The 119,383-nt window shown below is 41.5% G+C and overlaps 4 protein-coding genes across 8 annotated transcripts; 2 read left to right on the forward strand and 2 right to left on the reverse strand.

The window, feature by feature from the left end:
* Nucleotides 1-21,607: 21,607 nt before the first annotated feature.
* Nucleotides 21,608-28,641, reverse strand: MED21 (mediator complex subunit 21). The gene is made up of 4 exons (XM_013184710.3): nt 28,484-28,641; nt 28,151-28,265; nt 24,836-24,936; nt 21,608-22,415 (listed from the first exon to the last, which is right to left on the reverse strand). The coding sequence occupies exons 1-4, from the start codon at nt 28,523-28,525 to the stop codon at nt 22,239-22,241; spliced, it is 435 nt and encodes a 144-aa protein (XP_013040164.1). The 5' UTR covers nt 28,526-28,641; the 3' UTR covers nt 21,608-22,238.
* A 1,632-nt stretch (nt 28,642-30,273) lies between these two features.
* On the forward strand, nt 30,274-62,385 carry TM7SF3 (transmembrane 7 superfamily member 3). 3 transcript variants are annotated; one of them, XR_010832770.1, is made up of 13 exons: nt 30,274-30,433; nt 35,821-35,975; nt 37,628-37,778; nt 38,212-38,332; nt 38,624-38,795; nt 39,787-39,964; nt 41,185-41,271; nt 41,692-41,772; nt 42,519-42,671; nt 43,989-44,086; nt 44,440-44,602; nt 45,746-51,190; nt 51,765-62,385. XR_010832770.1 is itself a non-coding variant. In XM_013184602.3 (12 exons), the coding sequence occupies exons 1-12, from the start codon at nt 30,364-30,366 to the stop codon at nt 46,006-46,008; spliced, it is 1,692 nt and encodes a 563-aa protein (XP_013040056.1). In that variant the 5' UTR covers nt 30,274-30,363; the 3' UTR covers nt 46,009-62,385. The 3 variants fall into 3 exon arrangements, 2 of the variants coding, with proteins under 2 accessions (XP_013040056.1, XP_013040057.1); XM_013184602.3 differs by having other exon boundaries at nt 45,746-62,385; XM_013184603.3 differs by lacking the exon at nt 30,274-30,433 and adding an exon at nt 30,619-30,709 and having other exon boundaries at nt 45,746-62,385.
* Nucleotides 52,401-65,947, reverse strand: FGFR1OP2 (FGFR1 oncogene partner 2). The gene is made up of 6 exons (XM_048050113.2): nt 65,811-65,947; nt 62,672-62,808; nt 61,407-61,524; nt 60,215-60,357; nt 56,588-56,701; nt 52,401-54,966 (listed from the first exon to the last, which is right to left on the reverse strand). Exons 1-6 carry the CDS (start codon nt 65,812-65,814, stop codon nt 54,829-54,831), a joined length of 654 nt encoding a protein of 217 aa, XP_047906070.1. The 5' UTR covers nt 65,815-65,947; the 3' UTR covers nt 52,401-54,828.
* A 430-nt stretch (nt 65,948-66,377) lies between these two features.
* Nucleotides 66,378-95,560, forward strand: INTS13 (integrator complex subunit 13). 3 transcript variants are annotated; one of them, XM_067000402.1, is made up of 18 exons: nt 66,398-66,541; nt 69,793-69,851; nt 74,573-74,804; nt 76,210-76,284; nt 77,062-77,264; nt 78,389-78,469; nt 79,282-79,372; nt 80,942-81,070; nt 82,738-82,822; nt 85,613-85,702; nt 86,855-86,944; nt 89,055-89,233; nt 90,012-90,182; nt 90,589-90,743; nt 91,708-91,938; nt 93,066-93,205; nt 93,862-93,997; nt 94,854-95,560. In XM_067000402.1, exons 3-18 carry the CDS (start codon nt 74,580-74,582, stop codon nt 94,891-94,893), a joined length of 2,121 nt encoding a protein of 706 aa, XP_066856503.1. In that variant the 5' UTR covers nt 66,398-66,541; nt 69,793-69,851; nt 74,573-74,579; the 3' UTR covers nt 94,894-95,560. The 3 variants fall into 3 exon arrangements, with proteins under 3 accessions (XP_047906067.1, XP_066856503.1, XP_047906068.1); XM_048050110.2 differs by lacking the exon at nt 69,793-69,851 and having other exon boundaries at nt 66,378-66,541; XM_048050111.2 differs by lacking the exons at nt 66,398-66,541; nt 69,793-69,851 and having other exon boundaries at nt 93,862-94,020.
* Nucleotides 95,561-119,383: the final 23,823 nt, after the last annotated feature.

Consider the following 119,383-nt stretch of genomic DNA (forward strand, 5'->3'; position numbering starts at 1 on the left):
CAGTGCTCCGTTACCCTCACCGTGAAGAAGTTCTTTTGCATGTTGGTGCGGAACTTCCTGTGCTCCATTTTGTGGCCATTGCCCCTTGTCCTATCCCCACAAACCACCGAAAAGAAGTTGGCCAAATCCCTCTGTCTCCCACACTTAAGATATTTGTAAACACTGATGAGATCCCCTCTCAGTCTTCTTTTCTCAAGGCTGAGCAGACCCAAGTCTCTCAGCCTTTCCTCATAGGGGAGATGCTCCAGGCCCCATATCATCTTTGTTGCCCTCTGCTGGACTCTTTCCAGGAGATCCCTGTCTTTTTTGTACCGGGGAGCCCAGAACACACACAGTACTCCAGGTGAGGCCTGACCAGGGCAGAGTAGAGGGGGAGGATCACCTCCCTTGACCTGCTAGCCATGCTTCTTTTTATGCACGCCAGGACCCCATTGACCTTCTTGGCCACCAGGGCATACTGCTGGCTCATGGTCAACCTGTCGTCCACCAGGACCCCCAGGTCTTTCTCCTCAGAGCTCCTCTCCAGCAGGTCATCCCCTAGCCTGTACTGATACATGTGGCTGTTCCTTCCCAGGTGCAGGACTCTACACTTGCTCTTGTTAAACCTCATTTGGTTACTTCCTGCCCAGCTCTCCAGCCTGTCCAGGTCTCGCTGAATGGCAGCACAGCCTTACGGTGTGTCGGCCACTCCTCCCAACTTTGTATCATCGGCTTGCTTGTTGAGGGTGGACACTATTCCCTCATCAAGGTCATCGATGAAGATGTTGAACAAGACCGGACCCAGCACTGACCCCTGGGGAACACCGCTAGTCACAGATCTCCAGCCGGACTCTGTGCTGCTGATCACCACCCTCTGAGCTTGGCCAGTCAGCCAGTTCTCAACCCACCTTACTGCCCACTCATTCATCCCACACTTTCTCAGCTTTGCTAGCAGGACGTCAAGGGAGACAGTAACGAAAGCCTTGCTAAAGTCAAGGTAGATGACATCCACTGCTCTTCCCCCGTCTACCCAGCTGGTGATGCCATCATAGAAGACTACAAGGTTGGTCGAACATGATTTCCCCTTGGTGAATCCATGCTGACTACTCATAACCTTCTTCTCTTCCAGTTGCTTGGAGATGGCATCCAGAAAAAGCTGTTCCAACACCTTTCCAGGGACAGAGGTGAGACTGACTGGCCTGTAGTTTCCCAGATCCTCCTTCTTGCCCTTCTTGAAGACCGGAGTGACATTGGCTATCCTCCAGTCTTCAGGCACCTCTCCTGTTCTCCAGGACCTTTCAAAGATGATAGAGAGCGGTTTGGCGATCACCTCTGCTAACTCCCTCAGCACACATGGATGCATCCCATCGGGGCCCAGGGATTTGTGTGCGTTGAGACCACTCAGACGCTCCCGAACCACTCCCTCATCAATCAGGAGGGAGATCTCCACTTCCCAGACTCTTTCTCCTCCCTCCAGGGTCCAGGAGTCTGGGGGGGGGGGAGGAGGGGGGCAAGTCTTGGAAGCAAACACTGAAGCAAAGAAGGCATTCAGTATCTGTCTTCTCCGTGTCCCCCATTACCAGGACACCCCCCTCATTCAGCAGGGGACCCACATTACCTCTAGTCTTTCTTTTACTGTTTACATACTTTAAAAAAAACTTTGTATTATCCTTTATCTCTTTTGCAAGCTTTGCCTCGAGGTGGGCTTTAGCCTTCCTCGTCGCGTCCCTGCAGGCCCTGACAACATTCCTATACTCCTCCCAAGAGGACAGGCCCTTTTCCACATTTCATAGACCTTCCTCTTCCTTTTGATCTTGTTGATGAAATCCTTGTTCATCCACGCAGGTCTCCTGCCCCCCTTCCCTGATTTCCTGCTCTTAGGGATGCACCGATCCTGAGCTTGGAAGAAGTGCTGTTTAAAGGCTGCCCAGCTCTCACAAGCACCCTTGCCTTCTAGCAGTCTAGCCCATGAGATACCCCCAAGTAGGTCCTGGAAGAGGTTAAAATTGGCTCTCCAGAAGTCCAGGGTAGCAATCCTACTTTTTGCCTTACTTCTTCCACCAAGTTCCATCTTAAACTCCACCATCTCATGGTGCCCCCAACCTTCACATCCCTAACAAGCCCACCCCTGTTGGTAAGAACAAGGTCCAGAAGAACCCCCTGCCTTGTTGGCTCCTCCACCACCTGTGTCAGAAAATTATCTTCAACACATTGAAGGAACCGTTTGGACTGTGTGTGCTTGACAAATAAATAAATATATATGGCATATATATATATATAAATATATATATATTATTTTGGATATATGTTTTTAAAATTTCTTCTTCAAAGTCCTTCTCTTTGGCCATTCTTATTGCATTTTTGTGTTTAATCTGACAGAGTTTATGATTATTTCTATTTTCTCCCTTTGGACAAGCCTTCAGCTTTTTGAACTTCTTCCTAATGCCTTTTCCTGCTCTGCTGCTTAACAAAGCTGGCTGCCCTTAGCCCTTTTTTCGAGCCTTTCTGAAAAGGTGGCGTGTACCAGCACTGTGCTACCAACATGGCATCCCTCAGCAACCTTTGTGCTGCTTGTAGGACTTCTCCTAGCTGCCCCTTTTAATTTCTTTTAAAATGCTTCCTCATTTTAATGCAGTTCCCCTTTCTGAAGCTGAGCGTATCTGCATATATTTTGGCCTCTGTAAATGCTATGCACTGCTTAGGTGCAAGTCAAGGGCTGCATCAGCTCCTAGGAGTTCCCTAACCCGCTCGTCCATGAAGTGTCTAAACAGGTTGGCCCCAGAATGACATTCCAATATGATCTTAGCCCAAGGTAGGCAGGATAACCAAAGGCTCTACCAAATTGTTGGTGCCATCAGAGCCAAGAAGAGAGGCTATACTCACACAAGGATGTGGAGGCCAGCAAAGGCTCATCGTCCCTCAGGAATACGTGGCAGCTCGAACATCTTCCAGGGTCACCACTTACATGCGCTGAAACTCCAGCCCGGACAAAAAGAGAATTGGAATTGCCCTCCTATGTAAGCAACATTTTCTACATTACTTGTTAAAAAAAGGGGAATTCAGGTTAAAGACCAGAGCTGAGGCTTTTATTCTGATACAGGGACCTAGCCAGCCTACATTTAGTAGATGGTATTGAGCCGATGTCTCAGAAAACGTCAGCAAGATGACTAAGAGCACCGTTTTTCCTGGTGAACCTGAGGTCACCTCTTGTGCAGTGCAAACAGGGAAACAGGAGAGAAACAGGAGCACATCTTGTCATTGTCATTGCACTGAATTTTTTTGGATTAGAAAAGCCTCCTTGAGACGACAAATTCGTTAAGTGGCTGATATTTTCCAGAAAATCAGGGATGGGCCCTTCTTACAGGTACGGGCTCAGCTCTGAGGGCAGCAGGGATAATGCAGGTGTGAGAGAGCCAGCTCAGGGTGTTATCTCCCAGCAAAAGCAGAGTGAAATGCATGACCTTTGTCATATTTTTACAGTTTCCCAGAAGCACAGGAGCAGATTGCAGAGTGAAGGGAAGGGTGCCATTCCTATCAGAAAGGGTGACTGCATTTATCTGAATTACAAACATCTGGCCAACTAATGGCACAGCCAAACCCACTTTATTTCTGCTTCCTTTACCTAATGATACAAGGCAGCCTTAAGATGTAGTCTTACCTGCAGTCCCATATTCAGATCACAGAAAGCTACCATGTCACTTCTCAGTCTTCTTCCTAAAATTTCAGATCCTGAAGTATCAAGATTGAAAGCCCCAAACCCAGCTCTGAGAGTGCCAATCATGTGTGTGAAAAGGTTGTTCAGAAATGTAACAGGAGACGTGTGGCAGGCAAGTCAGCTGTGGTGCAGTGAAGGGACCTTACCCCAGATTCTTGACTAATCCAGAAGAGCTTTTGGGTAGCAATGACTTTGGATGTATTTATACAAATACAAGAAAGAGAGCAAAACATAACAGCAAAGACCGATGCAGTGTTTACTAGGACAGGTTGGTTTTGAGGGCAGCTTGACATGTGGTAAGATGGCACACGAAAATGTAAACTGAAAGTCCAGATGCTACTTGCTCGAGTATCTGCTTTAGCAGGAATATAGCCACGTTTTCTGGTGGTTTCCAATCCATGTGAGGGATTGGCAGCATCAGTATTCTTACCCTATGGAGCTGCAATTGCAGGAGGAGCTGTCAGGCAGCCTCTCCGAAGGGGGGATGCGCATGGACTCCTTTGCTCAGTAAATCTGAAATCTGAATCTCAGTGCCATATCTGCAAACTGAATGAAATACCACTCAGGTCAAGCCGAGCACTTCCCTTGACCCCTGGGGCTTCATATGGCTTTTAGGCATTCCTCAAAGCCTTGCAGGTTTCCACATGCAGCTGGGAAGGATTCCCTGTGACACTGCTGTGATGTGATGACCAGGGCTGCTTGGGTCCATCTTCAGATAAGCAGAATTAACGAACAAGAGTACATCAAAAGAGAAACAACCTGAACTGCAGCAAGCCAGCATTTGTTGTAGACAGGCCAACACCTGGCTGTTGTAGTTGCTGCCATTTCACTAGCAGTTATGCACTATCTTCTTCCTCACTTCAGGGAAGAAGCTGTGTGGATATGATGACCCAGACAGCTTCAGAGCTGCAGAAGCAAGCAAGCACGGCTGTGCAGGGTACAGCCTTCTGGCAAGCACTCACCTGTCATCCTCCACCACCAGTAAAACAGTATTCATTTGCCTTTCTGGCAGTGCACTCTTGACTTCAATGAATTTTCTCATTGGGCATGCTTCTTCAGTAGTAGCCATGTCATTAACTGATTCTGTCCAAGTCTGGAACGTGTAGAGCACTGGCTGAACCAGCATGGGAAGGGGTTGGGTGGAGACAATTGAGTTATGCATGCTTCAGCAAATATCGATAACTCTTGTGGCGGCTTGATAATGACTTTGGAAAAGGAGAATGAAAACAAATTGATAAGCAGAAAGACAGTTTAAAAGCTGGATAGTGTTTTGCCCATGTTGCTGGTCTGAGACAAGAATTGTAAGAAGAAAAAGCTTGAGGTCAAGTAGCAGCTTGACCCCACTTCATCTTCCAGTGACAAATGGTGGGCTAGAAGGAAAACCACTTCAGACATGTGCAGACATTTCCACTGCTAATCTGGAATTTTGCATATAACTGGTTTTGAAGCATGGGGAATGAAGATGGTGTGTAGAGTAATAATGTATGCTTCAGTGACTTTCCCATAGGACAGCAATAACAAATTGGTAATAAAAGTGTCACAGACACTGAAAAAATACAGACTATCCTGTTCCTTTGTTGTGTTTTGGTACCTAAATATAACTTAATATTGTGGCCATGATCTTTGCTTAATGGTGACCTTCGAGCTTAAAAAGAAATTAGGCTTGTGGCTATATATATATACACACACACACGCATATACAAAGGCACTCTTCTTTCTCACAGAGAAAACCTAGCAGAGGTTTGTCCCACAGGTCTTCTTCTTCAGAAATAATAAGAATATAAAATCAAACATTTTGGCTGTACTGATACGTTTCTGTGAAGTGTCAGAAATACCATTTTCCTGATTTCTCCCCAAAGGAGCTAGAGAATCACGTCTTCAACACAGACATCTTCACTCCCCAGTGCTTCCCCAACTCTTTGTCTTCTATTTGTTCTCAGTTATTGCTTTTCTCAATGTAAACAACTGCATATAGCCTGAGTTCAGTGGTCCTTTCTCTTCTCCCGTAACCTAGCTAGCTAACTTGTGGCAGAGACAGGATTATTGAAATTCAGGAGTTCTTGGATCCTCAAAATGCACCATCTCCCTTGGATCCTTTTAAATCTCTTTCCTGCCACTTCCCTTGTCCCTTCCAGCCTCCTTCTCTGCTGTGCTTTAAACTCGTTAGAGATACGACCAACAAACAGCACTGTGGAGCAGAGAAAAATCTTTAGTGTTTGATGATAAATAATACTGAAGAGGTCTTTATTTCAAGGGTTTGAAACATAGCAAAAATTAAGGCAAAGAAATAATGTTTTTAGGAGGGAAAAAACAATCAGTGTTTGCCAACTGGGTGGCTCTCCTTCCTCCCCCAGGAAAAAAAATCCTGCGATGACTTTTCCAAGACTTTCGTTTTTAATATGGTTTTGTTCCAGGAAAAGGACTAGTCTGATTAACCTCTAAAAAGGCAGATTGCAAGATTTCTTGAGGAGCCTTTTTTTTGAGACCAACAGTGGCCAACAGTGTAGGCACGGGCACGATAAGGTGGTGGAGGGCTGGTAGTACTTCAGCCTCTGGCTTCCTTGAGGCTGGGGTTTAACCCTGGAGGGAAGGAAGAGGGGTGAAAACCTCTGTGCTGCGCTGCAAGCGCTGCTCAGCTCTGACCTGGCAGCACTGGGCAGGATGAGGAAAGGCTGGAGCCAGCTCCCTCCCCTTTCAATCTTTTGCTTCCACTGGCAGTACTTACAGCAGAGGTTTTGGTGGCCTGACAGTGTTCCCTAGAAGCTGAAACAAAGCTTTTCACCATCAACCACACCAGGTGCTGATCTGAAAGACGAAGCACCCCAGGCTGCACAAGCGAGTGAGCAAAGAGATGACAGCAAAAGGGGACTCTGTGGAGGCAACTCCATAAGGAGCCTTCCCTCCTTTGGAAAGAATCCCCAGACACAAGCCCAGCAGCAGCATTTTCACATTTGTTGAACTCTCCCAGGCGACTGCTTGGCATCTCTGCCGGATCTCGTGGGCGATGGGGGCCACAGCCTTCTTGTTCCGTCTTTGTCTCCTCTCCCTGCCAGAGCTACAATGAACCCCAGCTGGATCTGCAGGAATCCCAAGGTGTTTCTCTAGGGGAGCAACCTCTTAGAGCACAAAAACTCTTATAAACACCTGAGGTTTCTGACACAGCTGTTTCATTATCTCACTTTTTTTTTTTTTAGTGAAACCAGGAATAAAAGAGAAATATTTTGAGGGTATATGTTTCTTCCAGACACCATGCTTTTAAGTCTCTCTTATACTGAAACTGCTGTTTCATTTCTGTGCATACTGGGGTTTGCCTTTGGCTTCAGCAGGTGAGATATTAGCCTCATCTGAATGGCAAATGACATGAGCCCACACATGACCGTATTGCTTTTCTTACGGCACTGCGGAGGGACAGGGAGAGGGGCAGCATCCTTCTTTGTGTCTGAGCCCCAAATATCTTGATCTTGCTCGCAGTGGTGGCAAAATTCGGGCTTCTGTTCAGAGACCTCTCAACAGTCACTTGCATTCAGGGCAGCAAACACTGCAGAAGCACAGAAACAAAAGAAAATCTTAAAAAGATGGAAAAGGAGACAGGTATCTTGGAGTGAAGCTTGCTGGTCTGGGGGCAGAAAGCTGAGCTGCAGCAGTGCAGAACTGAAGCCTGCAGCCTGACAGAGAAATCCTTGGGTTTCTGTAGGACTGAAAATCACCTGCTTTGTCCTTGCAGTTCAGCATGTGACCCAGTGACACTAAGAGAGGATGTTTTTTTAATAATTGTGGTGCCTGTGTTTTTTCATGGGGCCTATTTCAGCTTTAAAAACATAATCACAAGTGCTTCTACAAGCTGAAGAGTTTTATCACCTGCTGGGTCAGGCCAAATGGGAATTTCCCATGTAAGGAACCATCTCGAGAGGTTGTCTTTCTCAACTCTAGTTTTCACACAAGGCCTGGAGTTAAAGATTTATTTGAAGTCCTGCCACAAGCACATGCAGTAGCAGGCAGCATTATCTTCAGGCAGCCCCTACTGTGATCATCAGCCAGATTTTCAGGCTGCTGCGTGGAGACACAGCACAATATGAAGCAAGCAGTAGCTGTGGCTTCATATCAGCTCCTCTGTGTTCTCAGAGGGGGCTGTAAGTCCACGTTTCAGAGAGGTTCATAAGTCAACAGGAAGCTGTGAGTAAATATATAAAGATGCAGTCAGCTGGGCTGAAGTACAAAGTTCACTCTACAGGGCTTTACGGTCTGTCCTGTGCAGACACCACAGAGATTTGAGTTCAGATGAGTACTTGAGGATGTTCCTATGAAGCTCTGAAGACCACAGATGTGTGGGACTATTCAGATCCAACAGTGAGATTTTATCATGTTTATAACTCTGGTAATACATTTTTTTGTAAATACAAAACTTTGTGCCCACTGAACTTTGGTGTAATTTTTTAACTTTAGAAAGCAGCCAAACAATTTCTTGGACAAAGAAGTGTAGGTAGAACAAGTACTGATAAGAAGCCTCAAAGTAAATACATACAAGATCACACTCCTTTTTCCATGAAACCACATAACGTATTCAATATTGTCAATTTTTAAAGACTTCTGTATAAAAGTTCATTCTCCAGAAACAAAAATACTTAAAGAAGCAGGATTTTGGTGTTTTTTCCCACCTGATTCAACTCATGAAACGCAAGAAACCTCACAAGGCTGTTCTCTCAGAGCTCATTCCCACTCCAGGGCAGGCATGCAAATATTTATGTGATTCTGCAGACTGTGTGCTTTAGGGATCTGAGCTCCCTTATGGAGGAAGTGAGTAACTCCATTTGACTTCAGTGGCAGTTACTCATATCCTGTGAGGAGACAAGTGGGAAGGGGAAAAAAAAAAAAAAAAAAAGAAAAAAACAAGAAGAGAAGGATCCAAGAAAAGAAAGGCAAGGGGGTGGGAGGCAGATGAGCAGGCAGTGAATGAACCATCCGTGATCAGTGATCCTCACCTGCTCTGTCCTTTGCTGGCACAACCTAGAGAAATTTGTAATAAATGTGAGAGCCCAAGTGATGGAGCTTCAACTCCCTCACTGTACCATTTCCTTGTGCATCCTTTAACATGTTTCAGTAACACTTACAATAGTATGAAGATGTTAAATACTACTTCAAATGTCTGTTCCCAGACAAACGTTGTACATAGGTATGTGTGTCTCTGCATACATATTTATATGCACAGAGCTATAGCAAGGATTTGGATATTTAGGGATAATGCTGGAAAACATACTTAGGTGTTAACTCATTACTTGAAGTTTAAACCCTGACGTGCCTGTTGCTTTCTGGATCAAAGTCAGTAAAACCTGTGTGTAACACTTGTCTCACCGCTTCTGGCCCTAAGCATTTTGCTGCATGGAGTATCAGGGCCAACAAACCCAGCTGGCTACAACAGCTCCAGCTGACACTAGCATTCCCTGAGGAAATCTACAGCTTGGGTTCAGTTGATTTAGTCCCTTTCTCGGCTCATTAGTTTCTCCGGGAAGTCTGGAGGCAGACAGGGAGCACGAAGAAGAGGCTGATCCATTGCTCCCCAGCAGAGGCACGCGTAACTTGGAGAAAATGGCCTTGCACTAACACATCAAGTCGTGCCCATATTAAGTGCTGCATCAGGGCCATGGGGAAGGTGAAGCCTAATGCACTGCACTTAAAACACTTCCTGAAAGGCTTTGGAAACCACCAGCATCAACTGAGATAGTGTTCTTAAGAAATGAGTTCAAAATAGGTCAAGGCTGGCAGATTTTTGTATCAGGAAAACACTGTGTCTGAAGCCACGGGAGGGGCAGAGCTTCACGAGCGCATTTTGGAGCAGTTTTACATCACTGCCATCCCGTACCCCACTGCACACACAGCACCCGTCTCAGTGGGGAGGGAGCTATACGCTCACAGAGGCTTGGGCCTTCACAAGCAAAAATAAGTCTTTCTGAAGAAGGGGAAACAAGAGGAATGGTGTAGGGGAAGACACGAAGGTCAATATTCAAAATGATTTTGTTACTGATTTCTTTCCTTCTCAAAGTCCCTCTGGTAAAGAATCCCCTTCCCCAAGCTCTGACAAGAGGTGTGATAAAGCCCATGGCTGACATGTTCTTGATCTCCTCTGGAAGGTTCTCATCACAAATGGTCCCCCCTCGGGCAGAGGCTCAGTGTTTCTGGAGAAACCACTGCTTACATAGCACCATGACGGGGTTTCGAGCAGTGGAGTCAGGCCAATGGCTTTTGGAAAAATGACCATGCCAGGTCCATGAGGTCAACTGAAGCCAGGCAAAAATAAGAAGCAAAAAAGCTTTGCAGAGTGGATGTGGGAAAGACAGGATAGAGGAGTACCGTTCCTGCACTTTCTGGTCTTTCTGCCTGGGGATCAGGGTTGTGAATCCAGCTGCTCGGTTTAAAGGTAGAAGAGATGATGTTTCGAGGAGACAACATGCAGAAAGAGTAAGCTAGCAAGCAATTGAGTACTATCTGCAGTATTTTATTTCATTTATCATCTATCAGCAAGTTCCTCTTCTCCCTCTTTTTGCCTCCACCATCTTCTGACACTCAGAATAATTTTAGTCTAATTGCACACCACAGTTTAGAATAATCATTTTCTTTTATTTTTTTTTTCCCAGTGGTTGGAGACCATTAGAAACATTTGAGCCTGCATTTCCAATGAACCAGCAAATGGCCTTAACCCACCATGGGGTGACCCTGGTAGGTGGGGAGGAAGTGCAGAGTCCACCAGCTGGAAGCAGAGGTGGCCTAAGCCTCCTCTGATGGCCCCTTTGATTCCTTGGCTGCACCCAGCAGCAGCAGCCTTAGGTCGGGGGAAGTTTTTTAGGGGATGATATGGTGACTGCACAGAGCCAGGAAGGGCTTGCCTTTTGTCTTCCACTAACTCTCCTTTATTTATTTATTTTAATTAGCTACCTAATCTAGCTCACTATTTCTAAGGGCTTTGTGGTTAAACTCTGTTACACAAGCATTTAGGTCAAGCCATCCAAACCTTAGAAAAGAAAAGAAGAATTGTATCTATCTAAATGTCTGTGGAGTGAATTTGAGAACTCCCTGAAGTCTTTCAGCTGTGATTATCCATCTCCCTGTGTAGCACCTGAAGCTATTTTTAGCACTGATATGTCAAAGTGGATATCTACAAATCTATGTGGTAGGTAAACATAGTAGACTTGGGAATGACATAAGTCCCCCAAACCCCTGTCCCATTGCTTCTCCAAGACATTAAAGAAAACATTGTGATTAGTGAGAAATGTCTGGTCAGCTTAACCATTAAAACAGACTGAACTGTTCAACCTACTTAATAAAGGCAAACTTCTGGGCAGCTCTGGTGAGATGACATTTTCCCTGGGTGACATCATTCTACAATAAAGTCTTGAAAATACTGTGATGAAACATGCAATGAGACAAGTATTCTGGCCTTTCCAGACACCTGTGAGTCAGCCTAGACTGCTTTTTTTTTTTTCCCTCTAAATAAAGAACAGTTTTAGAGCTAGTTTTCTGAAAGCTCTAGCAGTGACAGAGGAACTAATACACAGAGTAATTAAAGCATGTTGTTGACATATTCTGGCTCTCTCAACCCTTCAGTCACTCAGGCTCTTTTTTTAAACTTATTCCCATTTCACAAGGTGCATTTATTATGAGCCTCAATCATTTGAAATATCAAGGCTTGCAGATTTTAAAAACCTGATTGTTTCACTGCTTGAGGAGTATGATTGTGCTGTCTGTGAGCTGGCAGCACCTCACTGAGTGGGGGAAAACCAGCATCAGGCAGGAATTGTGCAAACTACAGATTTCACCCCCCTGCTCTGCTGTCCAGAGCGCACTGCAGCTTTGTTGCATTTGTGCATTCATCAGCGGTGGCGAAAGGACACACCTGCTTCATTAGACCCCCAACTAATTACAGTACGCTCCAGTGCCTCCCTGGTCCTTTTTTTCCGGGACAGCTGGTGTGTGGTGGAGACACAGACCCCATCTATCTACACTGGGGAGCTCAACTGATTCGTCTCTTGATGGGCTTGTGCCGTCCTTGGCCATGCCGCACACATTTACTAACACCCCTAGTAACAAAGGCCGGTTTTGCCCAAAGCTGGCATTGTTTCATGTGTGTATGATGGCCAGCATGAAATGAAACGGTATCATGGTTCGTTGGGTAGATCCGCTTAAAGCCCCTGTAATGAAGGACACAAGGGAAAATTCTTCTTACTGCTCTGAGGAAAAACTCTGTGTTTGAATGGACAAAGAAGAGCACCTGTCCCTCCAGATGGGGTGTCAGTGCCAGAATAATGCTGATACTCTCCCCTCTTTGCAGATAATGAGAGCAGATTGTTTTCAGATCAGTCTTTCCACCATCCACTTCAAAAACAAAATCAACTAACAAATTACCAAAATAAGGTTATTCCAAGGTATACCTTTATCATCAAGTAAACAGTGTGCATCTGTTAAACACAAACAAATCTCACCCTAAGATCTGTACAGGGTCTGTGGTATTTACTCCATCACTGCTTGCCCAATTCCTTAATATTTAATTACATTTATTTGGATTTGCCAGACAATCATCTATTCAATGAAAAGAACATAGAAAAAAGATGAAGTTGACAGGGCAATCTCTTCTTCAGAGAAGAAGCAGGTGAAAATATGGCAAGGGAAATAGCAGAGGCAGTCACAGCCATACTTAGCTGTTTCATCCTAGTCACAGAAAATAATTCTCTGTTGCTTTATTCTGGTTCAGAATGAATGCCTCTCCTGTCACAAGAAGCTATGCAGACATTTCACTTTGTCACTGAGGCACACAGTTCAATCGAATGGGTTATTCATGGATTTGGTTATCAACGAGGGACTACTACATCCCCATTTACATGCTGGAATACTCTTTTGCTGGCTTTTCCTTCATCTTTTCCCTGCACATCAAAGTTCCTGTCTGGCCGCAAGCGTAGTATATGTTATATTTCACATAAGGAGATCCATTTTGACTGATTAGAGGGATTTGAATGTAGGTTACTCACCTCCCAGTACAGAGCCCTGACTTTAGGGTTTGAGGTTGCTCTGGAGTGGTGAATTGTTATATATATATATATATTTATTTATATATATATATGAACTCATACTGGAGCACGAACCACATTTGCATGGTCTCAGTCTGTCTTTATGGATTAATGACAATTTGAGTGCTTCTATGGAAGGTGGAACATTTTTGAGAAAAAAAGCCTGGCAAGCCCCTCAAGGATGTCTTACAGAGCAGTGCTTAGGGTATCCCCTGAAAATTGTCAGCAGAGGTGACCACAAGCAGTTTAAACACGCTCTCAACTACACAGTCTGTAGTGTTTCAAATTGCTGCTCTTCTAGACTAAGAGGCTGACCTGAAGATGTATTCTCAAAGCACTGACCTGAAGATTTTGAAAGAAAGGAATCCGCCTCTAGGGGACAGGCCAGGGTGGCCACAACCAGGAGGGGTGCCTCCTTGCAACCAATCTCAACAGGCTCCTCTCCTCAGTGCATGTTTCTGGAGAGTTAAAATACCAGAACAATGCATTTCTGCAAGTGCGACAGCTGGCTCTATTGTGTCTGGTACAGGAGTCCCTGAGTACGTCAGCACTATGAATCACAAGCAAAGAGACAATTAAAAGTTCTGCAGTGCGGTGTCTCCTTGCAAGCACTCCACGCAGCCTGCAAGCCCATTTCCAGAAAAGACCATTCCCTTGACCTCAGTGGGGTTCTGTGATAGGTCTCTGCAACTGATCTACCACCAAAGAGGTCAGGTTTTAGGCACAGGCTAGAACACAAGTACTGTAACGAGGTCTAAACATGGAATGAAAATGGAAGGGGATGCCAGGGTGAGCAAGACCAATTGTGCACCACCACATGGTATTTGGTTCAAAAGCATCCCGTCACACAACCCCAACACTGAAACCACAGAATAGCATCTCACACCACAAAGCTGCAGTAGCAAGAGCCACAAATTCTGGAGTATCTACAGGAAGCAAGCACAGGGGATCCAGGGCACTGTTTAGGTACTCATTCCCTTACGTCCCTTATGGTAGTAAGAAACTTGTTAGACTAAATGCCTGGATAATCCCAAGTAACAATCCACTTCCATGCCACAAAGAGGGCAGAAATAATTTTAGCAATCCCTCTCACTAAGGCTGGGGCTGATGTCTTCCTGAACTCAGATTTTCTGATCAGTCTAACTCGGGTCCTCTGGTTCTGACATAGGGCTGCAGCACCAGGGAGAGTTTTCAAAGCAAGCCGCAGCTGTTAGGTACCCCACCCAGCCTTAGCTGTGTTCACAGCTAGGTTGAATAAACCATCACTCTTCTAAAAGCCATAAATCATAACACGATTTACTGCTGAAGAAAGATAAGTCTGGAAAACGTACAGTTAACAGCTGAAGTTTGCTTGCCACACCTCAGTGTGAGATGTTATCAACAGAAACCAACCACAAGTTCCCTTTACAAAGCAAGGACTGCAACCTGTTTACAGATTAACTTCATTATTTGCTCTTAGAAATAGAGAAGTTATGTTATTGTAGCTTTATTCTGGTAGCAATCAAGCATAAAGAGCTAGGTGGAGTATAAGTACAATCTTTCTTATTGTGGTAAATATTTCACTTAACTACCCTGAGCAATCAGACTCATTTCTGACGCTGCTCCATAGGATTCTTCCTGTTACAATGTCCCTGGAAAAAATGCATTTCTTGCATTTTGGCCTACTGATTTATGGTCTGTTCTGAAGCCCATCAAAGTCAGGACTCCAGAAGAGGTTGGTATCCGCTTTTGTACAACAGACAATTAAATATGACCTAGCCCAAAATAACAAGTAACACAAGGAATGCTGGCATCTACAGATGCTTAGCCATTTTCTTAACACATAAAACAAAACTTTTGTGAAAACGGATCCCTTTCTCCCCAGCTGTACCTACCTGCTAAGGTCAAAACAGTGCCTTTTAGCATGCTTAACCACCTGAACATCTCCTGTGAGAGTGGCTACCAGGGATTAACCTGCTGTTAGTTGTAACAAGTCAGTAAAGGGCCAGGTGAAAGGAACCTGATGTGTGTACTTGTGTGGCCATATACTCATTCACCTGCTGCTGCTGCTGCAAAATACCTGCCGAGGAAGCAAGAGAGGGAAGCAGTTAAACACAATCGTTCTCAGATGAGAAACACTAATGCGCTAAGTGGAATTACACTTTGTACACTTAAGTATACAACAGAACAAGTCAGAGCTTCTTATTCTGCCTCATTAGAGATTTCATTCTGTCTGAGCACACCAGGGGCCTCTTCCACAGCTTGCTGGAGTCACAGGAAGGATTCCCATTGTTGTTGCACTCCCATGGCACGGGGAAGTTGTGGTTGTACACCCATTCAACCCACTGAGAATCTCAGTACTTCAGTGGTGCCTGGGAGCTTCGGCTCTCCTTTGCCAGCAGTGATTTCTAAAGCAGGGTGGTTTGGGCCCTTGGATGCCTAAAGCAGGTTGGAATACCTCACCCAGATCAACCGTGGGCACCTTTTCATAGCTGGCTTTCAAAGTACAAATTAAAACCATGCTAATTTTAACCAGTTGTGTAATTTTACTTCAAACTCAGTGACTTTTGGGGAAGGGGGATGATGTTGTACAGTCTCTTGGAGATCATTTTAGGGATCCAGTTTAGGTGTGACTCAACTTCTTCCTTCCCAACACTGAAGGCATGTCCAGGCTGCAGCCCCAACCCTGACTGTGATGCCATAGAGAGAGCCACGTGGTGGGAGCTGCACAAGAGAGGGAGGTACCTCACCAGGAGGTGCAGCACTGTCTGGGCATTTCTATGCCCCTCACTGCCCTCCAAGTGGTCTAAAATGGTTCTGCAACATTTGATGGAAGCAACATATGATGCTTTGATCGTTCAAGGAAGCATGTTTGATGGAAGCTTCACTTTAGGCTGTGCCTTTCTCTCTGTAAATGTACAGAGAGGAATGCCCCCCTCTGAGGGGCCTGGACAGCAAGGTAACTTCCTTAGCATCACACACAAATACACAGTGCCACGGAAATAAAGGGTCTGCTTCCTCTCCATCAAACGCCCTTTGACAATAGCTGGGTGATTCTGCTGACTTTTTTACAGTGGAGGTTGGACAAATTATTGTGCCCTCATTGCATCACTGTACCAGAGAATCCCTTCTGATAGGGGATTATTGCAATTTTTGGAATGCCAAGTGAAATGGGTACACCGAAAAACCTCCTTGGTCATGGCTTCGCTTTCATCCTCAGGCTCATCAAACATTTATAGTGCTCCCTGTCACACAGGGAGAGGTTTATCTAACTGGTGAATCTGCAAACTGTCCAGTTACCAAAAACAATTATTATTTTGAGTGTTTGTTGATAGGAGCATTCAAAATCAAATGGCAGGTTGGCTGTAAGCAGAACCCACACTATTTCTGATACCTTCTGAAAAGGAAGCAGACGGGGAACTGTATTTTGTTTATTTATTTTCTTTCAGAAAGATGCACTTTATCATAGAATCATAGAATCATTCAGGTTGGAAAAGACCTCTAAGATCATCTAGTCTAACCTTTAACCTAGTACTAAAGTCCACCACGAAACCATGTTTCTAAGTTCTAGGTCCACATATTTCTTGAAGATCTGCAGGGATGGTGACTCAACCACTTCCCTGGGCAGCCTGTTCAACAACTTTGATATGTTGTGTACAATTGTGTATCAGAGCTGTCCTGATATTTTTCTATGAATACCCCTCCTGTTCAGCACTGAAATAAAATTTAACCTTCCTGTTTTTCCTGACTGGAGGCAGTTCCCTAGGTACCACACAAGCAGATTGTTACTTCTTCCTGTTCCTGTTCCACAGACACCTGGAGAAGACACTGGAGAGATGCCTGCAGAAGCCCCTTTTCCACAGGCTTGGTAGGGTCTTGGTGCAAGAGCCCTCCTCTTTTGAGCTCTTAGCTTTGAGGGTGTTCTTTTTATGAATACGGCTTCTCTCCCCTGGATTACAGCTTGGGAAAACAATTATGATTTTTCCTTAGCACTTGTGGAAAGTTAATGTGTAGTCAATTGCTCTCCCACACAGCCATAGAGTGAAGTACATTGTTTCCTGAAAGAGGGCTTCTATTTCAATCTTCTCTTTTTAAGTGGGCAGGGTGGAGAAAGGATGTTTTGCAGCCAGATTGCACAGTCCCTACTCAGCCACAAAGTTCCACTTCACAGGATTAATTCATTTAGGCCTTCAGTGAAGTGTGTAAGGCTAAAGAGGCTAAATCCAGGAGACTTCTGCAGGAGTCTGGTAATATTTATGGTAAGTAAATATCAAATTAAAAGAGTCGGTGGAAGGTCTTTTTGTACTACTCCGCTATGCTTTGTGAATGTTAGCTACAAACAGAAGTTCAGAAGAAATGTGGTGACAGTCTAAGCAGTTATAAAATAGATAGCTCTTTTGTGGTCAGAGCAGGAGTTGAATTTCCCTAGCTGTTGGGCTATGCTGGGTGGCTACAGCAGCAGCAAGAATATAAAAAGCCTGTTCTGCTTGCTTAGCCTACCATGGACAAGCAAGATTTCCTACAAAGCTTTCCTAGAAACATAAATCAACATGAAACCTGCCTGTAAGTGTATACAAACAGTATATAACAATTGTGAAGCTATACTCCTACAAAGCATGTTACACTAACCACACTAAAACAGACAAACACTTCCTGAGAGTCATTGCCAGTGTGGAGTGCACTCATTGCAAGCACATACAACACAGTGGCTGACATATTTGGAGCATGAAAACACACCTTATTTGCAAACTTTTTCCATGCCCTTTGTTGCTAGAACATAGTCCTAGCAGTTAGAGGTAAAAAGAACGAATTTTCTCCTCAGAAAATAAAATCCATTCAAACTTTCTTCCATATATTTGAAAGAAAAATCTAGAAAAAATTTCGTTCTTGTCTGGTGCCTGAAAATAGGGCTTTCATTATTTCTTATGTAAGGCAACATAACAAGCTATATAAAACACAAATACAATTTCTTTCTTTAGAGAAGACTGCCTTTGTCTAATAATGAGTCAGCACCATCTGACAGATCAATTTTCTTTAAGTGTAGGATGGGCATTTTACATATGACACTCTCCAAGGGCACCTATTGGAAACTTAGGCAGCTTCAGCACGGAATTTCACACCACACCTGAGAGCAACTCCACGGTCTTCCAGTGCAGAGACCTACATCACAAAGTCTCATCAATAGGAATGAGGCTGATACAAGATACTTCACGTTTTCTGTCCTCCAGATCTGCCTTTTTAGAAAGAGGACAAGAAAACAACCTTCCCTTACAGTTTCTTGGTTCTTTCTGAAACAATTAACATGCCTAGCATCCATAGGATCATTGGGTCAGACAAGACCTCAGGAAGTCTCTAGCCCAACCTCCTGATCGAGGGTTAGTCATTGTGAGGCCAGGCCAAGTTGCTCAGAGCTTCATCCAGTCAGGTCCTGAAAATCTCCAAGGACTTCCAGCTTCTCTGGGGACCATCTTCCAAAACATATCTGTCCTAATGGTGGGAAAGCTTTTGTTTGTAACTGCTCTAAACCTCACCTCTGCTGTTGCAATTTACACCCTCTGTCCATCACCCTCCTGCCACGCAGTGCTTTGACAAGCCCAGCCCCATCATCTCCATAACCTGCCCACACTGGACATGTGGTTACGCACTGGCCGTGTGGTTAGGCAGGCTGTGGTTACGTTCCCCCAGCACTATCCCTTCCCCAGGCCAAACAGGACCAGCTCCCTCAGCCTCTCCTCACCAGGGAGGCACTGCAGCCCATGCCACCAGTGGTCTTCTGCTGAACTTGCTGTAGTCCATCAACACTTTTCTCATGTCAGGGGCCCAGCAGTGTACTGCGTTCCAGATGCAGTCCCACAAGTGCTGAGCAGAGGCAAGTGATCACTTTCCTTGACATACTGGCTGTGCTTCCAGCTAACAGCCCAAGATGCCACTGGCCCTTGCCACTGGTCAAGGCCAGCCGCTGGCTCATGCTCAGCTTGCTGTCTGCCAGGACCCCTAGGTCCTTTCAAGTAAAACTGCCTCTGGCCTCTTTTGTTGAGGACTCCCAAAATCTCTTGGTATCAACTTTGCCGGGGTGGTCAGGGCAGCCTCCCCTTCCCCATGCCACACACGCAGAAGCTCCCAGAGCTCCAAACATCAACTGTAATAATGTCAGGATTAACTTCATGAAGACATGAAATTAAAATACTGTTAATGCACTTTTTACAGTCCCTTTAAAAAGAAGTGTGTGAACTCCTCCTTATTCTTGTATATAAAAATGAGAACAGCTGCCACGAGGTGCTCCTCTCCTCCAGGCATGGTTGTTTACGGTAAAGAACACTAGGCTTTGATCATCTGCTTATATTTATCACATTGATTCCAACGTCTTTGCCAATGGGCTATATAGATTCTCAGCATGAAACACTCCTGCTCATTTGAAGTGGTCGAGATTGTTTTCCAATGGAATTTTCCATTATGCTCTGCGCTATCTTTCTTCAAAGCACAATTTGTTCACTGGGCAGCACTCCTTGTCCATCATAATACGCAGAACTCTTTTATACCTGCTCGATATTTTTGCTTTCTTCCTGTGGTGCTTCACCTCCTCCATTTATTCTCATCTCCACCCAAGTTCTCTTTTACAGCTCTCTGGTGGGTAACCTGATATGTTTGTTAGCAGCTGTTCTGCAGCCTTTTCCCCATCCTCCCCCCAACACTAAAACAGGGGGCAGACATTACTTCTCAGGGAGGACACAATGCCTTTTGCTATGGGTCATTGGCTTCCCCCCTTTTCGTTTTCCCCCCTGAAAGTTAGGGTGCTAGAAGGTACAGACATAGTAATCCTGCATACCCCACAATTCTTGCATGAGTGTAGCACATCAAGCCATTTCAAAACAGCCCCCTGATTAGATCATGCACTTTTTAAAAAAAAATAAAAAATAAAAAATAAAAAATATTTAAGCCCCAAGAGCAGGGACCAAACAAATCAACCCATCTAGGACAGAGGGGAAAGGAATCCACATCTCCAAGCCCCAGACCTAATGCATTCTCCACTAGACAGCTGTAGCAAATAGATGTTATTCCCCTTCTGCCACAACACATCAAAAGCCATGCAGCCTTACAGAACGAGCTGCAGCCTGGGAAACAGCAGGTAAAGACTTACAATAGCTAGTCCAGCAACACAGCGTATGAGGACTAGCAGGGTCACATCTTACATTGCTACTCACTCACCCAATCATTACATTATTTCTCAAAGGAAAGAGGAATGATGTTGGCTCTCCTGCTTTTTAACCTGGATCAGACTGCATCCCCATTAATTAAATCGGCAGCATTTGCTAAACTACACACAGGCAGAGTCTGAGAAACCACACATACATACTGGGAGCTTATATCTCTTAAAATTTTCTTTCAAGTCTGATTAACCTAGATACCAACACACACTTTAACATAAAGTGGTCTACTATATTCAAATAAAGGAAAATTTCTACAGCTAAGCAATATTAAGTTACATTAATACAGCAGTTTTCAAGTACAAAAATAAAATATATGGAAAAAAAACTGTACTGTTAGTGAAGACGTACACCATCTCTGAAAAAGGAAGTTTCAAAGTGAACAAATTTGAGGTGATGCCCATATTAAACTATACTAGGGAATCTACTATAAAGAACTAATCCCTTTTCCAGGGATGTACAAATATGAAATTACGATGTCTCAATACCTATAAAAATACGTAAGCAAACCCCAAGCATTTCACTTAAAGTTTTCCAAGTCTATTAGCTTTTTAAAAAAATCATCATCTTCAGATGCACTGGATGCAGTTTTTCCAGAAAGAAGTAGGCCCGATGAGCTTACTTCAAATGAAAATTTTGCCCCTCAGCCTCCATGGGCCACAGTCATATTTACAAGGCTTAGTAAGTTGCCACACCTCAGTTATTTTACATAAATATACCATTATAGAACTGGAGTTGTGCTGTAGCCTTTTTACCTCCCCAGTTGTTTCTTCTGAGGAATCTGTATGGTATAAGCCTGACAACAGCAGACTAAATTTATGACTACAGAAATGCAAGTTTGACTAAATATTAAATTAAATACAAGCCTGATTAAATACGTCAATTTTAATATTTTACAGGTTGGAACAGCTTTGTAGTTTTTAATCCGCAAAACATGCTGCTACAACACCTACCATTCTGTGCCATATTACACTCTTCATTCCATTGGTGCAGCCTACTAAGCAGAAGGATCTAATTCCCTACAGATCAGATTGCTAAAGAACTACTTGAATTGCTCTTATCTGTCCATCCACATTAGCAATACTCATTACCTAAGTTGATGCATGTCCAATACATAGAAGTAGGTAGTCTTGAACAGGAAATGAGTAGACATGTAGAAATAAACACAATAATACAAGACGGGTAACTCAAAGACAGAAAGTGACCAACAGTTTGACTCCAAGTTCATGTGCTGAAGCCCAAATCATCTGGTGGATTTGTTTTTGTTGGTTTTATTTTGCATTTTATTTTTTCCAAATGGAAGAAAAGATGTTGGCATTTCTAGAGTCCTAGGATGAGGGGCACAAGTTTTTTCAGTGTGGGAAGATAAAAAGAAAAACCTCTCTACAGCATGGTGGGGATTACAGGCCTTTTGCTACTTATGATTTTAGCATTCACATGGCAGCAACTGCTTATGCTGAAAAGCAATATTTCATAAGTTACTTTCAGTTCTCATTGCTAGTTTCTCAGAGCCATCCAATGCTTCCTCATTGCTGTCTGCTTTAGAGGAATTCACCAGTTGCCATGAGAATGCAGAGCAGCGGCAGAAGCAGAGCAATGAGCAAGTAACAGCACGTCAGTGGCTGCAATGGAGTCAAAGACCCATTTGTAAATTACAAATGATAAAAAATACCATACCAGGTATCTGCAGATTTATTTATTTTTAAATGAGATGCCAATGGCATGAACACTTACTCTGCAAACTTTAGAGTTTGCCTACCCCTTTATTTGCTCTGTAAAAGATAAGCTAAATAGTAATACAAGTGTTTAATTACCATTTTTGTTAATTAAAACAAATGGCCACCACTGTATTTGTGCCATTGTCTAGCATTATCTGTATGAACTCTGGCAAATTAAACAGCGTATTTGAGCTTTACAGAAAATACAACAAGAACATATAAGTTTGCAGACAGATGAGTAAATTACACAAATACTATTACAGTAACTTTGTTTCTTTTAGACATTAAGGCCCATATAAAAAGTAACAGATTGAAGTCAGACATATCTATGAACAGAAAAAAAATAAGATATTAATATTTTAAGTCAAAGAAATATACACTAAGATGTGAAATTTGAGAACAAAACCACCATGTGTTTCTCATGTCACATGCCACTTAACCTCTGAGGAAAGACATCGGTACCGATGATCAGAGTACTTGGAAGTCCCACAGGAGCAGGGCTGGGTGCAGCAGTTCCCTGTAGATACAGAGCTGTGTTTTCATCTGGCTTTCACAGTTGCATTTTGCAGTGGTGCACTGCCCCCTGGTGCTACGAGTCCGGAAGGGGCTGGCTATGCGTGCCACTTCTTGTCTTCAGCTGTGACTGGGCAATATCTGCCAGGGCACTCTGTATCTTTTCCAGCAGCATATCTCCACGATAAACCACCTCTTCCAGACGGGCAGCTGCTTCGTGATTTTCTTCTTCTAATCGATACAGACTAGCAGCCTTTAAAATGGAAGGGAGGCTAGTAAGGATCTTCAAATACACAAAACTTTCTTACTAAGGGGAGGTGGTATGTAACAGTTAACGCCCCCTAGAAAACAAAGATTCTCCCTTTATCCTCAAATTCTATACTAGTAAATTCAGAGTAACCCATTAGAGATTGCAGCCTGAAACACACTGCATATCCACATGGAGTAAATGAAAAACACCAAATAGAGATGTTAGCTGCTTTCATATTGCAACTCTTAGCTCTCCTGATAAGAAGTGAATATTTATCCCCTTCCCCACACAGGTACTGAAAACTATCCTTACATCTTATGGGGACCTTATTTAGACCTTCCTATTAAATAGTATATTTCACATGAAACTAACAAAATCACATACTTTATTTCTGAACAAAAATGTTTCAGTTAGACAAAGTTAGTGAAATAGAACACGTGAACTTCAGCATTCAGGTAAAATATTTACCAAATTTAAAGCTACTCAAACTTGTTCCAACTCAATTACAGAACAGATGAAACAAAATTGGCTTCAGACACTTTTTTTTTTACTACTACCCAAACCCTTAAAACCTGGTTAATGGGTCTTCTTAAAATCATGCTTAAACTGGCAAGTTCTATGAACATATTCATCTTTTCTGCAAGGCTCATGTACAGTGAAGGTTAATATATCACCTAAGACTTGACAGACCTTGGAAGAAGGGTCAGAGAAAGAATAGAAAAACGTACAAGCTCAAAATATAGAATCCAGTTCAATTAGTTCAGTCTCAGTTGTTAGAAGATTGACTGCAGGTAAACTGACATTTTTGAGCAAAATATGCATCAGCCTTGACACAAAAGACCTCAAGAGGGACCAGTAAATTGTATTGGGTATTAATGTGGCAGCCCCTTTTATCACTTAAGTTAAGCCTACCTGGTCAGGTGTCTATCTACTTTTCTCAACTAAACCTCCACTGCATACTTTAGAGTATTCCAATCACCATCAAAATAGTCTTTCAAAATGTCAGAATATTTATCTTTAATAGCGCCCTAATACAAACAACAGAAAATAAAAGTCAAAACTAGAATCAGTAAAAGATGGAATCCAGGCTATCTTCTCAAAACCAAGCAAAAAAAGATCAGAAGTTCTTTTGAAACCAACTTCTGCATTAACTAAGCAAGAAACTGTTAGAATATCAATTCTGAGGAAAGCATGCCCCTACTGGATAACTAATTCCTTTCTGGAGCACCCTGGTTTGCTTGCATTAGCTGTCACTACAATCAGACTCGACTCAGTCATGAAAAGAAGTCTAATGTAGCTGCAGCAGAAAGAAGTCTTCAACTATTAGATACAGTTACACGAAATGAGGCTGGTGTTTACATTCCCAATTAGTATGTTCAATTGTTATTAGCAAGGTTTCCAAACTGCTTTTGGATAGTCACAGATTATCAACCCTGGTGTAAAACCTTCAGGAGATCTTAAAGCAACTAGATTTCTCAAAGAAACAGAATTTTCTGTATCCTTGCTGCATTCTAAAAAGAAAATACTTGATGTAAATTTAGAAACTAGAGTCCAAAAAATCACATTTAATATGCAAGATCTGTACACAGAATATCAAAAAAAAAAAACAGCAACATTCTTTGAATTGTGGGTCTGAGACATTTTTTGGAAGTGAGAAACAGCTGAATGTTGCAAAAGGGCTCAGAAGCTGTTTGCAGCAGTTCCATTCCTGTAAGGCAGGGAATGGAGATTATGATACTGGCTACACCTGCAAATAGCTGCCTTGGTTAGTAGCTGCTTCCTGTTCCCAAGCTCTTCCTAGAGCTTCTGTGGTCTAAAGAAAGGAAGAACAAGAAATAACAGCATCAAGATTGCCTGGCTGGTCCAAAAGAGTACATCCTATTACTGAAAAGTTAAGGAATTGCTTTGTGACAGAGATAGAGAACTTAAAACATACCCTGCCAATTCTTTAACAACCAGTAACATTGTGGGAGAATGAAAGGCTACAAAAATGCAGCTACAAAATGAAACAGCCCTAATGAGCAAATAGACTATGAAAGATCCAAGGAAAAAAAGCAGCCAACAATGCCAATGCACATCAGTACCGTCACATCTGTTGCATTAATATTAGAATATCTAAAGAACACAGGTAGCTGTACTACGCTTTAGGACTGTGATGTTATGATAAGTTTATTTTGGAAAAATTTCTAGCCAAAAAGTTTAAAATATTCTGTGTATAGCCGTATTAAGAACCAAATGTAAAGAGCAGTTTTTCAAGTGAGCCCATAAAATACTGACAGGCTACCTTCATGAAAAATTCAGGCCTACAATAGAGTCACTTTTTATGATTGCCTGTCGAAAGTAAAAAAAGTGTTTAAAAAAGAAGGAAAGAAGGAAGGTTGCCATCAGTAACAGTTGATATTTTTAATTACAAGTACTCTTACCTGCAAAGCTGCTGTTGATTCTTCACTAGGCAGGGAATCTATTAGAACATCAATATCTTTTGCAGTTCGTGCAATCAATGCTGCAAACAGCTGGGCATATTCTTTAAAAGAATGAAAAAAAGTCAGCCTGCTCAACACATTACTGAAATAAGCATAACTCTACTTTTACAACAGAAAATTCTGAAGAGTTGAAGTATACAGATGTTAAAATTTCCCCTAGAGGAAGGATATGACAGTATCATAAGTGATAAGAACACAAACATATTAGTGACTGCATCAGTTGACAAGGGAAAACTGACTGATGTCATCTACCTGGACTTCTGTTAGGCCTTTGACGCAGTCCCACATGACATCCTGATCTCCAGATTGCAGAGAGATGGATGTGAAGGGAGGACCATTCAGTGGGCAAGGAATTGGCTCGAAAGGTGCACCCAGAGAGAGGTGGTCAATGGCTCTATGTCCACGTGGAGGCTGGTGATGAGTAGTGTCCCTCAGGGGTCTGTCTCGGGACTAGTACTGTTGAATATCTTTATCAATGACACAGACAGTGGGATCAGGTGCACCCTCAGCAAGTTTGCAGGCAACACCAAGCTGAGTGGTGCAGTCGATACAAAAGAAGGAAGGGAAGCCATCCAAAGGGACCTGGACAGGCTGGAGAAGTGGGCCCACGTGAACCTCAGGAGGTTCAGCAAGGCCAAGTGCAAGGTGCTGCACCTGGGTTGGGGCAATCCCACACATGAGGACAGACTGGGAGAACAACTCATTGAGAGCAGCCCTGCGGAGAGGACTTGGGGGTTCTGGTGGACCAAAAGCTCGGCATGAGCCAGCAGTGCGTGCCAGCATAGCTCAGAAGGCCAGCTGCACCCTGGGCTGCAGCAACACAGGCATGGTCAGAAGCAGGTCCAGGGAGGGGATTGTCCCCCTCTGCTCTGCCTTGTGAGGCCCCACTTGGAGTGCTGCAGCCAGCTCTGGGGCCCCCAGCACCAGAAGCATGTAAACCTCTTAGAGCGGGTCCAGAGGAGGGCCACAAGGATGTGCAGAGGGCTGGAGCACCTCATCACAGGACAGGCTGAGAGAGATGGAGCTGTTCAGCCTGAAGAGAAGGCTCCAAGGTGACCTCATTGCAGCTTTTCAGTACTTAAAGGGGGCTTATAAGAAAGGTGGAGAACAACTTTTAGTTTCAAACCATTCCCCCTTGTCTTGTCATTATCTGACTGAGCAAAAGGAGGGGAAGACTTAGATCAGAGGTTAGGAGGAAATTCTTCATTCAGCGGGTGGTGAGGCACTGGCACAGGTTGCCCAGAGAAACTGTGGAGGCCCCATCCTTGGAGGTGATCAGGGCCAGGCGGGATGAGGCACTGAACAATGTGCTCTGGTGGGTGGCATCCCTGCCCATGGCAGGGGGGGTGGAACTGGATGATCTTTAAGGTCCCTTCCAACCCAAGCCATTCTACAAAGATGATGGTAGTTTGACTACAATCCCAGATAGAACAAGGTAGCTGGTTATACAAAGGGCTGGACTTTATATAAATGAGAAAATAGCTAGAACTCCATCGTGGTTAGCCAGTTAAGAAATTACTAAGAACAGTACTAAGTACTCTAGTCACTACATTAAGCACTGAAAGTAGCTAAGAATTCATTTAACCTTTCAACCCTTGCCTTGAAGTCTGACTTAAAGAGAACGCTAGAAACTGTAAAGGTAATGATTCAAATACACAGACTATTTAAATTATGTTAAGAATCATGAAAGAATGCAAGGTTTGTTAGTTTTAAAAAAAAGTTAACTATTCAGCCACAGGAAAAGTTAAATTGCCACTGAGAAACAGAAGAACGTAAGTTTATAATGGATCTTAATTTAGCTACCAGACCTTTGAAGGACCTACATGGATTTTTAATAAGAGGTTCTATAAGTCAGAAACAAAGCTTTCCCATATGGAGTTGTATCCATTCAATTTGAATCAATTTGTTACTGCAGCTAGAATACTGAAACAGCCTTCAATTTATAACTTAAGATCTTACACATTTTTTCCTGTTGTTGGCTTCCACAAATCTTTCATGAACTGAGAAAATACTCTCCAATAGAGAAAAAACTAGAAAAGATTGACATTCTCAAAGGTACGCTTGACTTGAATAAAACCAACAACCCAGGCAACCAAAAGCACCCTAACAAACCCACTTAAAGCTTGTCCTCTGTGTTATCACATATATACTCTTACCTGTACACCAGTGCTCTCCACACTGAGCTTTAAGGCCTGTTTGTTAAGAATTTAAATATCCAAAGACGTGTAACTGGTAGTTTTGTTTCATCAGCATCATTAACTCAGTTATATGATTTTACCAAACTCACTACATTCAGAGAAATGAATAAGAAAGATAAAGCAGAGGACTGACCCTTTTAGGACCTTAACAAAGCCTCTAACTCTTAAGCCATCACATAGATGTCAGTACCTGGGAGAGCCTCAAGTACCATAAGGAAGCAAACAAATCTTTTACTTGCTTTTTTTCCAACTAATTTCTGTCAGAGAGCAAGCCACCATAGACCATTGAAGGACAAGTCAACAACTGTCATAGAAAGAGCATCACTGTTCCCCTGGTATCCTACTAATCAAACTTTATCTAATGCATGAAACCTGTAAAATTTTCTCAGGGAAAAACAATAGGGGGGTGTTGATTTAGGATGAGGATAACATAATTATTTAAATACTAACTTGAAATTCTAAGATTACATAGAACTTTTAGTTTTCTTTTCAACTTTAGTATCTTACATTAGTTTTATTTCTCTCAGGGAAAAAAAAAAAAAACACAAACAACCCACCAACAGCAACCAAAAAAACCCACAATTGTCAGCTGGGAAAGTCAACATGACATTAATCCTTAATTTCATAAGCAAACGACACATACAGAAACATAAATAACTACAAGTCTATGAAATGGAGAATTTTAAACTCATGCTCAACTTCATGAAACTAACCCCTATTCTTGTAAAAAAAAAAAAAAATTGGAAGGGCTGTTCACTAACAACCTCCCCCAGCAGTCCTACTACAGTAACTTATATAGAAAAGGCTACTGTATGTGTGTAAATAAACCACCACAAGAAACACGTTTTAATGCTTAGTTAAAACTTAAAATGATCTTTCTTCTACCACGATCTTATACAGCAAGTGCAATTGATGATGTTTTGTGACTTAAATTCAGTCACCCCTCGAGTTACTAGTGGAACTGTTTGCTGAGCACGAAATGGTGCAAAGCGAGAGCCACAGACCACACCGCATCGGGACACGCTCGCGGTGCGCTAGCAGAGGCAGGAGGACTTGCCTTCCGTTGGATTAGCCGGCTGGTCCTTATTGATTGCCGTCTGGATGTTGCTGAAGGAGGCCGGCGGGCCGCACTGCTGCAGCACTCCGATGGCATTGCAGAACTGGTCTGCGAGCTGCGGGCAGTAACGAGACCGTTAGTTTACCTCAGCACCGCAGCCATTTCCATCCCATTTCGCCCCCCGGCCCCCGCGGCTCGGACGGGAGCAGTGCCCGCGGCCAGCAGCGGCGATGCCCCCAAGGCTGCCAGCGCAGCGAGCCCAACGCCGGGCTCCTCTCCCCTGCAGAAAGAAAAAATCAGAAGGGACAGGAGGGGAAAGCAGCACCACCTCACCGAGTTCACGGCGTCCTGCAGCTGCGTTAGCCTGTCCGCCATGCCGCTGCTGTCCTTCCCCACCCGGATACCAGGCCAAGTCGGGCCGGGACCGCCCCCTGCAGGCCGGGAGGAGCCGCGGCCCCGGGTAACTCGGGACTTGGTTAAAAAGCTGAGCCACGACACTGAGTACCAAAGCCGAGCCACAAAGCTGTTGGCACAGTGTAAACGCAAAGCTACCGCTCGTTTTTAAGGTATTAGTGAAGCTGGTAGGTTTGCTATGGGGCTTCTGCAAGCTGGCTGGGTGCGGCGCTGAGCCTGGAGTAAGTGGGGTTTATGGAGCCTCTCACAGGCACTGGGAGCCACAGTGTGTCCTCTGAATGCTGAGCTGAGAACAGTGACAGAAGTCTCATTTCCAGAGGTCAGCTAGGACAGCTGCTCCAAGCAAAAAGCTAATTTTGATGGTCTTCTAGTATCACACAGACTTTGAACTGTGGGAACCCTGTTTGGCTGAACAGGGTCAGCAAACTAGATATGTAACCAGCAGGACCAGGGAGGTGATCATTCCCTTATACTCTGCTCTGGTAAGGCTGCATCTCCAGTGCTGTATTCAGCTTTGGGCCCTTCAGTACAAGAAGAACATTGAAGCCCTGAAGCATGTCCAGAGAAGGGCTATGAAGCTGGTGAAGGACCTGGAACACAAGTCCTGTGAGGAGTGGCTGAGGGAACTGGGGTTGTTGGGGTTGTCTGGAGAAGAGGAGGCTCAGGGGAGACCTTACTGCTCTCTACAGCTACCTGAAAGGAAGGTGTGGGGAGCTGGGGGTCGGCCTCTTCTCGCACATAACTAGTGATAGGACTAGAGGGAACGGCCTCAAGTTGCACCAGGGAAGGTTCAGGTTGGAAATTAGGAGACATTTCTTCTCAGAAAGAGTAGTCAGGCATTGGAACGGGTTGCCCAGGGAGGTGGTGGAGTCACCGTCCCTGGGAGTGTTTAAGGAAAGGTTGGTCCTGGCGCTTAGGGACATGGTTTAGTGGGTGACATTGGTAGCAGGGTGATGGTTGGAGCAGATGATACTGGAGGTCTTTTCCAACCTTAATGATTCTATGATTCAATGATATCCTGACAGAGAAAGGCTTCTTTTCCAATCACAGCAGGCAAAGATGTAGAGAAGAAAGAACAGCCACTTGTCTGAAATGATTGCAGTCTTAAACGCAGACCAGTGCTCATTGCTGCATTCTCATGCCAGGCTTGCAGCTTCCTTTTGTATCTGAACTGGAAACTGGATCAAAGCAAGCTGGGCAAAACACACTCAACAAAACAGGGAGGAGTGTGCAAAGCTTTTTAGAGCCTAGATTAGAACATAAGTTCATAAACAAGGCAGAAATGGCAACAGGATCATCTTAAAACTCATGGGAAGTGGAAAAAGAAGAGACTTTTAATTTGCCTTCTGTCATCTCATCACAAGCCCATGAATCACCTGCATGGCCAGAGGTGCCTTGAGCACACCAGCAACCTCAGGGGCTACACTGTGTTTTATCAGACCATGTGAAAACAAAACAGCAGTGCATTAAATAAATAACAACAACAACAATAATAATAATAATTTGACACCCCCTGCACATAACACCTCAGCGTGGATATCTTCCTAAGCTCACTACCAATCCTAGCCGTGGAAATCACCACACAGGCGGGAGAGGTGGCTGGAGCGGATAAAAGCCGTTTTGGGGGCATTTATGCCCCGTTATCTCAGGCAGGCGGGTGAGGGGAGGCGAGAACCGCCTGGGCCGGGCGGAGCCTGCGAGGGAGTGCTGCGCCGCCTCACAGGCTCCGCCCGGCCCAGCTCTCTCCTTAGCGCCCTGGCTTCTCTCTCAGCCTCCTCTCCCCTTCCCTCCTCAGCGCCATGCGGCTCCCTTCCTGCGTTCTGCTGCTCCTTGGGCTCGCCGAGGCGCTACGAGGTGCCGGCGCCTCAGGTGAGCCTGGAGACGGGGCTGGGGAGGGAGGCTGAGGGCCGCGGCCGCCATTACGTGGCGGGAGGGAGGGGGCTGGTCAAGCGCGGTTCGTTGCGGGAAGAGGGTGCTTTACGGCCCCCCCCCCCCTTTTATTTTAGTTTAAATTATTGTTTAACAGTCTTGCACCTTATTAGCTACGCACCTTATTGCAATAACAGCCCTGCACCTTATTAGCTATGGACGTTGTCGTTTGGACAATCCGATGGATCTGCTGGCTACAGTCCTGCTGCTACAGGGGTATGGTGTAGGCTGAGGGGTGTAGAGTTGTATGGTGTAGAGCTCTACTCTTTTTGAGGAAACAGGGTGGCATTCACTAGGCTAGGAGTTTATATCAGAAAGGGAAGAGGGTTAACTGCTTCTTTTTGTCACAGCTCTCAAGAGGTTGTGGGTTCCTAGCATCTTGCCAATTGCAGGCTGAAAACCGCTAGCTTTTTAAAATCAAGGAAATGAGCAAAACCACCAAATATTTGGAACTCTGTTCCTGAAATGACTTGTTGGCCTGCTGATGTAATCTCCATTTATTAAGCATTGGCTTTTTTTGTAATTCCCTTGTGTGCATGCATGGGATTATAATAGGTTTCCAGAGGTAAGCGTACTGTAATGATTATATCTTGTGAAGATTTAACAGACATTTACTTCCTTATCATTAATCTCTTATCTGTGTTTTTTTTTCTGTTTGAATAAAGGAAAAAATAAGCAGTTTCCTCAGAGATAAGCAAGCAGTCCCTTGTGTTAGGGCTGGTATAAGCCTCCTCTTAGTTTTTCTTTTCTTCTAAGGTAGCATGGAACAAAGTTTAATTCTCCAGAAGGAGAAATCTACTCTTGGGATACTCTGCAAGACAGCATTTGGAATCAGTCCGAAGTGTGCAAGTATTCTTCCTGCTCTAGTCTTGGTGTTCTTGCAGGTTCTGAGAACTTCAGCTTAGTACTTGGTGGTGGTGGGTAGGTTTGAGAATAAAGGTTCAGTATTCTTAGATCTCAATCTATTTATTAAAAGATGCTGGTAAGCAACTTATCACACAGACTTGATTGAAGATGGATCATAAGTTTTTAGTTTATTTTCTTAACGGTATTTACAAAGGCAGAATGAAAGTGAGACAGCAGCTGCTTTGCCTTGAAGTAACTTGTTGATACACCTTGCAGAATTGAGGGTAAAGGGGAAGAAGAATATGTCCTTCATGAAAAGTTAATAAGCTGTGTAATTTGTGTACCAAACCCAAACTGATTATTAGGCCCTTTAAACAAGGACACTTAATGGTTCACTGATTTGAAATTGTCTTGTGGCTGTTCAGTCTGGGATATCCAGGTTTGTGGAGATGGCTTTTGCTACTTCCTAATATTAGAAGATCCCACTTCACTTTTAAAGTGCTGATAAGTAAAATATGCCTTTGATGGCCTGTATTACTTTTCTGGGGTTCTGATGGGCTGCAGCTCTTTAAACTGAGTATTTATGCGTAAGTATATTAAACAGAATGCTTGGTGCCTCCTGGGGAGCCCCACCTTTATGAAATAGGAGTGCAACTGGCCTTGTTTGCTACATCCAAACCAGGATGTTTAGTGATGCAAAAACTCAAGTGTAGTTAGGATTGAGCAGTGCCTGTATGGTAGTTTTAGCTGGACCAAGACCATCCTTCATTTAAGATACAGTTCTACTAATAGTCATGCAAAAATAAGAAGCAGTGGAATGATTGCTTTCCTTCTGCTCCTTCACCCCCTGGCTTATCTGGATCTACTTGGTTTGTGCTAGCTGTTTAGTCTATGCAGAGACACTCTTTTAAAACAAGAGTTTCCCATAAAGCTATTCTGCAGTTTGAATGTGACAGCTGGTCACTCGTACCTTGTGGCATTTGTGGTATTTTCTCTGACCAAGGAGCTTTTGTCTGAGACAGGTGTACTGACTGAGCATGGCTCTGCAGGTAAAGGGCTGTTTCTGCATGGACAACAAAGGTGTTTCTTAATGGAAATTGAATTGAACCATAGGGTGTCACCAAGAACCTCATGTGGTTAGCTCTTTATTGGCAATGGGGAATGACACTTGACTATTGGAGCTGGAAAGGCAGGTGGTTCAATTAAAGTACCAAATGAGCTGAGAGCTTGGCACTGAATCAGCAGCATGGAAATGGTTCAACAGGATGGAATTGATTCGAGCTGGCTGTTGATCTGCAGTTTCTCCAATAAACATAGAGAAAGAATAATAAATGCCAAGCCTCTGTAGAACTGCCTGCCTTCGTTCTTAGAGTAACGACTTGTGATCTCTAGAGCTCTGAGAGGTTAAATTCCTTTGCTGTCTTTACTAGCTTTGCTCATATAGTTAGTGGGAGAAATGATGCAACGTGGGGTGACAGAGCAGATTGTTGTCCACCTTTGCTTCTCAGTTCTGTCTGTGCTCCTGTCTTAGTATTGGTGGTACTGGTACACTGAATAACACATGCTAAGTACTCCAACTTTGTTCTTGCTCAGTTTCAATAATACTGACTTGAAGTATCTGTTTTCAGTTGATAGTTTTTGTAATACTGAGGATTCCTCTCTTGTATCTTATCTAAAACCACTTTGACATACAACGACCTTCAGACTTCCTACTCTTGTAGAGAGGAGGAGTTTAGCCTGGCATTGTACCAGCAGTTTCCAGATCTCCACTGTTTTGAGAGAAGTGGAGCAAAACCAAAAAAACCTAACAAGCAAAAAGAAATAAAGCTGGGATGCCTGAATCTTGTTTCTGGCTCTGTTGCTCTGTTCTGGCTCACTTCTGTGATGGTGTCATCTTAGTAGCCCTGTCTGGCATGCTATGTTCAGGGAGCCGAAGCTTGCATGCTGTGGCCAGCACTGTGTATTCTTGGAGGCTTCTGGTTTCTGCCCTTCAAAGCCATTTTGCCACCACTGAGCCCCACATGGCTCAGGCAGCCCAGTGATGGCCCTGGGAAATCGTGAGTAGGCTGTTTTGTCTAACTCCCATGGAGTCTGCCTAGGAGCACCACCGATGACTTCTTCAAAAGACAGAAATGGAGGAGGCAGGAAGGTTTTTAGGTGGTATTGTCTGTGGCCAAGTAGCAACTGTTCTTCCAGCAAATGACTTAAAAGGTTCTGCTGCTTGACAGTGTTTGTGAACTCTCTGTAGTAATCTTTCAAGCCTAGATGGAAGTGTGGTTCAAGGAGCCTGTAGAAAGCAAGCTGAAAAATACTAGCTTGACTGGCTGTAGTCATTCTTGTTCTGTATCCGGAATCTTTACTCTTCTGTCCAGACTTTAGTTTAAAATGAAATGTGCTGTTTTAGGAGCAGTTATGCAAACACTAAAGCAATGTAGAACACCATGTGTTAATTTGCCATGCTAATTAAACTTCAGAGAGTGCCTCAGACATTCAGAGTCCCATGATCATGTTGAAGTAGTGTCAGCATGTCTTGCTGACAAATCCACTCTTATATATGAGGAGGCCTCTGGGTGTAAGTACAGAGGGGAGGTGAGAAAGCAGACGAGCTATTTTTCCCCCTTGCTGTAGAGCATAGAGAGGATGTATATGGTTTCAGTTTTTCCTTAAAAGACCGTTTTGGTGAACTTCCTGCAGTTCAGGAAACTGCCCTTAAAGTTCAGAATTGTTTTTCTGTATTCTAAATTTCATACCAAATTTGAGTGCATAGAAAGTTGGTGCTTTTTAAATGCCCTTCTCTAGCTTTTGCAGTTAGTTGCATTTCTGGTAAAATTTAAGAGCTTAAGGGGAAAGAGGTCTTGTGGAGAGGGGGATATCTGAATATTGCTCAAAGTACTTCATGAGAAACTGAAAAATACTCAAAGCTTTCCTTTTGGTAGTTCTAATTTTACATTAATATTTAATGCTTGAGAACTTGCAGTAGAAACTTCTCTACCCTAGCATAAACTGCAAGTGATAGGATAGGGAAAAAAAATCCTTAGTCTGATTCATATTTCAGCAAGGGTTTTATTGGTGATGCAGTATTGATAATCATCAAAGTTTTGGGGTGGGCATAGGAGCGAAGTAAGCACTGAAATTAGCAAGATGAAATGAGTATCTTCTTTCTCTCTGCTGTGAGAAGAGTGGAAGATGTATAAATGTAGGAGCTCACCTCTGTTTACATGTGATCAAAAGGCAAAGAAGCTGGCCAGAGATGCAGTTCTTGGCAGGGGAGAAAGAGTAGTAACAGGAAAGGGATACGGAGTATTGGGTGTAGAGTTCTGAATGAGAAGACTTTTTCCTTTCTTTGAAAGGGAGACTGCCTGAGACATCCATGACAGCGAGCATGGGATAGTGTTGTTTGTACTTAAATAGAAGAAGCAGAGTAACTTGACAGTATCAACCCATGTGCTGTAAGAGGCAACTCTGCTGTGGAAATATTATGCATGTTTGATAAGCTTTAGGTCAGTTGGGTTCCTGTGTGTCTGCATGCCTGAAGGGGAATTCTTATGAAGCATCAGAATGCAAAGCTGAAGGGCATCATGCATGCCACATGCATCTACTCTGTCCACTCTTCAACAGAAGAAAATCTTGCGGCTTCTGTACAGCTGCTTCGCTTCCCTTCTCTGAAATCCCCAGTCCCCCAGGAGCACAGCACAGGGAGAAACCAGGCTTTCTTGTGGGACTTGAACAACAAGCCAAAGCTGTTTCTCAAAGAATCTTATATCCTGGGTCATGTGGCTCCTTTAAAATTAAAAAGACAGCAGGTGACAGAGCTATGTGCATCCTAAGAAGAAATGGTCTTGGTTGCATCTTAGAAAGTCACTAGACTTTAGATACTGAAATAAGGGTACAACAGCCCTAATAATTAAGAATAGCGTGGGAGTAAATGACATGTGAAATAACTGAAAGCAGGTGAGTATACTTATCTAAACTGCAGACTTGATTCTATTGTAGGATTTGACCCAATTCCCATCATTGGGAAATTTGCCCACGAAGTCCAACTGGGCAAGTTCAACTGGGCAAGTTGGCTGGCTAATACAAGCCTGTTGTATTATTGTCCTGGGTTTGCAAAAGAGCAAGTAGAGCTCAGTATCTTATTTACTTTAGTGATTATTGTTTGCCCCTGATTAGCTGCAGGTGATCAGCCAGTGCAGTGTCTTTTTGGAGCTGGACAGAGCTCCTGGCAGGAAGTCAAGTCCTGTGTGCTTAGGTAAATGCCAGGCTGCCTGGAGGCTTCTGCCTGCACCTTTCCCTGTAGGCATACCTCTGTGTGCGGGAGCTTCTGCAGCCATGACTTACTGAGTGGAAGCGGCGTAAAACGTCTTGCTTTGTTCCCAGCTGATATGTTATTGGGTTACTGGAAGCTTCCAGGCTGTTCTTGAGAACTGCTTCTCATGTGGGCAAAAAAAGTAGATCTTCCTCTTTCTTTTTTTGGAATGCAGGTCTTCTTGAGCTCTCCCTGGGAAGATTCAGAAATGTGCTACTTAACCAGACCAATCCAGTAGAAGCTGTAATCAGAAACATTGCAAGCAATGTGACAGTTGTTATTTTTCAAGTACATGCACAGCAAAACAGCGTGGTGATATCCTTTGACAAGGTATGGTAAGAGTGTCATTTCTGTTCTCAAATACTATGTTCTTTCCCTAAATGAGAACTAAGAGCTCTCCTACACATAGGAATACAGAATTCAAGCTATATAAGTGCTACATAGGAGCCATGCAAGTAACATGCTCTTAGGATTTTTGAAACTTAAATACTACTTGCTCATGTGTCATGACTGCTATTTTGAAAGCCTGGATGGCAAAGATTTCAGAGCTTCAAGGCTTCATTCTTGGTGGGAGTGGTGCTTCTGACATATGACAGCTGACCATGTCCATTGGTGTTTGATTAAAAATGGATTGATGATAAGCATTTCCCAGAAACTGTTTTATGCTAAGCTCTATCACTTTGGGATGTTCATATGTCTGTTCATGTGGCTTGTAGATAGCTACTGCAGTTAGTGTGTTATCCCAGCTGCTGCTCCTGAATTTAATTATTGTTTGGTGGCATATGGAGAAATTCTTCTATGGTATTCCAGTGAAGGCTGCCACTTCTAGCCAGCAACACAAGCATTCCTACTGCTATACACTAGCCACTATTTGTCCTATCATTACTGGGGTGCAATCTAAAATACTGACTTCTATGATGCTGTAAGCCAGTAACATTCTGCTCAATGTTGAAGGTACTAGGTATCAACTTCACAGTTGCTATCCTGTTTCCCGTCACTGTATTACAAATGAGAATATGCTGGGTGCCAAGAACTATGCTGGGAAACTTAGAAGATGAATAACCTGGTACACAAGTTGCCCAGCTCAGTCTCCTTTACACTGTTGAAATACCCAGAATTCCAGGGCAAAGACACTAACACCTACTCAGTCTTTGATTACCAGTCATAGAGTTTTCTGTTGCCATTTCAATCCCTGCTTGCATGCATGGGGCTTACCAGGCCAAGGGCAGTACTACGTAAATATGGCTGTACTGCTTTTAGGGCTGGCTTGCTTCTGGAGATACGAAACTGAGCCAGACCTTAATGCCTGCCAGGTCCAAAGTGCTTCCTTGCAGCATTGCCTCTGATAACTGTGGTGGTCTTGGACAAAAGCACACTTTTCCATGCTGAAAAAGATTTGACTGCAGGCTAGCTGGTTGTTCCAGCCATGAGAGTGGTGCTGCCATTGCTGACAGACATTTCCTTGAGGCTCTTGGTTCTGAAAGGGATGGTGTTAGGGGGGGCTGTCTGGCATGGCTAGTGTTAAAAGCCAGCTGTTACACAGTCATCGCCCTCCTGGTGGAGATAGCAAGGTGTTTCTGCACTTCAGCTTCCAGGATGCTCTTTTGTGCCCTCACAGCTTTTTGTGAGGGATATTCTAATCCCTCTATATCTTTACAAACATGCATTGACTAGTATAGCATTAGGCTTAACTAGCTAGAAATCTCTGCAATTCGCTTGTGATACTAACTCTTTGATAGTCTTCAACTTTATTAGTTGCACTTTTGAGCTTGAATTGGGCAACATGTGGTGTCAGAGGCTGTTCTTTTTTCAGCTCTAACCTTCTAGCTAGCTGTGGGCTGAATGCCTCATCTGTGGCAGCTGGCACTGAGATGTGTGCCCTACAGGTTTGTGGCAGGGATGTGACTACTGTGCAATATGTTTAGTTACAGTGATATGTAATCCTGAAGAACTGCTTGCTTATATAATCCATTTCTGTCCAGAATCCATCTGCAAACAGCTCAGGAACTGGAGTAGACAAAGGACTGATTTCTATCCTTCGGCCTCAACAGAGTGTGTGTACGTGGTACCTTCGGTCACTGGATGCTAACCAGGTGCTAAGCACAGCTATCTCCATTCCATATATGGAAAAAGGTATGGTCTTATTTCTTGTGAAGGAATACCAGCTCTACCTACTACAAGCTAATTAAGTGTTAGTGTTGGCTTTTCAGAGGTAGTATTCTTACATGGTGCAAGTGTATGACAGAGATAGTGCAAACTCTTTTGAAATGGACTGCCAAAGCTTGAGATCATTAGAGACTTGTGTATAGGATGTACTGTTTGTTCTTGTCGTGACTTCAGCCTTAGAGTAGAAAAACACTGTACTTGTGTATCAGGGCTTATGTTAGTGATTGCAGTGAAACCACTTCTATCATCTGCAAGAGTAGAATCTGACAGTTTTGTGTCCTCAGCAAGCAGACTATGCCTGCCTGCAAATGCATGTGTTGCTGAGGTCTTAACACTTTTTTTTTCAAGCTGTGTAAGGAGGAAGTAAATACTACTACAGCTAACTATTCTTATTTTCTAGATCCTATACCTGGAGGCTGCAATCTAGAATTTGACTTGGAAGTGGATCCCAACATTTACCTAGACTATACCTTGGTTGATACACACATCAAGTTTGCTCCTGCAAACTTGGGATATGCTAGGTATGTGTGTTTTTCAATAATTAAAACAAAAGGTATGAACTACAGTGTACTCAGCAGACCTCCCTTATCCTATATTTGACTAGGGTCGTAGTACAAGATTCTGCTGGAAAGGTTGAGCATCCAACTACTGGTAGAAATCTTGTTTGCTGCAACCAGCAATCTAAACAGTAAATGAAGATAAGGAGGATGGGGGGAGGAGGTAACACAAGAACTGAAAGCTGCATCTTGTGGGAGAGATTATACATCTGGAGGCTTGTGCCAGGCTTGTAGTTGACTTCTTTTTAATTGTAGAGGAGCAAATCCACCAGCTTGTGATTCAGGGACTGGTCAGAACTCCAGATGGCGGCTGCACTATGATGTCTACCAGTACTTCTTACCAGAGAACAACCTTTCTGAGATGGTACTCATGAGCCACATACGGAAGATGTCTGAGGTACAAAGTATCAAAGCTAATGGTGTTAAAGTAAGTATGAAGCACCAGCGTACCAGGTACTTGGCAGTAGCATTGTCTTAAACTTTCTCCTCCCCTGTGCCTCTCATCTTTGAGTGGTGATGTAGGCAAGCTGCTGATGCTTGAGGCTTCCTGCTTGTATCTGGGATTTCTGGCTAGGAAGTATACACTGTCTACACAAAATGGCAGCCACTGGCTCTTCTGGGAGAGGAGGCTGGTGAGCACAGCTTGAAATGTCATGGGGCTGAGACCTCTGGTAATGGTCTTTGATATTAGGTAGAGATTAATGATGGGTGTGTGAAGTGTTTGTCATGTATCCTGTTCTCAATCAAGTAAGCTGTTATTGCAGTGTCTTCTTGCTGGATAGTTTACCTATAACAATATTGCCACTGAGTCTCTCTTAATCCAGAAGTAGAGCTGCTTCTGACAGATCACTGTAGTCTCCTGCATTGCCTGGCAGATGCTGAGGACTGAGCAGGGAATGCAAGAAACAAAGAGTATAGTGGAACTGGACTAGGTGCTGACCCCAGTTTGGAGTGACATAAAGAGCTGACATGACAGCAAATACTTGCATCATGTTTACCTACTCCAAGCAAAGAGATTAGGATGGATGGGGGGGGAGAATGTTAGGGACCATGACCTGTCTGGTCTTGCTAGGGAGTGGGATGGCAGCCTTACCTGCTTCTGAGGACAGACCTGGGTTAAGAAGACTGATAGAGAAAATTGGACTCTCCTCAAATGAGGAGAAACAACGTTGGTGAGAGAATCTTACGTGCTGTCAGAAATCGTTCCTGTATTTTGGAGGAAGTGGGGTCCATCCTGTGAGCCTTTAATGCCTCAATAATACTAAGATGGTTGTTCAGTGTTCAGAATAGGAGAGCTTTTGGCTTCTTGCTGGTCATCTTTCTTGAGCTGCTAAGTATTGTCCAGCTGTATGGACACAATGTGCCATCAGACACAGTGACAGGCAGGTATTTGTGACTAAAAATAATCTTTGTTCCAGATGCTTACATTGACAACTGATGATAAGACCAATGTATACTTTTCCTCACTCCCTGGGCAAGGTGTGATCTACAATGTCATAGTATGGGATCCTCTTTGGAATACTTCTGCTGCGTACATACCTGTGCACACGTATGCCTGCAGCTTTGTTGACCTAGTGGATAACTGCTCTTCTCTCAGTAAGTTGGGACTTGTAGGTCCATGCCAACTCATCTCAAGCTTGTTGTGCTCCTGCACAGAGTGGTGCTTCTTAGAGCTTTTTATGTGGTATATATCCTGGATATGTTTTTCTTGCTTTATGACTGAGTCTGCTTCTTGATTGAGGAGAAATTCTAGAATGATAAAATAAATCTAAGGAGAGCTATTAGCAAGTGAAAGCTTAACTTAATGGACATTTAATATTTGGCTTATAACTTGATGCCTTTTTGTTTTTTCTGTTTGAACTAGATACATAATTTTAAATCACTTTATAGCACGTTAGGTGGAAACTAAGATGGATTAGGGCCCAGCTTTATCTTTTGAACTGCACTGGTGCTAACAGGAATCGGTAACATAAAAATATTTCAAAAGGAGACAGTCACCTAAAAATAAGCATGAAAATAATTCCAGCAGTAGAAATCTGATTACAAAGTCATGCTACTTTCTACAAAGTCATATAACAATAGAATTTGAGCAAAGCTTCTGCTCATGTTATGATCATGGGAAGGACAAGAAAAATGGATAGAATATGCTTATAAAGCAAGACTTGTCCTCCTAATTTTCTTAACACAAGTAGCTCATCAAGTTTCTCATATGACACCATAAGAGATTATCAGGGCTAAAAACCTTCTCCCTGGTTGTCTGAATTAGAGAAATGTAGTCTACTTGTTTTAAGTAGCGTAAATGACAGGAAGAATTCTTTCTAGGAGACAGAGGTGAGCCATACTGGGGTACTAACAGTCCTTTCTGTTGCACTGAAAACTATATTAAAGGGAGGTAAGCATGAAGGCTGAAAAGATAAAGACCATAGCTGCAGCCTGGATCACCAGCCCTGTAGTGCTGACTTTCATAGATGATTGGATGTCCTTATTTTAAAGCTGAGTAGAGCTTTTTCAAATCTTTAGTGGTGGTACTACAAATAGCAAATTACAGCTGCTTAACTAATAGTTACAGAAAATTCAGTCCCTTGAATAAGGAGGAAGCTTTTGACTTAGTACTCAGACTGGAGCTAGATAAATGTTCTTTTGGAGACTTTATCAAGGTATCTTTTAGGTCAGATGCTGTAGATCTGTTCACATTGTGAGTCTGAAGGAGTAGCAGTTACTATTGTTGGTAGACTCAGTGATGGTAACTTGACTTTGTTAGTCTCACTGTTGGGACTACTAGATAGGAATGCTCTGATAACCCTTTCTTCTTGTAGGCAAACTCTCTACCAAAATATTCTTCACTGTTCTTGCTGTTCTTGGCCTCTTCACTTGCTTTTTTGGACACAGATTCTGGAAAACAGGTACTGAGTTTTTTCTGTTGTCATAAATCTGGTTGGAATTTCATAGATGTACCTTAGAACTTTAGCGCTATTGCTGAAGAATCACCTGGAAGCGATTACACGTCAATTAGGTCCACTGCTGTGCTTTAACAGGATCAGAGATCGTAAGTGCAGAACAAGAAGCTTCTGGTATTTGAAGAACAGGAACCTAAAATTAGGGTGTGTGATAGAGAACATGCAAAAATTACGTTTATATCTATTTGTGCTTGAAGAGAGCCCTTTCCAGAACCAAGTGTTGCCTGTCCTTCCTCCTGTGCTTAACAGCTAGTGAGCTGAGATTTCCCTTCCCTGTTATAAAACAAAGGTGTCTGAAGATGTACTGAAATAGGCTTGCTATGGGGCGATATGACAGCATACTGAATCTTTTTCCCTGTTCTCTAGACTTATTCTTCATGGGCTTCATAATCACAGGATTTTTCTTCTTTGTATTCATCACTAGGGTAACTGGCCTTGGTTATGATGGTGAGTAGATATAAGGATACCCCCCATCCTCTTGCTGAAACATTATTGCTGTGGATCCCTGAAGTAAAATTTTGGTTGTGCTTGCAGCTGGCTAGCTGTGGGAAGGATAGAAAAGCCTGTTATGTGGGTACTTGAACTGAGCTTAAATACCTTAACACTGAGTAGGCAACAGAGTAACTGTTGCCTTTGACCTCAGACAATGAAATGGAGTTCATAGCTGCAACTCTGACAGACAAATTTGCCTGTCCATCCAATGGAGATACAGGTTTTCGGGAAGGAAGTACGTTGCAAATTCCCAGAACGTTTTTCTTTCAGAATGGGTGGACCTCAGTTTCAGATCAAATGCAGATTGCACATATAAAATAGATCAAGTGGTCTGCATCCTGTCTGTTACACTAGCAAGAATCGGTTCTTCTGTCTCTATTACATCCTACCTCATAACTGCTTTTCTGGTGCACTACCTCTTGCAACCATAACTGCACTGGGAACTCAAGGTACTATTGTACGTAGCAGCAACACCTTCCATACAGTCCTATGGCATTCTCCCAGTAGCATACCCTCCCCTGCTGACTGGAGCCTAAGTGAGATGCATGAAGCACAGATGTGAGCTAGTTTCAGAAAGCTTTCATTAGGTAACAAAAATCAAGTATGCAAGTAAATCTGTTTGAATAGGCTATTGCAGTAACTGAAATTTTCAGGGTGTTGCTACAGTTCTTAATTTAGGATTTTCCCTCTTGTTTTTCCAGTGCGTCTTATTTTGACAGCAGTAGCTGGGATTATTGGAGGGCTTTTGCTGGTTGCAAGCTGGTGGAGATTTGGCTCTGTCCTGCTCTGTATGTTGCTTATTGGACTGGTGCTGGGATTTCTCTTCTCATCAGTGGTCTTCTTTACTCCACTAGGTATGTACTGAAATATTCTGCTGCAAAGTGACTGGGTGATACTTCACCGCTGTATTACAGGGACACTGCAAAGCTTCAAAACAAATGCTGTTCTCTGATTTATCTTAGTGTGCTTTTTAAATTTTTTTTTGCCTTCCCAATGTTGGGAGGAATAGAGATGTCTCTGAAGCTTTCTTTCAGGTGTGCTGCAATTGAAACTACTTAGGGTAATCTGTACTTGTGGGAAAAGGAAACTGCTTATTCTTCCCACCCAAGCAGCTTGCATTTCAGCAGTCTGACACCAGCTCTGCTCCAGGCAAGCATTTTCTGTCTTGTTCTCTGATTCAGAGCACGTCACAGAAAATCTACAGTCTAACTCTGAGGCTTCAGGCATGAAGGCATCATAGATCAAGAGGAGCTCTTGCCTGTTACTTTTCACCACACCACAGTGCAAGGCTCTGGCAGCACTAGACTGTAGGAGTCATACTTGTGTTTACAGCTGAATTGACATCATCAGGCTTTTTAGCATCTCTTTATTAAGAGGAACTGCGGACAAATCACATGAAAGCAAGCAAGGCTGCTGAGATGAACTCCCTCAGGGATGTGAGGGCACCAGCTGTACTGCTTTCTTTGCTGTGACTTTGAATCTCAGAACTGCATTCCTTTCCAGCTTTCCTACTTGAGATCCGCTGGTGGGGCAGTTTTTCCTTTCTACAGTTGTCTGTTTGAGTTGGTTTATGGTTCTGTGGTAATCCGCACAGTCCCTCGTTACTCTTCATTAAGTGAAACAGTGAATTGACTGGGGATCAGCTGGTCCCCTGTTTAACTGACAGGCCTTTTGAAAGCAGGGGGAAACAAAGCAGTGTTCAATCAAATGACTTAATTACTCTAAAGCTGGAAGAGTTTGAGTGGTGTGGTGCACTTGTCCCCGACCCTAGATAAACCTACACATTTCTAGACTATTTATGCACACTTATAAATTATAAACCTACGTGGCCAATAAAATGGCTTCTTACTAGACAGAAGTACTCTGGTACTTCTCACATCAGATGAGTAGCATATACTTCGTAAGTCTTGTTTGGACAAGATCTGCTGTTCCAGTTTATAGTACAGGACCTGTACTGGAACTCTGTTTCTGCTCATGTTTTGAATGAGTGCTACAATGCATCTTAATTGACACTTGAGCTCAAAAGGTACTCTTCCACACTGTTCTCCAGATATTTCTAAATACATGGAAACTTTGGGGGAAAAGCATACCACCCCCCCAACCTCTTACAAAGAAGTGTTTATGCTTTACTAACACTAGTAAACTACTTGTGGAATATGGTGTCTTTGCAGGAGACTACAGGGTCTTCCGGGATGATGTTGTGTTCTGGGTGACCTTTTCTTCTGTAGCCTTGATGATTCCAGTGCTTTTTGTTGGCTGTCCAAGAATTGTAAGTCATCTGTCCAATTACCTTGGAAAGAGGAGGGAAGGGGTGTCAGACTACTATGCAAAATGCAGTCCTGTGGGATGTGTGTAAAAGATCTAACACAGCAAGGGACAAGTTCTAGGGAGCTTCTGTTCAGTGTTACTTGTGCTAACTGGTCTATAAGCGAAGGATTTCTTTTTTCTTTAGTGTTGCACCTAATATCTGCTGACAGTTCTGTTGCTCTACCTTTCCTGTCTTAACAGGATGTCTGGATAATGAGGTGTGGGCAGCCAGCTGCTTGTGGAAGAACTGATATAAAGTATTGCACTAAGGTGGTGTTTATCAGTCTCCTAAAGCTGTTTTTTTTCCCCCTCTAGCTGAACTTACTGGCCTGTGGAATAGTAGGTTCTTATTCAGTGGTCCTAGCTATTGCCTGTTATGTCTACACAAGTCTTGCTTACATCACCGTAGACCTACTCAGAAGGATCCTCAATGATTACTTCAGCAGAGCCTACACAAATGTGCCTTTTCAAACAAATGGTGAGTGCTCTTCTTAGACTTCTAGAACTAGTATAAAAAATGCTTGTTTGAGAACTGCACTTTTGGTTCCTTTCTAAACTGTGTGTTGAGGGTAGGAGGGATGAGAAGAACTTAAGAAGTACGGTGTGAGATTTGATACACAATTTGAATTTCAGTCCTTTGAAAGAAATACTGAGTTGACTGTGTACTCGGCCCTGGTGAGGCCACACCTTGAGTACTGAGTTCAGCTCTGGGGCTCCCAATAATAAGGAGGACATGGACCTGTTAGAACAAGTCCTGAGGAGGACCATGAGGATGACTAAGGAGTGGGAGCACTTCTATGAAGACAGGCTGAGGAAGTTGGGGTTCTTCCTTCTGGGGAAGAGAAGGCTCTAGGGAGACCTTACGGTCACTTTCCAATACCTAAAGAGGGCATAACAGGAAAGCTGGGGAGGGACTCTTCTTCAAAGAATGTAGTGATAGGACTAGGGGTAATGGTTTTAAATTGAAGGAGGGGAGATTTAGATTAGACTTTATAAAAAGTTCTTTACTCAGTGTGGTGAGGCACTGGAACAGGTTGCCCAGAGAAGCTGTGGATGCTCCATCCCTGGAAGTGTTGAAGGCCAGGTTTTATGTTGCTTTAAGCAACATGGTCTAATGGAAGGTGTCCCTGCCCATGGCGGGGGGGTGGAACTAGATGATCTTTAAGGTCCTTTCCAACACAAATTAGTCTCTGATTCTGTGATCTATGACTAGGATGTGAAGCTTCCAGCAGGTGTTATGTGACAAGGCACTTAGGAAAGATGCTTTTCAGGCTCAGACTGACGTGTGTGTCAGTCAAAGAGACTGACACAACGACTGAACAGCCTTGCTTCAACTTTTGTTCTTGCCTTTTCATGGATGCTCCCTGCATGTGAGGATGCAGGGACAATACTTTCCCTTCTGTATTTAAACTTAACAGTGTTTGTGCCCAAGCACGAATCATAGAATGGGTTGGGGTGGGAGTGACCTTAAAGTCCATCTAGTTGCTAACATAAGCAGGGACGCCTTCCACTAGATCAAATTGCCCAAATCTTCATCCAGTCTTGCCTTGAACACTTACTTGACAGGAAGTAATGTTCCTGCTTTACCAGAACCAGTGTCTTTCATTTTTCTTTTGTTTAGACTTTATAATCCTGGCAGTGTGGATAATGCTGGCCCTCAGTGGAGTGACTGTGCAGCTTCGTCGAGAGAGAAGTGAAGTGCCCTTCCCACCACACCCTTATCTCATCTGGAAACGGGAAAGGGAGCGCAGAAGCACAAATATCTTAGACCCTAGCCATCACATCCGTCCCTTAAGAGAGAGGATACATAGCAAGCTGCTGCAGATTAAAGAGCTTTTTCAGAAAGAGCAGCCAGCTGGGGAAAGAACTCCGTTGCTTCTGTAACCTGCCAAATAACTGGTAGGAACAGAGGAAGAATTTAGGCAAGATGACTGATCACCAGCAAACCAGCCAGTGCTGCAGGCTTTTAGCACTGCCAGCTTGTCCTGCTTAATCAGAGGATGATGCTTCTTCAGCTTGGAAGGAAAGTTATCTGTCCTGTACACTACATGCTGTTTTGTGACTTTCCTCAACGGCCCACCTGGACTGCTGTAACAAGCGTATATGTCTAGCTGCAGAGATCTTGTACTAAAGGTCATGTACAGGTATTTATCTTGTGGTGAGCTAGTACAATGTTTAAGCACATGAAATATCAAACAGCCCTTCAAAAGTAGCCTGTATGGCATTGGTTCTTCCCTTGCACCATGAAGATGGCTGCCAAAATATTGCCTGACTTGCTCCCAAAGGTGAGCAGTCTGCCATCTTGCAAGGGAAGAAAGACAAGGGCCATACACAGAAGGGGTTCTTGTAGCAGGAACTGAAGTATCATTTTCTAATAGGTACAGAATGTGTGGCTGCAGACAGTTCTTTCCAAGAAGTATTACTGAACCTTGCAAGCTATATTAAGTGACTTGAATTTAAACTGCACTGAATTAACTTTAAGTGAGCATACTGGGGCTCAGGAAGTGGAGCTGATCTGAGATAAAACCTTCTCTTTCAGTGGGTTCTGTAGTAAACTGGTCATCTGGTCTCTGTACAGAGATGACTGCTAAGAGAACACAAGTGGCTTGCCTCCTTGTTTGCTTTCTGAAGAGCCTGTGACTTGCTTCAGCTATGGTATCATCTTTTATTGATAGGGTGCTGTCATAAGAGAACAACTGGAATAAGCACTTTGTAGCCAGTGTCAGTCTTTCCTGGGATTGGTTGGAACACTATTGTTCTGTTTTAATCAATATATCTTCTAATTTTTGCCTTTAAGGGGGTGAAAACAGCATACTGCAGGCAAAATACTGACCAGGATCCTTGCTGACTGAATGTGTTCCTTACCAGTTTTACCTCTGCCCAAACCAGAATGCAGTGTAAAAACAGATAAGGGACCACTCTTGTGTTCAGTGGAGAATTGCATCTTGGTGGCTTTATTCACTTCCTTAAATAAAACAAAGCCATTTTCAAAATGCAAACTGGAGCATTGTGGATTTGGCTCACATAAACGCACAAACAGTTCTGAGGCTGTTGTTGGGTTTTCCCTGCCCACACCTGGTCTTCACCTTTAATGTTTACATGGTGATCTGTCATATTTTAAACAGTAAAGGAAGTATTGTATCCCATATCTTGATACAAGTTATGGTGACTCTTTCTGTTTTTTTCCCTCACTATCCTTATGCTTTTAGTGTGGGTAGCAAAGTGGGTGGTCCTTCTTGTCTGGAGTTGAATGGCTGTTCTGCTACTTGCATGGAACCACTGCTAGTGAATAACTGTGGTAAAACTTCAGTTCTCAGTCACCACTTTAAATTCTTGGCAGCAAGTATATTGGAAACAACTGTGTCAGAAAGGTAGCGAAAAACTTTATCTGAGGACTTATTTGAAAGCTAAAACATTCTAGCATTAGAAAGGAACTGACTTTAAAGTGACTCAACTCAGTAGGCCTTTCTTTAAGGAGTGGAACTTTGTAGTATGGCATAGCATCTGAGGTGACTAAACTGATCTGATGTTTAGAGAAACAAATCCCACCACTGCTTAGAGCTGGAATACTTACCTCAAACAGCTGAGCAAGGCTGAAATACTGCAGTTAGGGTCTTGCTTCACTCTGCTGTTGTGTGGCAGACAGGAGTAAATGACGAGCTCCTTTGGCCTCTGGTGGACTGACGCTTACTGACTGCCCTTACTGCACTGATACTGAGCATGTCTGTTGTATTTGACTAAGTAACAAACACTTATTTGATACACAAATGCTCTTAAACGTGTTTACCTTGTTTTTAATAACTGCTGTGATTAACATTCTGGAAGAAACAAGTTTAATTTTCTATATCTTTTTATAATAAAGATGTCTTATGAAATAATATTGTAACTAAAGGGGTCTCTCCATGCTGAATTCAGTGTCATATCTGCAATCCCAAATGCTGAAGCTAACTTAAAGCAGTAGTTCTGAAGTGTTAGACCCTCAAAGAATGAGGTAGGGGAAGCCTAGCTGACCTGTTATATGGACTTAGTACACTCAGTGACACCCAGATGTCCAGGCTGGGACTAGTTATGTTCTATATGAATGCATGACCTGAGGAGGTATGTTTCATTACTTCACTAGACAAAGGTTTAAGAAAAAATAGCAGTCACTTTTTTGACTGTAAACTAGTCTGCAAAATGCCATAGGAAGGTTAGGGCAGAATTAGACTTTGAACTCTTCTGAGATCCTGACTTGGAGATGGTCTTTTGATAGAGATGGATTAGGGATTATTTCCCTGTTCTGTAAGCCACAGTGATTAATAGAGACGGTTACCAGAACATACTGATCCACTGCAGTGCTGGGGGAGCTCTTTAAGGCTCTTGTGTCCCACTTGTGGTGGTTTTAGGAGGAAAACTGGATTCTAGCCTGCTATGCATTACAGAAAACTGCTCACTACGGATCTCTCACTGGAAGCATTTACTGCTGTGCTATATTGTGTTACATGCATTACCTTGCAGTTGTGCTAGCTTAAACTGATGCTATCTGATGCTTCCTGGGAATCTAAATTTAGGTAGTGAGTTGCCTGTAAATTCAGGTGCTTTGTATGCTGAAGCATTCTGGATCATGGTGACCTGCCTCCTGCTGTTCCTACTCACCTGTCATCACTGCTTTGGTGCATTTTTGGAGTTTTCTCCCTGTAGTTTTCAAGCAAGCACTGGCACAACTAGACTGAAGGGCACTGATCTCTTCCAAGAAACATCTTCATTTGTATTATAGTCTCTTTCCTGTTTTAAAAACAGAAACCTAGCCTGGCTCCACTGTTCTATGGAGCACAATACAGGTAAGGCAGCTTGCCTATCTGCTTCCCTAAATTTTCAGAAAGCATGGCTCAAAATAGGAGCAAACTGTGCTTTCCATAGGTGTACTTTGGATGGGGGGAAGACAAACTTTCCTGTTCCCTAAGCTCTGTGCTTTGATCTGGGAACAGGTTATAGGAGACTATTAGAAGGGGCCCGGAAAATAATCATTCCTTCATCATCCCTGCAGTTATAGTCTAGATAAGTGGCTTTCCTCTTCAGGAAGAACTGTGCTGAAATCTTTCAATGTAATTAGTGCATGCTGCTAGTGCTTAGTAAGAAGAAAATGTGCTGGTTACTGTTCTTAGAACCTTTCAACAAGATGATACAATATATTTCTATGTATCAGGTTATAAAGCACTTGAGGCTGTTTTGGGGGCACAGCTGATGGGTAATGCGTAAACCCTGAGATAGAGACATGTGAGGAAACTTTTGCCTTGCTTAATGTTTTGCCTTCTGGGGTGAGAAACATGACTAGAACGTAAACTTCGTGTACTGCTGTTCTAAAACAAAATCTTGGTCTTGTGAATTGCATCACCTGGCTGGCATTGTCCTGGTACTGCTGGGAGAGTTCAATATGTCCTTGCTTGTCTGGTGACTCATTCTCAGGATGTTTGTTTTCCTGATCTCTGAAGCACTTGGGCGTTGCCAAAACTGGCTGAAACAGTCCCAAACAACTGGAGACAAAAACAAAGGACAAAGCAATTCTTAGCTTAAAACTTTAAAACCATCCGAGAACAAAACCATTGGCATTGGGTTTGGGTAGGAGAGGAGCAGCGCTTTGTGGTTTGCCTGTTTAGGAGTATATAGGTTTAGGAGTATGTAGGAGTGCTGTGCGTTGCTGAGGGAAGAACGCGGGACCCACAGTCGCCGCTGTGGTCTCTCCCGTGTCTAATGCGAGATCTGTGCTGCTGCTCTCAGGCTGAGCCTTTTTGTCCCCTTCCACACCTTTGATAAGTAGGCTTTGATGTTTCAGTTTGTGTTGGAAACAACAGCTCAAAGTAATGTTTTTGTTCAAGCAGATGCTTGTTGCTGATGATAAAATTTAACTGATCTCAGACCTTGTCTACAAGCATGTAGCTATGGGCAGATTAGAGGTGCCTCCTGCTCGAGTATGCAAGGCATTGTACTTCCATGCATACTGGGAGAAGACAACCTCAAAATAGAGCATTAAATTAGCTCACTTGGGGTGGGGGGAGTTGTGTGTGACTTACCTGCCTGCTTCACAGAGCTCAGTCTTCCCAAGTCTGTGTTGTCAAAAAAAAAGAAAAGGCACCGCACCCTCTCCAGTGTTTCCAGCTTACCCTTAGAGTCTTCTGTGGTAATGACTGTTTTTCTAATGTGCTCAGAAAGAGCTGGATTAATCTATCCTGAATGCTCTGAAATAACAACAAAAAGTCACATACGAGAAGCAACAAAGCACAGATAGTGCATATCATAGAAGGCAGCTGCAGTTTGCCTAGCTGGTAATTTGGTTAATTTGAGCAGTTGCATATAATTAGTTTTAAAATTGTCTACTGTGTTCCACAGCATGTTACTGGAAAACCAGAGTCACTGATCACCCTGCGTTCATTGGTTTTAGAAGTTCAAACCTCCAGCTGAATTTTGAAAAACATAGTGTGGGTTTTTTTGTTGGTAAAATAGCCATCCTCAAACACTTCCTAGGGCATTTTTGGTGGTGGGAGCATTGTAGAGAACTTACTTACTCATTCTGCCATTCTTTTAAAAAAGGTAAAACTAATCCTTAAGGCAATAGGAACATACCACAGTTGTAGTCCTGTTCATTTCCCTTGTGGCAATGTTCCCTAGCTGAAGTCTGAGGAGTGTTGTTAGTGGGTACTTCTCAAGACTGGAATTATGAAACATTTCTCTTTGTCATGCTGAGCAGTTTAAAGTTTTCTTCTAAATGTCAGTTGAGTTTACTCTGAATTCATGACGTTCCCTCCTACAAAGGTGTGACCATGCAGACTCCGGACAGGCACGCTGCTGCATCTGTGTCTGCCAAAGGGAGGTCATTGCAGGCAGTGTGAACAGCAGTACCATTTCTCATACCATCAGTGAAACAGGGTGTTTTATTTTGTATTTTGCAGCACCTTTTCATATGTGGAAACTAACCAATGCTATTTAAATTAGTCTGTGCTCCTGTTGTGTGAAATTCAGTTGCATTGGAGAAGAGAAAAGTGAGATGGGCAAAAGGTGAGGTTGAATGTGACCTGCACACCTCTACCAGGTATGTATGTATGTTATAATACAGTAACATGCTGCATTTGGGCCTCCCAGCACAATTTAATGTTCTGGAAGAGTAAGTTTAGCAAGAGGTGCAATGTCACCATTGCGCAGAATCCACTTTTTTGTTTGTTAAGAAATGGTAACAGGCATTTGTCTGTTGGTGCTAGTTTGGGGATTATGCACAGGAGAGAGTGCATACATCATTCTAGGAGAATGAGATGATTGTTTACACATGAAGTTAAAAGGAAGCCCTCTGAGAAGACACCTTCCCTGACATACAGGCAATGACATCTTTTGGACAGCTGCAGAGGAACCCATTTCCAGTCTAGATTTCTTTTTTAATTTAGGGAAATCGCTTTTAAAGCGTAATATGCTTACTGATCAAAATTGAAAACTTCCAAAGCCAATTTAAATTTTGTTTTGGATATCTGCAGTGGGATTCTAGTAAACATAATGATCCTAGTAAACATAATTCTGCATGAGAACAGTGATGTTAGCTCTGTAGTTTAATATAATCTTTTAATTCCATGAATTTGTTAAAAAGCTAGTTATTCAAAGCTTTATTCATTTTACAGAACAGCCCAACTTAGTGTGAAGCTGAAGTTACCTCAGCTGAATAGCTGCTATGCTTATTTATGACTTAGCTTGACATTTACTACCTGTCTTCAAACAAGCAATTTATGATACTGAAAGGAAGTCTCCTGAGAAATCATGAGGAAGTGGAGAAAACATTACACTTCCAGCTCGTGAATGTAATCCACTGACTTTCTCACTTACACATCAGAGAGAGAAACCCAGAGCTTGAGTAAAATCAAAGTGACTTTTTCAATCTTGAAGGAAAAAAAAACTGCCCCATTCCACCTGTCCCAAAATGTTTCGATACAAAAATCAAAACCCTGTGGACTGCTTTTTGTTTATTTGTACTGCTTCTCTGTATTAGTAAACAGTTCCAGTAGTTCACTTAAAAAATGAGTAACTATCTGCATGGAAGTGATTGATTGTTAACCCTCTATCTTCTCTTGGAAAATGGAACTCTTTTTTTTCCTGCTATTTGGGAACATGAATAAAAGTACTAGAAAGGGGCTTACCTGCCTTAAAGCATAAATAGATAAGAGAAAAGCAAAATGGTGTCTTTTTCTTAGATGTTACTAACAGGGCTCATTTTGGATCCAGTATCTTGCTGTAATTGTGAAAATAATCATGAAAACATCCATATTTATTGTATTTATTGATAAAATAAGTTTACTGTACAGTACACAATTCTAGCCATGAAGTCTTTTCAAGCTATCAGCATTACAAAAATAACAGGTTTGCAATGAAAAATAGTCACTCCACACCATGTGAAGGCTCTTTAAAATCCTAAAGTGATCAGGTCAGGGGAATGGAAGAGGAGACGTATCAAACGTGAAAACTAGGAGTAGATAAATTAAGTCATATTTCTTAAATTACAAAAATAAACACTAATCAAGCATTATTTCATAATAGAGCAACCTTAAAGAACTGCCACAGAATAACAACCCTTTTCTGCTATATGCTCTGGAGATTGTATTTGAAAGACAAGCCAGAATGTCAGCCATGAAACTGCATTCAGTGTAAAATGGATGTAAGTGCCCTTGATACAAGTCAATGGCTGAAAAGACATGTATAGAAAAAAATAACTGAAACCAAACCTTCTTCCACGTTTGCAACAACAAAACACACTCCATTGAAACACGTTGCTTCTACTAAGTCACCAGCTTGCAAGCTACAGCAGAAATGCAAAATCTAAATCATATAAACATTGGCAAAATTTTATAGATAACAGCTGACAAATGTATTTTGAGCTTGAGATAAAATGTTCTGAAAAATGCCCACCTCCCCCAGGATGTTTAGCAAGTTTGGAAAGAGCTAAAACTTTTCTTCATGCACATGAATGTCCCCCATATATTCTTAAACTTAGAAACAAGCTAAGATGCTCAGGAAGGAGAAGGCGTTTCTCCAGTTACAAGAAATGCTGTACAATGTTAGAGAGCTTGATTTATTTGTCTGTTCTGAGCTCTCCTTATAACTGCACTTCCTGGCATATGTATTAGCTAATTGAAAACTGGCATTTATTCTCTGCTTGATGCTTTTTCCCACCACTCCACTTGTTTCTCTTAAGCACTATGGGAAGGTATTTGACAATACCAGAAGAAAAATATTAGGCTCCCTATAAATTACTTCACTGGGAACTGAAAGTTCAGTCTTAGACCTTTCGGTGCATTTATCTTGAGACAAGTTGTATTTAAAACTGACACATTTGAAAGTGCTTAATTTCTTCTGCATTGTTGCAACTAAAAATGGAATTTGATTAAATAAAGAGTTCAACTCGTTTTGCTAGGTGAGTTATTAAACAGACAAAATACTCAACTGTGGTTGCTGTTTGTAGCTCTTCAATTTCTGTGGTTGAAAGCTTTCACTATGCTTCGAGTCTGTGTTCCAAGTAAAGAATACATTAGCATGTTGGACAAAAAATCATGATACACATCAATATTAGAAGTGTTCTTGGTGCTTCAAACAAGAATCCAACATAAGCTGTGCCTTGACCTAGAAGTGCCAGTTCATTTTTACTTCTAACGATATTTTAGGATTAAAAGTGAGAAGTTTATTTGTCAATGTGTAATATATTGAAAGTTCCTAGTGAAAACAGATCTTGAATATTTAGTCCTTACGAAAAAAAGAGGGGTGGGAACAGTAATTATTGATTGCAGACTGCCAAGTCTGCCATAGAGCTCCTTCCTGCTTCCCCAACTATCTTTGTTTGGCTATGGTTTGGGTGCTTTCAGATTGCCATTTCCCAGTTTGGACAGGCAATCCAAGAAGTAAATGGGACTACTGTGGGACTTGTCTAGTAGATGGGACTTCTCTCTCTACATATAGAGAACTGAGCTTGGTTTTCTCTCTCATAAAGTAAATAGTTAAGCCAGAATTATACTGCTTGTGTTCCAGAAAGCAAAAAAGTAAGAACAGTTCTTTTCATATTTTGAAAATAGAATTAAGTATACATATCTTAAAAAATCTTTTTTTTAATTTAAGAAAAAAATACTGAACAAAGGCAAAAGCATTGCTTATGTTTAAACAACTGGCCTTATACTTGAATGGGATACCCTGTGGCTAAATAACAGAAATGTTTAAGTTTTATGATGCCTATTCACCCTTTCCATTTAATAGGCTTGTTGCAAAATTCCAAATTTCAGAAAATTTAAAAGGAAAAATGTGATATGGTTTGTGCACAAAGCATACTCAGTTATGCTGTGATGAGACTTTAAATTTTGTCTTTATTGTATAGTAGGTGCATTGAAGTTTTGTATGAGCAGTAATTTATATAAATTATGTGAAATCATGTCTTTTATTTGCAAAATAACTTCATATAAAAATAATTCCTAATTTGGTAAGTGCATTAATCCATTTCCTACTGAAGTTAGATCTATGGCAATTAATCTGTCATTAAGGTTTTTATAGAATACCCATTTGAATGTATTTCACATGGTAAAAAAGCCACTAAACTGAAGTTCAAGATGCATTAGCTTGCTGGTGCCCTATTCAGTAACAAGTGCTTGACAAGTGACCCCTGATATTCCATTTGTAAAGTGTGCAATTAAAGCTTGACTTCCATAGTCTTTAGCTTTTCCTCAGGCTCAAATCACTGCTTGTTACTAATCCTGAAAGAGATGTACTCTCTGACGCATCTTCTTTCTTGAGGTTCAGGAATGATTCTCTAGTTATCTGAAGAATTTCTCTCAAGCCTTTGTTTTCTTGCTATAACCAGAGGAAAAAAAGACATTTTAGAACTCCAAAAAGAAGGAAGTCAGGATAGCTACATTAATAATCTCCCTTTCCCTCTGGTCCAAATGTGTATAAGGATTAAAACATCAACTTGTAGGTAGTGTCATGTTACCTTCTAAAACTAAGAACAGTAGGTCTCTGACTCTTATGTATGCTCTCTTGAACAGGCATTAAACGTCAAATTAAAGCTCAAACCACACAATGTAAGAAAAGGGTAATCAAATGCAAATGTTGCATTTCCAAAAAAAGCCTACTTTCCATGAACTGTTCCATAATAAACTCTTATTAGCAATTAGTCAAAATGCAATAGCACTGACCCTGCAATGATAAGAAACCCTGAACTCTTTCAAAAGCATGAGATTTTAGCATGAGGTTTTATATATTATGTAAGACAAATTAAAAATAAGATCTTAAAAATCATGGGTGTGTGCATATCTACTTGCAGCCTAGTTTCTTATTAGGATGAAGTTGTATTTACACTCAGTCTTAAAAAGAAAGATTAAGTCGGTATGTAAAAGTCAGTATATAAATCACTCTTTCCAGTGATGGAATGGTACATAGTGCACCCAACAAGGAAGGGTAATGCAACAAAATAGCAGTGTGACTGAGTGATACAGTAACTCAAAATAATGGTGATAATGTTTACTCCCTTGCTCTAAGGGATGAGTTTCAGTTATACTCAGAACAATAGGGCCAAAAATATTTTACAAAAAACAGACTATACTGAAAATTCAGCGTACAAAGCAACATCTGTTTCACATGCAAGATTACTATAGAGCTACAAAAAGAAAGGAGCCCTTTACTGAACAATCTAGACTTTAAAAGTGATTTTTATAATTGGTAGCAACACTGCAAATAATTAAATACTGCACCCAGTTCCCTGCTTATTAATAATGTGTAACTTGGTTCTATATTGTCTTATAAGAAAGCAGCCAAGAAAAGCCAAGGAAGAAATGATACGATTTTCTAATCTTCCTGAGTATTAATCCGATGACCAGAGCAAGAGAAACAAATCCCAGAAGTTACTGATTTAGGCAGATAATTCTAATGGAGCTACCAGAAGAATACAGAAAGTTATTTGCTTAGAAGTTTTGGAAAGATGGCACCATAGTGAAGGCTAGCCTAATGTTAGGTATGGCTCCCCCAAAGCTTTGATACATGTATTGAACAAATTCTTATGCCTAACCTAATTATCTGAATCAGTCAAGTATTTGCATAAAACTGTCTTTTTTCTGGCCTCTAATAGTGGCAGCAAGTATATGAGAGACTATACTCAAGCCCCAAAATACTGAAAGACTGTCCAAGACTTGTGTACAGATAGAACTGTTCTACCTGTGTACAGATAGAACTGTAGGGTCAGAACGAAATGTGTGATTTAGAGATCTGGAATACATATTAAAGCTTGTGTGAACATATGAGGTAGCAGTAGCCTGCTCCCCCAACTCTCAAAATAAGCAACAGTTTCCCCGTATCGAGGGCTGTACCCTGAATTCTTTGAGGTGTGATAGTCATCTCTTAAGTATTTAATATGGGGGGGAGGTGGGGGGAAGGAGAAATCATTATTGTGCCAGTGCTGTTTTGATTTCATACTTACTTCAAGCTGAATGATACGTTCCTGCTCTTTACAGCCATGCTTTTCATCAATATCAATGGCTTTTCTCATTACTGCTGCCATTTCTGTAATTTGGTCCACATGCACTTGTAGTTCCTAAGCCATATAAAATGACAGTTTTAGTAATCTATTTACTGCATTATTAAAAATAAGCAAAGCATTAAATGTGCTTTTAACTGCTCTGACACGTAATAAAAATGTGAACACAGACCTAGATTTGTGAAAGAAGTTCTAACTCCGCAGCATGAAGTGCCACTGCTGTCCTGTTCATTTAAATAAATCTGGTCTGACACCCAGTTCCCTCTTAAGAAGAATTTTATAAAAGAAAATATGCTTAAATGACTATGCCCTTGGCAGCTTCTATGCCTTTGAGATGGCTGCGAGTTAGCCATGCGCTTGCTCTGGCAAGAACCTCTGGTTTTGCAGGAGATATGTATCATTGTGGATATGCAGAAAAGACCAACTTCACCTAACAACAGCAGCATATGTGACATTCCTTCCCCCTATGTGAAAGCCGATCCCAAGCCTGGTTCAGCCAGTACCAGCCTGTGGGTAGGCATTTTTCTCTTAAAAAGAGCAGGCAAAGTAGTCATCCTTATTACTACATCGTATATTAGGAAATTCAGATCTGTCCTTAGCTCTTATCTAAGGTACTTCTGCTCAAATCCAATTTCAGCTGATCTGGGATCTGGACTCCAGAGGTCCATGTCCTTGCTGAACTGTAAGAAATGGGCTTGTATCCTGACTGACATCTTTGTGTCTGTGAATTAACACTGGCAGGGCACTTTCCCATTGTAAAAAAAAAAAAAAAAAAAAAAATGCTGCATCTTACTCAGAGTCATGAAGTAGAGGAAAAAAGTACAATAGTTCTGTTTGCTCATCTTGTTCCACTCCAGATGGATGTTGATGATGATAGGAGCCATTAACACAGGCATAACAGCCGTTGCAAGTAACTTAAATTTTAGATAATCTTCCCTGTTTGCAGATAATTGATATCTTACCTACTGACTTTGACTTGGGTGATGTTTTATTTTCTCACTGGCCAACATACCAACAGGAAATGCTTAAAGGGTCCCTACTTATTTCTCCTGTGGATCTAGATAAAGAGCCTATGCCATTCACTGCTGTTCAGTTAAGCTAAATATTGTAATGCTGTTTCCAGAAACCTGATTTTCATTCCTTTCCTCTTCTTGTTTCTTATTCTAAATCTACTAACAGACTAGCCTTTTCATGTCTGGTCTGACCTTTGGACAAAATTCACAACAGTTACTAACTAGTATCAGGAAAGTAGGACTGAAACTGCTGTGTATACTTAAAAACAGGATGGATTAAAAAGTTAAATCCCACCTTTAAATTATAAATTTGACTGGCGGTCCATACAGCAAGCAGATGATCAGCTTGCCCTAGAACTATCAGAAACAACTAAACTATAAAAAAAAAAACAAAAAACCTTTATTGGAATCTTAAACTGTCTGACCAAAGCAAGCATACTTCATTAAAAATGAACATCAGCCCCTTCCATCCTTCTCTGCTGTTCCAGCTGCCAAAGCTGTGGTTTAGCTGTTTATTCAGTGTTCACTTGCAGCACGGGTGTGAGGAGAAGTGAAGGAACTTGCTGTAGATCTTTATTTTCTTCTCAATTTCCAGTGAGGGTGAATGTATAGAACATTTTTTCAACAAAAGTTGCTTTTCAATATATTTTTTTTAAGAATAAGTTTGGGTTGAAAGGAAGCTGCAGTCAGTAGTAAAAGAATGAGCTGGCAAGGACACATCCTGGAGAAGGATTAGGAAGGAGTTAGTGGCTTTTACATACGCTGCTGTCCTCCCTGCTTCCCCTTTGGCTAGCTGATGTGGCCTCTCAATCAGTATGAGCTAGAGCCTGTTTCAAGGTCACTAACGGGAGACCAAATGCTAACACAAAACTGTAAAGCTCTCCTCTGGAAGCCAAATGTGTACAAGTTAGATGCTGTAAGAGCAAACAATGCAATGAAGGAGTTTCTTTATGAACATAGCTTCAAACATCTATGAACATTTGTATCTCCTTTTTTATTTGGCATACGTTAGTCTTTCTCTTCAGAGAAAACACACACACAATTCCAGTCCTCATTTCAGTTGAGCAAATTCAAACAGCACAGTTAGTGCAGGGTCTTTACTAGTGACACAAACTTCTCATGCACATAAGACTGCTAAAAATTATTTTTCTGTTTAAAGGAGGTGCTTGTTGATCTGCAGAAATTAGTGAGTTAAATAATATTTTGCAAGTAGGTACTGAAGTTAATAGTTGCCACTTGAGAGAATAGTGTTTACTGGTAACACTGAAATTCATTCCTTAGGTATTATGGATATTTTAGTTAACAGGAGAAGCAGCATTTAAAGACTGCTTCGAGATTGTTCAATCTTACTGAATGAGAAGACTGATTAGAAGCATAAGTAATGAAATTCCAGAAATCCCAAGTGTCAGGAAAGAGTAATAAATCCTCTGTATCAGGCATTGTTGTGGGGTCAGATTTAACCAAAATGTTGAAGCATAAATCTCCTACTTAAATGTATATATATTTATTTATATATACACACATATACACATGTGTTTTTTACTCCCAAGCTTATAATCCATAAAAAAATGTTTCTAAATGAATTTCTAAGTCCATTTCAGGACTGATATTTTACCTTCTTGTCTAAGTACCGAAGTCGCTCCTGATGCTATAAATTATATCTCTCTGTATATACCAAGGTAACTTCTTCTGAAAAGGATACCTACCTTTTTTTTTTAGGGGCTTATGTTAAAGATACAGTTCTCATCCGGTAAATTCTTTCACAATAATTTAAGTAGTCCTATTGATTTCGGTGGAGCTAACTACATGGACATGCTTCTATAAACAGATGAGGAAAAGATCAAAATCCTAAACTGTTCTCACAGCCTTTCAGACTTAGTTTGTTGAGGTTAAAGATAATCAAACATTTAGAACTACCATTTGTCTATGCAGGTATAGTGCTGATGATTATATTTAAAATGTAAACCTTTGCTAAAAAGCTTCAGTTTAGATCTGTTAGTGATCTAGAATCACAAATTTTCCTGACAAAATATATAGAAAGCCTAAACTATATATTAATTTAAAAATAATGTAATTAATAAGTAAAAAATTAATAAAAGCTCTTTTGAGTCTTGGAGTTTTAATTTGTTAGATATTTAGCAGGAAAAAATGTGAAAATTGAGTTTTAAAAACACACCCACCCCCATTCTCTCCAGTAAGCATAGGTTTACTAATTATTTGTTGGAGTCACAAGCCTAAGTTAAATACAGTCTAAAAATCTCAATATTACTGAGATCTATGGGTATCTGGAACTGTAACAGAGCGGTTGACTTAAAGACCTAAGCAAAACATAAGTACGTTAAGTAGATACACTAATGAAGTGCTACCTGATAAAAGCTTAAATAAATCAGCAGCTGGTAAGGCTGACCTACTAGACTGATCAAGTTTCCTTTTTGTATTTCCTGGCCTGGCCTGTAAAAGTTAGAACGTGTTAGTACAATGATATAAAAACTGAGGCAACATAACCTTTGAATTGATCCATTACAAAAAAAAAAAAAAAGCCCAGTAAAGTTATTACCTTGGAATGTTGCTCTTTTAACTTCATTATTATACTTGGATCATCCTTTTTGCTTGCCATAAGCAACCTAAACATCTGTTCTCTGTATTTGCTCATTATGAGTTCCAAAGCAGACTGATGTTCTTCAAGAGACGTGCGTAGTTCTACCAATGGAATTTTAAAATTCAATTAGTTTAACAGAGGAGTGAAACAAAATGCGAAAGTACTTCAGCCTGAGAAAACAAACTGACTGTCCTGTCCTGTCCCATCACCTCTCCTTCCACCATAAAACCTCCATAGTCTCTGCAAACTTCTTCAGTGGTGACTGCCCAGGAAAATTCTTGTTCAGGCAGAAACAGAGTCTCATTGGTTGATTTGACTTCAGTCCCTTTAGCTGACATAAACCATCCTGAGGGTAGCTGAGGAGTTTTACCATAGAGGCTAGAATCAGCACTGTACATTAGTTGGAAAGAAGTTTACAGATCTGTTTTAATCTGCAGCTTGATAAAATACAAGTTTAAAAAATGCCCATGTTCAAAATATACTAAGTCTGGCTTAGATTAAAAGTACTAAACAGTTCAGGGCTACCTCAGTTAAAATTTTCCAAAGCAGAACTTCCCATGAAGCAAACTCAAAGACAACAAGAAAAACAGAAAAAAGTGCTTTGAGGCCAATTTTTTTTTTTTTTTGTGCTTCACAAAAGGACAAATAATTCCTGAGATAAGACAAGGTTCATACAAATTGAGATCATTGACTTGAGATCATTGCACAATATTTTATAGTGCCCATGGAATTCCAGGAAGAATGGTATGTTCCTAGTGTATGGAATTCCAGAAGGAATTATACTACTGTACTTATACCTTAAGTTTTCCTGACAGCTCCTATTTTTTTTTTTATTTTTTTTAAGCAATGGAAACACGTTTCCATATAGATACTAACATTGTAGAAACTGTATTTATATCTCCTTACTTATACTGAACATTAGATAAGGACTGAAACGATTGCTTTCCACAATTGTTTTTTTTAATCCTGGTCCCAGTGGTGGGGCATCTGGACTCCATATTTGATTATATTATGATCAGTTAAACTGACAAGTTGAACTTAAAATATTTCTTCTATTAAAAAAAATTTTGGGGACTTGATCAATGATGAAAGTCTCACTGATTAGACAGGTGCAGGCTCAAACTTGAATAGGATAGCATATTAGTCTTACCTTTATTCTCCTGTTGCAATTCCCTAATCTGTCTGTTTTCTTGTTGGATGCCCATCACTAATGTAGACCGAGGACGATGTCTTGCTACTTCATTGAGCTCCTGAATTTCCTCTTGGTACTAGTTATTAAAAAAAAGTCAGCAAGTCACCAAGAACCAGTTCTAAAATGTCAAAGTCTGTAACCAACAAAATAAATGCTTGTTTTTAATTAATTATATAAAACAGACAAAACCACATCTGGCAGTACTGCCAATGTACTTACTGCCCTTTAGAAACACGTGCGTTAAAACAAATTAGATACCTCGGAGCTGTGTAATGGGCATGATTTAAACTTCAGTTAGTGCAGGTCAAGTTCACCATCAGGTCATTAGAACTGATACACAGGTGGTAAAGAAAAACCATGAGGTCCTGACCTCTGCAGCTTCCCAGTTCCCTAAAGCATGTGTATGAGTACAAGTCACATGGACCTAAATGAACGAATCCTGACTCTCAGCAAGTGGGTAGATTTAATACTCACTCCTAAGTTACGAAGCCTCTGCATGACTAGTTTTACATGGATAAAGCATATAGAATCAGATTCTTGCAATGATTTTGGACAGAAGGGACCTTACAGATCATCTAGTTCCAACCCCAATATGCAGGGTTTTATTATTTTACAGGCTTATTAACATGGATTGAAATTGAAATGACAGGCTGAACTTCCAAGTGGAAAGACAGCAGACACCTTTATGTTTTTCGCAAAGCTCTCTAGTGAAAGTCACACTCAACCTAATGATACCTTGGACGGCTTAACATCAGAATAGAAATAATAACAAATAAGCCCAAAAGGCTGACTTAAAAGAAAAGGAGGCAGTGCAAAGATAAAGTATTCTGAACAGAAGGACCTATGACAGGCCTCTGTATGATTAAATCTACATGTTTGAATCAATAAAAACAGCAGTATTTCACAGAAGAGCACAACACGAGGCACCACACAATGGTTTGTAGGATACTAACTCCATTGCTACCAGTGCTCTTCACATAAACACTAGTTTTCAATATTTAAGCTAGAGTAGCAGGCAAAACTTCTTTGCAGGATCAAACTAAATTTATAAACAATCTATTTTTCGATCACAGTCACACCCACAACGGGAATACTTAGTATGGTATTAAAGGAATAACAAATTACAATACTGATTCTGTATTGCACAGTAGCACACAAAAATGTCTTAAGTGATGTGTTTCCGAGTTGTTTTTTAATGGAGTAAACAAAGGTGAAAAACAAACCTGTTTCATTGCTTCAACCCTCTTGTTAAGAGCTGTAGTCTGTTCGATAAGAGCTTCTGCGGCGTTGTCATGTTCCCTTAGCCGTTCTACCAGTGCTTTCGCATCTGCTAAGGCTTTCTCAATTGTGCAACTCATTTCTAAAGGTTAGAAATGGATTATTTTCACACTATTGCCTGTTTTAGAGAGAACTGCTGTGTGAGATTTTTTTTTTTTTCTAAGTTTGAAGCAGCTGAATACAACCTTCCCCTCTTCCTCAAACAGCCACAACTGACATTTTAGACCTATGTTGTCTTCAAGGACTAGGAAAAAATCATATACCTTAAAAATACTGTCTGCTTTTCCTGCTTTTTAATTGCTGTTCAGACCATGGATTACAGCTAGGAAATGAAAGTAAATTGTGTGTCATGAGGGGAGTACTTGATATTCTCGAAGTATTTGATATTTGGGAAGCATAGATCCAACACAAAAGAGAATGCCAAAGGACTACAGTAGGCTTGAATACTTTGATGAATTAAGTCAGCAGAGAAAGGGAAGAGCTAAAACTGACAGAGTAGAGAAAATTACTTTGGGAAAATTCCAACACCCAAAGGCTTGTGTTTTCTTCATGTATAAAAATGAACACAAGCATCATTGCATGGAATGAAATTGTAAAATATGTTGTTTTCAACAGGATAGAGCAAGAGAGCAACTTGGCCAAGAGAATGAACCGACGGCATAGTTAAAATACCAGCCTTCTAACTGCAGTAACTGTTAGCAGAAACTACCTAAACTTGCAAAATGCTTACACATGCTAGCATTTTCAAAGCACTGGCCTTTACACTCATTTTCTTGGACTTATTCTTGATAGATTAAGTGTCAAGACTGGGACGCTTCATTCTTCAAGTTTTTGTTTTAATAAATCTTGTGTGTTTTCTACTGAAAACAAAATCTATTTCAACTCCTTGAACCGTTCTTCAGCAATAAGACACCAATGATAGAGACTTATTAAGACACATGCCTTATTAATGTAAGGCTTGATATTTGTTTCAGGAAATTTTCTGTGAGAATCTATTTCTTAGCTGGGACATTTGCTGAAGGAGAGATTTTTGCAAGCATAAAATGTCAGTGAACCACTGAGATACAGGAAAAAAAAAAAAACTCGCTTCAGATTGATTTTCTGACTTTCTTAGGCACCTTCACAAATCATAGCCTAGGATCTTTAGCCAAATTGAAAGAAATCTTCTCGTTTTCCCCAAATGACCTTTTCCCACTGTCCAGGTAAGTGGCAGAAAAAAGGATATTTCAAACACAGGAAATTTCACCATTACCCTCAAAGATTTACAAGCACATCAAGAACATCCCATCTGCACGCATTGAGATGTGGGGGGAAACCAATGTCCTCTCTGAAGAGCCTGTGTGCACCCCTGACCTTTCTTCAATGCCTAACCTCCCCAAATATTTTAATTTGGTAATTTCGTTAATTGTTCCCTCTGCTCTGAGGAGCATATGTAGCAGAAAAGCATTTTGTTTACTTTTGCTGTGCAGAAGGTTCTTTTCAGGACCCTCCCATCACAGAAAGGTTGAATCTTGCTTCCTGACAGAGAAGCTTGAGTAAGCAAGCTTCATGTATGCATGGTGCACAACCATTTTAAACTTTTTTCTGCGAATTGTGTGTTATCAAAAGCATCAGCATTTGGCACATACAGATTTCCTATAAACATTCATAATGTGAATTCCTTCCTATTTATCAACTCTCGTTTTCATTTTAACTTCCATATTTATGTATTTGAGGTATCAAGTCCTTCAGTAGACTAGTATGTTATCACAGGTAGTTAATTTATTCACTGGGGTTTGGCAGTTGGAGCTCTTTTTCATATCATGTAGAAAAGAATAATATTGCATTGTTTTTAAGGATCTGCTTTGCTTGCGCCTCATTTCTCCTTCAATTTTGGTCTCATGTTCTTGCTGGTCTACAAAGTCCTACACACAAAACATGACCTTCCATGATAGCTGACTAAACTGTTACAGACATTGATTTAATCAGATCCATATTACAAGAGAATTTGAAGGGCAGTCTTTAACACTATTCACAGGCCACAAATTCTCCAGCCATCACAAATAAAGCCTCTCAGGCCTCTCCGTGAGCTGGGAACACATTTTGCATTCAGACTACAATGCAGTTGACACCTCCGATAATTTGCATCGCTACCATTTTTTAAACACAGTATGTGTTCATCCTTCTTTGCACTTTGTCATGAGACAAAAAGAAACTCCCTTCTTGCAAAGCCACTGCCGTTCCTTCTCTCAGCAGATGAGTCGGGGCACATGCGTGTGGAACGGGGCCGCACAAATTGGGCAGCAGCTACCTGCCCTCACAGCGCTGACACTGCAGCGGGCCTCAAGCTACATCCTGTTTTCGTGCAGGATGCATGCCTCAGGAAGGAGGCTCATTATTTGCATCATTGTAATCACAGCCCCAAACGTTGGCTAGGGTTCCTCTAGGTGAGAAACCGGCCCTGACCCGTGGCATTTAAAATTCTCTCCTCTTACTCACTGGCTGCTTATTACCAGGCAGAAAAGTTGCCTTGTCCTAAAAGATATCTCGATACATGAGTTAACCTGAACGTTTAGAAATTAAATACCAATGAATCAAAGACATTTGACGCAGGGCAGTTCCCGTGCATCCCTCTGCTCGCCGGCAGGCTGCCTGTGGTGGTGACACTCGGTGCCCCCTGGGCTGCCCCCGGCAGGGCTGTGGGGCTGCAGACAGGTCTGCAGGTGACCGATATGGCCCGGCCCAGCCAGCAGGCAGCGAGAAGCACGGCCCAGCCGCCACGACGGGCCCACTCCCCGTCACTTCCTGCCCTTCGCTAATTGCTTTCCTTACCTAATTGGGCAGCGCGCTAACGAACCTAAAACAAAGACTCCTGCCCAGCCCAGCCTCCCCTTGGCTTTGCGTCCAAACCCACCTCAGGACGGCCTCCCCGCCCCGATGGGTTTACAGCAGTCGGGACTATCGCGACGTCAGCCGCCTGTCACGACACGACAGGCACACGAATGCTGACAGAAGTTCCCCCCCTACCCCCACGAACCCCTCCCCATCTGCCTGCCTCCCCCGGCACCCTGCACGCTGCCTCCCGCCCCACCCCGCCCCGCTCACTCATGGCCAGCGGCTCCAGCAGCGCCCGGGGGCAGGTGGCAAGTCCCCGCTGCCCGTCCCGCTCTCAAATGGCGGCGGGCGGCTGCGGGGCGGCGCCGCGCCGTGACGGGGACGCGGACGGGGCCTCGCCCCCCACCTCTCGCGAGAACTCCGCCTGCCGTCTCCTCTCCTCGGCTCTCTACTGGCTGCGGGGCGGGAGCCCGACCCCTTTCCCGTGCCCCCTCCCGGCCCCCCGCGCGGCGGGCAGTTGCGAGGCGGCGCGGGAAGCGGCCGCCGGCCGGGCCATGGGGGCAGCGTGACCCCGGCGGGGTGCCGGGGTCCGCGGGGCGGGAGGAGGCTAGGGGGAGGGAGGGGAGAGGCGCTCCCCCTGCCAGCGCTGGGGGAGCCGCTGCGCCAGCGGCGTAAGTGGCCGCGCGGGGGTCCCGCGTCCTCAGGGGTGGGCGGAGCGGGGGGGGCTGCGGCCGCTTCTCCCACCCCCGCGGGCGCCGGGCGCGGAGGCCGGAGCCGGGCCCCGAGCTTCCCGCCGAGCCGGCGGCGGAGGAAGCGAGCGGAGCCGGGGCATGGAGGCCGCCTGGCCGGAGGCGCCCGGCCCCCGGTAGGGCGCCCCGCGGGGCCCATCCCGCCTCCCCGGAGCGGGCCCGCGGTAGGGCCCGGGCGCGGCGAGGAGGAAGAGGAGGAGGAGGAGGAAGAGGCGGCCCGGGACCCGCGCAGCAGAGGAGGAGCCGGCCCAAGTAAGGCGGGTCACGGAGGCGCTCGAAGCACGGCGGGGTGGTCCGAGGGGGGGCTCCCGGGCGCTGGGCAGGCACGGAGCACCCGGGAGTCTTCCCCGGGAGGCTGCGCTGAGGCCTTCCCAGGGGTTCCCCCAGTGGTGGCAGGGGGTAGGGAAGCCCGGTGTGTGGGTGTGAAAAGGGCAGCCTTGGGGAGGTGTCAGGCTTCCTAGGTGGGAAGGATACGGGGGGTTCTCCTGCGAGATGAGAAGCGCTTCTGGTACAGTTCTGTCAGTGAGAGATCGAAGTATGGGTGTCCGTTTAAAAATGGCAGGATGGATCTAGAAAAGTGAAGGGTGAAGATTAACTCAAAGTCTTGACGCTTATGCTGCTTTGAGGCCTGTGGGGATTTTACCCTGCTGGGCAGCTGAACTCAGCCATAACCATTCCCTTGTTAGCGTAGCAACCACATAACCACCAAGTGATTATATGAAGGTGCTTTATTCAGCGCTGGAAGCCGGGGCAGGTGCCCAAATCTGGCTTCAAGTCCCGTTACTTCCCAGCCATTATTTATACATCCAACATTACGTAAGGTATACATATTCATTACAGGTTGCAACATCAGCCTCGCATTCCATTCTAATTAGCTCCCCTCCCCTTTGCACATGCGTGGTGCTCTCTGGTGGTCGTCCAGGTGGTCGTCCAGATGAAGTAAGGAGTCTTCCTCTCCGCTAAACTTTTCACCTTTCTCACTCGACGCATGCTCCCTCCGCTCCTTGGTTCTGCTTCAACTCATTTCAGCATTTCCAGGCCCTTATCCAAGGTCAGGTTGTACCTGTTCCCTCCCAGGGTTCCCCTTCAACGATTCCTTTAAATGTTCAGTGTACTCCCTAAGTTTCCAGTGTACATAGATTAATTGATAATGTAAGTACATTTGGCAATGCTTAATTATACTGTATGTCCCATCACCTAAGAGACATTAGTAAAACATCCATTCGATTCTCCCCGACACTAACATTTCCCCCCTTTGAAAATACTTCACTCATACCAAGAGCAAGTATTTTCATTACTATTAGGTTGAATCAGGTTAGTAGAGGTTAGTGAGTATAACTTGATATAGAGATTAGTAAGTATAATCTTAACGCATCTTCGTTAGTCTACTATCTTATTGATTCCTCTATGCCTGCTTGTTAACGCTAGTACTATAGGATGGGGGTGGAGTAAGTGGGATAGGGTGTTCTGGGTGATTCCCAGTAACCTACTAACCTCCTTAACCACATTGGCAATGAAATGTGGTCCCCTGTCTGAAGAAATACCCAATGGTACACCAAATCTAGGGATTATTTCCTGTAGTAACCATTTTACCGTTTCCTTTGCTTGGTTGGTGTGACAGGGAAGGGCCTCCGGCCATCCTGAAAAAGTATCAACCCCTACCAATAGGTATTTATAACCTCTTGCTTTAGGCAGTTCTACGAAGTCTATTTGCCAGTAATCTCCAGGCTCTATCCCAGCTCTAGTTCTTCCCATCTCAGCATGTTTCCTTGCTACCGGATTATTCTTTAAGCAAAGCTCACATTTTGACATTACTGACTTTGCCATTGTTAACATGTGTACCGAGATGACACCTCGTTTCAAATAGGTCACCATTGCTCCTGCACCCCAGTGACATTCATTATGTTTTATTTGTAAGATTTCTCACATTACTATAGGAGGCACTATAAGTTGTCCTGTCGCAGTCACATACCAGCCGTCAGGATTCTTCTGGGCCTTCATCAAATTTGCAAGTCTCTCATCTTCTGCTGAATACTTTGGGTCTTTAGGTAATTTAAAACAAGAGAGGCCTACCTTTGATGGAATTAGAGCTATTACTTTCCATACTTCACGAGCAACCTTCCAGGCCGTCAAATCTGCCAGTCTGTTACCTTCTGCAATCTCTGACACCCCTCCTTGATGGGCTTTACAATGCATTATGGCCACCTGTTGGGGTTTCTGTACAGCTGTTATTAATTTCAATATTTCTTCCTGGTATTTTATATTAGTCCCTTGTGAGGATAGCATTCCCCTTTCTTTCCATAATGCCCCATGTACATGAACTACCCCGAATGCATATTTTGAATCTGTCCAAATATTCACGTTCTTACCCTCGCTTAGTTCCAGGGCTCGTGTCAGGGCGACTATTTCTGCTCGTTGGGCTGAAGTCCCCGGAGGTAGGGAATTTGCCTCAATCACTACCTTTGATGTAGTTACCGCGTATCCTGCATAACGAGTCCCATTTTCCACAAAGCTGCTTCCATCCGTGAAAAGTTCCCAATCCGGTCTCCCCAGAGGCTGATCCTTTAAGTCTGTTCTGCTGGCATAGGTATGTTCGATGATCTCCACGCAATCATGACTGAGGTCTCCTTCCTCCGTAGTTGTTCCTAGAAACACTGCTGGGTTCAATAAGTTAGTAGTTCTTAAGATTACATCATCTTGCTCAGTTAGTATAGCTTGATATTTCATCATTCGGCTGGGCGATAGCCAATGGCCCCCCTTTTGCTCCAATACCGTAGTCACCATATGTGGCACGAACACCTCAATTCGTTTCCCTAATGTGAGCTTCCTGGCTTCCTGTATTAAAAGGACTGTGGCTGCCACAGCCCTTAAACACGAGGGCCATCCAGCGCTTACCGCATCCAATTGTTTAGAAAAATACCCCACAGGTCTTTTCCAGCTCCCAAGTCGCTGGGTCAGTACTCCTAATGCCAATCGTTGTCTCTCATGCACAAACAGCTGGAAATCCTTTGATAAGTCCGGCAAGCCCAAGGCAAGCGCCTTTATCAGGGCTTCTTTTAATTTCTTAAAGGCCTCTTGTTGTGGCTTTCCCCAGGTAAATGTACAGGCCTTTTGGGTTTCATAGAGGGGCTTTGCTATGAGTCCATAGTCCATTACCCACAGTCTACACCACCCGGCCATACCTAGGAAAGCCCGTAGTTCGTGCAAATTTCGCGGCTCGGGGATTTCACAAATAGCTTGTATTCAGTTAACTCCCAATTTTCTTTGTCCTTGAGAAATTTCACATCCCAAATAAATTACTGTTGTGCACGCGATTTGTGCCTTTTGTTTAGAAACCTTGTACCCATTTAGTCCCAATTGATTCAAAATATCAATAGTTACCTGAATACATTCTGACTCCCCTTCGGTAGCTATTAATATATCGTCCACATATTGTAACAGCAGGTATCGATCCTTTGGTACCTGAATCTGTCCTTGGTTAATCCAATCTTCTATTTCTTTAGCTAGTTGACTGCCGAAGAGGGTCGGGCTATTCTTGAATCCTTGAGGCAACCTTGTCCAGGTTAGTTGCATCTTTCGTCCGTTCCGTGGATTTTCCCATTCAAAAGCAAAAAGTTTTCTACTATCCTTGTCAATGGGTATGCAGAAGAAGGCATCTTTTAAATCAATTACCGTAAACCACTTATATTTCTCTTTTACAGATGTTAACAATGTATAAGGATTAGCCACCACTGGGTGAATATCTTTTGTTATTTCGTTTATTGCCCTAAGGTCCTGCACTAGCCTGTATTCCCCATTAGGTTTCTTTACTGGGAAAATTGGGGTATTATATTCAGATTTGCATTCCTCCAGAATGTGGTAGCTAAGAAATTTGTCTATAATCTTTACTATTCCTAGCCTAGCTTCTGGCTTCAATGGGTACTGTTTAATCCGTACCGGTCGTGCCCCTTCCTTAAGTTCAATTTTTACTGGCTGGGCTACTTTTGATTTTCCAGGCACATCCGTTTCCCAAACTGCAGGCATTACTGCATTTTCTACCTCTTTTGGGATATGAGGAACAGCCTTCTCTTTAATCATTAATATTTGTCCCACTTTTGATTCCGGGATTCTCATAATCAATTCTCCATCTTCAAACATTATGGTAGCGTTTAGTTTAGTTAGCAAATCCTGTCCCAAAAGCGGAATAGGGCATTCTGGTACGTATAAAAATTCATGTGTAATTTCTTTGCCTCCAAACCGTAAATCAAGGGGTTGTAAGAACGGCCGTATTTCCTCCTTCCCGGTGGCACCTACAATAGTAGTTTTCCTTTCCCCTATCTTACCACTTAATCTATTGAGCACTGAATATGTGGCCCCTGTATCAATTAAAAATTTTACTTCCTTATTTCCTATTTGAATTTTTACCAAGGGCTCTTTAGTTTCTGCTACCGGATCTCCTAGTCAGCTACTATATTCCCCCAGAACCATCGCCCTAGCTGCTTCTTGGTTTCGGAACGAATTTCCCCCACCAACGATCAGCTGTCCACGGAGAGGGCACTCGTTTTTCCAATGACCCTCCTCCTTACAATGGGCACATTGGTTAAGACCCAGCCGGTTTCCCCCTGAGCTCGGGTAGCCTCTCCCTGTTCCTCTACCTCGACCGTTAATATTTCCTCTTCCCCTGCCCCTTAATCCTGCATGTTCTCTCCCTTGAATTACTGCTAATAAATTCTGTTGTTGCCTTTTTGTCGTTTCCTGTTCTCTGTTATTATACACTTTCCAGGCTATTTCCAACAGCCTATCCAAAATTTCTCAAATCTGCACCTTCCAACTTTTGCAATTTCTTCCTAATATCCTCTTGGGCTTGTCCCAGGAAAATGAGTGCTAATTGAGCTTTAGCTTGCTCAGTCTCTACGTCTAAATCTGTATATTTCTTAGCAGTTTCTTTCAATCTCTCTAAAAAGGCGGAAGGTGATTCCGCTTTTTCTTGCCTGACATTATACAATTTTGACCAATTTATGGTCCGGGGCATGGCATTCTGTACCCCGACTTGTACCCAATCTTGATATCTCTTCAGCCTCCTTATTCCATCCCCTGTGTTATAATCCCATTGGGGATCCTCGGTGGGGAAGTTTTGATCTAGATTTCCAAGCACTAATCCATTTCGTATATCTTCTCGGGCTCTCTCTCTGGCTGCCCGCAATACCATGTCTTTTTCTGTCGAGTCCATCAAAGTATCCAGGATCACCTGGAGATCATCCCGATCGGGATTTTGGGTTTTAATTATCATTTTCATTACCCTAGCTACTTTATCTGGGTTTTCCCTGTAGGTGCCGGCTGCTTGTTTCCATATCATTAAATCCCCAGCTGAAAAAGGCACCTTAACACATACCGGTCCTTCTGTCCCCACTCCTTGCCTGAGGGGAGCGATTATTTTCCCTCTCTGTTCATTTATAGTTTCTCCTGCCCTTCGCTGTTGCCGGGTCCTATGTGACACAGGGGAGGCTAAAGTCGGGGATTCTCCATCACTACTGCTATCTTCCTTTTCTCTTTTCCCTCCCTGTCCTGGCTCTTCCGGCGGAGCCAACGGCGCAACTTCCAAATCAATATTTCCATTATTCATTTCCCCATAATACTTATTATTCTGTATTGCCTGATGCTGTATACAGCGTCCCTCCTTAGTACATGCACAACAACGTTCCTCAGTTGAAACTTCAAGCACCATTATTCCACAAGCATGCTGCCATTCAGGCTTTCGGCGCAAATAAAAGAATAATTCCACATACGGCAGTTCATCATATTTTCCTTCCCGCTTGCAAAATAGCATCAATTGTAAAATTGTATTATATTGCAATGTTCCATTCTCAGGCCAAGTTTCTTGGTCCTCTAGTTTATACTGTGGCCACCAAATATTACAATAATCAATCAGCTTTCCTTTCCGCATTTCTTGACCAAAACCTCCCTCTTTCCTGTGTGCTAGCAAACACCCCAGCGGGGATGTCCGCGGGATAGGTACATCTTTTCCCAGAATTCCTTTGATCTTTTTCATTTTGAGCTTATGATACAAACCCAAAACCTGCCGGAGCAGCAGCGTGCCTTCCCAGAAGCTGCCGGAGCAGCAGCGTGCCTTCCCAGAAGCTGCCGGAGCAGCAGCGTGCCTTCCCAGAAGCTGCCGGAGCAGCAGCGTGCCTTCCCAGAAGCTGCCGGAGCAGCAGCGTGCTTTCCCAGAAGCTGCCGGAGCAGCAGCGTGCTTTCCCAGAAGCTGCCGGAGCAGCAGCGTGCTTACTACATACCAATAATACCAGGTGCTGACCCTTCAGCACAAACCAATACAATTACCAATACCAAACCACCAATGCCGAACCTGCAGAGCTTTCGCTCTGTCTAACGGACGACGCCTAGGCTTACCCCGGGAGCTCCCTGCCCAACCGAGCGTGGCTTTCGCCGCGTCTGACCGGCAGGCTTTCCCAACCAAATTGGTACCGAATACCCAAAGTTGAAAGCACCTTTGCTTACCGCTCCAGTGGTACGTCGTGAGCAGCGGAGGTTGGTCGTGGTCGACTGCTCCCTGAGAATCCCTCAGTGCCGGCTGGAGCGAAACCGAGACACGATCCGCCTCAGCAGTGCCCACGCCGTCCCATCTGGGTCGCCAAAATGTTAGCGTAGCAACCACATAACCACCAAGTGATTATATGAAGGTGCTTTATTCAGCGCTGGAAGCCGGGGCAGGTGCCCAAATCTGGCTTCAAGTCCCGTTACTTCCCAGCCATTATTTATACATCCAACATTACGTAAGGCATACATATTCATTACAGGTTGCAACATCAGCCTGGCATTCCATTCTAATTAGCTCCCCTCCCCTTTGCACATGCGTGGCGCACTCTGGTGGTCGTCCAGGTGGTCATCCAGATGAAGTAAGGAGTCTTCCTCTCCGCTAAACTTTTCACCTTTCTCACTCGACGCATGCTCCCTCCGCTCCTTGGTTCTGCTTCAACTCATTTCAGCATTTCCAGGCCCTTATCCAAGGTCAGGTTGTACCTGTTCCCTCCCAGGGTTCCCCTTCAACGATTCCTTTAAATGTTCAGTGTACTCCCTAAGTTTCCAGTGTACATAGATTAATTGATAATGTAAGTACATTTGGCAATGCTTAATTATACTGTATGTCCCATCACCTAAGAGACATTAGTAAAACATCCATTCGATTCTCCCCAACACTAACACCCTCACTCACCTTCTGTAGAAGAAGCAGAGAAGAAAGTATGCTGGAAAGAAAAGAAAAATAACCTCATAGGTTATGATAAGTATGATTTAATTAAAGGGAAAAGGAAGGGGGGAAAAAACAAGCAAAGGCATCATGGAAGCATAAAGAGAGAGAAAAGCAATTACTCTCTACTTACCATCAACAAGCAATGTTCAGCCACATCCCAGGCAGCAGGGCCTCAGAGGCATAGCAGTTGTCTGGGAGGACAGATGTTTTCATAAGGAGAGCATCCCCCCCCCCCCCCCCTTTCCCCTTCCCCATCTTTTATTGCTGAGTGTGACACTACACGGTATGGAATATCCCTTTGGTTGGTTTAGGTCAGCTGCCCTGGTGATGTTGCTTCCTCACTTTTTGCCCACCCCCAGCCTGCTGGCTCTGGGGTTGTTAGAGGGAGTCCTGATGCTGTGCTGGCGCTGTTCAGCAGCAGACACAGCGCTGGTGTGATACCAGTGCTGTTCTAGCTACACGTGCAGGGCACGGCACTGTATGGGCTGCTGCAGGGAAAGTTAACTCCATCCCAGCCAGACCCAGTACAGTAGCCTAGTCATAAATGATTTTGTTCCTGTTGTTTCTTCTAGCAAGAAAACTTTAAGTAACAAGGTCTGTACGTCTACATGTTGCTTAAATGTTTCTTTTAATTAGAGAAGGGAGGAGGGTAATACAGTGTATTATTATTATTGCCTCCTCAGCTATACACATTCATGTACCCTATTTTTTTTCCTCCTGAGGGAAAAAAATAGTTTCTTACAGTTAGAAAACTAGTCTACCAAGTATATGGACTAATAAGACCGAAGGGGAGACTTTTGTCTCCATGTAAATAGAGCCTTAAAATAGGCATTTTCATAGCAACTTTTAAAGCTCAACAAATAGTGTTAGAGTAGCCAATGTATACAATGTATGATCTAAATACTTTGAGGGGTAACCTCTTTAAAACTGGGTGTTGTAGAAAGATGCTTCTATGTAAGCTATATAAACTGTACAGTAATCTTGTGATTTTTTTGTCCTGTACATTTTTTTCTAATTGTAATATCTGTTTGCTTTAGGAAGAAAATGAAAATCTTCTCTGAGTCTCATAAAACTGTTTTTGTTGTGGATCACTGCCCATATATGGCAGAATCCTGTAGACAGCATGTTGAATTTGATATGTTAGTAAAGAATCGGACCCAAGGAATTATACCTCTAGCACCCATATCAAAATCACTATGGACCTGTTCAGTGGAATCATCCATGGAGTACTGTAGAATAATGTATGATATTTTTCCCTTCAAAAAGCTGGTAAGTCTTTGCAGAAATACAGCATTTGATACTTCATTGTTTAAGGAGTGTTTTCCCATTTTGATGAAGCCTTCTGATACCATTAGCTGTTGCTAGAAGTTTAAATATAATTTGTTGTATAAAATATCTTTGTGTTGTTAATAGAGCTTATAGCTTTTAAAATTGATTTGAGTCCCATTACATGTTTATTTTGGGGACCTTGATTGTCTTAATGTTCTCTGCAAAACATGAGGAGAGGTGCGTTAAGGTAATGCAGATTTATTGTGTTCTTGTGATCTGTAAACTTACAAAAGCTTGAGTGATGTCTTGCTGCATATCACACCCTGGCTGTAAACGTACTTGGTAGCACTTCTTAAAGTTTTCAGTACTAACTTCAAAGGAATGCTGGCCAGTAGAAGGGGTAGGATATCTCTCAAACTGCTAGCTTGAAAAAGTGAGAGAGCTTCCTGGTATGCATCTCTTCTTCAGAAGCATCAATCTCTGGTGGTTCTGTAACATTGTATCATAAACCGAGGTAACTAACCCCTGGTTCCTGAAGTCAGTAGATCTTTGTGTTGAGTAAACTGTTGTGCAAACCATTGTATCCTTAGACTGGATGCTGTTTTTAAGAAAAACAGCTAAATTTGTGACTGATGCTGCTGTGAAGTAATGATAATGGAACACTGTCTGTGTCAAAGCAAGGGACACAGGCCCAGACAGCACTAAGAAATACCACTGATAGCTCCGTGGTTTGGTGTGTGTCAGTGGCTCTGCCCTGAGGGGTTGCGGACAGTTCTCAGGCAACAGACATTTAACTTAAACTACAGTCAAGTCCTGCGATGGGATTATGCCAAGTGTGCGTTTAATTGATTTTAATCACTTGGCTGAACTGTAGCCTGTGCAGTCTGAGGAGTTGAAATTGAGATGAAAGGTGTTCCTCCCCTTGACTGATTTTGTCGACTTTAGAACATGGTTTCCTGTCTGATGTTTTGTAAAACTTGATAGATGTTTACCCCTGTCAGCTGTGACGGTGTTTGGAGAACAATTTACTCTACCATGGTATTAGAACTTACTTTGCTTTGTGGATGTTCTTCTACTGAAAATATGACCTGATTGTTAAGACTTCATAACATCTTGAAATACTAACTTGCTGATGAGATTGATTTGATGGCTTAAAAACAAATATTTAGAGTCAGAAGTTGTTAAGCATAATGTTGCTTAAAGAGTAAATGAATATGGCAGCAGTGAATGCTTTTTGTGTATGTCTTATTTTTAGCTTGGCTTTCAATTGCACACATTTCCAGGGTATCGGTTAATTAATGTGAAGAGGGAGGTGTAGTTCATGTTAGCTAGGATCTGGGGAAGTAGCCGTAATCCATGGTTGTGATTGGCTGTTACCTTACATGCACTTTTTAAATCCTTTTAGGTGAATTTCATTGTGAGTGATTCTGGGGCTCATGTCTTGAATTCTTGGACCCAAGAAGATCAGAACTTGCAAGAAGTATGCTTTGTAGCTGTTCTTTTGTTCAGAAAGTCTAGTTTAATTGCAGAATAAATAGCAACATCTTACTATATTCAATATTAAGTAATTTTAATGAATTAAAGTGTCAGTGTATCTGATCTGAAATGATTACATAATAGAATTTTAAGAAGTAGACTGGGGTTGGCAGTTCAATAGGCAACTTTACATCAGTTTAAAAAAAAGTAGCTTTCAGGATCAAATTATATTAAAATAAGTGTTATAAAGAAATAAGCCGTATGTGCATTTCTTCTGTAAACTAGTGATACCTTTTGAATTTTACCCTTTTTTTAAGCTTGGCAAGCTAGGCAAATAAACTTTTTTAAAGAAGAAAAGTGTAAACAGTGTTTGTATTCTATTTGCTTTCATTTTGTTTCATATTGGACTCATTTTCTGAAAAACTCAATTAGGGGAGGAATCAAATTTCCAGGTTTTCAGAAAATAGAAACAGAAGGCAATTGATAACATGCAAATTTTCAGGTGTGGGATATAATTTGCAATTATAGCCAGGTATTTTTCTATAGTAATCTTTTATTCTCAATGGTTGGTAACAGAAGATGAATCAACTGCCATGGATAACTTGGGGCCAAAATGTTTTCTAGAGTGATGGGAACATATAGAGATGTTTTATTGCTCTATTTCGTTTTCTCCTGACAATATTAATGTGCATGTAAGATAAGTTATAATGATGACTTTTTCTCTTAATTGACCAGTTTATCAAATGCCGGAAAACTAACCTTCAACTCTTTATTTAACTAGTTAATGGCAGCATTAGCAGCTGTTGGTCCACCTAATCCTCGGGCAGATCCAGAATGCTGCAGCATACTTCATGGTCTGGTTGCAGCAGTTGAAGCGCTTTGCAAAATAACAGAATACCAGCATGAGGCTCGAACCATGCTCATGGAGAATGCAGAACGTGTTGGAAATAGAGGAAGAATTATCTGTATTACCAATGCAAAAAGGTATGTATGACAACTTTGTTTCTACCATTTAAAGATAATGAATTTCATATGTTTTTGCAGTATTTTGTTGATTGCTATGAATTAGTGCTCTAAGTAGCTATCTTCTTCGAGGGTAGTGAGGCCTTGCAGAGAGAGCTGGGCAATTAACAACAACATGAAGATTAACAAGAGCAAGTGTCGGATTCTGCACCTGGGAAGGGGCAACCCTGGCTGTACACGCAGACTGGGGGAAGAGATGCTGGAGAGCAGCCCCGCAGAAAGGGATCTGAGGTTTTTGACTGACAGCAAGCTGAAAATGAGACATCAGTGTGCCTTGGTGCCTGGGAGGGCCAACTGTACCCTGGGGTGCATCAAGAATGGCACTGCTAGTTGATTGAGGGAAGTGGTTGTCCCACTCTCCTCTGCGCTGTTGTGTTCTCACCTCGAGTACTGTGTGCAGTTTTGGGCCCTGCAGTAGAAGAGAGAGATAAAACTGTTGGAGAGCCCTCAAAGGAGGGCAACAAGGATGTTAAAGGGTCTAGAGGGCAAGATATATGAGGAGCAGCTGAGGTCCCTTGGTTTGTTCAGCCTAGAGCAGAGCAGACTGAGGGGAGGCCTCATGGCAGCCTACAGCTTCCTCACAAGGGGAGCGGAGGGGCAGGCGCTGAGCTCTGCTCTCTGGGGACAGCGACAAGACCCAAGGGAATGGCATGGAGCTGGGACAGGGGAGGGTCGGGCTGGGTGTTAGGGAAAGGTTCTGCACCCAGAGGGTGGTTGGGTACTGGGACAGGCTCCCCAGGGCAGTGGTCACAGCACCGAGCCTGCTGGAGTTCAAGAAGCATTTGGACAATGCTCTCAGACATAGGGTCTGATTTATTTTTTTTTGGGGGGGGGGTGGGTGGGGTGGTTCTTTGAGGACCCAGGAGTTGGACTCCATGATCCTTGTGGGTCCCTTCCAACTCAGTTATTCTATGATTCTTTATAGATCATGTCTTGCCTTACTGAGGGTTTTGTTTATGGACGTGCGCTACAGTAACCAGCCAAAATTTTCCCACTTTAAGTAGGAGATCATGTAGTGGCATGTTGCTTTGAACAAGAGGTTTGATAATACTGCATAAAAATATGTATATTCAACTTCTTTCTAGTGACAGTCATGTTCGAATGCTTGAGGATTGTGTTCAGGAAACCATTCATGAACATAACAAACTTGCAGCTAATTCAGATCAGTGAGTATACTTTTAATAGTTCTTTAGTCTGCATGTGCCTGTTATGTGCTCTAAGAAATACAAGTGTGTCTTTGTCACTTAAAACATTCTAAAACTTTTTCTGATGAATGGTTTGAATGTTGGTGTGAAACAAAGGGTTCTAAGCCTGTGTGTAATCATTATGCAAATGTCTCCGATATTTACCTGCTCAAATTTCAATTTCATATATATGTGTGTGTGTGTGTGTATATATATGTAGTATATATTTGATAGTACTGCCTGGGGATTGGGTTCTAAGTCCACCGTAAAGATGATTCACACATAGTTTTTCGTACATCACTGTAGTGAGGAATGCTAACCAGTATCTTGATCTCTCCAAACATCCAGCCATGTTAGGAGACATGGATAGTTAACTTTCATGTTCACTGGAATACCTTAATTACTAAACGAATACCATGATTAATATTAATACACATACCCGGAGACACAAATCCTTTGTAGCATCAATTTTCAGATGAATGAAGCTAAACAGAGTACAGTAGTTAAGGATCTAGCCTGCTGATCTGTCCAAAAAGTAGTACAGTGCTATTGCAGCTGAAGAGCTAGAAATGTTACACACTTTATTCTGATAATTTTGAAATATGCTTCTGAAAATCAGTAATGTAACCTAGTTTTTAGAAAATGCATTCAGAAACAGTATGTTGTAATATGTCTCAGATTTTGTGTTTTGGCAGTCAAATGAATCCTGGGAGAACTCATGTAATTTCTGAGATACTTTCTGCCACTCTGTAGGTTAAATAGAATTTTTTTTATTTTTATTTTTTATTTTTAAGTCTAATGCAGATCCAGAAATGTGAATTGGTCTTAATCCACACATACCCAGTTGGTGAAGACAGCCTTGTTTCAGATCGGCCTAAAAAAGAGGTAAGGAGCTTAAAATGAGAAAATGTATCCTAGTATTAGTAACAGTGTCAGACTCAAAGTAAACAGTGCAAATTAAGTATACCTCAATAAGGCTTTGAGCCTCTGCTAAGGCATAGGAAAAAACACAAGTGTTGATTATTTGAAAAGTTGCCAGCGTGCATATTGCTATTTAACATGAATGCTTTGATTTCTTTCACACCTATGGCATCATCTTCATTTTATTACTTAAATTTCTTGCAGTAATAATTCATATTTCTTTTTTTATGAAGAAAAAAATAATGCCATTGGTTGATTGTAACTTTGGGTTTGATTTCTCTTACTTTTGAGAGGGAAATACGTAGTTAGGGATCTAATGGAAAACCATCAGCTACTTGTTGTGTTGAATGGGGTAGCTGAATAACCCTGCTGTTCAAGCAGGACTTCTGCTAGCTAGCAGCATGTTTTAACATGTATCTGTTAAACGACATGGATATTGCTCACTGCTGTGTTCCATGTTACCAGGCTAACAGGTTTCGATTTTAACTATTGGTTGAATGACTTTCTCATGATAACAAAATGGAGCTTTTGTTTATGCTGTCAAATGCTAGCAAACAGAATGCATTTCAATAAATAATAAGGGAGACCTTATTGCTCTCAACAAAGACCTGAAAGGAAGGTGTGGGGAGCTGGGGGTCGGCCTCTTCTCACAGATATCTAGCGATAGGATTAGCGGGAATGGCCTCAAGAAAAGGTAAAAGGACACGTATGAGAAATTACTCTATATTAACATTTCAACTGTAGTAAATGCATGTGTGCTCTATGGACTTGTATGCTTTGTGGTTTGTTTAAAATAAGTGGTTTGTTTAAAATAAAAAACAGATTTTGGTAAATTCTGATCTTCAGTCTGAAATGCTTGGTATTTTAATGTGCTGACTATGAAAAAAAAATGCTATTCTTAACACAATAACATCTAGTCCTACATCTAACTTCACAAGTAAAAGGGAATGTGTTTTTTGTCCTACATTTTTTCTTTGCTATAGAAACTTACTAGTCATGCTAAAAGAAACAAAAAGTCAACAGAAGTGAATAAATAGACTGCTTTCCTTTGTAAGGTGGTCATTGCTCTTTAAGCCTAAAACCAATGCCATTATTCCTTGCAAAGGGAAAATCAAATGGAACTTACAATTTGTGTTTCTTTTGTGTGTAACACGCAAGTAGGTATATAGAAGTGACTTTGCTCCTGTTACTCAGTGGGTGAAAGAAGGAAAGTCTAGACCCAGAGCTGCTATTAAGAGGATTCTTTCTCTATGTCCTGTTTCTAATTCTTCCTATTAACAACTAATTGCTCAGGGTTTCCGGCACAGTTCTGAATATGGGACACCTTGTAGCAACTGTAACTGACATAACCGGCAAAGTTCTGAATGAGAAATAATCTTTCTCTTTTCCTTCTTAACTTTCCATGGCATTTTCTTCCTGATTAAGTTTAGTAGTATAAGTGTGCTTAGTTTAGAGTTTCAACTGGTTTATCTTGTTCCATGATACTAGAGCCTAATCCATTAATACTGTATATTCTATGTCAATTTGTTCTAGCTTTCACCTGTTTTAACCAGTGAAGTGCACAGTGTCCGTGCAGGACGGCATTTGGCTACAAAACTGAATGTTTTAGTACAACAACACTTTGATCTGGCTTCAACCACAATAACTAACATTCCTATGAAGGTACTATTGTGTCTATTGCTTTGTTGGCCATCTGCAACACTTCAAAATTTGTTTGAAAACTTTTAATGTTTATTTAAATTGAATTTTTACATGGCTTTTCTCTCCATATCATATTTTCATATTTTCTGTTTTTTTTTTTGTTTTTTTTTATTAGCCCACATTTAATGTTTGTGACCAGGTTAGTAAAAGTAAAGGGGGTAGAAAAAGTTAAGAAGGATCACAGAACAAAATGTATTGCTGAATCTTAATTTTGATGTAGCAATTCAGGGAATATTTCAGTTCTGTTAGTAATAATTTATAGAAATATTATTTATCTCAAATAATTTTTCTGTGATTCTCTTGTCTTTTTCTAGTTGTGTTGATTAGATATTCTTGACCCTTGTGCATTTTAGTGGCATAGTGAGTCTTTCCTCTGTCTCATTATCATGCCCACCCAACATAAAGGTGTTTGTAACTAACAGCTGATTTTAGACTAAAAGTTCTTCAGTAGGTTTTCCGTTTTGAAGATCTATAAGCCAGAAAAGGGGGGGAACAGAAGGTATAATCTAGTCAAGGAAGATACTAAATTTAACATCTTCTGTTCAAATTTATGTCCCCGTTTTTTATCACAACCAGGAAGGAAATCACTGCAGTTAAGTATTTAAAGTATTCTTCAGTTTAGAGTAACTTTGTATTTCAGCTGTCTCTTGCTACCTGATTCCAAGTGTCACTATTCAAACAAACAGAAAGGGTAGGGGTGGATAAACTTTTCTGATTTGAAAAACAAGGCAATGTTTTAATACTGTCAGTCTTTACTAATCTTGTATTTTGAAAAACAGCAAACTTGTATGGGCATCTTTCAAAAGTAGCCTTTTTATATGGATTTAATAAGTCAAAACCTGGAATTAAAGTTGTCACAACGCTTTAATTTTTAATGGAACTTTGAAGTGAGCTGTCATATAAATGCGACTTTAGGCTTGCAAATACCTTGTCTGTAACTTTCTGACCTGTGTGCTGCTGGTATGTCTCTCCCTTCTGCCCTTGTCTTTATAGTAAGAGACCATGTTGGGTTCCCTTTGTGTGTTTTTTTTTTAACTTAGAATAAATTACTGAAATGACTGTTCTGGTTTTGCTGATCTGTTGCTGCTGTTTAAAGATGCAGCGTTTATTAATTTGCAGTTGAAAGTATGTTTTTTCATGCATCTTAAGTACAAGAAAAGGATGGTATATTCCGAGGATGTTTCTTTGGTTTAGATTCTTGAGTTTTTAGTTAAGAAAAGTAGTAGCTGATATATTCTGCAGTGCTCGTTTGTTGCTGCTCAGTATGTTGTAACTATTGGTGATAAACATTGTCATAGGTTTCCTAAACCTCATTAATTTAAACAAAATCAGTTGAACCCATTTTTAATCTGTATCTTACATTATGCACATTGTCATGACATTTGTATTAAGAAGAAAGCATAGGGTTTCAAAAAAGGAATAAAAAGAATGAGATGGCTGCATCTTTAAATAGGTCAGAGCAGTTTCCCCAAACTGTAATCTCGTGGTTGTATGATGCACTTGAGAGACTTCTCATTTTCTTCTGAAGTGACAGATAAATGTAAAATCATTGGAACAGTTAATTTATAAAAACAGTGACGTCTAGGTAAATTAACTATATTCATCGTTCCTACCTGTCTCTTTTGAAGGAAGAACAACATGCTAACACATCAGCCAACTATGATGTGGAGCTTCTTCATCACAAAGAAGCACATGTTGACTTTTTAAAAAGTGGTAAGTAGAAATAATCCTGTAAAGATGTTTTCCTTTTTTTTGTTTTAATAATTTGCATGCTGGAAGTATTCACAAACGGATTTATGAGCTTCAGATTGATGTACGTTTCAGACATCTCTCTTAGAGTTAAGGAGAAACCTATTTGCAAACAGCACATTTTCAGTTCCTTGTGACCTACCAACTTTATTTGCAATGTTAGCTTTGGAGTTTTATTTGTTACTACTTTAAAATATGCCAGTAATAAGACAAACTCAAAGCCAGGCCATTCATCACAATGGCTTTCACATACCTTCAGGATTTTTGTGTGTGATTTATGAGAGGGGTACTTCAACTTCTTATTGAGATACTACAAAAAAAAAAAAAAGCTGTCTGAGAGACTAGATGTGCAGTGGTTTTACAAGAGTACTACTTGAGTATTTGTGGAAAATTATTTATTGAACAATTGAGCTTTTAATCTGTCAAGTAATAATAACTGACACCACTTAGATCCCATAGACCTGTTCACAACAGTAATTGCTTTGAAAAACACAAGAGTTACTTGGTTTGAGCTTTTTTACTGCATTTGAAGTACCTAGTATGCTTTTAATAGTTTTGAATTATTACCTAATATTCCTCTCAGGTGAATTCTTAATAACTTCTATGAGATTAGAGTAAGTCTTATGCAAAATTATCTTGTTCAGAAAGCAGTGTTTGATACAGAACTTTGTTAATAAATCAAGTGAGGCTAAAAACTCTGTATTGATGGTACTTAAAAGCTATAAACCAAGCAACTGAAAAAAATGTCCGTCTGTAAGTCTTCTGTGGAATATTTAAAACGTATGCCTCTTCAGAAGTGTTGAATTCCCATTTGAAATTGTTACAGGCTGCTATAGGCTTTCTCTTACAGTGTGGTTTGTAACTTTTTAAAGGGCCCTGAATCATAAAGGTTGGTCTCACTTGCTGTATCTGTAGAATATGTCCATTTAGTTACAGGCTACAGATTTTTTTTTTACTACTCAAAGCTACATTACATGGCTTTAAAGCATATTAAGAAGCTGATGTTTTAACTTCTTAGAAATGAAGAATAATATTTTAACAGATGAGTTACCTATGTCAGTTATCTAACAAAGAGTTAAACAACTTTTCCTCCAGAGGTTTGAAATAATTTGAACAATTTTAGAGGGGGTTGGGCTTCCATTTTTCCCCCTTCCTCTTAAGATGGGTCCCTGCTCCAGCATGAGTCCCCCATGGGCAGCAGCTTCCCCCAGATCACCTGTCTACTGTGGGCTCCTCTGCACAGTCTGCAGCTCTGGCCCGGAGTCTCCTGCAGGGACTCAACCATTACTTCAGGAAAAGAACATATCTCCTCATCTGTAATTAGTATAGTCCATTTTTTTGGTGGAGTGAAGTTTGAGGAAAAAGGTATATGTTAGAATAATGAGTTCAGATTGACCTGAACTTCTTATCCGTGTTGAAAGTATAAAGCTTTATTGCAGGGGTTCGGTATTAGTTTTCCAATACTTATTGGCTCAGGGGAATAAGTCTGCTAGTAAAACCCCAAACCAAACTCCTGCTGCATTGCCTCTTTGATTTTTTTTTTTTTTCTATCAGATCCTGTAAATTTTGGTTCCCTTTTATTTGTTTTGAAAAATACAGGTTTTAACTATGATAACTCTGGTACTAGGAAAGGGGGGATTTGATTAGCAACATTTTACAGAAATAAGGTACAGAGAGCTTATCTCAAGGCCAAATTTACTTAATCTATTCTTAGATTTTCCAGAAGGATTCCAGATATTTTAACTGTAATCTTTAAGTAATAAAAAAATATTACTTCTGCAGGTTACCTATATGATTGATAAGTAAATCAAATACATCTTATGAGTAAAAAGTAAAAGTCTTTATAATGTGATATCAATGAAACTTCTTACATTAAATATTAAACTAAACCCTAACACATTGCATAGAATGTTGTGTTGATGTATGTATCTAATTCCTCTCAGATGCTTGTGGATTTGAGCATAGTGTTTTCTGACACTGTAATTCTGAAACTTTGTATAAAACTCAGTCAACGCCTTTCTTAATGTCAAAGAGCACGAAGAATTAGAGAACTCACTAGCGCACACAGTGTAATGTCCCTTTGTCGGTGAGGTGCTGTATGAAAGTAATTTCAATGATAAAACATCTGTGGCCAGTAAAAGCTCTTGAGATGTTCAAATTGAATTTGACATAGCAAAGATTCTGGGTAACGACACCAGTACTATTTTCCCACCGAAGTCTAACTTGTCAAATATGCATTTAGATCAGTTTCAGTGAAGACTTTGAGATATGTATAGAAATAAGGGTTCTGACACTTGTTAAGGGTTCTGATTTGGCTATGGAAAATTACAGAGATGCTTTCAAAGTTCTAGGCATTTTTAAAGGAAAAAATAAAAGCCTGTTGCAGATAAAAACAAAATGTATTTTACTTTCTAAATGTCAAGTCAAATATTTGGGACATACTATGGAGCTACAGTATTTTGTTTGCTGGTTGTTGTTTTGTAAATACATGCAATTGCTGCTGATTTCAAAAGGTTATTTCAAGTACCACTACTACTAACATATGGATTTTTTCACTTGTTAGATATCTAGCTTTTGAAAATTAGGTTATGTTTTGTATATGGTTGTTACAAATGTTTTGTACCTTAAATTGTTGTTTTGAGTGTTGGTTTTTTGCAATAACACTTCATTCTTACATAACTATTTGCTGCGTTTTTGTGTAACAAAATATTTGATCGCATTATGATGCATTCTTTTTCTGGTTTAATATTGCAGGTGATAATCACGTAGGTGGCAACAGTAGAGAAGGCACATTTAAAGAAACTGTAACATTAAAATGGTGTACTCCCCGAACAAATAGTGTAGGTAGGTAACATGGTATCTTACAAAACTAATACTCTAACTTGCTTTGAATATTTTTCTCTACATATGCTGACAAGAACTTGAGCAAGGAGATAAGTCATTGGTTAATGCTATTTTTACCTTCTATTCTGTATAACTTACTGCTGAATGCATTCTGTTTTAATAATGGTGATATGATGCTCTTGTAGTTTTGGATAATCAATGATTTGTGAAAGAGGTGAGGGAGATTGTAAATGTTTTCATGGTGTTTTATCATTCTCCTCTTAATTATCTTGAAGCTGTTTCCTAACTGCAAAGTTGAGTAATTTGTCCCTTATGCAGGGGCAAGTATACCTTGTCAGTTCCACAATGGTGGTTTTCAACATAGCGGCTTTCAGACTTTGTGCTTTCTTTTTTAATTGATTGTTGTTTTAGGACAAAATATGAATCAAAGCACTATCTTTAGTGTAAGCATTAGAGTACTGAGGAAACCTTTGTTTGGAAGGAAACTTGTGCAACAATTTATTCAGTAGATTCTTTCATTTATCTATATTGACTTTCTAATCTGAGTGAAGGAAAGATTGCCCAGAGAAGCTGTGGATGTCCCCTCCCTGGAAGAGTTTGAGGCCAGGCTGGATGGGGCTTTGGGCAACCTGGTCTAGTGGAAAGTGTCTCCCATGGTGGGGGACGGACTTGGACGATCTGTAAGGTCCCTTCCAAACCAATCTGTTCTGTGATCTCTACTCCAACTCCTGCTGAGTGACAGGGAGGATTTAGGGTAACATAGGGAACGACCTGGCCATTCACCTTGTGCATCCTGCAGTCCATCAGCAAGATAATGCTGACTCCTTGTGAGCCAGCAGATTAAAAATACAGGTAAGAGAAATAAAAGGAGGTTTACTCTACTGTGAAATAGTTTGAGAGAGAAAGTTCTGGAGATCCTCCTGGAAATGAGGCTTGGGAAATGTATTCAGTTCTCAGAGTTGAGGATACTGAAATGATTGCCAGGAGATGGTAAGAGTAATTTTTTAGATCTAGAGACAGCTAGGCTTTCTACAAAGCCTACAGTTTTTCTGATTGTGAAATAGCCTAATCCTCTTCCCTTCTTTCATTTTGTGGTATGTTTTTTTCTGTGTGGAACTAGACTCTTATCTCTTCTACTCATTTATCTTTCAGAATTACACTATTGCACTGGAGCGTACAGAATTTCACCAGTAGATGTAAATAGCAGACCTTCATCATGCCTTACTAACTTTCTCCTTAACGGTAAAGATGTGTCCTTGACTAATTATTTTCAAGTTGTAATTGTTAATATTGTAAGTGGAGCTCTGTGATGGCTTCACGCCGGTAGGTAGCTCAGCTCCACCATGCTGTTCTCTCACTCCCCCTCAACAAAACAGGGGTAGAAAATGAGAAAAGGCTCATGAGTTGAGATAAGGACAAGGAAGATCATTCTGCAATTTCTATCATGGATGAAACAGACTCAGTATTGGGAGATGGATGTAATTTATTGCCTATTGCTAACGGGCTAGAGCAGTGAGAACTAAAAGCAAAGTAAAAACACCTTGACTCCCACCCACCTTTTACCTCCTCCCCCTGAGCAGTGCAAGGAGTGGGGGTTGCAGTCAGTCCATAACTCTTTGTCACTGATTTGCCACTGTCCTTCATGGTCACTCTCTTCCCTTGCTCCAGTGTGGGGAATTGATTGTATGTGGGCTTTCCACAGGCAGCAGCTCTTCAAGAACTGCTCCAACATAGGTCTGTACCACAGGGACCATCCCCCAGGAGCAAACTGCTTCAGCACGGGTCCCCCACGGGTGGCAGGTCCCCCCAGGTCCCCTGCTCCTGTGTGGGCTCCTCTCCACGGGCTGCAGCTCTGGCCCGGGGCCTGCTCCTGCGGGGGCTCTCCATGGGCCACAGCCTCCTCCAGGCCACATCCACCTGCTCCACCGGGGGCTCCTCCACGGGCTGCAGCGTGGAGATCTGCTCCATGTGGGACCCATGGGCTGCAGGGGGACAGCCTGCTCCACCAGGGGCCTCTCCACAGGCCGCAGGGGAACTTCTGCTCTGTGACTGGAGCACCTGTTCCCTTTACTTCAGTAACCTTCATGTGTGCAAAATTCTCTCCCATTTTTTCACTCCTGTCTCCTAGCGTCACTCACTGGCTCAGCTCTGGCCAGCAGTGGGTCCCTTTTGGAGCCAGCTGGAGCTGGTTCTGATCTGATACAGGGCAACTTCTGGGCTCTGCTCACAAAGGCTACCCCTACAGCCACCCACTACCAAAATCTTGCCATATAAGGAATAAGTGCTATACAAGCACTTACCATGTTTCAGTTTGTATAGGGGAGTGTATTGTAGAAATGCCAATTCTATTACCATGTCATATAGAAATAAAAGAAAGTTGTTAAATGTACTTGAGGGAGAAATGAATGTGTTTTGAAAACTGGAAACAAGAAGAAAGAGGTAGAGAAGGAGCAAATAGTGAATTCTGGTAGTTCTTTACTGAATCTAAATGTAGAATACTCTTCATTTTAGCCTATTTAGTAGGAAGCATCTATTTCAGTAGGTGACAATACACTTGATCAAAATGCTAGTGGTAAGTAGTCAACATTAATTGCATGTGTGTTTTTTTTATAGTTAGCAAAAGAGTTGCATTATAAACATCCACTTAATGGGAGTTTTCTTTCAGTTGAAGTTATTCTTTATGTATTTTTCTGTATTGGAAGAGTATTCTGTATTGGAAGAGTATTCTGATTTCTAAAAATGTTTAGAACTAAAACTAGTAGCATACTTCAAATAACCACTCCCTTCTGATCTTCTGTTTTTGTTTCCTCATAACAAGCAACTTGAAGATTGAACCTCTTTGTCTGGTATTTGTTTTACTGGAAATAAGTCAAAGGTTGTTTTATTTGTGTGCATCTGAAAAGTGGTATTAAAAAAAACACTATATACTAAAATGAGTTATTTTGAAAAACAATAAACATTGCTTTTAATGAGTTTCTGCTGCAGGGTGAGATAATGGTTTAGTATACAGCATCATCTTTGATTAAAAATAACACACCGCTCATACATGATATACCATTTTAATGCCTTAAGACATTCATAGAAAAAATATTTTGCTCAGAAAACAATAGGATATTCACAGTAGGGAGGCCTTTCAATTGTTCTGTGTAAAAATTTAAGAGCATTTGACACTACCTACTGTCTAAGGATATAGAGTAAGTACTTGAAGCAGTTGCTCATTCATCTAGGTGAAAACACAGGTTTAACGGATTCAGTCTTAATGGCTAGGTAAAAACCTCTGCTGTGCGTATATAATTCTTAATATAAAATTGCAGCACATGGCAACTGATGAAACTGATCTCACTTCCAACAGGTCGTTCTGTTTTGTTGGAACAACCGCGCAAGTCTGGCTCTAAAGTAATTAGTCACATGCTTAGTAGCCATGGAGGAGAAATTTTTCTGCATGTATTAAGCAGCTCACGATCAATTCTAGAAGATCCCCCATCAATTAGTGAAGGTTGTGGAGGAAGAGTCACGGACTACCGAATTACAGTAAGATACCTTTTTCCTTTAAGTTTTTCACTTAAATGACAAGCAATGTTGTGCAATAGATAAGTGTATATGAAATGTTGGTGTGTTTTCTGGAAAGCCAGGCTGATTCGTGTGACGTTGTGGTCAAACCAATTTTCATTGTATACACTGATGCGTATTTACTACGTAGTAGTAAGCCTGCTAACTGTTATGCCTGTTCTATAGAATCCTCTCTGTGTTGAGGAAACACTTGTTGCTTTATGCGCTATCATCATCTAAAGCTCGTTCTGATTCTGGAACGTTTTCTTGGCAAGGCTTTTGTGTGGGCTGGGGGGGTGCATGTAGGACTATATCCTGCTCATTATTTGGAGGCTAGATTGCACATGAATGAGTTGTACAATAAGTAGGAAAGATGGAGTTTTCAGCTTTGAACCCTGGATATGGAACAGGCAGTCAGCTGGCATTTTCTTTAACATTTCATTTGCATCTGGTATGTAAGCAGAAATGACTTCCAGAAAAATGCAGTAAAACTTTTTACCATACATGAAACGCCTTGCAAACCCAGAAGACGTCCTCATCAAAAACCCTGCATCAGTTTTGAACCCATATTTTTATACAACTGTTCTTGTGTTCACTCCAAAGAATGTCATGTGTGTTTGAAAGCTTTGGGTGTTAGGGTCAGATTTAGTGGTGGTGGTGTACGCAATTAATGAAAGGCAAGACTATGCTGTTTCACCCATTCAGTGAAAGCTACTTTGTTAGAGAAATTCCTAATTTTATCTTGTTTGGTTATCATTAGGATTTTGGTGAATTTATGAGGGAAAACCGATTAACTCCTTTTCTAGAACCCAGATATAAGATCGATGGAAGTCTTGAAATTCCATTGGAACGTGCAAAAGAACAGTTAGAGAAACATACTCGTTACTGGCCTATGATTATTTCTCAGACTACCATCTTCAACATGCAAGCTGTAAGTAACCTTGGGTTTGTAAACTTCTATTCTGATCTAGACTGAGTTTCAGCTTGCTACTCGATGAAATACTGACTATCTTACGAAGAATGATTTGCCAAAAAAGGTTTTATTTTAAGATTTATTTTCACTTAAATATTCTGTATTTAGTGTCAATATGTTATTACAATGTAATCTAAATAGGGTGGAATATTTTAAACTGGTTTAGCTGTACAGCTGCTGGGTTACAATGGGTAAAGACAGCAATGCCTCTGCATATACCTTTGAGAGTTATTACTAAATCCAGGATAGGCAACTTTGTTGTTGTATGTTGTTCCATGGTTACACACTTCATTTTTTCTTCTTCCTGTTTCTTTCCTGCAACATACAAGACTTTCCCATTCTTGACTTTTGTTTTGTATTGCAGGTAGTGCCATTAGCCAGTGTGATTGTAAAAGAAGCAATGACAGATGAGGATGTTCTGAATTGTCAAAAAACAATATATAATTTGGTAGATATGGAGAGGAAAAATGATCCACTGCCAATTTCAACAGTTGGTACCAGAGGAAAGGGTCCAAAAAGGTTAAATACATATCTTTTCATTGTTGGATGTTTCTCAGAAGTGTTCTGTTTACATTGTTTTCATGCATGTTTTTAAATAGTGGCCAAAGATAATATGGAGTATACTAAATGATGTACATATGCAAAACAAATGCTGTGAACACTTTGCTTGCACCACTTAGGGGCTATCACAGTGATTGTGCTGTATGTTAGGAAGCAGAAGTTATTAACAAAAAATTGTGAGTGTTAAATATGAAAACAAAAATGACTATCAAGAAAGGTGAGAGACTGACACAAGCTAGGAGAGAGAAAGTGGAATAATGCCAAATGACTAAGAAGGGAAGCTTAAGCATATTATTAAAATAGTCAAATAATTTTGAAACAGTTATTTAAAATATGGGATTCTCCTTTAAAATGAACATAGAATATCCGGATATGTGTTCTTCCAAAGAAGACATACATGTACATTGTATTTCCAAAAAGGAAAATAATCTGCAAAAGATGTCAAGTGTCTACAAATTATTTCCAGCTATCCAATGTAATTCCAATTATTTGCATAAAAAAATAATTTGCATGTCGGTACCTGAGTGGCCCTCTGTGTATCCTAACAGTGCATAATGTGCCAGTTAGCAAACAATTGACAGGATTCAGAAATGCCTTTTGGCAGTGAGATCTCATGGATATTAAGAATTAGATGCATGTGGAAGTGGTATGTTTCAACTGAAACTTAACTCTTTGGATGTTAATTGAGAAAGGTTACATGATGTGGTTTCATAAGTTTCAGGGACAGTAATCCAAGGTGCATAGACCTGCAATACAAGAGAGGGAGGAAAAGCTCAAGGACTAAAATATACATACATACATACATATATATATATATTTTTTTTTCTTAAAAAAAAAGTCTAAAACCAGAATATTATCTATTCAATAGATTAATGATCTAGACCATCCTATGTGATACTTTTTTTTACCTGCCCTTGCTTAGAGATGAACAGTACCGGATTATGTGGAATGAATTGGAAACCCTTGTAAGAGCACACATCAACAACTCTGATAAACACCAACGTGTCTTAGAATGTTTGGTGGCTTGCCGAAGCAAACCCCCAGAAGAAGAAGAACGCAAGAAACGAGGCAGAAAGAGAGAAGAAAAAGAAGACAAGTCAGAGAAGTCAGGAAAAGACTATGAACAGGATAAGCCATGGCAAGAATCAGAAAGGTAAATTTTCTTAAGTAATATGAAAACATAGCATAATACTTTTTTTGCCCTGTTCCTCATCAAAGGGGAAAAGAATTGCTGTGAACTGGGGTTTCAATTTAACTTGTTCATGCTCTTAACCTTGGTTTGCTACCAGTGATTGTGGATCCCAAGGGCTTTTTTTGGATCAGTCACCATTAACAAGCTGGAAAAAAGTTTATCGTACAGTGTCTGCTTATCAGACTTGTTCAAGAACCATACTGCCTATAAAATATTTTTATTTGAAAAAGTTGCTGACCACTGAGCAGGACTTTGCAGTTAGGATAGTCACTGTAGGATTTTATTGTAACCATGATGCTCATTATACAATAGAAATATAAAACATAACTGAAAAATGTGGCAAGACAGTTGATTTCATTTGAACTGTAGAAAGCTTGGTGCTTAGGTAGTTAAACAATCCAGATTGTTTGGCTGGTCTGTTTAGTTGAACATCAGGGTTTATTGCCCTTGCACCTACTGTCTGTAATTCGTGTTAATTATTCTAACTTGTATAACAAGTAAGCATCTGTTTTCCCTGTTTCAAAACACTGTTCTAAAGCAGTCCAAATAATCTCATGGTAGTAAGCTTTTTGCATATATAGTTTTGTGCATTCTAGGATCTTTTAGGAGGACAATTTCCCCTATGTTATTGTCAGTGTACTGATGACCTTCGTACCTTTCTGCATATGATCAAATCCATTTCTACAATTTCTTTTTGTTTGGCAGATGAAACAAAGTAGGGCCTGAGGTGAAAGCAATTTGATATAAATTTGGATCACATTAAAAAAAATGTAATTGTCTGTGTGGTGTTTGGTATATTCACTATTAGTTGATGATTTTGACTGAAAAGACTATCTCAACAAGTACAGTATAAATACTTTTAACTAACTTAAGTGAAATTATAGTAAGATCTTCCCCTTTTTTTTTAAGGCTTTATCCAGAGGATTATTTGGCTAGATTTCCCTGTTTTTCACCTATCACAGGGGATCGAAAGAAACTTTCTCATGACGTGGGTTGTGGGTAACTTTGAAGAGTACAGGAAGGTGCCAGGAATAACCTGTGCTGCTCTAGCATATCTTGCTTCACTGTTTTCCTTCACTATCAAAAAGGTTAAAAGGTCTTTTGGATCGTGAAAAAGAAGAATTAGCAGAAGCTGAAGTTATAAAAGATTCCCCTGATTCTCCTGAGCCACCCAACAAAAAGCCTCTAATAACAATGGATGAAATGCCTGTAGTAGAAAAGGCAAAAGGTAAAACGGAAGGATTACAATAGATATTCTTGTTCGAAAATTTAAGTTCATGTATCAGTCTATTTTTCTAAAGTAATGAGGTGAATCTTCTTGGAGTTAAATGAATGAGGAGAATTCTTAGTTAAATACTCAATGCTGAGAAACAGGCCTATGTTGAAAGGCACTTAGATATACTGCATGGGCCTAAAAAGAGGCATTTGGGTTGACAAGGGGGTTGGACAAATTTCTGCTGGTGCTACTTTGAGGTACTCTGTCAGAAATGGTATTTAAGGACAGGTACCAAAAACAACTCTTGCTGACTAATGAATATAAACATGCCTAAGATGTCTAGTTGTTGAAAGGGGCAGTTCTCACTGGGTTCTTTTTCTTGCTGAGCTGCTATCATCTGTCGTAACGGCTGAACTGATATTGAGATTCCACTTGTGATGCAAAATAAATCTCCTATAAATCAGTAGTTCAGCTGCTGTAACTCTGCATACATTGTATTTATTTAGTATGTATTATGAGGTTAATATTAGTGTTTTTAATATGCTGTACTACTAAAGTCTGTGACTTCCTCTAAAACCTTATAATGATGTTTTAAGAATTCAGAAATAAAATAATTTAAGTGAAATCAGTAACTAAATAACTTTAACTGTTTTTACATGCAATGTTAGGGCCAATGTCCTTGCTGTCTTTATGGAGCAACAGGATTAATACTGCCAACTCTAGGAAACACCAGGAATTTATTGGTCGTTTGAACTCTGTCAACAATAAAGCTGAACTATATCAACATCTGAAAGAAGAAAATGGGTTTGTATCAGTGAATTCAAAATGTTAGTATTTTAGTAGTACAAATATTTTAGTAGTAGTCAAATGTCAGCATAATTCAGTTACAGGATTAAGACGACTGCTTATACTTTTGAGGATTAAAATGTGGTGATATATTCCTTTGTCTCAGTATTGACAGGTGACTACAATAGTGTTCGCTTTTTAATTGTGTGGCCTGCTCTCATTGGTCTGTTTCTGTGCTGAGCAAGGTTGAATGCTGATAAAATGGTCTTCCCTGTGCCTTACTGATCATCCTAGCAGCAAAATTCTTAAACTTTCAGGGGTTAAATAGTAGCTAAGGTCAAATTTCTTATATGTTAGTCTGCTGCTTGCTTTAGCTTCTGAAGTAATATCAAATCTAAAAATATTGTAGGTAATAAAACAGCCGATGTCATGCTGTAATGAAATTGATAAGTTGTCCACGTTACACCAAAAATACTCAAACCAAACTTAAGTAAATAAAATGGTGAGAGTCAATGACTATTTGAAAGAAGGGTGAAAATGAAGATCTTGAAACTACTAAAGCTCAGATTTTAGAAATAATTTATCTGCAGTCACGTGAATATGGGCTTTTGTCTTGTGGTGAGGTTGATAACGAATAGACATTTGTAGTTGTTGCTGGAAAGCTTTGCAGAAACCTTTCCTTCGTGTACTGATTGCTGCTTAAAGTATTAAGAGAAACGTTTGTATGTGTGGTGGTAGGGAGAGAAGGGATGGTTAGTGAAGTAAAAAATATATATATATACTCATTTTTAAAGAAGTTGTCTTTGATTTTTTTTCTTAATTTGTTGATTCTATTTCTAGTGATGATCCTTACTATCTTGTTCCTCTGTTTCAGGATGGAAACGACGGAAAATGGAAAAACAGGCCGGCAGTGATGATTGTTTCTTTGAACAGAATTTAGCCAAATTGAGGAAAAAAATGATGTTGGAATTGATATTAGTACCATTTCAGTACAATTTTTTAGTTGTGTTTTGATTCTTTTTCACATTTTTCTATTTTTTCTGTGAACTCTAAAATCAACATATCATACTTACTGAATGGTGTGCAAATAGCGTCTGTCCTAAACTATTGTACAGTCAGCTTTTTTAGTATGAAGAAAGCCTCCATTGCTGTGGACTAAATGAAATCATCAAATATGTTAATCTGAATTTAAAGTCCTTTCCCATAAGTATTTTCATACTTCAAAATCAGTGGTGACTGACTGTTCAAAGAACTTCAGTTTCAATCAATTGATAATTAACTGATAATATTGTTAATTTCAGATTATAATACTTTTATTTATAGAAAACTTCTCAGGCGTCCAGAATTATGGAAAAGACCGCACACTGAATACCTAGTCACTGAGCTGAGAATGTGTCAGTCTTAGTTTTCATGTAAGGGGTGGAGGGGGTGAGTGGTTTTAAAGACAAAAGTGTTGGCTTAAGGACTTTTTAAAATTTGTTAGAAATGATCTTTAGAAAGCAAAGCATTTCGGGTTGCTAAGCTGGAGTTGAGTCTTTGTTTTTAAAACAAAATAAAAATAAAACTTTTGCTAACATTAAATGATTTTTTTTGATGAAATATACACTCTAAACCACCTGTGGCTTTAGGTCTAAGCTTTGTAAACATCAAGGGGAGACTTATTCTGAATACCTGAGTATGGCTATGAAATGACAAAGTAGATGATCAGTCTTCAATTTATTTTTTTTTTTTAGCAAAACCTCTTATTCTGTTAAAGGAGAGTAGAATTCTCAAACTGGAATACTCTTGCCATCTGTGGGTAATGTAATCTGTTTTAAGGTTTTGGTTTGGCTTCTAAATGGGTCAGCTTGAGGGGGCTGAGGAAAAATGAGTAATCTCTCCAAGCAGCTGATCCCTTCTTAACGGCAGTAGAAGAGCAGTGAAGGAAGCTCTGGGATACAAAATAAAATCCAGTTCAGAAACTGGGTATTAGATTCGCTACGTTTTCACCTGAGTTCAGTGGAGTTCTATCAGTCTTCTGGTCTGTTTCTATTGCCTTATTCTAGCCTGTATAAGCAACGGTGATCCCACAGCTTAATATTAGCTTACAGTGATTGAAGACACCTCTGTGAGCTTTTCTAAAACTAAATTGATCATATTTTTCATCCAAAACTTTAAATACTATAGTTCACAATGACAGATCACAAACGTCATGCAAGTATTCTTGGTTTGCATTTGTAATAGGGTCCTTTCTTCATCTGTGTTTATACATGTACTGTGTACAGTTGCAAGGTGATTATTGAGCTATTGTGAAACAGACAGCAGATGTGATTTCTGAGACCTTTATTTTTACTTATTTGAAAATAAGATGCATCTCCGCATCTAGTGACATATCTGAAATGTTCTGATGGAAAACATTACCATGGAATTTTTTTCTTATATCTTAAGTTTCTGGGGTCTGGTAGTTGGTGGTCTTAGTTTTTTGTTTTATTTTTTGTGAAGTGATGTTTTAGTGCATTTCAGTATGGATTTTACTCTTGTTTACTAAAGCGGTTTTGAAGTCTGGAACCTTGGGAGCATTGTAATTGTCAGCTTTCAGTAATGCTAGTCTAGATAGAGAAGTGCAACTAAAAAGCTTACCCTGTGTCTTTGGAAACTATATCTCCTGATGGAGACATTTCCTGATGTTCTATTAATATTCAGCTGTGTCTCTGTAAACAAATTAAATACTTTACAGGAAAAAAACAAACAAACAAAAAATGCACCTGCTTTTAAAGTATGTATTTAGCTCATTTAAGAATTACATTTTCCACTTCTAGAACATCTTTCAGGGAAGAATCTTAACTGAATAAATGAATGTGGCCCAAGGAGCTTTATTCTAAGTCCTTGAAGAGTCTTACTAAAACATGAGGTGATACAAGTGCTGATGTTTCTTGCAACTCAAGCTGTACAGTAATCCTTTAAGTTAGGTAAACTTCTTAAACCTGTACTCGTGCAGATTTTCTTTTTAAAGTCCTGTGCTGCTTCTGTAAAATGATTTAAAAACAAAAAATAATCCTGGTTCCTCCTCAGTAGTTGAGTTTGCACTAGAAATCAAAGATGTTTCTCGTTTGTAAATTTGAAGGTAAATTTCTTAAAGGGGTTAATAAAATTGATGGCAGACCTGCTCTATGCACTCTAAAGTTTCACAAACAAAAAAACAACACCAGCATAAACAAAAGCATTTTCAGCATTGCACTGGTACATTCCACACACCTTGTGCCACACCTCAAGATGGTCATTACCTGAAAGCTTCTAGTTCATTGGACTACACTTTTCCTCAAAAATCAACAACAGGACAAAGGAAGGTAACACGAAGACAGCAAAAGTTTGCCTAGGTCAGCTAAAATCAACTTCTACAATCAATGGCAAAAATGTTATTTCAGCATGTGTTTTAGTTCTGCACATATAGCCTAGCTTCATGCAAATTGATCAGCAGTTCTAATTAAATAAGCTCCTTTGAGGTGTAATATAATTTACCAACATTATGACTAGTCTTCTGACTACAGGAAATTACTGATGGTTTTTGACTTTTGCATCAAATTTCAGAGCTGATTTACAGCTGTCTGTCTTCTGGAACCTACTGAAGGAGTCTTCTGCAAGAATTTATATTTATCCAAAAACTACTCAACGCTAAATCTAGACAAATGTTACTAGTTCACGTGTGAAGATGTAAACCCTGGCACTGTCATGTCTGAAAACCATCTGCTGTCCATCCAAAAAAGAACATTAAGTTAGCAACACTTCCATATGTGTGGCTAAATAATCACAGTTCATCTGCTCCCGTGTATATATTTTAACTAAAGGTGGATTAGGTACTTGGATGTGGTTTAATCTATTCAAATACTTTCGTCCTGTAGCTCTTGATGCATTTGTGGCTAGTGAGCTGCTCAAATTCTCTTTCTGTGCCATGATTGCTGGTCGAGCTACACCATTGGGGTTGTTGGGTGGTGGATGGCTTAGCTTTAGAGAAAAGGCCAAAGTGAGCAGAGGCTGTGGAGACCTGTGTTGGTATGCCATGCTGGCATCGTGTTTGCAAACATTAAACTATGTGATAACATGAAAGCGTAGACCAGGGAAGAGCTGTTCTCGTCTCCCAGGTGTGGATCACAGAATCATCTAGCTTGGAAGAGACCTCCAAGATCATTGAGTCCAACCTCTGACCTAACACTAACATGTCCTCCACTAAACAATATCACTAAGCTCTATACCTAAATGTCTTTTACAGACCTCCAGGAATGGTGACTCAACCACTTCCCTGGTCAGCCTATTCCAATGCCTAACAACCCTTTCAGTAAAGAAATTCTTCCTAATATCTAACCTAAACCTCCCCTGGTGCAACTTTAGCCCATTCTCCTTGTGCTGTCACCAGGCATGTGGGAGAATAGACCAACCCCCACCTCTCTACAGCCTCCTTTAAGATATCTGTAGAGTGTGATAAGGTCGCCCCTGAGCCTCCTCTTCTCCAGGCTAAACCCCAACTCCCTCAGCCGCTCCTCGTAAGACTTGTTCTCCGGACCCCTCACCAGCTTCATTGCCCTTCTCTGGACTCACTTGAGCACCTCGATGTCCTTCTTGTAGTGAGGGGCCCAAAACTGAACACAGTACTTGAGATGCAGCCTCACCAGAGCCAAGTACAGGGGGACAATCGCTTCCCTGGTCCTGCTGGCCACACTGTTTCTCATACAAGCCAGGATGCTGTTGGCCTTCTTGGCCACCTGAGCACACTGCTGGCTCATATTCAGCTGACTATCAACCGATACTCCCAGGTCCTTCTCTGCCAGGCAGCTTTCCAACCACTCATCTCCCAGCCTGTAGCGCTGCTTGGGGTGGTTGTGCCCCAGGTGCAGGACCTGGCATTTGGCCTTGTTGAACTTCATGCAGTTGGCCTCAGCCCATCGGTCCAGCCTATCCAGATCCTCCTGCAGAGCCTTCCTACCCTCGAGCAGATCGACACATGCACCTAACTTGGTGTCATCTGCAAACTTTTGAGGGTGCACTCGATCCCCTCATCCACATCATCGATATCGATAAAGATATTAAAGAGAACTGGCCCTAGTACTGAGCCCTGGGGTACTCCACTAGTGACCGGCCTCCAACTGGATTTAACTCCATTTACCACAACTCTTTGGGCCCAGCTACCCAGCCAGTTTTTAACCCAATGAAGCGTATGCCAGTCCAAGGCATGAGCAGCCAGTTTCTTGAGGAGAATACTGTGGGAAGTGGTGTCAAAAGCCTTACTGAAGTCAAGGTAGACCACATCCACAGCCTTTCCCTCAGAGGGACTTTAGATCAGTCCCAGATCTAGCCTTGGGCTGGCTGTCATATGTGGGTGGTCAGCAGCCTGCTGCCAGACCAGGTCCAGCTCTGCTCCGAAACTGAGGAATTTGGGAGCCTAATGCAGAATAAAGATAAATCAAGGTGACAGCATAAATGTGCCTTTTGAAACATTTACCCTCTTGTTGACTTTGCCTATGGGTGTCAAAATGTGTTCGGAGAATGAAAGGGACAGGCACCTGTGTATGTGTCATTTCATGATTGCCTGAAAAAGCAAAGTTGAAATCATACCATCTTCAGAGTTGTAAGGTCAGTGATCTGGTGAGCTGTGGCCATCCACCCTCACCAGTAAAATCTTGTGGCAGATCTGGAAATGGCACTCTGTATATACCTCCTTTCCTTTCTACACAGTGATACTTTGAAAGCACAGTGTGAAATAGGATCAAATTCAAGAAAGATTTTTGCAGTTCTAAAGCAGCTTATACATTAAGATTGGAACTTGTAAACTTTTGTACAAACTAATCTGTTAAACTGAAAGAATTCCAAAATCTCTGAGAAGTTTTTACAAACTCTTTTACATGTTTTTTTTTCACCATCATCCTTCAACTGTGTCACGGATGGAAGCAGCGTAGAGAGCCACTCTTACTGAAGGATTGTAGTGGGTTTACGTGGCAAGGTTTTGGTAGCAGGGGGCCGTAGGGGTGGCTTCTGTGAGAAGGATCTAGAAGCTGCCCCATGTTAGGTAAGAGCCCCATTCCTGACCAGAGCTGAGCCAATAAGTGATGGTGTTTTGCGCCTCTGTGAGAGCATATTTAAGATGGGATAAATACGCTGTGCCACACAGCAGCTGGGAGAGTGAGAGGAGTGAGGAACAGCCTTGCAGGCGCCAAGGTCAGTGAAGAAGGAGGGGGAGAGGTGCTCCAGGCGCCGGAGCAGAAGTCCCCTGCGGCCTGTGGTGAGGACCTTGGTGAAGCAGGCTGTCCCCCTGCAGCCCATGGAGTACCACGGTGGAGCAGGGTTCCACGCTGCAGCCCGTGGAGGAGACCACGGTGGAGCAGGTGGACCTCCATCGACGGAGACTGCGGCCTGTGGAGGACCCCCGCCAGAGCAGATTGAGGCTGGACCTGTAGCCCGTGGAGAGGAGCCCACGCAGGAGCAGGTGACCTGGCAGGAGCTGCTGCCCATGAGGGATCCAGGTTGGAGCAGTTTGCTCCTGAGGGATGGACCCCGCGGTACGGACCCATATCTGGAGCAGTTCTTGAAGAGCTGCTGCCTGTGGGCAGCCCACGCTGGATCAGTTCAGCAAGGACAGCATCCCGTGGGAGGGACCCCACAGCACAGGGGACGAGAGTGACCAAGAAGGAGCAGCGGAGAAGAAGCGCTATAGACTGACCATAACCCCCATTCCCCCGTTCCCCTGTGCAGCTCAGGGGGGAGGAGGTGGAAGAGGGTGGATGGGGGGGAAGGTGCTTTTGGTTTCTTTCCTTTGTTTCTAGCTTCTCTAGATTGTTAGTAATAGGCAATAAATCTTACTATCTCCCTACACTGCGTCTGTTTTGCCCGTCACGATAATTACTGTGCGATCTCCTCGTCCTTATCTCAACCCTTGCACCCTTTTCATCGTATTTTCTCCCCGTTCCTCTTTGAGGAGCAGGGGGGGTGAGAGAGAGGTTGTGGTGGAGCTCGGCAGCCCACCCAAGTAAAACCACCACAAGGATACAAGCCTGGAACTTGAAAAATGTAATTTAAAAAGTACGTTACACAATTGCCTAATGGGAAGAGAAGAGTTTCGTGTTAGGGAGTTACTGTTCCCTTTATACGTACTCTTAACCAAAAAAAAAAAAAAAGTTTTGAAAAGATTAAGGACAGTCTCACCCACGAGAGAGACAATTTCAGGATGCTTTTTTTTTTTTTTTTTTTGAAAACACTGACCCAGTGTTCTAGGATAACATAGAGACTCAAGTGTTGCAGTGCATTTGAATTTCAGTGGAAACATTGGCTTTTGTGATGGTTCTCCTGATGATTTTTCTATATAAATTGTGTGGAGTCATAATGGAGTTAATTTTACTCAACCCTGGTTCATTCTCACCAGCATCAGCTTGGTATATGTTTTCTGGCTCTGACTGGTATGGACACATTGGTTTGTCCACCCTATCTATTGATTTACCTGGTATTTTGTTTTAATACTTACTTTCAGGATTCTGGTTTTGCTACTGCTACTGCATCAGGCATAGCATAACCAACTTGTGTTCTACATTAAATTGAAAAATGAATACTTAGACTTTTTTTTCCTGAGTAATAGGGACAGTACTTTCTATCATACAAGTTGTCTATCTCTAGACCTGCTCTTTCTGTCACTTAGAAGATGTTATCTTAAATCTGTGGATATTGCCCTGACCATCTTGGGTAGTCATACTCTCTTGATAAGGGGGTGGGAGTTGGTATTTTTGTGGCTGGGAAGATGGTGTGGTGTGGGACAGTCTCACTGATCTAGAATACTGCTCTTGAGAAGTGAGTGCTACCAAAGGTGGTATCCATAACGGAGGTGAGGGCGAACCCTGACACTCATGTACAGCTGCTTTGAGAGGCTGTAGGTCATCCATCGCCACATCGACATGGCTTAGCTGGGACTTGCTTGGAAACATAGACTTTGATCCAGGAATCTTCCTGTGGTACTTGCAAGAACAGTAAACTAATATGATCAGAACCAGTCCAACAGTGACACAAAGGCTGCTTAGTAAGGCAGATGGGGACACTCCAGTCATGGAGTCATCCCAGTCTTGAAGTGTAGGCTGTACACTGCTGTTGAAAGACCCATTGAATGGCTCTGTAGCAGGAACGCAGACTTCACTATATGAAACATTGAAGATGACATCAATTTTGTATTCTGGTAACATTGCTTGGACGAAGTGTGGGTTGACATATCCATCTGGCACTCTTAGTTTCCTCAGTGCTTCCTGGGTTTCCTCTTTTGCACACCAGCTGTAAGGTCTGTTGGCGCTTGTACACAACGAACTGTTATACCATGAGATTACTGTGGACCCAAGTTTGAGAGCGGTCACTGTGATGTCTTTGGGATTGCCGGAGTTCAAATACAGGGAGAGCTTCTCTAGAAATAAACTAATCCTTTTTCTCTCTCTCAGGAAGGAGTAGTAGCTGTTTTCCGATCTGATGGTGTAAAGGTGGCGTGGTACCCTTGGGGGCTTCAGAAGCTTGATGGTGAAGGATTGCCAGGCAATCAGTCCCCCTGAATCTGTGGCAGACAGCACGAATTCTTGAGGTGAATACTGGAAATCAATTTCAAGGGGATAGCCGTGCATGATCTGCTGAGATGCATTAAATTGCAGCCAGCTTTCTGATTCCAATGGAGAGCCATCAGCTGGGATTAACTTTAGAGATAACTGAGTTGAATTGCCATCTTCCTCATGGTGAAATGTGTTGGCAGATATAGGAAAAGAGAAGAGGCATCCGATAGTTGCTGTTATGAATTGAATTGAATGAACAACCTTTCGGGAATTGTTTGCTTGCCCTTTAGAGAGTGGTTGGGAAGGGAAGGAAAGGGAAAGGGTTATGAGGAAGAAATAGCTATCTGATACTGAATGATAGCAAAGAAATGTCAGCCTCAAAGAATTATGGAGCATGTTGGCGAGAAGAGACCTCTGGAGGTAATCCAGGCAACCTCCTGCTCAAGGCAGAACTGTAGCCAACACTAAATGAGATCAACCATGGCTTTGCCTAGATGAGTCTTTACAAATCTCTGGTATGAAGATCAAGTCTAGGTGACTTGCTTCATTACTGAATTAACCCCAAGTGTCTTCTGAGCCTCCTGAGATGCAGTTTGTGGCCATTGCTTCTTATTATATCAGCTATCATTTCTCAAATGAGAAGTCTTATGTTGCCCTTTACACTCCTCTTTGACAGACAATACCTTTTACAGATTTCCTTTAAACAGTACTCTGCACTGTTTTTCTTACATTCTTTCTTTTTGCGATGAATGTCGCAAATCATTCTTTCCTATGAAATGAGTAACTGATCACAACCACTTAATTCTGGCACCATCTTGGGAGTTGATTCGAAGATTTTAAAATATTTCTCTCTGATCACATTAATTTGACAATTTGTCAGTAATCTTGACTTTCTGTACCATCATTAAATGGAGATCATATACTATTCCTTGGGACATTTAGACTGAAATACACGGGTGATAACTAAACCCACTTTGTTTTGTTAATTCTATCTTCTATACCTGACACTAACAAGACCAATTCATTATATAATTGGAGGATAATCTCAAAAGCAATTAAAAAGAGTTAAAAACTTGATAAAACTTGAGTTTAGGTTTTAGTTCTGGATATTTTAGAAACAGAATTCATGTTTTCATCATAGAAAAAATTCAAATCTAAAATGTAGAAAACAAAAAGCTAAATTATCTTTTAAAATGTCTACATGATATGATAACTAATTAATAATGTCTTGTAAAAGAGAAGGAAGCTTTAGTTATTGTCCTTTATTTAGCCTGCATTCAACTGATGGGTGGCATTTGTTATTTAAAAGAACAATGTGCTCATCACTTCACATAGCCATCGACCTGCGAAAGACAAAAGGGAATGCTGAGAACTGCCAGGGGAAATACTAGACTCACCTCAATTCTACTGAAACTTAAGCTTATAAAGGTAGTGTAAAGCATTGTTCTTGACAATTTCATGTGCTTTTGGGTGTATTTTTTGAGTGTGTGACTTTATAATTCTCTAGTTATGTTGAAGCTTATTTAGATGTGATATGTTTATTTAAACGCAACTGAAGATGCACAGCACTGTTACTTCTAGTGTAATATGTTAGTAAGGTCTTGTATAATGCCTTTCCAAACAATTAAATCTTAGTCTAATATTTTTACACAGAAATACCACAATATGTTTCTCAGATGATGTGCTTATTAGTTCATGGTGGCAGCCAAGCATGTCTCATTCTTGATGCTTTAAATATCAAAGAATAAGTGCAGTGTTCCTTCCTATTATTGTAAATGCTTACACTTTTTCTTTTTTCTTTTCCATTTTGAGTTATGGAAAGCTTCTGTAACCTTAAAGGCCTTTCCTTGTACAATTGGATGGTGTAGTAAAATCAGAGGGTGGATTACAGTCTGGAGCTGCCCTGCAGCAGACTGCATAGTACTCTGATACTTTGCCTATCAAAGACTCTAACATAGGTATCTTATTAGCAGAGCTCTCATCAGATGGCACCTTGATTTATGTTCATTACCAAATTTAGATTTACAGGACCCCAGGATCGTGCTTTCACAAACTGAGATCCTCAGAAAGTGCTCATAACTCAGAAAAGCTCATAACTTACAAATACAGTGTCCTCCTTGGAAACAGAAACGTTTCCTGAAGAATTAATACTTAGCTCTGTAAAGAATAGGTCCCAGCCCTGATGGCCAAGTGCTCTGCCAATAGATTCAGAAATTGAGCTTACATATGAGGTAATTATTAAAACATGTTATTGTTTCATCATCCATTGACAACACTGAACATGGATTTCTTGTTTGGGAATTTTATGAGAAGGTTTGTGTTTTCTTTATACTATTGAATCATGTCTAGCATAAAGAATAATTTCACCTTGATCAGGCAAACACTGGGTGTCTCAGCATCATCGCCCCACTTCTGGAGGTGGCAGATACTCATCCTGGGGCAGCGTTGCTTTGACAGCTATGCAGCTGCCCAGTTTGAAGAGCTCTTGTGAATGAACATATAAGCAGACACCAAGTCAACTGCAGGATGACAAAATGGTGATGAATTTGAAAAGGAAATCTGACTTGGATCAAGCTTGCTGACAAGTTTGAGGAGTAAGGAAGACAATGAGGACTTGGGGAGTTCCTGCAACCTGTGACAGAAATATTCCTTTCTTCCTGCTCCTTCTCTCTCTCATTTTCTTATATTTTGGAACTATTCACTTTGGAATAGGGACCAATTTGCAGTATCCGGTAAAGTGGCTCCCTAGGCTTATCATCAAATTAGTTACTGCCTAACATAAGTAATGAGGAGAGATTAATTGAAAGGGCACAAAGTTTAGGTCATAATACTTTGAATACTACATGAGTTGTAGTACAGGAGACAAGATATGCCTTGCAAGATCATTAAAAGAGATGACAGCTATATTCAGAAGTAAGATTTTTTTTATTTTTTTTTTTTACCTGGGGTTTTATTCTGAAGCTCTTGTGAAACAGAAAATGGAGGAAGAATCCATATACTTTCTGTGGAGTGCAGTATTTCATATGTAGGAGACAGCAAGGTGCTTGGACCATGGTGCGATGGTGGTACTGTCTGAACCAGCTCTGTGAAAACAAGAGCGTTATTTATTATAGTGTTAGGTGACAGATGGCTTGGATTTATGTAAAAGATCCTATTTTAGTAATTTACTATGTGGTTGGGAATACAGTTTAAAAGCTTTTATGGCATGTAATTAAAAATTCTTTGCCAGCATGGGAAGGCCCATGGGAAGGAGGCTAGAGAAGAAAGGGATGTGGAACGGAGTTTCTAGTGTTACAGTCTTACCTCATGTCTGGCTGTAAAGTGAGCTGGCCCAGTTCTGCAACTGATTTGCTGTGTGGCCATTGAATAAATCAGTATGTCTCTTGAGTGGGAATGCCACAGTCTGATTGCTCTGTCTTTCAGTGGACTTTGGCCACTGTGTTTTCTATTTTAATTTCCCAGCCATTACAATAGGGAGCACTGTAATGAAAAATAATATAACACTGTTGTAAAATACATTGAATGTCTAAGTTACTGCAACCGTTAGGCATTTATTTTAATAACTTGTAAATCACTATTCAATATTTTAGTCTGTTGAAAATGGTGTAGGATAAATGTAGTGTTTGAGGTGATGAAGATAACAAGGTTATATTTCCTGGCTGGGTAACGTTCAACCTCTCCTTTAGAAAATCTCTGAAGCCTTTATCAGAGTGGCTTCTCTCACTGGAGCAGAAAGATAGTTTTGAAAATCTCTGTATGGCACGTGCTCTCAAGAGTGTATCATGCAAGATACTGCAAGAGCAGTATCATGTTAGGGTTGTGTTGTCTATCTGGGCTTTGACAGATGGTTTCTTGGACACTTGATTACGAACCTAAATATTTCAGACTGCAGCCTTGCACTATGGGTATAGATGTAAGGTAGGTCTGGTAGAGCTTTAGAAAGCAGACGGTTCTGAACAGCATTTATGAGGTCAATGCATTAGAAATGGGGGCAGTGACTTTGCTCTAGAATGAAGGAATGGTTTGGCTCTGAATGCCTGCACTTAGTATTTAAGATCTACCATGTGCACCTTTTTACAGATGTAATAGAAGCTGATTCAGACACAATCCTGCAAACTCACCCAGCTGGTCCTACCAACCTACCATCTCTTGAAGTCTAGCATGCACTTAAGCCTGACTCAGATTCATGCAGTTGGAAGGGGAGAACTGTAAAGGATGTCTAGTCTAATTTTGTACTCTGTAGCATACTCAGCTACATCTGTGTCATTTCTGATAAATATTTGGTGCTCGTTCTTAAAAATGTCCACAGTGTTCCCTGAGCAATCTCATCAAATGTCGTCTTATCCTCGCTGTGAGAAAGTTTATCTAATGTCTAACATAAATCAACTTAACTGTAATTTAAGGTCATTAGTGCTGCTTCAGTTCCCACGGGATATGGAGAACACTTCTTTCATCTTTTCAGCAAGCTGTTACATAAACCTGCATCTTTCCTCAGTCTTTTAGATTTCCATTTGTGTCATTTTTTTTTTCTAGAATTCAGATGATCTATGTGTTGCTTAGGAGCTTTTTCAGTGGGTCCATATCTTTCCTTAGATAGGACAGCCAAAGCTGGGGTCTGATTGTCATTAGGGGAAATGTACCAAGTTGACAATATTACTTTCCCTTGCAAGGACACAACACTGTTGCTGATATCTCTAGCACAGTGAGGTCATGCTGTTGCAGATTAAATTATGTTGATCTATTCTGTCAGGACTCGTACAGTAGGAAATAAGATGAATAGAAAGTCAAATCTTAAACATACCTGGTATGGTACTGAGCAGACAAGAAGTGGCATTAAATAAAGTCACCAGAGGTACTTCTGTGGCATCAGACGTGACATCTGAGATTTTGTGCAACTCCAGGGTAGGCTCAGTGGCATTTGGCAAAACCATTCTTGTTCCCAGATCTCTGCCTGAATGCAATTCCATTGTTGATAAAATACCTGCAGACTGCATCTGTGTTTTGAGCATGCTGCCACCATAATAAGAATGTATATTTGTTGGTGTGGGTAATTCAGACACGTCAAAGCTAGAAAAGTCTACTGGCGGAGTAAGAAAAGGAGTGCTATTGGAACGGGACAGAAGGCTCAGGCTTGGTTCATAAGATGTTTCTGCTTTACCAGGGAAAGTGCTGTATAAACTGCTAGAAAAGCAGGCTGAGGTTTCAGGATGGAAATTCAACTTGGGATATAGGATCTGTGCTTCTGGCTGGATCACAGGGGAAGCTGTGCTTTTTTCTTCAGTGAATAGAAGCCCACTGGGCTGTGGGATACTCCTAGAAGACTTAGATAAGTATTCATAGCCATGAACCAATATGTGGCTTGGCCTGCTACTTGCTGGTGAAGGTGGAAATGTGTCATTGACAGGAGATGTGAAATCAGATGGATTTGTGGCTGTTAGTGAAGCATTTGGGGATAGAGACAGGAGTGTCCCTGGGGATGGGGATGCATTAGAAAGCATTTCAGATTTTGGAAAGTGGCTTTTTGCCTCATTGCTGTAATCTGGCACTTCTGATGTTGATGTTGTTTCTGGCAAAAATATATGAAATGCTGTCGTAGAAGGAAATGCCTCTGAGGTATGAGGCCATTCATGAAGAGTGTTTATCATCAAAATATACGTGGGTCTAGAAAACGGGTCTGTATTTGAAGTGATGTCCTGTAGGAGATGGATTCTGGATAGTTCTGATTTACTAGAATGGAAATAATAGTCTGTCTAAGGCACGTGAGGTTCAGGCTGCTACAAGGACATGCCAGAAGGTCTGATAGGCAGTACTTCCAGCTCAGTAAAGAGAAATGTTTTAGTAACCAGTGAAAGTGAAAGAAAAAATGGAGAATTAGCGTCACCAAACATTATAGATACTGTTGGGTTAGTTGGCATGTCCCGTGTTGAGTCCACGTTTAAGGTGACTAAACTTTCTTGACTTACAAGGTGGATAGCCTTGTAACTTGCTATTATTATACGCTCTTCATATAAACATGATAAACTCTGAGTAGGTGATACCACAACTTGTATGAGTAAGTGGCTTGGCACAGCAGAGGACAAAGGACTGGGAGCATCTTCCATAGCTGTTCTCTGGCTAATTCTAATTGCTTTTAATGTAGGTGTTGGTGTGATCATTAATTGCCTGTGCTGCCACCCTGGAGACTTTCTTTGATAACCACCTCTCCTAAGTATTCTCCAGCCAGTGATTTCATATCCTAGCAGCTGTGAGGGGTGACGTGAATCAACATTGTGTTGCAGCACTTGGATGAATTTGTGGAGTGCAGCAAATTCGCCACACTTGACAGGCCAGGAGAGTCCTACATAATGGTTCACCACAAAGTCTATGTGCACAGTGTCTTCAGCCAGCACAGTCAGGTTCTGCAAGCTGCTGTGTGCCACATCTGTGTACTGCAACAGGGTTACCAGGGAGGAATCCAGGTGGAGATATTCGGCAATTGTGCACAAGATGTAGAGGCGTTCCTGTGCTTCCAGGGTTTCCACTCCAGTAGGGAGAATGATTTCGGCGGAAGTGATGGGAACTTCCTTCCCACACCTGTCAGGATTGGTATTGAAAGTTCAAAATTGCATTGGTTATGTTGTTTATCTACCCCCCTCTTTTGTGAAGATACTTGTTTAAATTTAATCTGTCATATTATGCACATGCATCACTCAAAATCGCACCTCTTCATCCAAAACTTCCGCCTACTTGGTTATATTAATGCGCTCCATTTCATTAACTTCAACGACGGTTAAGTTTGATCCTCTTGCTTGTCTAGAGCACAGCAACATGGTTTGAATTCACCAAATATTATCATTGTTATGCTGACTTGAAAGTAATACAGGTAAGAGATTTCCAGTCTGATAGGCATCAAATGTAAGTATATGCAGAAAGAAGCCCTGTACCATCAGTGGAAGTAGACAGTGTCTTGCAGAGGCAATTGCTGGCAATGATGGGAACCTCCCACTGGGGAAGAGCTCCCATCCCTAACAGGATCGGGGGCTGGGTGCTGCCCTGATAGTTGCCACCTGTAGCATCAACACCCACTGCTACCAGGCTCCCAGTCTTCATGCCCATGCTGCTGCTCCTGAGCAGCAAAGCCTGGTGCCTCCTGCTTTGCAATTCAACATGCCCTTGTTCAACCTCTTTCTTTTTTTCTCTTTATTTTTTTTCCCAGCATCATACTTCCATAGTAGAAAAAGACCACCCTGTGTCACTTAGGGAGGGCTCATCTTCTGGGCAAAAACCTTTAAAAGCTGACAATACTCACTCGTAGCTCTTTGGCATGTGGTTCAAGCTTTCCTCTGTGTCTGGGAGTAAGATGCATGAATGAACAAAGATGGTGAACTTTACAGCAGCTCTCTGGGTGCACGTCCTTCCAGAGGCAGCTACGTTCAGCAGGTACACTCTACTCTCCCCTGCCATTGGCAGTCCCTGCAGAGTGCTTGTGTTGGGGTTGAAGTCCGACCATTTTGGCAAATTTGCACCGCTGGCTAAAGTGACCTGCTCCATAAGAGGAAGGATGACAAATGGAATTAAAAACAGGAGGTAAGCGTTCCTACTCTAGTTTTACATATCACAACTTCTAATTAGGAAAGAGAGAAGTTAAGGAACAGCTGGTTTCTAGAAAACAACACCACCTTGCTCTTTCTGTAGTGCTTGTTCAGTATTCCTTTAAATGCAGTGGCAACACTATGCTTCAAAGACCCCACGTTCTTCAGGCTGCAGGTAGATAACATACACATTGTACATGGTTTTTCTCTATTTGTTCACTACGTAACTGTTACATTGGCAGTGAACTGTGGTTAGATTTTTGCCATTCTTGACTATTTAAAATGCATCAGGGACGGAGACCTATAATGAGTTCATTCTAAACCTAAAGTGAATACCTGTTTGCTGCAGGATTGTACCAAGAAGTGTATTTAATAGTATTACCTAGTACTGAGCTATTGTTCCCCAAAAGGCAAATACTGGCACTGGATAATAGAATATCTTTCCCATAAAGAGAGTTGCATCTGGGATTCCTTGCAGGATCTTTATTTCTTCGCATGTGTTTTTTGATTCCTTGGCAACCACAGCAGCCGTGTTTACACAGACAGATGCCAGCATAAAGAGAAGAGGGAGTGCGGGTAAAGCTCGCGCCCCTGGGAGCAAACAGGACCCTGAGGCAGGAAACTCGCTGTCGGTGCCAGCAGGGCTTCTGCAGACATCCATCTTCATACAGCAGCTGTACGGGGTTGCGTCTGTGTGCCCTGCTAGCAGATGATGCTACTTCATTGCACTTCGGAGCTGTAGAAGAAGGGAAAAAACGAGACAAAAATACACACATATGCATGTGCACTTTAGATCAGCCTACTTCATCGTGTGGGGAAGCAGAAGGATGTCAAATGTGGCAAGGCTTTACACTGCATTCATTAGAAACCCGGTGGTCTGTTTGTTACAGGCCACTGCTGAATCTGGAATGGGTTATAGACTTGTAAAAAGCCTCTGTACTTACCATCACTACCCTATGTGGCTGAAGACTTTTCATGGGAAAATACCTCATAGCACAAAGCCAGCTCATAACGCTTTTCAACCCGGTTTCCTTCAGACCTGCCGTTGCTCCCATCAGTGCTTCTGTCCTGATAAAAGACCACTTGGTCTCCAGGAGATGAAATGCTACACTAGGGCCTCATCAGGGGGGCCTTCAACATATAGCGTTGAAGAACCAGATAAACAGAGCAGTAACCTGACCTGGCAGGGTTTTGTGGTATAGCAGCAGCAAAGAGAAACAGAGTATGGCATACAGCAAACAAATTGAAGGCAAAGACAGAGTTGGTATCCATCCCCTTGTAACATAAAGAGCTGGACTCCTGCTGCTTTTGCCTTACTGCATTTGCTTTGCCTTGCTGCATTTGCTTTGCCTTGCTGCATTTGCTGCTTCTTTTTTAGAGGAGATAAAAGCACTAATAAGTGGTAAAGTGGTTCCTGCAGGTGTGGGGCTCTCACAGACCTGTGAGTGGCTTCCAAATTCAACACCTTTTAGAAGAGAGAGGCATACCATATGCTTGGTCTGTCCTGCTTAGGATAGACTTATTTAAAAGCATGACAAAAAAAAAAAAACGTAGGCAGAAGCACCAATATTTGCTAAACTAATTGATACAGCTGGGAAAACATGAAAATTCTTTTGAACCCAAAGGACTGAAGAAGCAGTGCAGTTAGTACTACTTTATTGGTATAGCTCTTACAGCAAGATGTCTTGAAAACCACAGTCCTCTTTGCATTGGCTTTACAAACTCAATGGCCATACATCTAAGAACGAGGTCTTGCTCTTCTGACCCATCAACAAGTAGTTTCTCCTGCTTGAGTGCATGATTTCAGCATGCTTTGTAGTATTTGCCAACCTTCCTGTCAGGCAGTGTTGCCCAAATCCCTTCCATTTTAGTGATAAGTGGAATATCCTTTGGACAGAGCGAGAAATGGTGATATTAATCAACATTCCTAAGTGTTCATGTGTAAAGGCAAAAAACTGTGTGATATGTTCTGAACCTCAATGTGGTCTCCTTGCACCCGCGATGTGTCCTACTGGAAGTATGCAGTACTCCGAACAGAAAATGAACTATGCTGCTGATAGGTGTGCAGAGCTCAGTGAATGTGCTTGAGGTGGTTAGCTGGACTTGGACAGAGATGAATCTGTAGCCAGCGAAGTCTGTTTTCCTTGCAACTGTGATTGGCTCCGAATGAATCAAAAGTTGTGCTTCTTTGATAATGCTCAGTTATAAAGAGAGAGAAGTTGCTACACTCAAATCTCCATTTATCATTGTCAGTGTCTCCCCTGTTACTTTCCTCTGCAATTTCTGAAAACATAATGTCATGTCCTAACTCACTGATTATGAAATTATGAAAAGAGTGAGTAGGTGGTAGGGTGAAGTTCCTGTTGGAAGATGAGAACTTGTATTCAGAGAATATAATTCTTATGCAAAGGAATGGGTGCTTGACAGCTGACTAATCTCTCCTAATGGATTTACCTCCTGAGAGCTTAGTAAATATTGCCATGTAACCATGTATGAATCATCAGTGTGCTCTAAGATGATGGGAACGCTCTGAGATCCCTTGTTGCTGCGATCTGAAAGTGGTCTTATCCTCCTCCCAGAGGTGGAACTTCTGCCCCTGTCCAGGGATCCGAAGCCTCCAGCCCCTCCTGCAGTTCAGGGGACTGGAGATACTGGTGGGTGTTTCAGCTTTTAGGATCCTTCCTTAGTAACTTCTGACCTACCATCAAATATTATGTATTTGCTTTACAGTATCAGGTGTGGCAGAATATTCTCATATTGCATGCTATCTCGGGTCTCCAGATATAAACTAATTAAAACTTTGTGTGAATGTGCTAGGGAAGCTTAACACGATAAGATTTTAAAAAATTCTCTGACTTCTCTCTCACTTATAGTAAATGACACTTCCTATAATTCTCACTATAGTATAATTACTGAGCTCATAATTCATTTTTCTAGTGAAATTGTAATAGACACCTTTTGATAAAAACAAACCATCTAAAGTGTCATTCTATGGCCAAATGCAGCAAAAATAAATAAATGTAAATAAATATGACTTATCCAGAAGCAAGGATTCTTGGCTGAAAGTATTCCTGTCCCTGACAGAACCAGGAAATATCGCAAGTTTTATGGAATAATTTAATTCCCACATGATTTCCTGACGAGATTCAGTTGAACTAGGTATCTAGATAAGGTGGGTAAGTGTAATCCAAAGCATATCTCAATCAAACAGGATCTTTTTAGGGTACCAATAAGTAGCTGTAAAGACAAAAATAGCTTGCTTGCTTTGCTTCACTTCTAGCTTTAGACACAATCGTTTTTCTATGAGTCAGTGCTGCATTTACATGTATATGGTTCTGAAACTAGAGAAAGACACCCCTAAAACCGTAACATCAAAGAACATATTTGAAGGATGCGATTTATTTTTTTTTTGAGACTCAATGATCAAACAAGGGAGGGGAAATACAAACTTATAAAATGGAAAGCACAATTGTCTTCATTTTTCATGCTGCACTTGTTTAAGGTGTTCTGCTGTCACTCGTGTTAAGAGGAAAAGGGGAGAAAATGCACGGTATTTATTTGTGCAGTGCATAGCAAGCCTGCCTGGGGGTTCTCATGGTCTCCTGCAATACCCCAAATACCCTAAAACTGTTGAATTTTAAGGATTCTACCACAAAGACAGTATTTTTTTGATAAAGTGTTTTGTTTGTTTGTTTTTTGGTTTTTTATTTTTATACTTACTGAAGCCCCAGCTCCTGGAATCAAGTAATTGTTTGGCAATTCTGACTTTCCTTTAGACGCATTCCTATTCCAAACTTCTTTCCTGATGCAAAGGGAATCTAGACATTTTTCCAGTGCCCCAGAAAACTCAGCAAGCAGAAGGTGACTTAGAAAAAATATTTTGGGTTCTTTTACGAGGTCTGGTTCAGTATTTTTTTGAATATCTGAAGCTGGCACTTTTGACAACTGTGGAATCCATACCTTGATAACACTAGGCCTGCAGTCTCAGAGTGGTTTGCACTGACATCACAGATGGGAAACCAGGTGGCGTTGGACAGTATAACACAGTTTTCCAACTTTTCCCTTTGACTTTCACCATGTTCCAAGAAGAGACTTCTGTGTCTGAGTTGCCTAGTAATGTGCAGAGAGATGCCTGCACCATGGATGTCAGTGCATGAAGTCTTATGCAAAATATGGGAGATGTTTTGATTTGTGTTTGGACTGCTGCAATATATAAATTGTCTGTTTCTAGAAGAGAGAAACATGGTAACTGGGTGTAAGGAAGGACAAAAATGTATGTGATGGGGAAAAAAAGAGCCTGTATGATATAGATTTTCTTGTTTTTATGGTGTCAGGCGTTGTGTGACAGACCTGCCAGACCTAGTATGATGATGGTAACACACCCTTTCTGTACAGGGTTAAAAAGTCTCAGGGCACAAGACACTAGTTCCCAAGAAATGTTCATTTTACATGACTCTTTATTAAATAGGCTCACTTCTAACAGCTCCTACCACACCCCACTGTCCGGAGGTAGGACTGTGTCAAAGGGGATGTGTGCTTCATATTTGGTCTGGAGGAAATCTTCTATAGCCACTGAGGGGTTGCTTCCCAACTTAGGTATTCAGTGGGATCAAATTGCAGACGTCTAGTGCGGTTTAATGTAAACTACGGAGAAAGTGAAATTTTTGGTGTCTGTGATAGCGTCAGAAGAAGAGGTTTCCTTTCATGATTTTTCTTCAAAATTAAAAAATAAAACAAACAAAACCCATGATTTTATGCATTTTTGAACATGCTACTGTTTATTATTGAGTTGCTACCTCAGGTTTTCATCCCTTTTTTTTCTTATTTTAAAATGAGTGAGGTAAAGAGTAGAAAGGATAAAGGAGAACACCATGAAGTCAACATCTGAGGGAAAGCTTCTCAAGCCAAGTCTTGCTTCTAGTTTCCATTCTGCTTTGCAGTGGGAAGTTATCTTCACTTCCCACCTCACTTTCCTCCCAGCCCCCCTGTGTTTCCTCTGAGAAATTGTCTATGTGGGAAAGTATAAACATGAAAGCCAAAGTATGAATTTATACTAGGGTTAAATTTGTTTTTACTACCCATGTGAACACTCTTGTTTTGCTACAAGCATTTTTTTTCAAATTATGGTTTTCTTTTCTTCTTTAAAGCTTAGCTTATAACATTGAAGACTCTTTAAACTAAGCTGGAAGAGGCTGTAGTAAAAAGACTCAGGCACTTATGCAGTTACAGCTATATATCTAGCAGATAAAACTTGCCTGCTCAGACAAGCCCTCACTATTTCATCTTAGATTTTTTTCCTAGGGAGAGTTTAAAAACTGACAAGAAAGAATTTACTTCAGTGATTTAATTTTCCAAAATGCTTTTATTTTTGTTTTCCTTTTCAGCTTCTTTGAAAAAAAAAATAAGTGCAACATTTCCATTTCTTGATGACCAGCTGTCTTCTGCTAAAACTTGAAAAGATACTGAAATTTTGGCCTTTTCAAAGTTATTGTCTATTTAATAAGGAAAAGTTCACTAGAATGGCTTGACTGAAGATGCTGTGTTGTAGCCAGCTTTTATTTTTAAAGTGCTCCTTGGGCAGGGAAACAGGAGAAGGTGCTAGAGCTGCCCATAAAGCAGGATTTTTGGCTTTACACATGTTAAATTCATTATGAGACCTCTCAGTCTTTAAAGGTCTCTGCATCTCTCTAGCCATTGATTAAAAAAATAAATAAAAAGCAAACCATGGGGCATCACTTCAAAAGGGATTTTAGTAATCATATTAGCTGATATTTTTCTAAATTGTCCTTTGTGGCAAATGAAGCTGCTGACTGAAATCTTTTGGCTAAGTACCACTCCCTTTTCTTTTTTCCCCTCTGCCCTTTTTCTGTCAAATGCAGGAGTCTGAGCAGAGCTTGGGTTTGTACAAACACTGGAGCAGGATGGAGGCTGGTGTGCCAAGTTCCAGCCTTGTGTGATGTTTCTTTTTTTTTTTTTTTTTGTAAAGGGGATGGGTTATGTACCAAACAACGAACACGGGGTTTATAATGGACATGCTGACAAAACCTTATTTATGCTGCCTGCTGTTGCTCCTGGGCTCAGCTTTTGCATTCATCTGGCATTGCTGGCTTCCCACAGCACATTTTCAAACAAGTTGTTGTAATAACCTCATAATGTTTTTGTCATGCTCAATGGGCTCAATTTAGCCTTGCTCTTAGTTGATGTGACAGTTTGGGACAGAGCTCCCTTCCCCTGACATCAGCCCTGAATTTGACTCAAAACACTGTTAAATTCAGTGCTGTCCCTCCCTCCATTGCCGTCCAGAAATGCAGATGCTGTTGCCTTTTTACTTATGATGGTACCTATATCTGCTTTGCTGGAAAGAAAGAAAATCACATTCCCCCGTGATCAGAGGTGGGTCTTTCTCATAGGGAGTATTAATTCAGCCCTGCCTGGAAGTAATGAGAGAGACACAAAGGAAATAGCAGTGTTGCCCAGTGCTGGGTTTGTGGACCACACTGCACCTCATTAACCCTTAGACTATTTCAAAGGCATTGAAAAACAAGGTCTATTTGCCCTCCTTTGTCCCTGCTTGTTGTTTAAAAAGAGTCCTAAAGCTCTTCAAAACAAGTCCTACAGTAGCTCCCACCCCCACCCCGTGCCTTTCTTGTGCTGCAGAAATTGAGAGGCTATTGACTGATGGGGAATAGGAAGCAAATTTACAGTCAGATCATTCCTACCAATTTTTCCTCCCAGATGTTTTTCTTTCTGTTTGTTTTACTTTGGCAATTACCTAAACAAATTGCTCTCTGAGTAGGGGAACAAATGCAGTCTGGTTTCCCTCAGGTTTTTCTTCAGTTCCCTTTCTCCTCTTTTTGATCTCGGCTTCATCTTCTGCCACATCATCTGTAGAGTCAGGCAGTGAGGAGCCAGACACAACTGAGTGTGGCTGCCTTGGCTTTCCTCCCTCAGCTGGGTGCATTCTCTTGGATTTCTGTCCTTTACCCAACCTCCGGTTCAAATACATATATATATGTATTTTTAAGAACATAATTTTCGTTCTGAAGATCCCTCCCCTTCCAAATGGATCTAAACTGGCTACTGAGGTGAAGAGGTTTTGCCTGGTAGGAGAGGATGAGACTCACAGAGGAGACAGACATACAGGCTGCAATTGCAAAAGCTTCATTTCTTCACGAGGTCAAGATGAAAGGTCAGTTTTTGGAAATCTTTTCTTCAAAAAGTGCTACCTGTTTACTGTCCCTCATGGCTAGCTCGATGAACTGTTCCTGTTGCTTCTAAGAACACTTGAGCAGAATGTAAATCTGTATCCTAAAAAAAAAAAAAAAATTTAGGCTGTCTCTACAAGCAGCAAAAGGAGGGGGAAAAGTGCAAAACTACCTAAAAACAAACAAACAAAACCCTTAAACCTTGTCTTTTTAAAGTAAAGCAGATACTAAGATGGTTACAGTAGAAATATTATTTAGGTTCATTCTTGGTTTGACAGCAATGTTGACAGCTTCCTTTCAATTGGGTTGGCCCACAGCTATCTGTGGAATTTGGTTTCTGCCTCCACTTCTTGCTCCACCTCTCAGTTATGCCATTTTTTTCTCCTGTTGTAGACTAAATCAAGCATTGCCCAGACAACCACAGCTCACTAGAAGTGTCATCAGGTATATGATTGCACCAGTTACTGGAGAGTTATTGAGACCTCTATAAAGCCAGCCAGCCAGGATTCTGCTTCGATATCTTTGAGGAATCATATGACTTATCAGTGATAAAGTGAGACAGGGAACAAGATATAGGATGTTGATTCCATAGGTTTTAGCTAACACAATTGTATGTTAACGACCCCAAAGATAAGGGAGTAAAAGACTATATGCATAGATAATGGAACCAGAAAGAACTGGCTTGACTGCTGAAGTCTGTCAAAGAAAGGAAAGGTCAGGAATTTAGTAGTGAAGAAGACTTCTGACTTTCATCAAAAGACCACGAGAGTACGCCGGACAACCACCCAAGGACTCCAATAGGCATGCAGATAGGGGCAGAAACCTATGTTATTGATTCTTCAGAGACTTGATGAATATGCAAAAGACTTACATGAAATGAAATGAATATGTATTTATCCCACTAATATAAGCACACTGCCAGTAACCTTTAGTGTGTGTGTGTTAGGCGGAGCGATCCCCCACAAACCCGGCATCATAATAAAGAATACCTGCTTAATAACTTCGGTTGTTGAGTTTTCACTGCATCAGAAGCCAGGACTTTTGATAGTGGGTTGAATATTATCACTAAATATTTAATATGCCAGAAATCAAAGAAATGCATTTTAGAGTGGTTTGAGACTTGCTCCAAGACCCTGTTAAATATGTGCATGACTCATGCTGAGGTGTTCAAAGGTCTTTATTGAGGCTCATCAGTGTAAAAGAAACACACAGAAGAAGGCTCTTGAGGTTTTAGGTGAACTTGATGCTAAGGAAAGTGAGGGAACTGGAGCCAAGTATACTGGCAGAAGGAAAGGGCTGTGCATGCTCCTTGCTTACAGGTCTATCAATGCAGTGCAGTATTGCACAACACCTCTGACATATTCTTAGCTCTTCTGTAAGAGATCTCCTCTGAAGAGAACCACAAATTTGTGCTTATTTGTTGGTGGAGGTTTGTTTGTTTGTTTGTTTGTTTTATGTTCTTTGGGTGTAAGATGAGGCCAACAAGCATCCCCATGACCCATGTCTACCCTATGCTCTTGCTGAAAGATTAAGGTGCAGCATAGTAAGAGTCAGTACCAGACTAGAAATTGTGATGAAGTTGAGACAATGAGGAGAAAAACAATTTAGTTAGTTGCCTCTTGCCTGAAATGAAATAACACATGAAATTATGCGAACGGCCTTTAGTTGTGCTTAGTAACTGCTCTTAGAAAAAGACAGCAGTAGTCTTGGGAGACCTGGGTTTTCAAAGCCACATCTCAACGGCAGGTTTTGATACTCTGATGAAACATCAGATAAACTAGCTATGCATTCTAGGAAAAGTTAAAATTGTTTTCTTGTGGTGCTTCAGAGCTTCTGTTTATTCAAAAACTGAACCATGGATCTAGGAGCCTTACTTCAGGCTCTTATTTTTGCAAATAATAGTCTGTCAATTTGCTTGGTGTTTTTTTCCCAAGCTGTTCTGCCTAGATGCTTTTATTTTGCATACATAATGCTTGTTCCTGCAACAGTGACCACTTTAAAAGTTTCCACGGTAACTGAGATTTCATTGTTGTTTCCTGTTGAAAGCAGGGCAAGAGTGAGCTAGAGAACTACCATGACCTTCTGGCT

Source organism: Anser cygnoides, chromosome 1 (genome assembly GCF_040182565.1).
Source record: "Anser cygnoides isolate HZ-2024a breed goose chromosome 1, Taihu_goose_T2T_genome, whole genome shotgun sequence".
NCBI lineage: Eukaryota > Metazoa > Chordata > Aves > Anseriformes > Anatidae > Anser > Anser cygnoides.

What these genes read in the sequence shown, in the direction of transcription:
- FGFR1OP2 (XM_048050113.2), bottom strand. An exon ending in ATTGCAACAGGAGAATAAAG is followed by an intron (nt 60,358 to 61,406) that starts GTAAGACTAATA and finishes TTCCATTGGTAG; the next exon opens with AACTACGCACGTCTCTTGAA. An exon ending in AACGTATCATTCAGCTTGAA is followed by an intron (nt 54,967 to 56,587) that starts GTAAGTATGAAA and finishes CTCTGGTTATAG; the next exon opens with CAAGAAAACAAAGGCTTGAG.
- MED21 (XM_013184710.3), bottom strand. Translation starts at nt 28,525, where the DNA reads ATGGCGGACAGGCTAACGCAGCTGCAGGACGCCGTGAACTCG. An exon ending in GCCGGCTAATCCAACGGAAG is followed by an intron (nt 24,937 to 28,150) that starts GCAAGTCCTCCT and finishes ATTCTTTTAAAG; the next exon opens with AATATGCCCAGCTGTTTGCA. An exon ending in AATCAACAGCAGCTTTGCAG is followed by an intron (nt 22,416 to 24,835) that starts GTAAGAGTACTT and finishes TCCATTTTAAAG; the next exon opens with GCTGCTAGTCTGTATCGATT.
- TM7SF3 (XM_013184602.3), top strand. Translation starts at nt 30,364, where the DNA reads ATGCGGCTCCCTTCCTGCGTTCTGCTGCTCCTTGGGCTCGCCGAGGCG. An exon ending in GGATAACTGCTCTTCTCTCA is followed by an intron (nt 39,965 to 41,184) that starts GTAAGTTGGGAC and finishes TTCTTCTTGTAG; the next exon opens with GCAAACTCTCTACCAAAATA. An exon ending in GGTCTTCTTTACTCCACTAG is followed by an intron (nt 42,672 to 43,988) that starts GTATGTACTGAA and finishes GTGTCTTTGCAG; the next exon opens with GAGACTACAGGGTCTTCCGG.
- INTS13 (XM_048050110.2), top strand. Translation starts at nt 74,580, where the DNA reads ATGAAAATCTTCTCTGAGTCTCATAAAACTGTTTTTGTTGTGGATCAC. An exon ending in CAGATCGGCCTAAAAAAGAG is followed by an intron (nt 79,373 to 80,941) that starts GTAAGGAGCTTA and finishes AATTTGTTCTAG; the next exon opens with CTTTCACCTGTTTTAACCAG. An exon ending in TGTTGACTTTTTAAAAAGTG is followed by an intron (nt 82,823 to 85,612) that starts GTAAGTAGAAAT and finishes TTAATATTGCAG; the next exon opens with GTGATAATCACGTAGGTGGC.